General features: G+C 38.4%; 9 protein-coding genes and 1 long non-coding RNA gene across 10 annotated transcripts; 5 read left to right on the top strand and 5 right to left on the bottom strand.

Moving 5' to 3' along the window:
* Positions 1–36,162: 36,162 nt before the first annotated feature.
* Positions 36,163–36,844, bottom strand: LOC121998690 (pathogenesis-related protein 1-like). The gene is made up of 2 exons (XM_042553712.1): positions 36,582–36,844; positions 36,163–36,500 (listed from the first exon to the last, which is right to left on the bottom strand). Exons 1-2 carry the CDS (start codon positions 36,757–36,759, stop codon positions 36,193–36,195), a joined length of 486 nt encoding a protein of 161 aa, XP_042409646.1. The 5' UTR covers positions 36,760–36,844; the 3' UTR covers positions 36,163–36,192.
* Positions 36,845–91,915: 55,071 nt separating this feature from the next.
* LOC122015195 (pathogenesis-related protein 1-like) lies at positions 91,916–92,652 on the bottom strand. The gene is made up of 2 exons (XM_042571961.1): positions 92,352–92,652; positions 91,916–92,270 (listed from the first exon to the last, which is right to left on the bottom strand). The coding sequence occupies exons 1-2, from the start codon at positions 92,527–92,529 to the stop codon at positions 91,963–91,965; spliced, it is 486 nt and encodes a 161-aa protein (XP_042427895.1). The 5' UTR covers positions 92,530–92,652; the 3' UTR covers positions 91,916–91,962.
* A 10,277-nt stretch (positions 92,653–102,929) lies between these two features.
* On the bottom strand, positions 102,930–103,758 carry LOC122015186 (pathogenesis-related protein STH-2-like). Its single transcript, XM_042571948.1, has 2 exons — positions 103,504–103,758; positions 102,930–103,409 (listed from the first exon to the last, which is right to left on the bottom strand). Exons 1-2 carry the CDS (start codon positions 103,679–103,681, stop codon positions 103,102–103,104), a joined length of 486 nt encoding a protein of 161 aa, XP_042427882.1. The 5' UTR covers positions 103,682–103,758; the 3' UTR covers positions 102,930–103,101.
* Positions 103,759–105,243: 1,485 nt separating this feature from the next.
* LOC122015205 (pathogenesis-related protein STH-2-like) lies at positions 105,244–106,052 on the bottom strand. Its single transcript, XM_042571971.1, has 2 exons — positions 105,801–106,052; positions 105,244–105,708 (listed from the first exon to the last, which is right to left on the bottom strand). The coding sequence occupies exons 1-2, from the start codon at positions 105,940–105,942 to the stop codon at positions 105,401–105,403; spliced, it is 450 nt and encodes a 149-aa protein (XP_042427905.1). The 5' UTR covers positions 105,943–106,052; the 3' UTR covers positions 105,244–105,400.
* A 9,318-nt stretch (positions 106,053–115,370) lies between these two features.
* Positions 115,371–116,121, top strand: LOC121998675 (pathogenesis-related protein 1-like). The gene is made up of 2 exons (XM_042553688.1): positions 115,371–115,623; positions 115,716–116,121. The coding sequence occupies exons 1-2, from the start codon at positions 115,446–115,448 to the stop codon at positions 116,021–116,023; spliced, it is 486 nt and encodes a 161-aa protein (XP_042409622.1). The 5' UTR covers positions 115,371–115,445; the 3' UTR covers positions 116,024–116,121.
* A 1,564-nt stretch (positions 116,122–117,685) lies between these two features.
* LOC121998668 (pathogenesis-related protein STH-2-like) lies at positions 117,686–118,500 on the top strand. The gene is made up of 2 exons (XM_042553676.1): positions 117,686–117,921; positions 118,017–118,500. The coding sequence occupies exons 1-2, from the start codon at positions 117,744–117,746 to the stop codon at positions 118,322–118,324; spliced, it is 486 nt and encodes a 161-aa protein (XP_042409610.1). The 5' UTR covers positions 117,686–117,743; the 3' UTR covers positions 118,325–118,500.
* A 3,979-nt stretch (positions 118,501–122,479) lies between these two features.
* Positions 122,480–122,711, top strand: LOC121998664. The gene is made up of 2 exons (XR_006116553.1): positions 122,480–122,591; positions 122,673–122,711. It is a non-coding gene; the product is annotated as an uncharacterized LOC121998664 (long non-coding RNA).
* Positions 122,712–124,635: 1,924 nt separating this feature from the next.
* On the top strand, positions 124,636–125,479 carry LOC121998656 (pathogenesis-related protein STH-2-like). The gene is made up of 2 exons (XM_042553658.1): positions 124,636–124,893; positions 124,988–125,479. Exons 1-2 carry the CDS (start codon positions 124,716–124,718, stop codon positions 125,293–125,295), a joined length of 486 nt encoding a protein of 161 aa, XP_042409592.1. The 5' UTR covers positions 124,636–124,715; the 3' UTR covers positions 125,296–125,479.
* A 10,666-nt stretch (positions 125,480–136,145) lies between these two features.
* LOC121998647 (pathogenesis-related protein STH-2-like) lies at positions 136,146–137,099 on the bottom strand. The gene is made up of 2 exons (XM_042553645.1): positions 136,733–137,099; positions 136,146–136,637 (listed from the first exon to the last, which is right to left on the bottom strand). The coding sequence occupies exons 1-2, from the start codon at positions 137,091–137,093 to the stop codon at positions 136,330–136,332; spliced, it is 669 nt and encodes a 222-aa protein (XP_042409579.1). The 5' UTR covers positions 137,094–137,099; the 3' UTR covers positions 136,146–136,329.
* Positions 137,100–139,039: 1,940 nt separating this feature from the next.
* LOC121998641 (pathogenesis-related protein STH-2-like) lies at positions 139,040–139,854 on the top strand. The gene is made up of 2 exons (XM_042553635.1): positions 139,040–139,275; positions 139,371–139,854. Exons 1-2 carry the CDS (start codon positions 139,098–139,100, stop codon positions 139,676–139,678), a joined length of 486 nt encoding a protein of 161 aa, XP_042409569.1. The 5' UTR covers positions 139,040–139,097; the 3' UTR covers positions 139,679–139,854.
* Positions 139,855–144,179: the final 4,325 nt, after the last annotated feature.

Genomic DNA, 144,179 nt, shown 5'->3' with positions numbered 1-144,179 from the left:
TACCAAAATATCTGATCAAAGTAACAATAAAAAGTCCAGCAAACCAATCGTTATATGAAAAAAGTTAGGCCAACTTAAAACTATACTCTTAGAGTAAATAAGTTAGGAGGATATTTATAATTTGCAGTCAACCTTTAGAGAATCATAAAATAAATAATGGAAGTTATCTTCCCTACGAAATCTTTGTAAATTCTAAATTAATTTTATTAAAGTTATAGGTCATAATACATTATTGTAGTTTAAATAAGCAAATATTACTGTAACTACCTCGGATTAGTTTTGATGTGGTCAACCGAGTTAAGTTAGGTCCTACGATTTTGATTCCTTGTGTCTGAGTGTGCAGAAACTTAGGAATACAAGAAGTCGAGCCGAAGATGTAGCTAGCGAAAAGGATGGCATAGGAAGCCATTCGAAGGACTCGGTACATTCGAGGGATGAGGTACTACAGAAGAGTACATCAGCGGATGAGAAGGAAGCGCGTGTTGCATCCGAGGAATCAGAAGTTGGGGAGGAAGCCTACTTGAGGAGAAGGTTGAAGTTGAGTTTAGGAGAGCTCAACTACAGATGATCAGAGCATCACCCAAGCGATTGGAGATGTTCATTCTCGGATGAACAGTGATGGAAGCATCTCTAAGTAGATTTGTAACGCCCGAAAATTCTCAAGACTATTTTAGGAATATTCTATAATTTTTCTAGAATTATTAGATATTTTTCCGGAATTTTCCGAGTAGCGGAAGTAGTAAAAATTATTAGAAAAGTAAAATGGCTTAAGCGGGAATCGAACCCGGGACCTCTCGGGTCCGCTAAACCTTTAGTTAGCCTTAGTAATCGGTGAACCCAGCAGGGCCGTGCTGGAAGGAAAGGGAATCAATTATATTTATAATTGGTTTGGCCGAATTAATTACTTAGTATAAATAGAAAATTTAAGTTGGGGTTTGGTTTATTTTTAGAACTTGGTTCGGCAACTCCTCTCCAAAACCCTCACGCCGACGCCAACCCTCTCCCCTCTCCTTCTCTCGGCGCCACAACAAGGGAAGAACTAGGGTTCCATCCCTAGGGTCCCAAGGTCACTTTCCGGCGACGATTTCAGCACAAGGACGTTCCCCTCCGCGAGTAGAGCACGTGGACGCGAGCGAATCGTCGAGAAGTCGTCTCCACCGGAATTTCTAGCGATTAGATTTGTAAGAAATCTAGCACACAAGGTAAGAAACCCCTCACCTGCAGTATAAGTAGCTCTCGCGTGTTTTCTTTTATGCATTAAATTAGTTTTATTGAATTTTGTCAGCATATAATGTGTATTTTAACTCTTCTCACAGATTTAAGGATTAGTGAGCATCTCTAGATGGGCCGAGCACGTGTATCCTCTGTAGATAGGGGTTCAGACGCTGCTGGGTGCCTAGAGGTGGTCTCCCCGATCGAGAGAAGAGTTAGAGAGCGCCAAATGCTCGACAAAATGCCTAGCATAGCCTTATGATACAGTGGGCATTTAGTTAAATGCCATAGAACATGTTAATTAGCATGATCAGTTTTATTTCAGCTTTTATGAGACTAGATGTCCAAATGGGTGGGCTCCCACAGTCGCCTCTAGGTTCAGACAACCTAGTTCTAGGTTTAGATAACCTAGATTCAGCAAAATAGTATTAGCTATTTCAGTATTTTACTTTTCAGTGGCACTGTACTGGATTAGATATCCATTGGGTTGGGCTCCCATAGTCGTCCCTAGGTTTAGCTAACCTAGTAAACCCTACTAGATTCGGAACTTGCAATCCCGGGTCTAGTTAGGGATGCGCGCGCAGCAAGTACAGTTGTCAGGGCCCATCAGCAGCATGTTTAGTATTTTTACTTACTATATGTATATGGTTTTCAACCTTTCACAAATTAGTTCGTGAATTCAGGACAGTTCTAGCAGTAGCTCAGTATTAGCTTAGCTCAGTATTAGTATTAGCTTAGTTCTTCATTGATACCATGTGATTGATATCATGTTCAGCTTTAGATATGTCGTGATTGTATGCTTATATGCCATGCCATGTTTAGTTTATTCAGTATACTTAGCATATCCTTTCAAACAGCATGATTTAAAATCATATTTGCATCGTATGCATGTTTTAGTGAGGTAGATGGTTTCTTACTAAGCTTTTTAGCTTACAGATACTATTTTTCTTATACTGCAGATACAGGTAAAAGGAAAATGGACTAGCAGTGGAGGCTGGAGGTCAATGTATATCAAGATGTGTGTGGAAGGAACTGTAATAAAGATCCTAGGGATCTAGTTTTATTTTATTATGCATAGAACGTGTTCAGTATGCATTAGTACTTATAGCAAGCGTTATCTTATGTTTCTGTTAGTTAGCAAGAGAACAGTTTAAAACCTTGTTAGTTTTGGTTTCCATATGTTTACATGCCATGAATTTGGATTCTATGCCTTAATCATGTTTAGTATGTTAGCCATTACCTAGTAGAATATTTCTCTTAGCTTTTATAGTGTTGTGTAATGACTTTGGCACGCATCGCCGATATCGTGGGCTCGACACGAATCGAAACCCCGATCGGTCGCCAGATCGATCGGAGTCTCGATCGGTCGCAGACCGATCGGGACTGCTCGCGAATGTTTGTTGTTTCCGATCGATCCGTGGATCGATCGGGAGCCGGGTCGCGAAAAATGGCTCACCGATCGGTTAGCGCATCGATCAGGACCACCGGATCGGCGGCGCACCGATCCAGCAGCCGCATGTGATTGCAACAGTAGTTTATGGATCGGTCGGTTGAACGATCCGAAGCTTCCTACCGCTCTAGATCGGTCTGTGGATCGATCCGAAGTTTATTATCAGTTGTAAACATCTCCCCTAGCATGTGTACAACTCCTAGGTACACCCAGAACACTAAGTTAAACTTTACAGCATTTAGTTCAGTAAAATTTTAAATTAGCCAGTTTTCATTCCGCATCAATAGTCCAGCACAGCATAATGTAGCGATCGGCTTCGCAGCCTAGCTAGTAGGAGGCGTGTAGTTACAGAGTGGTATCAGAGCAGCTTTCCATACTTCCTACACACACATCAGCATTGAACCTGCAGCTTCCAAGTAAGAATACCTCTGCTTTATTTATGTTTCTTTCTTTCTTGTTATAGCTCATGTTTATAAATAATTGATGCATGTTAGTATGTGATAGTATATAACATGATAGCAATAGTTATACAATTATAATTGTATTAGTTATGCATGTCCTGTCCTCCATGTCTTTAGAAATGACACGAGGACGCCCAGCTAGAAGGACACCAGCTACTGAGCCCCAGCATGAGGCAGGCAGTTCAGTGCCTCCCCCAGATCTTACAGCATTAGTGGCTCAGTTACAGCTGCAGCTAGCTGAACAGCGACAGGAAATAGCCACCTTAAAGGCTAATCAGCAGAGTACACCCACAGTCACCCCGGAACCGAACTTGACGACTCCAGAAGTCTTAGAGGTTCCACCAGCCCAGCCTACAGCGCCAGCGCCAACACCAGTACCAGCACCAGCAGTCCCAGCAGTTGAGCCAAGAAAGGAAGCCTATCTGATCCAGTGGCAGCGAGTCAAGCCAGAGAACTTCTCAGGCACTAGTGAACCATGGGATGCACAAGCCTGGTTCAAAACACTGGAGAGCACGATGGAGCTTCTGGACTGGCCAGAACACGAGAAGGTGAAGTGTGCCTCCTTCTGCCTGACAGGAGACGCACGCATGTGGTGGGAAAGAATCAGAACGAAGCAGTCATGGGCGGACTTCGAGAAAGAATTCTTCGAGGAGTTCTTTCACATACGGGTTACAAACCGCCACTACGACGAGTTCACTGAGTTTCGTCAGGGCAACCTTTCAGTTGAGGAAGCCGTGAAGAAATTCAACAGGTTGGCTCGTCTATGCCCAGAGCTAGTCAGCACAGAGAAGGAACGAATCCGGTTGATGCTCAAGATGCTGAGGCCAGAGATAGCAGTGAACGTGGCTGGTGGCATACATAGGCCACAAACCACAGAGGAGTTAGTGAGCAGTGCCTTGACCACAGAGCATTACCAGAACAGCATAAAGCAGCAGAAGCAAGTCTCCTCAAAGTCCAAAAGCCAAGGAAACTCTCACACTCAAAAACAGCAAGGCCACAGCTCTAACTGGAAAGGGAACTCCAACGGCAAGCGCAAATCAGGGAGTGACCCAAAAGGAGGACCATCTAGCAAGCGACCTAATTATCCAAAGTGTGCTACTTGTGGGAAATTCCACCCAGGGGTTTGTCGCAAGGGCACACGAGGATGCTTTGAATGTGGACAAGAAGGGCACATGGCCAAGCAGTGCCCGAACAAGACCGGTCTTCCTCAGCCACAGCAGATTCAGTATGCAGGTCAGCCAGCTCAGTTATATCAGATGCAGGCCGCTCTAGAAGGTCCACTTATCGGCCAGATTAGAAGCCCCTCCGGCTATGGCGAATCGCGAGGATCTACTCACTCACCGAGAGGACGAGCCAATGCCTCGGCTTGTCACAGTCGATTAGCATTTTACAAGATAGTGCTACTTTCTATTTGACATCGGGCAACCCATTCATATATAGCCGGATGTTCTCCAAAAATTAGAAAGACCCTCGAGGTACTCGGTTGTCGGTTTTGACTACCTTCGAGAGATCATGGCATCTACGGCTCGGGCGGTTTGCCATTATAGCGCATGAGAGCTCTTTTGTGATCCGATAGTACTAGAGATGACCGACTATGACGTTATCTTTGGAATGGACTTTCGATCAGATATGGTGCTACCATAGAGTACCGTAAATAGAAAGTCATCTTCCAACCTGAAGCGGCAGGCAATTTAAATACAATGGGAACCAAAGAGAAAGGCCAAGAAGTTTCTCTCAGCTATGAAAGCACGGAAGCTAATGGATTCGGATGTACAGGATTCCTAGCACACGTAGTCAACGCCAGCCAGGACAAGAACCAACAGCTAGCAGAGGTTCGAGTCGTATGTGACTACCCAGCCGTCTTCCCCGAGTTACCAGGCTTAGCACCAGACAGGGAGATTGACTTTGAGATAGAGCTCATTCTCGGTACAAATCCTATCTCCAAAGCGCCTTATCGCATGGCTCCAGCAGAACTGAAGGAACTTCAGGAGCAACTACAGGAACTGCTCGACAAGGGTTTCATACGCCTGAGTCACTCACCATGGGGAGCGCCTGTGTTGTTCGTGAAGAAGAAGGATGGAAGCATGCGACTGTGCATAGACTACAGATCACTGAACCAAGTCACAATCAAGAACAGGTATCCCCTTCCCAGAATCAATGACCTGTTCGACCAGCTGAAGGGAGCAGCAGTGTTCTCTAAGATAGATCTCAGATCAAGTTATCATCAGGTGAAGGTTAAAGAAGGGGATATACCCAAGACAACATTCAGAACTAGATACGGACACTACGAGTTCGTAGTCATGCCCTTTGGCGTGACCAATGCTCCAGCTACATTCATGGATCTCATGAACAGAGTATTCAGGGAGTATTTAGATAAGTTTATTATTGTGTTTATCGACGACATCCTTATCTACTCAGGAACTCAGGAAGAACACTCAGAGCACCTGAAACTAGTATTGCAGACCCTTCAGCAGAACCAGCTATACGCCAAGTTCACGAAATGTGAATTTTGGCTAGATCGTGTGTCCTTCTGGGCACATCATCTCAAAGGATGGTATTATGGTAGATCCCAGCAAGATAGAAGCGAGTAACTGGAAGAGACCTAAGAACGCCAATGAAATCAGGAGCTTTAGGGATTAGCAGGATATTACGAAAGTTTGTAGAGGATTTCTCCGAATAGCCTCCCACCTCTTACCGTAAAGAACAGAAATTTCAAAGGATGAGGATCGTGAGAACAATGAGCTAAAAGGAGATTGACCAGTGCTCCCATTTTGGCTCTACCAGACAACACCAGCAGCTTTGACATCTATAGTGATGCCTCTAAGTTGGGACTAGGAGCAGTACTGATGCAAAACGGCAAGGTGATCGCCTATGCCTCCAGACAACTCAAGGATTATGAGAAGAATTATCCTACTCATGACCTTGAGCTTGCAGCAGTAGTGTTCGCTCTCAAAATTTGGAGACATTACTTATATGGAGCTCAGTGCAGAGTGTATACAGATCATCAGAGTCTGAAGTACTTCTTCACTCAGAAGGATCTGAACATGCGACAGCGCAGATGGCTTGAGCTGGTCAAAGACTACGATATAGACATCCTCTACCATCCAGGGAAAGCCAATAAGGTAGCCGACGCACTTAGCAGAAAATCCAGTGCTACCTTATTATCTCTTACAGCCGTGTCACCGCCCCTACAGAAGGAGATTGTAGATTTCGGTCTCGAACTCATCGTTGGACAGCTCTCTACTATGACCTTAGAGTCTACCTTGCTTGGTGATATTCAGTCAGCTCAGGAGCAGGACCCTGAAATTCAGAAAATCAAGCAAGGGCTAGCAGAATCAGAAAGTAGAGAATTCAGAGTGTCGTGTTGTATTTTGGTGACAGACTCTGTGTTCCAGATCAGGAGGAGCTACGGAGACAGATTTTAGATGAGGCTCACAAGACTCCCTATGCGATGCATCCAGGTTCCACCAAAATGTATCAAGACCTAAAGAACCATTTTTGGTGGCCCGGGATGAAGCGAGACATCTCCAGATATGTTAGCATCTGCCTCACCTGTCAGAGAGTCAAGGCAGAACATCAGCGACCAGGAGGAGTTCTGCAGCCTATACAGATTCCAGAATGGAAGTGGGAGGATATCTCTATGGATTTCATAGTGGGACTGCCCAGAACCACGAATGGTTTTGACACCATCTGGGTAATAGTCGACAGGTTGACTAAATCAGCCAACTTCTTAGCTATCAAGATATCCTACTCCATGGAGAAGCTAGCTCAGTTGTATCTCCAAGAGATCGTCAGACTATATGGAGTCCCACGAACCATCATTTCAGACAGAGACAGCAGATTCACATCACACTTCTGGGAGTGTGTACAGTCAGCGTTGGGCACTAAGTTAAAGTTCAGCACAGCATTCCATCCTCAGACAGATGGTCAGACGGAGTGAGTAAATCAGGTACTCGAAGATATGCTCCGAGCGTGTGCCCTAGACTTCAAGGGAAGTTGGTGCAAATATCTGAGCTTAGCAGAATTTGCATACAACAACAGCTATCAGGCCACTATCGGCATGGCACCTTACGAGGCTCTCTATGGGCGGAGGTGTAGATCTCCAATCTGCTGGTATGAGAGTGGTGAACAGAAAGAACTAGAGCTTCAGACAGATCTAGTAGCAGATACCACAGCAGCTATACAGCAGATCCGCCAGAGGATAGAGACAGCTCAGAGCCGCCAGAAAAGCTATGCTGATACACGGCGCAGACCCTTAGAGTTTTCAGTCGGGGATACAGTGTTCCTCAGAGTAGCTCCCATGAAGGGAGTGATGCGTTTTGGGAAGAAGGGCAAGCTTAGTCCCAGATATGTGGGACCATACCTTATCAGCAGAAGAGTGGGCAAGGTAGCATATGAGCTAGAGCTACCCCAGGAAATGTCAGCTGTCCACAACGTATTTCATGTCTCTATGTCAAGAAGCATATCCCAGATGCCACCTGTGTGATTGAGCCCAGTCAGATCATGAAGACCTCAGCTATGATAGTCGGCCTATTCAGATAATAGACCGAGCAGTTAAGAAATTGCGGAACAAGGAAGTACCATTAGTCAAAGTCGTTTGGCACAGTCACACAGCAGAAGAGACAACTTGGGAGACAGAAGCCAGCATGAGACAGAAGTACCCAGAATTATTCTAAGTTCAAGGACGAACTTTTTATAAGGTATGGGGGATTGTAACGTCCGAAAATTCTCAAGACTATTTTAGGAATATTCTATGATTTTTCTGGAATTATTAGATATTTTTCCGGAATTTTCTGAGTAGCGGAAGTAGCAAAAATTACTAGAAAAGTAAAATGGCTTAAGCGGGAATCGAACCCGGGACCTCTCGGGTCCGCTAAACTTTTAGTTAGCCTTAGTAACCGGTGAACCCAGCAGGGCCGTGCTGAAAGGAAAGGGAATCAATTATATTTATAATTGGTTTGGCCGAATTAATTACTTAGTATAAATAGGAAATTTAAGTTGGGGTTTGGTTTATTTTTAGAACTTGGTTCGGCAACTCCTCTCCAAAACCCTCACGCCGACGCCAACCCTCTCCCCTCTCCTTCTCTCGGCGCCACAACAAGGGAAGAACTAGGGTTCCATCCCTAGGGTCCCAAGGTCACTTTCCGGCGACTATTTCAGCACAAGGACGTTCCCCTCCGCGAGTAGAGCACGTGGACGCGAGCGAATCGTCGAGAAGTCGTCTCCACCGGAATTTCTAGCGATTAGATTTGTAAGAAATCTAGCACACAAGGTAAGAAACCCCTCACCTGCAGTATAAGTAGCTCTCGCGTGTTTTATTTTATGCATTAAATTAGTTTTATTGAATTTTGTCAGCATATAGTGTGTATTTTAACTCTTCTCACAGATTTAGGGATTAGTGAGCATCTCTAGATGGGTCGAGCACGTGTATCCTCTGTAGATAGGGGTTCAGACGCTGCTGGGTGCCTAGAGGTGCTCTCCCCGATCGAGAGGAGAGTTAGAGAGCGCCAAATGCTCGACAAAATGCCTAGCACAGCCTTATGATACAGTGGGCATTTAGTTAAATGCCATAGAACATGTTAATTAGTATGATCAGTTTTATTTCAGCTTTTATGAGACTAGATGTCCAAATGGGTGGGCTCCCACAGTCGCCTCTAGGTTCAGACAACCTAGTTCTAGGTTCAGATAACCTAGATTCAGCAAAATAGTATTAGCTATTTCAGTATTTTACTTTTCAGTGGCACTGTACTGGATTAGATATCCATTGGGTTGGGCTCCCATAGTCGTCCTTAGGTTTAGCTAACCTAGTAAACCCTACTAGATTCGGAACTTGCAATCCCGGGTCTAGTTAGGGATGCGCGCGCAGCAAGTACAGTTGCCAGGGCCCATCAGCAGCATGTTTAGTATTTTTACTTACTATATGTATATGGTTTTCAACCTTTCACAAATTAGTTCGTGAATTCAGGACAGTCCTAGCAGTAGCTCAGTATTGGCTTAGCTCAGTATTAGTATCAGCTTAGTTCTTCATTGATACCATGTGATTGATATCATGTTCAGCTTTAGATATGTCGTGATTGTATGCTTATATGCCATGCCATGTTTAGTTTATTCAGTATACTTAGCATATCCTTTCAAACAGCATGATTTAAAATCATATTTGCATCGTATGCATGTTTTAGTGAGGTAGATGGTTTCTTACTAAGCTTTTTAGCTTACAGATACTATTTTCCTTATACTGCAGATACAGGTAAAAGGAAAATGGACTAGCAGTGGAGGCTGGAGGTCAATGTAGATCAAGATGTGTGTGGAAGGAACTGGAATAAAGATCCTAGGGATCTAGTTTTATTTTATTATGCATTAGAACGTGTTCAGTATGCATTAGTACTTATAGCAAGCGTTATCTTATGTTTCTGTTAGTTAGCAAGAGAACAGTTTGAAACCTTGTTAGTTTTGGTTCTCATATGTTTACATGCCATGAATTTGGATTCTATGCCTTAATCATGTTTAGTATGTTAGCCATTACCTAGTAGAATGTTTCTCTTAGCTTTTATAGTGTTGTGTAATGACTTTGGCACGCATCAGTGCTGATATCAGGGGCCTGATACGAAATCAGAAACCCCTGATCAGTCAGCAGACCGATCAGGGAGTCTCTGATCGGTCGGTAGACCGATCAGGGACCTGGTTTCTGCGAATAGAAGCTTTCTGTTCATTCCCTGATCGATCCGTGGATCGATCAGGAGCTGGGTCGCGAAAAAAATGGCTCACTGATCGGTCAGCAGACCGATCAGTAAGCCACTGATCGGTCTCATTGACCGATCAGGGACCAGCTGGATCAGTCGGCAGACCGATCCAGCAGCGTACAGGATTGCAGCGTAGTTTATGGATCGGTCGGTTGAACGATCCGGAGCTTCCTACCGTGCCAGTATCAGTAGATCGGTCTGTGGATCGATCTGAAGTTTATTATCAGTTGTAAACACCTCCGCTAGCATGTGTACAACTCCTAGGTACACCCAGAACACTAAGTTAAACTTTACAGCATTTAGTTCAGTAAAATTTTAAATTAGCCAGTTTTCATTCCGCATCAATAGTCCAGCACAGCATAATGTAGCGATCGGCTTCGCAGCCTAGCTAGTAGGAGGCGGGTCGTTACAAGATTGAAGGCACCCTTGCGCCTTAAGAAAGAGGTGCCTAGCTGTCAGAGTGAAGGCATCTCCAAGGAGCATGGAGGCACCCTCATGCCTCAAGAAGGTGCCCTGCTGGAAGGAGGCACCCTCACACATCTATTGGAGGCACTCCTGGAGCTTCGATAGAGGTTCCTCCAATGAACAGTAGCTATTGTGTGACTGTTGTTTCGTGGATAAAATATTATCCACACTGGAGGCGCCTTGGATGTCTTTGGAGGCACCTCAGCTTAACGATAACTTTTTCCAGGATATTATAAAAAGCCCCCTAGAGGTAGAAATTTAATAACAATAATGGTATTAATCTTCCTAGCTATTTCTGAGCTTTTAAAGTGTGTAAGAGGATTCTTCGCCTTCAATGAAGGAGATCTTTAGTGAGTTTTCAACTACCTTAGATTAATAAGCACCTAGATTATAACTAAGTAAATTCCTTAGTCTTCTTACTTTTAGTTATTATTTTTATGTTAATTATTTGTGTGCTTAATTAATATTGTATCCTTGTTTAGTTAAAATGGTAAGAGATTTTTCTAACTTATTTTTAGGGCTATTCATCCCCCCTTTAGCCAGCCTAATATGGGCCTACAATTACAAATCAAGGTAATTTCATATGTAATAATACATAACAAGAGAAAAATAAGCTAGTTGAAGATGTGAGTTGAAATAACTAAAAATAGTCTTCAATCAATCTCAAGTAATCAGAATTGTGATTCCAAATAATACCCTTCTTGTATTTTTTTTTCAATGAACAACAATTGGAAGGACATGATTGTTGGTGCAGTTGACACTAATGGTCAAACTCAAGTTTTAATTAATGTCAAATTATTAAAGTTAGATGTTATGTTTTCTAACATATTTACGAAGTGTACAGGACTGAAAGATTTAATAGGACCTGACACCAAGCTGAAGTTCAGTTAGGTTAATAACTGGCATAGGAAGACCAGATAGGTTGATATATGGCAGGAAGTCTATTTAGGTCTGCGAGACTTGATAACTAGCTAAAGTCCAGATGGGACATATGGTAAGAAAACCTAATGTGCCAAGAGTTGAGTAAGTCGGCAAATGGTAAGTGAGGTAAGTACTGGAGGAGAGTGATCAAGTGAGGACGAGCCTAGTGGGGTTATAGGTGTTGGTCCAACTTAGGCTCATTTTGGAAGTCTAAATTGAGACCATAAGTAGATCCTAGTCTTGGTGAGACATGATCTAAGTCATAAATTGATCTTGTTTTTAATGTGTTAACTCAATTTTGTAGGATATTTTTATTGTTGTTTGGAATAACGTATCTTGTAGTCGAAGCTGTAAGTTGGCTAGAAAAAGGATTTTCAGGTGCCCTGGAAAAGTCCGGGTGCTTGGATTCAACTGAACCCAACCATATGTGCAGTTGAGTTGGCATGCTCTGATTGGTCAGCACACGTTAGAGTACAAGCGCCCGGGGCTGATCTAGGCGCCCAAGTGTTGATAGATGCTACTGGATAGAGCTTCGTTGAGGTGCAGCCATGTCTGTGATTCAGGTGCCTAGAGTTGAATAACTCAGCGTCGAAGCAGGATCGAATAGGCCTCAGTGGAGACGCCCGGGGGTGGTCTAGGAGCCCAAAAAGGCTATAAAAGAAGCTTCGACCAATAACATCAATACAACATTTGCTCCGACTTTCATACTCACGCGCTTCTCCTAGAAGCTCTCTATACAACATCGAAAAGCTGCTCCGACAACCAACGCTCAAGCTACTACTCTACTTGTTGTCGGTATAATTTGCTTATTGTTTTGTACTTAAAATCTTTGTAACTATTCGAGCTAATAGTGAATTGCCCAATGAAAGCATTCACCAAGTGCAGGCCTTGGAGTAGAAGTCATCGAAGACTCTCAACCAAGTAAAACCAACTTGTATTAGTGATTGATTTTCTGTCTTTATTTTTTGTTGCATTCTCTCATTTTACATAAAAAAAAAAAAGAAAAAATGTGACTAGTGCTATTTGCCCCTGTAGCGATTTACGATCCTACAATGATGACTTGATATATATATATATATATATATATATATATATATATATATATATATATATAATGAAAAAGAAGCCCAACACATCCAACAACTAAGTAATATCAATTTATAATACAAGATACATAGCAATATTGAAAATTGTTAGAGATCACCAACCATGGTCGATCATTTATAGATTTTCATCTATCTTGATTCTTAAACACTTTTTATAACCTCATCAGAAGAAATAACCAAAAATAACTAAAAATAGAATAATCCTTCACAATTATCGTGAAATCTAAGATTCAATTAGATAAGAATACCAAAGCATTTTTAACTTATCAAATTTAATGTGATTACCTTAAACATGAATTACTACTACCACCTACCTAAGTGGTGTCGGCCTTTTTGCATGTCACGAGGCGCTCCAAATTAATAAAGATTGAAACTCATTAAAATTAAGACAAGCATTGTAGTAAGGAGTCCCAAGTCATATTTTTCCAAGAATAACTAGTAAATTGTGTGAAAAGTCTAGAAATGGTTCAAATCCAAATCTTACATCATCAAGGTCAATTAAATACATAATTTGACTTACAATTCAATTTGTCTTATCTAATGCATTCAAGAACAGAATCAATGAAAATTTATTCTCATCTGAATATGATTAAACTTCCCTTCATCAAGTTACCAACAATTAAATTCAGATTCTAAAGTTTCATCTAATCAAATGAATCATTTAATATGCCTTCTATTTAAAGTCACAGTAACAAAGTATTCCAAGCATTCTACACTCACCTTCTCAGAAGCAATTTGAATCAAGAACTCAATACAATTGCAATCCGAAATTAACAATCCATTCACCATCATAATCAAATTAGACACTCAAGCACAAGTCTTCACTTCTCACTAACAATCAACCGCATACTACTAAGGTAAACAATGAAGGGTTTAAGTGATTCATTCACCAATCAAGCTCATTAACAGCCACCTCAACATCCAATGAATCAAACAAGTATTTCCTAAATTCATGAATTGAAACTAGGCTCAATCTTACAATGAACAAATACAAATTAAACTTATAAATGTAGTTTATCAAATTTCAGATCTTATTTAAATTCGACAATGCACATTGACTCCAACTAGTGTATGCTGAACTAGTTAAAGCTCAAGAACAGATTGCTAAACCATTACAACCCTAAACTGAATTGTAATTGCAGAAATTAAAAGAATCGGATAGCAAGTAAGAAAACAGAAACAGAAATTGCATAATTCTGAAACAAAGCAGAAATTGTAAGGAAAAGAAATCAGATCTTTAGATCTGAGCTAGATGAAGAACACAATTCAAAGACAAGATCAAAAAAACAAAAACCCTAAGCATTCCACTACCCAAATCCAAGTTCAAATCTCAACACTCTGCCGTGAAGCAGATATGTCTTTGGAAACCTCCCCTCTAACATCCAACAAACAATAACAAGCTTCCAACTATCACCAAGGAATGATCACAGCTCCAAGAAACCTCCCTTAAAGCTCACAATCATATGATATTCCCATCGGCAGAAGAAAACAGAGCTCGATTCTGTAAATTTTCAAACCGGATCGAATGGCCACATCGTCCAAGTTTTGCTGTGGAATGGAGATCGGAAAGATGAACAGAGACTCTCAGAAACCTCCCTTAAAGCTCTGGTGGATGCGGAATTCGCTGATCGGAAACCTCCCCTCATCGGAATGCGGCGATGAACAGAACCAAGGTGCGCCGAGAAACCTCCCTCTAGCACTCTCTGATCACCGGAAGATGGACGCCGACAGCTCAGATATCGCCGTCGGTGAAGAAATTAGCTCTCAGATATGGTTTTGGAACGGAAGCTTCGGCGACGAAGAAGATGAACAGAGGTGGAAATCGCGAAGCCAAGCTCAGCGACACTGTAGCTTATCGCGGCTATTTAAATCCTCCCCTCTATGATCGGACGACTGACATTTCTCGGAGCTTGATCAACGGTGTAAAACAATCTAAAATCTGATCCAACAATACTGATCTTCATCTATGACCCAGATCTGTTCCTCATTAGGTCGGATGGACCAGATGCTTGACGGATGGCTCAGATCTCTCCAATCTTGAATGAACGGTTACGGTTGTTCTGGAGCTTGATTGCCTCATTTCATCCTAGATTTGATCGCAAATGTGGTCTGATCTGATCGGGTTCATGACCTTTTTGATGCCTACAAAATCATAATCAAATATTAGCATCAAATACCATGAAAATAGGCTAATTTACAATTAGGTGAAAGATAGAATGAAATTATGAAATGTAGAGTAAATATGACTTTAAGCTATGAAAATATCATTAAAAACATGCATTGTGAATCAAGATAATATAGCCAAAATCATGGTTATCAAATCCCCCACACTTAATCTTGGACGTCCCGTTCAAGTCAAGAAAACAAAAAATCATCTCCACACAAATTCCCCTAGCAATACCTAGAAGATGGTAAGAAGTAATTAACTAAGGTCATTTAAAGATCACCAACAAGCATGAATACAATCTAAACAACAATCAGTAGGTATGGTAGTTTCAATCCAATTGAAAAATTAAGCAAGTTGCAATCTCACAAGGTATTCACCTATCTAGCCCTCACACTAAAAAATGCATATAAGTGGAGCTCACTCAATGCAACTCACAACATTTCACTACCATAAGCTTGCTTATTTTCTAATTCTCCACTACTATAAACATAGCATACATGAATCAAAAGGATTTAATCATGAAGAATTGAAATGGAATCAAAAAGAACAATAGAAGTAAATGAAATAGACAAAAGAAAAGAATTCTATGAAGAAAATGAAAAGATAAGAGTATTGGAGGAATATACTTGATGAGTTGACCATTTTGATGTGAAAAGAGATGAATACCATTTGTCGTTACCAATTCAACATATCAAGCTAACTTCTCCTTCAATTTGATAGCCAACGAAAAATCTTGATACTCTATCTTCACTCTTGATACTCTTTTGATTTGGCTCTTTTTTTTTCTTTCACTGTTTTTACCCTCAATTCCATCACTTAGAAACTCAAGTAATCTCAACTCAACTTATGGAGAAGAGTTCCCTCCTCCACACTTAAAATTTTGGCCGTCCCGAGCAATAGAACACACCACTATCCAATTGCTTGATACACTTTAACCACTGTATTCAGTCTTCATTATGCAGAATTTTTTTTTCTTTCTTTCTCTATTTTTGAAATTGGATTCCGGTTCTAAAATCTGCCGAAGTACATGTTGGTTGCTACTCGGAAAACCTATAGGTTCCACTGTACAAAAATTTTGTACAAAGATCTGAACCTTTTCCTAGCTACCATGTGTTCTTTTAAATTAAATTTTGGATCGCCTGCGGAACTTAACACGTTTGATCCAAAACTTAATCTATTTGTTCTTTTAGGTTTTGACTTGGATCTCCTGCGGAACTTTACACGTTCGACCCAAGTCTCCTTAAGTTATTAATTCCATTAAATATTAATTTCCATAATTGGTTCCCAGTACTGACGTGGCGAGGCACATGACCTTCTTGGATATGGGAGCAACCACCACCGACTAGACAAAACCTTTTATAGAAAGATAATATTTAATTTCCTAAAATAACTTTAGGTTAACCAAAGAGAACAATCAAATCACAAGGAAAAGAAAAAACAAAAGAACACAACTTCGAAAAACATATTCGAAATTCTAGAACGTAAGCCTCTTGTATTTGGTATTATTTTCATAAATAACTAGCATGATGCGGAAATAAAAATTACTAGTTATACCTTGTAGAAAAACCTCTTGATCTTCTATCGTATTCCTCTTCTAACCTCGGACGTTGTGTGGGCAACAATCTACCGAGATGAGAAACCACCAACCACCTTCTTCTCCTCCAAGCAAGGTTCGGCCACAAAGGAAGAACTTCACCAAAGAAGAAAACCAAAATACTAACCAAGCTCCAAGAGATGCTAGCTTTCTCTCCTTCTTCTTCTTCTTCTCCAAGTAGTATCCGGCCACCACAAGAACTCCAAGAGGGATGAAGTATTCGGCCACCACAAGAGGAAGAGAGGGAGAGGATGATGGCCGGCCACAACACCAAGGAAAAGAGGGAGAGAAAACAATAGAGGTTGTGTCTCATGAAGGCACCCTCACCCCTTCTTTTATATTCCTTGGCCTAGGCAAATTAGGAAATTTAATTACAATAAAATTTCCTCAATTTCCTTGACATGATTTAATTTAGAAAAATAAAACAAATTTTCCAAATTAAACTTCAATGGCCGGCCACATCATTGGAGAGCAAATTGGACAAGTTTTAATCAACAATTAAAACTTCCTAATTTGTTTCCGGAAATTTTAAAAAATAAAATTTCTCTTTAAAATCTCTTCATGGTTGATAAAAGGAAATTTCTATAATTTTAATTTTATCAACATGTGAATAATTTAAAAAGAAAATAAAACATCTCTCCAATCTACAAATAAGGAAAGAGATCTAATCTCTTTCTTTAATCTTTTGTAGATCTTTTACAAGAGAGATATTTTATTTTTAATTCTCTTTAAATTATATCTTCCACATAATAATAAAAATTAAAATTAAATTTCTTTTTTAATTTAATTTGGCCGGCCCCCACTAGCTTGGGTTCAAGCTAGGGCCGGCCACCCAAATTCATACCTAGGCCGGCCCTAGCTTGTTCCCAAGCTAGCTTTGGCCGGCCCTATTGGGTGGGTATATAAGGTGGGTATAGGTGGGTATAGAACTCTACAAATAAGAGGCTACGATTGGGACCGAGAGGAGGAATTGGTTTTGGTCTCCCGATAAAAATAAGCATCCCGTGTTCGCCCCGAACACACAACTTAATTTTATCAATGATAATTCATTCCACTAGAGAACTATCATTGAACTACCGCACCAATCCCAAATTACATTTTTGGGCTCCTTCTTATTATGAGTGTGTTAGTCTCCCTGTGTTTAAGATATCGAATGTCCACTAATCAAGTGAGTTACTGACAACTCATTTAATTAATATCTAAGTCCAAGAGTAGTACCACTCAACCTTATCGTCATGTCGGACTAAGTCCACCTGCAGGGTTTAACATGACAATCCTTATGAGCTCCTCTTGGGGACATTATCAAACTAGTATCTCTAGGACACAGTTTCCTTCTATAATCAACAACACACACTATAAGTAATACCATTTCCCAACTTATCGGGCTTATTGATTCATCGAACTAAATCTCACCCATTGATAAATTAAAGAAATAAATATCAAATATATGTGCTTGTTATTATATCAGGATTAAGAGCACACACTTCCATAATAACCGAGGTCTTTGTTTCTTTATAAAGTTAGTATAAAAGAAACGACCTCAAATGGTCCTACTCAATACACTCTAAGTGTACTAGTGTAATTATACAGTCAAGATAAACTGATACCTAATTACACTACGACCTTCTAATGGTTTGTTCCTTTCCATTTTGGTCGTGAGCTACTGTTTATAATTTATAAGGTACTGATAACATTATCTTCTGCATGTGACACCACAAGCTATGTTATCTACAATATAAATTAATTGAACAACTACAAACAAATGTAGATAATTTGACCAAATGTGATTCTTTATTCAAGACAAATGTTTACAAAAGCTTAGGCTTTCAGTATACACTCCAACAATCTCCCACTTATACTAATGACTAAGCTGTCATATCTTCTACCATACATCTGATTCCCATTCCCTCCACATGCCGATCGAAAGCTTTCGCCGGAAGGGCCTTAGTGAAAGGATCTGCCATGTTATCCGCTGATGCAATCTTGGCGATGACAACTTCTCCTCGCTTCACGATATCTCGTATCAGGTGGTACTTGCGCTCTATATGTTTACTTGCCTTATGAGCTCGTGGTTCCTTCGAGTTTGCAACTGCACCGCTATTATCACAATAAATTGTGATAATTTTGGGCAAACCAGGAATCACATCTAAGTCCATTAAAAAGTTCCTGAGCCATACTGCTTCTTTAGCTGCCTCAGAGGCTGCTACATACTCAGCTTCCATGGTTGAGTCCGAAACGCATTTCTGCTTAACACTCCTCCATGAAATGGCTCCACCTCCTAAAGTAAACACATAGCCTGATGTAGACTTACTATTATCCCTATCTGATTGGAAATCTGAATCCGTGTAACCCACAGGGAGCAGATCGTCTGCTTGGTAAACTAGCATATAATCTCTAGTCCTTCTCAGGTACTTCAATATATGCTTTACTGCAGTCCAATGTCCTTGTCCAGGGTTACTCTGATATCTGCTGACCATGCCCACGACAAAACAGATATCAGGTCTCGTACATAGCATTGCATACATTAGGCTTCCTACAGCCGAAGCATAAGGAACTGCTTTCATGTCCTCTATCTCTTTCGACGTCTTTGGAGACATCTCTTTAGATAGAGCTACTCCATGTCTAAAAGGTAAGAAACCTTTCTTGGAATCCTGCATGCTAAAACGAGCAAGAATTGTATCTATATATGAAGCTTGGGATAGACACAACATTCTTTTCTTACGATCCCTTATAACTTTGATCCCAAGAATGTGTGCACAATCTCCTAAGTCCTTCATATCAAATTGTTTGGACAACCATACCCTTACGTCTGATAATACCTTGACATTGTTGCCAATTAACAAAATATCATCTACGTATAGTACAAGAAATATCACCACGTTTTCGTTACACTTCTTATATACACAAGACTCATCCGGACTTTGAATAAATCCATATGACTGGATTACTTCATTAAACCGGATGTTCCAAGACCTTGAAGCTTGCTTCAGTCCATAAATGGACCGATTGAGCTTGCACACTAGATGCTCTTTGCCTTTTTCAATGAACCCTTCTGGTTGCTTCATATGGATGTTCTCTTCAAGACTTCCATTAAGGAAAGCTGTCTTGACATCCATTTGCCAAATCTCATAATCCATATGAGCGGCAATGGATAAGAGTATCCAGATAGACTTAAGCATGGCTACCGGTGAAAAGGTTTCCTCATAATTGATTCCCTCTTTCTGAGTGTACCCTTTCGCAACAAGCCTAGCTTTGAAGGTTTCTACCTTCCCGTCTGTCCCTCTTTTCCTTTTGTAGATCCACTTACATCCAATGGCTTTTATACCATCAGGTGGTTCTACAAGCTCCCAGACCTTATTAGAGTACATTGACTCTATTTCAGAATTCATCGCCTTTTGCCAAGATGCTGCATCTATATCTTGGAGTGCTTCGTCATATGTCCGGGGATCAGGTTCATGTTTACCTGGGATCAAATCCGAAGACTCTCCCAAAAACATGAATCTTTCAGGTTGCCTTACAACCCTCCCACTACGACGAGGCACTGTCTGTGGTTGTGTATCATATGTGACACGTGTTGCAGTCTCTTGTGGTACTTCATCTTGTACTGTTGGTACTGAAGTAGACGTGTCCTCTCTAAGTTCTTCTAAAACAACTTTGCTACTGGGCTTGTGATCCATTATATAGTCTTCTTCTAAAAACTGGGCATTGGTGCTAACAATGACCTTCTGGTCTTTAGGACTATAAAATAAACCACCTTTCGTTCCTTTGGGATATCCTACAAACACGCGAACTTCTGTACGAGATTCTAACTTATCAGCATCTGGTTTCAGCACATGTGCTGGACTACCCCAAATCCGAATATGTCTTAGACTAGGCTTTCGCCCATTCCACAATTCTATGGGAGTAGAAGAAACTGATTTAGAAGGTACTAAGTTCAGAACGTATACTGCTGTTTCTAGAGCATATCCCAAAACGAATTTGGTAATTCTGAATAACTCATCATTGATCTAACCATCTCCATAAGAGTCCTATTCCTTCGTTCGCTACACCATTCCATTGGGGTGTTCCAGGTGCGGACAATTGGGATTGAATCCCGGCCTCTGATAAGTAATTCCTAAACTCTCCTAAGAGGTATTCGCCACCACGATCTGACCGTAGTGTCTTGATACTTTTACCTAGTCGTTTCTCCACATCAGCCTTGTATTCTTTGAACTTATCAAAGCACTCGGACTTACGGCGCATTAGGTAAATGTATCCATATCTTGAATAATCGTCTATGAAAGAGACAAAATATTCAAAACCTCCTCTTGCCTGGACAGACATAGGACCACACAAATCAGAATGAACCAATTCTAACACTTCTTTGGCTCTATACCCCTTGGCCTTGAACGGCCTCTTGGTCATTTTACCTTCCAAGCAAGATTCACAAGTTGGAAAATTTTCCAACTCAAATGAACTCAAAAGTCCATCGGCTATAAGCCTCTGAATCCTACTTAAGTTAATATGACCAAGCCTTAGATGCCAAAGATATGCTTGGTTCATCTCCGAAGGTTCTTTTCTCTTATTAGAGTTAGAAGATGAGTTATAAATTTCCATGCTTTGCTTTGTGGAAGAAATTGGATTTAAAGTATACAAATTGCCAACTAATGCACCAGAACAGATAATTACTTTATTTCTTTTAATAACCACATCGTTACTGAAAGAAACTGAATATCCATCTAAAAACAGTTTAGAAACTGAAATTAAATTCTTTCTAAAACTGGGTACATAAAGACAATTTCTTAAAATCAAATTTCTATTTCTACTAAAAGATAAGTAGACGTCTCCCACTGCAACAGCTGCCACCTTAGTAGCATTGCCCATGTAGACGATAATTTCTCCTTCAGATAGTCGTCGGGTTTCCTGGAACCCCTGCAAGGAATTGCAGACATGATCAGTGGCTCCCGTATCTACACACCAGGTGCTGGTAGATAACACCGCTAAACATGTTTCAACAACTAGAGTATGAGATATACCTTTGTTTTGGTTCCTACGAGGACAGTCCGCCTTCCAATGTCCTGCCTGCTTACAGATGAAGCACTTCTTCGGCTTCTTCATTCCAACTTTAAATCCGTACTCTGAGATTTATTCACTTTCTTTGCTGAACCACTTGTTTCTTCTTCTTCTTTCCTTCGGTTTAGAAGTAGAACCATTTTCAACATAGTGAATTTGAGCATTGTGACGAAATAATCCTTCAGCTGCTTGAGTCAGTAGTTCCGCTAATGAATAAACCCTCTTATTCATATTATAGTTCAGGCGAAACTACTCAAAACTTCTAGGTAGCGTTTGAAGGATCATATCGATCTGGGTTTCCCCATCAATTTCTCCTCCAAGGATCTGTATCTCGTTCAGATAAGCCATCATCTTTAGGATATGATCCCTTACAGGAGTACTCTCTTGCATGGTGGCTGTCATTATCTTTCTCATGGCTTCTTGCCTAGAAGCTCTATCCTGATGACCAAAGAGTTCCTTGAGATTGTTGATAATATCATAGGCTGTTGGTAAATCTTGATGCTGATGTTGCAATACATTTGACATTGAAGCCAAAATGTAACACCGCGCCATCTCATCTGCTTTTACCCATTTCCTATGATATTCAATCTCCTCTTGGTTAGATTCACCAGTAGGTGCATCAGGGCACTGCTCAGTCAGTACAAATTTATACCTTTCAGCAGTAAGAACAATGTCCAGGTTTCTTTTCCAATCTATGTAGTTTAGTCCAGTAAGTCTATTCTGTTGAAGTATGATGGACAGTGGGTTGAAAGTCATCCTAAGAATCACAAATAACTTTTGGTCAGAACTCTAAATTTAGAATAATATTGATTCCTCAAACAATACTATTTTAAATTAACCAACACCTCATAACACCGTGAATTTTGTATGCCATGTTAGTGTGGACGTATACAAATTCAACATTTGTAAAAGGAGGGTTTTAACCCATTAATTTTATTATCTTGTCAACCTAACTTTTTGACAAATAAAATTAATAGTTGGTATCATTTGGTCACACAAATAATAGCAGTGACTCCGTTGGGGAGGATACTATTAGATGTGTCTAAGTGTATACCATTACTTGACACTAAGTCCATTAATAAGATTATGCCCTTCCGCTGGGGAAGATCACACGCTCTTAATTAACTTCCTATAGTCATCAAAATGGAAGTTATTCTAGTGATCCGCAAACAAGCTCATCCGTTATGGAGGAAGGCACTGAGCCAACGCCAAGCTTGTTTGCATCACTTACAAACCAAAGAATGGAGACCATGGGATTTATTTAAAATCCCTCTCCCACTTAGTTATTTATAAATGAGGAATTTTAACTATGCTAGCCTACTTTACTTGTAAACTAACATGCACACACAGCATAATATAAAAGCAATAGAGAAACTAATTTTCAACTATTATGGCTTTTATCTCTAGTTGTCATCCGTGTGTTGTCATCCTAAGCTGCTGCCATTTTTGGCCACCGCCACCGGGTCTAGCTGTCGCATCCATCTTACTCCTTGTTCCGCTGCGCCTCTGGTCCTTAGAAGGTTCCACGCTTTGCAAGATTCGATCCGCGACATAAATAGAATTTTACATTTTGATCCTATATTCCATAAAAGGAATGTACATGTATCTAGATCAAAAATAAAATCCTAATAAAACTAAATACAGTTCCTGCTGTATTTGAATACAATCATGCACACACATTTAAATGCCCTTGACATGTCCAAGGGTCCAATCACACACATAATAACTAAAAGCCATAATAGTTGGATCCTGCATCCACAAAGTTAGCACATCCTACTATTAACCTGCCTAAATTATGTATGACATGTGCATAATTAAACTAAATACCAAATACACAGAGGCAAAACCCTAGCTCTGATACCAATTGTTGGTTGCTACTCGGAAAACCTATAGGTTCCACTGCATAAAAATTTTGTACAAAGGTCGAACCTTTTCCTAACTACCATGTGTTCTTTTAAATTAAATTTTGGATCGCTCGCGGAACTTAACACGTTTGATCCAAAACTTAATCTATTTGTTCTTTTAGGTTTTGACTTGGATCTCCTGCGGAACTTAACACGTTCGACCCAAGTCTCCTTAAGTTATTAATTCCATTAAATATTAATTTCCATAATTGGTTCCCAGTACTGACGTGGCGAGGCACATGACCTTCTTGGATATGGGAGCAACCACCACCGACTAGACAAAACCTTTTATAGAAAGATAATATTTAATTTCCTAAAATAACTTTAGGTTAACCAAAGAGAACAATCAAATCACAAGGAAAAGAAAAAACAAAAGAACACAACTTCGAAAAACATATTCGAAATTCTAGAACGTAAGCCTCTTGTATTTGGTATTATTTCCATAAATAACTAGCATGATGCGGAAATAAAAATTACTAGTTATACCTTGTAGAAAAACCTCTTGATCTTCTATCGTATTCCTCTTCTAACCTCGGACGTTGTGTGGGCAACAATCTACCGAGATGAGAAACCACCAACCACCTTCTTCTCCTCCAAGCAAGGTTCGGCCACAAAGGAAGAACTTCACCAAAGAAGAAAACCAAAATACTAACCAAGCTCCAAGAGATGCTAGCTTTCTCTCCTTCTTCTTCTTCTTCTCCAAGTAGTATCCGGCCACCACAAGAACTCCAAGAGGGATGAAGTATTCGGCCACCACAAGAGGAAGAGAGGGAGAGGATGATGGCCGGCCACAACACCAAGGAAAAGAGGGAGAGAAAACAATAGAGGTTGTGTCTCATGAAGGCACCCTCACCCCTTCTTTTATATTCCTTGGCCTAGGCAAATTAGGAAATTTAATTACAATAAAATTTCCTCAATTTCCTTGACATGATTTAATTTAGAAAAATAAAACAAATTTTCCAAATTAAACTTCAATTGCCGGCCACATCATTGGAGAGCAAATTGGACAAATTTTAATCAACAATTAAAACTTCCTAATTTGTTTCCGGAAATTTTAAAAAATAAAATTTCTCTTTAAAATCTCTTCATGGTTGATAAAAGGAAATTTCTATAATTTTAATTTTATCAACATGTGAATAATTTAAAAAGAAAATAAAACATCTCTCCAATCTACAAATAAGGAAAGAGATCTAATCTCTTTCTTTAATCTTTTGTAGATCTTTTACAAGAGAGATATTTTATTTTTAATTCTCTTTAAATTATATCTTCCACATAATAATAAAAATTAAAATTAAATTTCTTTTTTAATTTAATTTGGCCGGCCACCCAAATTCATACCTAGGCCGGCCCTAGCTTGTTCCCAAGCTAGCTTTGGCCGGCCCCTATTGGGTGGGTATATAAGGTGGGTATAGGTGGGTATAGAACTCTACAAATAAGAGGCTACGATTGGGACCGAGAGGAGGAATTGGTTTTGGTCTCCCGATAAAAATAAGCATCCCGTGTTCGCCCCGAACACACAACTTAATTTTATCAATGATAATTCATTCCACTAGAGAACTATCATTGAACTACCGCACCAATCCCAAATTACAATTTTGGGCTCCTTCTTATTATGAGTGTGTTAGTCTCCCTGTGTTTAAGATATCGAATGTCCACTAATCAAGTGAGTTACTGACAACTCATTTAATTAATATCTAAGTCCAAGAGTAGTACCACTCAACCTTATCGTCATGTCGGACTAAGTCCACCTGCAGGGTTTAACATGACAATCCTTATGAGCTCCTCTTGGGGACATTATCAACCTAGTATCTCTAGGACACAGTTTCCTTCTATAATCAACAACACACACTATAAGTAATATCATTTCCCAACTTATCGGGCTTATTGATTCATCGAACTAAATCTCACCCATTGATAAATTAAAGAAATAAATATCAAATATATGTGCTTGTTATTATATCAGGATTAAGAGCACACACTTCCATAATAACCGAGGTCTTTGTTTCTTTATAAAGTCAGTATAAAAGAAACGACCTCAAATAGTCCTACTCAATACACTCTAAGTGTACTAGTGTAATTATACAGTCAAGATAAACTGATACCTAATTACACTACGACCTTCTAATGGTTTGTTCCTTTCCATTTTGGTCGTGAGCTACTGTTTATAATTTATAAGGTACTGATAACATTATCTTCTGCATGTGACACCACAAGCTATGTTATCTACAATATAAATTAATTGAACAACTACAAACAAATGTAGATAATTTGACCAAATGTGATTCTTTATTCAAGACAAATGTTTACAAAAGCTTAGGCTTTCAGTATACACTCCAACAGTACAGAGAAGTTCTGGAATTTTCTGAATATACTCGTGCTTCAACCAATCAGATGTGCAGCTACACATTTTAGAAGATGGTTCCACTCAATTCACAGAAATCTTGCACTTATAATTCACACATCAAGTAACAAATCCTGCTTTTCAGTTATTTTGTAAAATTGCAATTTCAGGTTTCTGTCCAGTTCCAATTTTCTTATTCCTGATCAGAAAATGAATTGAAAGGTTAGCATCATTTCGTTACTGCATTTCATCATTTCCTGTGATCATATTTCATAGGCTGTTGTCTAAGTCATACAAAAATTGAGCTTCTATTGAATCCAATAGAGATTCCATTGGTCATTCCTGTAGAGATTCTCCCTATTTCTGCGGTTTGCATATTCTCAATTTGAATAACAGCAACAGCAAAATAATTCCGAAATTAAACATCTCAACTTCTGCAAATCAAGTTTACACAATCAGTTTTGACACTTAATAGCAACTTCATTCTCAGATCTCTTACAAGTGTTTCAAGGAAATAGTACATAATTCTACTACTTCACAATTTCAAAAATTCCTTGGCACGAAATAGTGTATTTTCAGACTCTGGAACTTCTAATATAAGAAGAGATTACCAATTAACATTAAGAGAGCTAGTGCAATTTGACTTAGCTGCTGATCAGATATCAATCTCTAAGTACTTCTGCACTCTAGAATTCAGCAACCCATTTCAGAATTTCAGAAATCCCAGCAGCCACACCACAACAATCTTTTGAATTTTGGTAATCTAGAATTCACTTTAAAAAGTTCAAAATGGGTTCTGATTTCTATAATCTGCTGCTACAGATTTAGCGAACTAATGAGAACTTCATTTGAAACCATATCTGATAGAAATCTGTAGATCAAATTGGCACACAAAATGTTTCTGAATTCCATGCTGAAACAATGTGCAACTTATAACATAGCTCACTCAGCTTTCAGTTTCGATTTCATAAATTTCCTTCACTATTTCCTACATAACAAAATTTTTCAACTGATAAATCTTGACTCCAGGCTCACTGACAAGAATGAACACATAGCTTGATCAATAGGAACAAGCAAACAATTGGTATAATTTGAGTTCTGAAACTTTCAGAGCTTCCAGAAATTTGAAAAGATCACAAAACATCAAAGATTCTGATTTTTAACTCTCAATTTTTGAACTATACAGCTTCTATCAGTTACCCAGTACTGTTTATTAGGATTCAGAGACTTGGACAAAGGAATCAGATTCAATGGAGTTTAAGAAATTTGTTTCAGGATATCAGATTTAAACTTAAAAATTTCCTGTATTGCTCAATCATTCTTCACTTAAAAATTCTGTTATAAAATTTGTAGAGGCCATAGAAGCAAGAATAGTATTTGTTACAGCGCAAAGTAGAACTTAACTTGAGTTTCATTGGTTCTTGTGTCTTCACTGCTGGAAAATTAGACACTGGTAGAGGTGTAATTGTGATTCCACATAAATTCCTTTATTCTTCATTTTTCCTTTTAAAGATTTTTCTGGAGGACGGAGGCGGTTCAGTTCAAACATCCACTCCGGGAGCTTGTATTCTCCTACAACATCATTAAAAAACAAGACCTCCCATACACATTTGGGATAAAAAGAAAATAGGAGAATATTAGTGTGGGTAGAAAATTTATCAAGAAATGAATCACAACTAATGAAATCAACAAATGGTACCTCTATTGAATTTTTTGATAAATCACAAGAAATACTCACCTTGTCATTTTGAAAGGTACCTGGAGTGGTGATTGTTACCGCCTCTTCATCAAGATATGACGCAAGCTCTTGTTCTGGTGAATGTACACCTCATGTAGTGATTCTTGGGTGCTTGGCTCCATAGCACAAGTCCCTACACTTACATCTTCAATTCTTGGTGATTCTTGAGGTAATGCTTCCAGTAAGCATTCCCCTACACTTAAATCATCTTCAAAAACATGTTCAGAACCTGAATCACTATCAACATCTTCAACAATAATATCAGTAGGATTATAAATTTGCATAATTACATCATTATCACAAAAAATACTAGAAAAATCATATGAAGTAATGGAAGTAAGGTCAGACCTACCAGAATCACTACTTTCCATTTCTCCGCTGGAGTTTTGTGCTTGCAGCTGATTGATGGATGATGCAATTTGATATAACTAAATCTGTGTGTTCTGTATCCTTGAAAATTGTTGTTCTTGATGCTCGCTCATTTGTTGCATAATCTCCCTTAATTTCCATGCTGACTCATCCATCTGAGGATCGTTTTGTTGAAAAGAATGTGACATAAATGATGTTGAAACCCCTTGGAACCCATATAAACTCTGGTAAGCTGGATATGGCTCAATAAATTATCTTTGTGCACTTTCATACCTGAAACATGAATTATCCACCCAATTAACATTTAAACCATTTGAAAATGATTCATACTTGTTTTGTTGATCCATGTTTGGGTAAAATTGATACACAGGCTGAAAATACTGATTTTCCATTCCACCTCCAAAATTCTGAAAATATGGATCCATACTAAAAAAAATCTCCTGTTCTTCACTACAACACGAAAAATCAATATTAGAAGACTCTAGAGCATAAAGTTTAAAACACATGAAAATATGAAAATAAAAGCTCTAAACAATTCAAGAACAAGCCAACATGGAAATACAAAAGAAATAAGCAATCAAATCAATCTAGATGCTAAAAAAATAAAATCATCCAATGATCAATCTAAAATTAACACACACTACTAGTTAGTTGCTCCCCGGCAACGACGCCAAAATTTGGTGTCGGCCTTTTTGCATGTCACGAGGCGCTCCAAATTAATAAAGATTGAAACTCATTAAAATTAAGACAAGCATTGTAGTAAGGAGTCCCAAGTCGTATTTTTCTAAGGATAACTAGTAAATTGTGTGAAAATTCTAGAAATGGTTCAAATCCAATTCTTACATCATCAAGGTCAATTAAATACATCATTTGACTTACAATTCAATTTGTCTCATCTAATGCATTGAAGAACAGAATCAATGAAAATTTATTCTCATCTGAACATGATTAAACTTTCCTTCATCAAGTTACCAACAATTAAATTCATATTCTAAAGTTTCATCTAATCAAATGAATCATTTAATATGCCTTCTATTTAAAGTCACAGTAACAAAGTATTCCAAGCATTCTACACTCACCTTCTTAGAAGCAATTTGAATCAAGAACTCAATACAATTGCAATCCAAAATTAACAATCCATTCACCATCATAATCAAATTAAACACTCAAGCACAAGTCTTCACTTCTCACTAACAATCAACCGCATACTACTAAGGTAAACAATGAAGAGTTTAAGTGATTCATTCACCAATCAAGCTCATTAACAGCCACCTCAACATCCAATGAATCAAACAAGTATTTCCTAAATTCATGAATTGAAACTAGGCTCAATCTTACAATGAACAAATACAAATTAAACTTATAAATGTAGTTTATCAAATTTCAGATCTTATTCAAATTTGACAATGCACATTGACTCCAACTAGTGTATGCTGGACTAGTTAAAGCTCAAGAACAGATTGCTAAACCATTACAACCCTAAATTGAATTGGATTTGCATAAATTAAAAGAATTGGATAGCAAGTAAGAAAACAGAAATTGCAGAATTCTGAAACAAAGCAGAAATTGTAAGGAAAAGAAATCAGATCTTCAGATCTGAGCTAGATGAAGAACACAATTCAAAGACAAGATCAAGAAAACAAAAACCCTAAGCATTCCACTACCCAAATCCAAGTTAAAACCTCAACACTCTGCCGTGAAGCAGATATGTCTTTGGAAACCTCCCCTCCAACATCCAACAAACAATACCAAGCTTCCAACTATCACCAAGGAATGATCACAGCTCCAAGAAACCTCCCTTAAGGCTCACAATCATATGATATTCCCATCGGCAGAAGAAAACAGAGCTCGATTCTGTAAATTTTCAAACCGGATCGAATGGCCACATCGTCCAAGTTTTGCTGTGGAATGGAGATCGGAAAGATGAACAAAGACTCTCAGAAACCTCCCTTAAAGCTCTGGTGGATGCGGAATTCGCTGATCGGAAACCTCCCCTCATAGGAATGCGGCGATGAACAGAACCAAGGAGCGCCGAGAAACCTCCCTCTAGCATTCTCTGATCACTGGAAGATGGACACCGGCAACTCAGATTTCGTCGTCGGTGAAGAAATTAGCTCTCAGATCTGGTTTTGGAACGGAAGCTTCGGCGACGAAGAAGATGAACAATGGTGGAAATCGCGAAGCCGAGCTCAGCGACACTGTAGCTTCTCGCGGATATTTAAATCCTCCCCTCTCTGATCGTACGGCTGAGATTTCTCGGAGCTTGATCAACGGTGGAAAACAATCTAAAATCCGATCCAACAATACTGATCTTCATCTACGGTCCAAATATGTTCCTCATTAGGTCGGATGGACTAGATGCTTGATGGATGGCTCATATCTCTCCAATCTTGAATGAATGGCTACGGTTAGTCTGGAGCTTGATAGCCTCATTTCGCCCTAGATTTGATCACAAATGTGGTCTGATTTGATCGGGTTCATGACCCTTTTGATGCCTACAAAATCATAATCAAATATTAGTATCAAATACCATGACAATAGGCTAATTTGCAATTAGGTCCAAGATAGAATGAAATTATGAAATGTAGAGTAAATATGACTTAAGCTATGAAAATATCATTAAAAACATATATTATGAATCAAGATAATATAGCCAAAATCATGGTTATCACTAAGCATAAGATTAGACTACAATAATCTCATTCCTTTTTAAGATAAATTATGAGGGCAGTGAGGGTGGTGGGGGAGTCGAGAAGGGTCAACTACTACATCTCCAACTTGTTTAGCTGCAACTCATGGTCCCTCTTGATGATAAGGGAAACTATGAGGATGAGAAAGATGGTGTTAGTGATTCATGTGGTCTTTCCAATGCTACAAAACATCTTCTTGGTCACGGTAGCTTCCTCAGCGATGACGGATCTATCTCTCATGATAATTGCATACTCCGAGATAGAGCTTGATATGTGGGAGAGTAAGTCATCAGTGTGCCCTGTAAGTGAACTTTTCAACGGAGACAAATAAGGAGATTTTTTTTTTAAATAAAGTGGTTAAAGCTTTTTTTCTTCAGAAAGAACAGTGAGATAGGGGGTATTATGGAAAAGAGAATGGAAAAAAATACATAAATGGTCAATATAAAAATATAAAAAATGAGTATGTTTTTTTTGGTAATACACATAGATCACTATGTATTAACTCTAGAGGAGTTGTTGACCTTTCCACTGAATGAAAAGGTAGTCTCATCATTTTTGCTTCTACACACACTTCACATTTGTGTGTTTCGTCAACATTGACGTTTGGTAATAAATGTAACTTGACGAGACGTTTCAGAGTTTTATTATTGACATGCCCAAGTCGATCATGCCATAAACTAAAACACTCAACAATATAGCTAGAAGCTTTTATTTTATTACCATCAAATTCATGGTGTACAGTCATTACAACCATTTTCAACAGATTCTATTCTAAGTACCCCTTACTACGAAAACACCATTTTTCATAAGTACAAAGTTGTTGGACTGGAACACTAGTCTGAAACTGACTTTAACAAATGCTGATGCAGAAACTAGGTTCTTCCTGATGTCGAGAACATGGAGCATATCAATGAGTGTTAGCTCCTTCCTAGACGTCATTTTCAGAACTACTTTCTTGAGTACGATGATCGGGGATTTCGTGGAATTTTCCATATAGAGCTTTCTTCCACTTATCGGAGTATACTTGGAGAACATCGCTCTATCAGAACAGATATGATGTGTTGCTCTAGTATCAGTCCACCACTACTTCGCGTTGTCCACCATGTTGGCTTCAAACACGACCGCAGTGAGATCCAGTTCCATGTCGTCAGAAGGTGCGACCTGGTTCGCAGCATCTTTCCGACTCTTGGTTGGTTTCTTTGGGCGTCTGCAGTCTTTGGACATGTGCCCTGGTTTTTCGCAGTTGTAGCAAGTGTCTTTGAACTTCTTTCCTTGGTTCTTCTTTTTGAATTGCTTCGGCTTCTTGGCGTTTGGCTCAGCGAGGTTGGACATCTTGTCGACTGTCCGCTTCATTCCCCTAGAGTCGGATAACTTTCGATTATCTTCCTCTATTTGTAACCTCAAGATCAGGTCTTCAAGTCCCATCTCCTTTTGCTTGTGCTTCAGGTAATTTTTGAAATCCTTCCATGATAGAGGAAGTTTCTCGATTACCGCGGCTACTTTGAACGACTCGTTCAGCTTCATGCTTTCGACATCCAGATCATGCAGTATCAGTTGTAAGTCTTGGACTTGAGACATAACATTCTTGGAATCTACCATCTTGAAATCCAGAAACTAGCCGACGATGAATTTCTTCAACTCGGCGCTTTCGATTTTGTATGTCTTTTCAAGTGACTCCCATAGAGATTTTGCCGTCTCTATTGAACAATACACGTTATACAATGTGTTGCCCAATGCGTTGAGAATGTAGTTGCGACATAGGAAATATCCGTGCGACCATGCATTGCATGCAGCCTTATTATCGGAATTACCTTCCGTAGCGGCTGGCGGGTCTTCAAGCAAAAATCGTACGAGGTTTAACGTTGTTAGGTAGAACAGCATCATCTGCTGCCATCTTTTGAATTCGGCTCCGTTGAACTTTTTCAGCTTCTCTCCGGGTGGAACGATGGTCGGAACCGGCTTTTCTCCGTGTGGAACGGCAGTTGGAACATCATTGATCGTAGCCATCTCAGTTTGCACAATATCGTTTTATGATTGTCAATCGTCGGTTGTCTATAACGGCGAACTGTTGGCTCGGGTGTGGTCGTAGTCGCTTTACGACTGTTGGAGCTATCGAGGATTGCTGTTGGAAAGGATGCAAACTGAAATCGTCGAGGCTAGTGTTCAACATTATCTCCGTAAAACGATATTGCTCCGCTACAGGTGCTAACGGATAGCAGCAATTTGTTTCCAAGATACAACGACATTGTCTCGGAGTAGCAACACTACAAACTTTGAGACTTGCGAACCTGCTCGTAGGCTTTTTGGACTCTGAATGCAGAAGAGGAATGAAGCTACTCTTAGATGATTGGATGGGTTGATTGAATGAGTGTGTTTTTTCAACATCTCGGGAGTTCTTCTTATACCAAGTGAGGAGGTGAGGTACCCTTTGGTGAGGGCTCATCTGGACCGTTTAATCCAGAGGAGTGCATCCATTCAGATTGCACTTGATCTGGGCCTTTATTTTTGAAAAGGTTGTAACCCTTTCATATAGCCTCTAATCTCAGTCGTTGGATCAAAGAGTTGTATCTTTCCAAATCTCTTCTAATCTTAGACGCTAGATTAATTCTTTTAGTCTAACGCTTCAAATTAGATCCCGTCACCAGTGGTCCGATAGCGACTCTTCGTGATCAATGCTCCAGATCGCATCACTTGCAATCTATCACCATCTTCGATCCAATGGTTGCCACTCGTTTGCCCAATCAACAGTCTAGTCATCTCTCCCTGCATGTACCCGTGCCGCATCATGCCAGAGTTGTCAGGTGATATGCCCATTGCGTCCATGCACCGTGGCGGGTGGCAGGCTCGCCCATGGGAAGAAAGCACCTTGTGCTTTTTGTGTTAACTCCAATAACAAATCAACATATATAAGGAGACAGTCTTTCCTTGTTCCTTTAGATGTAAGACTATTCCCCATCTACTAATTTTGGGCTTCACTTTAAACAATTAATTTCTCATTTATCCGTAATCGGTTTTGAGTAAATCAATAGTCTAGATTTATTTACACAAAACGTAGATTTCGAATTTGAAGTCAATTCTGACTTTCATCTACTGATGGAACCTTGTTTTTCCATTCGAAAAACCGTATTCCAATAATATTTGAGTGAGTTTGACTAATTTGAAAGACTAGATTATATCATTTTTTTTATCATATTGTAATAGTTTCAACTAAAATTAGTACAACAATGTTAGAATAATAATATTCGTGAGATATTAAAGAATATTTTTGATATAACAGTATATATATTAAAAATAAAGATATTTTTAGAATGAAAATTAAAATAGGATATCCTTTTAATAGTAAAAATTATTTATGGCACCCTTTAGAATTTCCCTTAGGTAATAGATAATTAAAATTTTTATGTAAATTATTAATCATATCATACTGCTTAATTTAATACATAATATGATATATTAAATTGGATTCTAGTATGACAATCTAAAACCAGCGTCTTGGTAGCAAAAGGTGAATACGTTCGCCCCCAGCCAAGGCCGGCTTTAGGCATAGGCCATTAAGGCCTATGCTTAGGTCCCCAATAAAATTGGGGCCCATTATTTTTAGTGTATTAAATATATTTTTATGTGTATTTTTTTAAAAAGAGAATGAAAAAGAATAGACCAGCGTGATAGAAGATTGCACAATTTCATTCTTTAAAAATTGGGGCCATTATTTTTAATATATTAAATATATTTTTATGTATATTTTTTTAAGAGAATAGAAAGGAATATGGCCCACATGAATAAATATTTACATGATCTCAATCTTGATCAAAACTTCAGATTTCGCAAAAAACTTATTATGGTTCTAATGGACAGAGTTATAAAGGGGCTATTTTTTTAACAAATTAAATTTATTTTTAATTATGGATGTTATTTTATAAAATCTAATCTATTCCTCTTCAATACCTCTCAATCCTAATCTACTTTCATTACATTTCTCATTCGTTGATAATATTTTCTCCTTTGATCAATAAGAACATAAATTAGAAATTTTTTATCTTATCTATACAATGCAAAATAAAAAAACTAGTTTTTTTGTTGAGTTCCCCCCTCCTCTTTTCCAACTCCCCTTTCTATGCTTCTCTTGCTCATTAAGATTGGAGAAGAGAAACTACATCTAACATTAGCACGCTGATTCGGTTGGTGCTACTATGCTACTTGCTTGATTAAATTCAAATGTGATGCATTCATCCATATTGTGTCTAATTAAAATGAAAGATTTTATTATTTTTTTTAGTAATAACGAGTTAGGTAGCTCTATCATTTCACTTCCTTGATAGACATTAAATTTAACTTTTATTTAGATATATTTACAGTCATAAATTGTTTGATTTTCTCTTTATCTCCATTCTATCATTTATAACTATTTTGGTTTAGGTGATGAAAAATATGATTGATTTTTTCTTTTGCTTTGTGCCTAAAAAGGCTACCATTTAGTTCTTGATAAATTGGCAAAAGGTGGAACCGCCACCCTAGCGATTTAGTTCTTGATAAATGATAATGGCTGATTTGGTCTCATTGCGATCTTTATTTTCGAAGGATTGTATTGAGTTTTCTCATTTTGTACATGTATTTTTTATTTATTTATTTTTTGTTCTTTGCCAATGCTTGTAGCCTCCATCGACTAGACCTTAGGGGAAGGCTTGTGATGCGGCGATAAAGAGGGTCCCGCCCGGCATGGGTCAACTGCAAGGGTAGATGTCAAAATCAAGGTGGTCAATTCTAGGGTGTCAAAAGGCTCGCTTACGGTGACCGAGCGGAGGCCAATCACAACGGTCGGTCGGGGTAGTCAGTGTCCGATCGATAGGAGACATGTCTGAGTGGTCCACCCATCTAGCTCAGGAAAATATGGTAAGGTCGCTAGATGCTCAATGCGGAGCAACGGGATGCTAAGGAGACTGAAAAGCTTAGATCGGGAGGGATAAGCTATTACACCCAGTCATCGGAAGGAAGAGCGGATGAGGCCGGCCGAGCGGAGGAGTCCCGGCTAACCGGCTACCCCGCTCGGCGAAGCAACAGGACCACTGTCGTACCTTTGGATATCTTTTTGGGAGATAGTGCTGCTGACAAGAGGCATGGTCAACAAGCGGATCGTACGGCGGAAGCTTCTACTGTCTGGTCAAAGATATGCATGCCTTGTTAAGGTATGGTGTCAGAGGCACTTTCCTGACAGGTCCTTTCATAGGACACATTGGAGAACGTGCTCACGCCTCGAGTAGCTTTCACATCACCCACCAGGGCTCTATATAAAGGGGGGTCCATACACCGGTGGAGGTACGCGTTATTCACTGTTTGCGCTTGTGTTACTGTTGCTCCGCCGTCCTCTACATTTCCGGTGATTGACTTGAGTGTCAGAGGACCTACGTCAGGGACTATTTCCCTAACTCGGCACTAACGTTGCTTGTTTTGTAGAGCGGGACGCGGTCTACATCCAGTCAACATTACAACCATATCTCCAGTTTTCCAACTTTTCACTTTCGGACAGGATCATATAACATGCAGTATTGGAACTTAATGCAGGAATCAGCTTGTCCTGGAATTTTAGTTTATAATGTTTTTTCTTCTTATTTATTTTTACAGAATTCAGTCATCTGAAAATTATTCAACTCAGTAAAGCCAGTTGCCACTATTTTGTAAGAAATGGCTTGGCTCGTTGTGTTTAAGATTCATCGAGGCAAACATATGGAGAGTAGTTATCATTTCAGTATGATCTGATTTGATAGACAGAATTCTTCTTCTATTTCAGTTATCATTTCGGATGTTCATTTTTTTTTCCTCAAAAGAAAACAGAGCGAGTGACAAAAACAGCAAATAACATTTATTAATGCACTCTAGATAAATATAATTCATCCATTTATTGTTCACATTTATTAAATAAGAGTCAAAGCGAAACATAGTTTAAAAGGATGTTGCTAAGGTTGGATGAGCGATATGCATATGAATTTAAGCGTAGACATCAGGATTGGCAAGTAGATATCCTTCGGTGGCCTTGAGCACTGCGATCGATCCATCTCTGCCGGCTTTTAGTTCCTCTTCACTGAGATCTTGGTCCGCAATTGTTTCATAGTCGAACTTGATCTTCGCAACGCAACTATCAGGACCGGATGGAATGAAGACGGACTCATAGGTGAATGATTTAACAAGCACTCCAAGGAGCCCTCCTTCGACGGACGAGTTCTTAAAAGTGAAAGTCGCTTCATCGAGCACTTCTATCTTGTTCTTGATGAGGCTTCCCGGTGGCAGATTTGCGGCTGTAGAGTAAACAAAAGAATTCATTAGCATGTAAAATCTACCATATCGAGTAGTGCAGCTAAAATCTTTAAATTTCATACCCGGAGAGTAGTAGAAAACGTTAATAGCTCCGACTCCCTCTCCAATACGCTCGGCTTTGGAAATATAATCAGGCATGAGCTTGGGGTACAAGATATGGGGCTCCTCGATCCCTCCTTTCCAGAGTCTTGCGGCTGAGACATTGAGAGTGACCTCGCCGGTGAAGGAACCGGAAACCATTTCGTCGCCGAGGATATGAACTGAAAGGTTAGTGACGGGAGAGCTAATTTAAGATTAGCAATAGTGGGTGAGGAAGAAGTGGAAGAGTCGATTGTTTATATCGATCTCGTAGGCCCTTTGTTTGGATGAGCGAATTAGGTTCATTAAACGGAAGGAAGGGAGAGAAAGGAAGGCAAAGAAATGGAAGTAAAATATTTATAGTTTTTCTGGTTTGGTTGGATCGTGTTTTGGGAGGAAAGTGAGAGAAGGTCAATTTGGGCGTCGACTTTAAAATGGAAGTAGTAAAAGGTAGACAGCTCACGTATTGAAATTTAAATTTAATTTTTTTTATTTATTCTCTTAAATATTTTAGATAGATTTGTTTCATTAGTAGATTTTTTTAGAAAGGAAAAAAGAGAAATTGAAATATAGTGGGCGGTTCATTAATATTTACTTATTTCAGTAAAATTTTGACCGATTGTAATTTCCTAAGAGAATTTCATGCTAAATAAACAGTTTGAACATCCACATCAATTTTTTTATTATTATATCTAAAATTTAAAATAAATATTTTATTTTATTAAATTTAGATAATTATTTTTTCACAATACACTATATTAAATATCTTAAAATTTTCATCATCCTTAATTTTTTTTTATTATTTTATTCTCTTTCTTCTATTTTTTATTATTATATTTATGGAATGAAGAGAAGAAGAGAGATTGAAAAGATTGAGTGGAAAGAGAGAGATTAAAAATAAATATTATTTTATTTTTAGGGTTGAGATTTCATTCCCTAAATTTAGAGAACCACTATTCATCAAATCTAAATTTAGGGAATGAATATGGTAATTGATGTAGAGGGTTTTTAGTTATCCTATTCAAAATTTAAGATAAAATCTTTGGACATAGTAGCTAATATGGATGCTCTTAGTTTGAAATTCTGAATTCTAAATTAGTGCATAGAAGGTCAGTAGTCTTGAGATAGAGGTTAAAGTCTAGATGAGTTAACTCGATCGGACTATCTGAGATAAAAAAAGATGGTCGTTCAGTTCGAATAAACCGAGACGTTTCCTTCAAAGGTACACTCGATTACTGCAGTTGGTCCACTCGATGCTAGGGGCTCAGCTCCCTCGATTCATTACTCTACTCAGTCAGCTCATCTCTCCTGATTTCTCCATTCGATCCATCCGAGTCTAAGAGCTCAACTCCCCTAACTCACTGCTCTGCTCAATTAACTCATCTCCCTTGACACCTTGCTTAGCTCTCTCGATTTGACATGCCTCCACTATTTGGCTCCTCCCTATCGATTTGACTCAATCCTCCTTCACTTATTAGGTAAGGCTTTTGGCTCAATTAATTATATAGGCTTGTGCCAACACCTAGATTGATGTGGTACATGAGATAACGCATGGGCTGTCCGCGTACATGGAGCAATATGATTATACAAATACGGGATATGAGCGACGTAACTGTAAGATATGATGGGGATACAGTGATATGACATTGTCCTATTGTGAAGGAATGCCCAATTAATGAGGAAAGAGATATTATTTCTTTTTCAGCAAACCATTAAAGGAGCCTGCTCTTGCGGGCAAAGGTATGTGTACACACACATTTATAGTTATATACCCTTAACTACTATTCATCTTCTCCACGTTCCCTCAGAGTGGTTGAGCAGGGGCAACCACTAACCTTCATTCTATCACTCTTACTCTCTTTGTCTCTCTTTCCAACTTTGTGAAGTCTCCCGACGTTCAACCTATTGGAGCAATCCTAATGGTCCGTGCCACCATGTGTTTTGGTGTTTGGGCAATGAGTTTAAGTTAGGTTCACCCTTATATTTAATATGTGTATTTGAGTTGTGCAGGTTTGCAGGATACACATATGACTTAGGTTGATGGCTTCGATTTTGGTGAAAGATGGAGCATTCGAGGGACCGTGTACAAGGTAGTAAGGACAAAGGCTGAGGGAAGCAACTTCGAGGCATACACGAAGGATGACATTAGAACAAGCTGCGGGCTTGGGTGCATCCGAGGGACAAGAGGCAAAGGAAGTAGGCTTAAAGGCAAGAGGTCGAGGTTGCGAAGAAAGCGTCAAGTGAGTCATGAGGGTACGAGTGCATGAGAGATTGTACTCAGGGAAAAATCCTAGGATTAGGGTTTTACTATAGCAACATTGTAAAAATTACTGTAGCAGTACTATAGCAGTTACTGTAGCAGTCGACTGTGTTTTCATCAGTCGACTGGTATAGTCGACCGGGCAGTAGATTAGGAGCGAACAGAATGCCACTGTTCGCTCAGTTAGTGTGCAGCAGTTGACTAATGGAAGTATCAGTCGATTGGTATCGAGCCGTTGGGTTGTAACGGTCGAATCTTCACAGAGGACAGTCGACTGATGATTTTGGCAGTCGACTGGTAGGCGAGGTTTTCCAACTCGTGGCCTATATAACTAAGCATTGGAAGTTTGGTTAAGGTTGACGAAATAAAGATAGTTAACTCCTATTAGTAGTCTACCTATGCCCTAGAGCCTCATGTATTCTTGTGAGAGTTGTGGTAAGGTTTCTCCACCCACAAGGAGCTATGTGAGCTAGCTGAAGTTTGCCGGGGAGTCATCCACCGACGGATCGGGATCGTCCACCTTACGGACAACCGTGGAGTAGGAGCCTTATCTCCGAACCACGTTAAACAACGTGTGTTGGTTTGCTTGCTCTTTCTTGTCCTTTATATTTGTATTTAGCTTTCGTATTTGTGTTTGTATTGTTTGTATTCCGCTGCACAACTAATAAATATGTAGGAAGCAATCGATTTGGGGGTGACGTCTATCCAACCCCCGCTTCTAGTCGGCCACAAGATCCCCTACAAGTGGTATCAGAGCGAGACTACTCTTCATAGGACTAACCACCGAGGAAGCTAAGAAGATGACCGGCTTGATAGAACCGCCAAAGTTCGAAGGAGAAAACTTATGGGACATCACCTTTTGGTTGGTGAAAATGAAGAATTTTCTCGAGACGGATTGGGACACCATGATGGTTGTTGAGGAACCATTTGAAGTCCCAAGAGATAAGAAAGGGAAGAGACTCTGATCGCATCATTGGACCGAGGAGCAACAATCATGATCAAAGGCAAACGATAAGGTAATATCAATGTTGATTGAAATTTTACCTTCTAACGTGATAAGTCTTGTAGGTGAATACAAGAATGCTCACGAGTTGTGGAGCAAGGTAAAGATGGTTCTAGGAGAAGAACTCTTGCCCGCACAAGAAGAAGAAGAAGAAGAAGAAGAAGAAGAAGAAGAAAAATCCATGGAGGGATGAATTTGCTCAAGTAGAGGAGGAGCAACCGGAAGTCGATTCATGCTCAACTTCCGAGGAGGAGAAGGATGAAGAAAGGTCATCCACAAGTGTGGATGAGGAAGATGAGGCATCATCTACATCCTCAAGAATTGAAGAAGACTCTAAGACAAGTGAAGAAGAAGAAGAAGAAGTCTTGGAAGTCAACCTAGTGAGCATCTCCACCAAAGCGAAATCAAAGGATCACATCATTTGCTTCGAATGCAATGAGAAGGGACACTACAAGAGTAGATGTCCATTGGGTAAAAAGAAGGTAAATCCTAATCTCATTCAAGTTAATTTAAACACTAACAAGAGTTGTAGGAATGAAGAAGCCCAAAGGAGGAGGATGCACATAGTATGCTTCACATGTGGGGAGAAGGGACACTACCACACCAAATGCCCTAAGAAGAGGGAGATCAAGAAGCTAGTGCATTTGAAGAAATGGGAGAAGAAGAGAAGCAAAAGTCAAGGGGGAGCTTCAAGGGTAAGGGAGGTATACCCTAACTTGAATGTTAATTCAAATTCAAATATTTATACTCCCATGCATGCTAGAAATAATTTTCATTATTTACCCATGAAAAATTTTGGATTTAAATATCATGATAGGAATAGGGTAATGATAGATCATAACCCTAGGAGAACCATTCATGATAAACCTAGGCATGATAGACCTAAGGAGAACCAAGGCATTAATCCCAAGAAGGGGAGACATATACCTAAGAAGGGTAGGTCTAGGAATATCCATGGTGGACATGTTGACTCTAGGTTTAGGAACCTAGAAAGGGATAATCAAGCTTTAAAGGAAAAGCTTGATCATTTAGAGAAAACCCTAGATAGATTCAATGTTGGATCTAAGGGTTTAGATATAGTGTTGGGTAGCCAAAGACCCAACATGATAGATCAGGTTTGGGATACCGATCTAATGTCTCCAATGCTAAGGGAAAGTCTTATGCTAGGGTTGCATATGACTATAGCAAGGAGAAGTCAATATATATAAAGAGAAAGTCATTTAAAGGTAAGGAAAATTAACTAAGGACAAAGTTTCCAAGGGTACGAAGGTTAGGTTTGTAGGCCAAGTGTCACCGGAGGTGCACCGAAATGACCTAGCAATTGTGGATGAGTCACCTAGGGAGGTGACTAAGGCTAAGAGTTCTAGGGGGAGCTCAAAGAGTCAATTTGGGACCCATGACCAATGGATATCAAGTGAATTTTACTTAGCAGTCTAAATTGGGTCATGAAATGTGTCAAGTGGTTTGGAGACGGATTTGAGTCTCAACCTTAGGAAATTGACACAATTGGTTTATGTTTCATGCTTAGAAATATGACATTGTTAGCTAGAGCCCTAGAGCCAATCATTTGATGATTGTATTTTGGACTTATTGTATCATATTCTATATAAATAAAGGCATTTGGTTTTTGGTTATTATACTTACTTGTATTGGTGCCAAATAAACTAAGTATAATAACGTCCTTGAGTAGAAGGTTCTTACCTATATCAATCGATTGGTTGAATCGATAGTGAGATGATATAGGAAACACTACTCTAAATCATTCCTAGTCGAGTATTAACATTCAGGGACAATGTTAATGCAATAAGACTAGCATGTAGGTCAACTCGATGACTTGATCTCACAAGTCATGGATATAGAGATATCAAGTTGACACATGGGTATACATTAGGGAATGTATACTGAATGACCCGCCATGAGAAAGTATCATGGATCGTTATATGAGTGTCATATACTTTCTCATGTGGCTATTAGTATGACTACTAGTCCTTAGACCTGAAGTCACCATAGATCCCTACATAAGGAGTTATGTACTTTGGTTTCGTCAACGTCACCCGTAACTGGGTGGACTATAAAGGCGATTACTGGATATATAACAAATTATGCAGAGGGATGTGAGTGATGTAGATGGGATCTATCCCTCCTATATGACGGGAGAGACATCGGTATTCTTGATAGAGTGAGACCACGAAGTGCATGACCATGCCCAAATGAGTCAATATAGGATATTGAGCTCATTTGATTTAGTGTGTCTACTTGGAGTTCAAGATTTAGATTGATTAGAGGATGACACGGTCTATGCCTCATATTGATCAATCTAGATGTCTAGGATAGAAGGACACTTGTCATATTTTGTGAGGAGTCACAATTAGTAGTCACAAGGTGATGTTGGATCTCAACATTTCTTGTAACTTGGGTAGCAATGATGTATTGCTAGATGCCGCTCATTGCTTATGTTTCTAAAGGAGTTTAGAAACATTGCCAACGTTACAAGAACTTATTGGGTCACACACAAAGAACAAGTGGATGGAGATTGGGTTCATATGATGGACCAATTGGATTAGGTTCATATGATGAACCAAGATGATTAGATTCATTTGATGAATCAAATTGGATTAAGAGTAATCCAAATTGGACTCAAGTTGATTCATGTATTCAATGAGTCTAATTTAGATTATGACTCATTAAATCAACTTAATTTAATGAATTAGATTCATTATATTAAGTTGGCTTGAATCAAATGGTTAGATTAGATCAACCATGGAAGAGATTTGGTCAAGTTTGACTTGACTTGAGAGGAAGAGGAAGAGTCAAGTTTGACTTGACTAATTGCCACATCATTAGTGAGATGGCAAGATGTGGACCAATGATGATGCTCCACATCATCATGGTATGCCACATCATGGAGGTTACAAGCCTCCATTCCCATTAATGTGGCCGGCCACATTAAATGAGTGGGAGTTACTCATGTGGCCGACCACACAAGTGAATGAGGGGGAATGAATTTTTATTTATTAGTCTCATTCATTTCATCTCCTTCCTCTAGCCATTCTCTTCTCCCTCTCCTCTTTCTTGGCTGAGAGTTTCAAGCAAGGTGAAGAGGAATGTGTTGAGTTCCAAGAGAAAGGGTGAAGTGAAGGTCACAAAGGAGGGTACTTAGAGGAGTATGTGAGATTCCTTTTTCGTTTCTCTCCTTTCTCCCCTTTTAAATCCTACCCGAGAGCCCTAGAAAGTGCTAGCACACTTGGGTGCTCTCTTCTCCATCCTTGTGTGTTTGAGAACACACCTTGTTCGTGTGGATACTACTAGAGGATTGTCTTCGTTGACAATCTTGAGATCCGGCGTACCTTGGACTTGCGGGATTACGAAAAGGGCACGCATCGAAGGTATAACTCTTATCTACTGTAGATCTGGAGTGTGAAACTCGTATTCGTAGTTTTAGAAATTTTTCTTTGCACGAATCCGTTGGCTTTGGGGCTTTCGGGGTTTTCGCGGCCCGAAAAACCCAACAGTGGTATCAGAGCAACGTGCAAAGACGAGTACGAGTTTATTTTGTGTTTTATGAAAAATTTTCAGTTCTGTAATATTCTGTAAATTTAGGATTTTTATAGTTTTTATGGGTATTTTTCTCGTAGAAGCGAAGCACAAGTGTTTCGACACTTGTAGGCTTCGACTACCGAGAAGAATTTTCCAAAACGGCCAAGTTTCGCCCCAAAAACTTTTTGGGACAGCGGGATAAGGCGCTGTTAGATCGCAATGGAACCCTCGCGACGGTTAGATCGTGGGTAGGGGCGCTGCCCCTGGCCCCGCAAGGGGATTCGTTCCGCGATTGCGCCCGAAAACCACAAAACGGAACCGTCAGGAAATTGTACTCGTAAAAATTGTAAAAATTATAAAAAAAAAATTACAGAAAATTATAGAAATATATAATTTTGAATTATATATTATTTTTGTGATAGTCATGGCCCAAAGACCCAATTTGATTGGATTATTCGTGTTGTAATTCATAATACGGCCTGCGTGCCGTGATGTGATGTGCGTGTTGTATTTTTATTTTTCGCGACCTACGCGTCGTGCCTTTCTTTTTATTCTTGTTGTAAATTAGATTTAGACTCGAATGTAACTCGAGTGTCAAAATTGTAATGTACAAAATTGGAGCTGTGGAAGGTCCACTCGAGACGGAGTTACGAGGAGGGCGCGAGCAACACGAGGTGGTCAAAGGAAGGAGCTTGAGAAGCTGTTGACCTTAGGTTGACCATCCGATCTTCTCATTGGCTTGAGAAGATCGTAGTAGGGCCATGACATAATCACAAAATTATTTGATTAATTATTTAATTAATTGTTTTGTGTGTATGTGATGCATGCTAGTTAATTAAGTAATTAATCAGTGTCTTACGATTAGATTAGATCTAAGTCGTGCACATGATGCACCCTTCGATTAGATTAGATCTATCGAGTATATGATACGCATCATCGTTTAGATTAGATCTAAATCACGTCAACTCGTAATGCCTACCATGCCGTGATGCCTACCACTACCTCGATCGCATGTTGTTGTTGAATCTGCCAAAGCAGAGCAACACATACTATCTTGGTAGGGTACGGAGGGACAATCTTGGTCTCGCTTATCAACGCATGGGTGAGTACAACTCAATTAGATTGAGTATTCCTAGTTAACTCGGTTGGATCGAGTATAACTATAGATATTCTTCCAACGGTTGGAAAGATAGGTCAAAATCACATATATATTAACTCTTGGGCGTATTAGCCAAAGCTAACTCGAGTTTTAATATAAATGCGGATATTGAACCTACAAACAAGAGTTGCATAGAGATGTAATTGGTAATCGTTACCTACCGATCATACTAAGTCTTGGGCGTATTAGCCAAAGCTAACTCAAGGATTAGTATGATGTGGATCTTGTCCCACATGAATTATGGAATTCAGTGGGAGCATCATTTAGTTAAAGGCCTAATTAAATGATTAAGAATATGATACTTATTTCTGCATTTATTTCTGTTGTAGAATTGCCATTGCCATGACGTCAAACACGAACATCTTCTCCCTGCGATCTGTCCTTAAGAAGGACAAGCTCAACGGAGCAAATTTCCTGGACTGGTACAGGAACCTGAGAATAGTTCTCACCCAAGAACGTAAACTGTACATTCTGGAGCAGCCCATTCCGGAGGCTCCTCCTGCCACTGCCACGCGAGCAGACCGAGATGCTTACAAGAAGCATCAAGATGACGCATTCGATGTATCCTGTCTTATGCTCGCGACCATGAATTCTGAGCTTCAGAAGCAACATGAGTTGATGGGTGCTTACGATATGGTTGAACATCTTTGTCACCTATATCAAGGACAAGCAAGGCACTGGAAGAGGAACTCCAAAGAATACCTGGAAGATCTTAAGAAGAAGAGAAATAAGATTTCTACTTCAGGTATACATGTTATAGAAGTCAACCTCTCTATTTCTTCATCGTGGGTATTAGATACCGGATGTGCTTCGCACATTTGTACTAATGTACAAGCGCTGAGGAATAGCAGGGCATTGACGAAGGGTGAGATAGACCTACGAGTATGCAATGGAGCACGAGTTGCTGCTATTGCTGTAGGAACTTATCATCTATCTCTTCCCTCTGGGCTTGTACTAGAATTAGATGATTGTTGTTATGTGCCTGCCTTGACTAAGAACATAATTTCAGTTTCTTGTTTGGACAAGAAAGGATTTTCGTTTATAATAAAGAACAAATGTTGTTTTGTCTATTTAAACGATATGTTCTATTGTAGTGCTCCTCTAATAAACGGACTCTATATTCTAGATCTTGAGAGCCCTATCTATAACATAAATACCAAGTGGTTCAAGTCAAATGACATGAACCAAATCTACCTCTGGCACTGTCGCTTAGGTCAAATAAATGACAAGCGCTTATCCCAGCTCCATAAAGATGGTTTGCTGGACTCATTTGATTTAGAATCATATGAGATATGCGAGTCATGCCTACGAGGCAAGATGACCAAGACTCCCTTTAGTGGGCACAGCGAAAGAGCGACTGATTTGTTAGGACTCATACATAGTGATGTATGTGGCCCTTTCAATGTCGCTGCTAGAGGCGGTTATAGGTACTTCATCACATTTACTGATGATTTCAGTAGATATGATTATGTGTACTTGATGACACATAAGTCTGAATCCTTTGAAAAGTTCAAAGAATTCAAGAATGAAGTACAGAACCAGCTTGGCAAGAGTATTAAGATACTTCGATCCGATCGAGGTGGAGAATACCTTAGCCATGAGTTCCGTGACTATCTAGCTGAGTGTGGGATTCTATCCCAACTCACTCCTCCTGGAACACCACAGTGGAATGGTGTATCCGAACGGAGGAATCGTACCTTATTAGATATGGTACATGTTAGTTAATCCTAGGAAAACGTACCGGTTCCACTGTACAAAAAATTTTTGTACAAGTGTTGAACCTTTCCTTAAATAACCTATTGTGTTCTTTAGAAGTTAAATTAGGAATCGCAGACGGAACTTAACATCATTGATTCCAAATTTAACTTATCTGTTCTTAATGGTTTAGATTTGAATCACAAGCGGAACTTAACACTATTGATTCAAACCTACCTAGATTATTATTTCCATAAATATTAATTTCCAAAATTGGCTTCCAGGACTGCATGGCGAGGCACATGGCCTTCTTGGATATGGGAGCAACCACCACCGCCTAGGCAAAGCCTTTTAAGGAAAGTTAATATTTATTTCCTTAAATAACTCTAGATCAACCAAAAAGAACAATCGAAACACAAGTTTGAAAAAGAAGAAAAACACAAACTCGAAAAACTATTTCGAAAAACTAGATCTAATTGCCTCTTGTATTTAGAATTCTTACAAAAAGAAAACTAGCATGATGCGGAAAACAATTGCTAATTATACCTTCTTTTTGTATGCTAATGACCTCAAGATCTTCTGCCGTATTATTTCGAAAAACTAGATCTAATTGCCTCTTGTATTTAGAATTCTTACAAAAAGAAAACTAGCATGATGCGGAAAACAATTGCTAATTATACCTTCTTTTTGTATGCTAATGACCTCAAGATCTTCTGCCGTATTCCTCGCCTCGCCTTGGACGTCGTGTGGGCGACGATCTTCCAAGATGAACACCACCCTAGAGAGTCCTTCTCCTCCTTGCAATATTCGGCCACCACCACCTCTAATAGAAAAGAGAGCAAAGGGAGAAGAGAAGGGAGAGGGCCGGCCACCAAGAGATCACCCAAGCAAAAGAATAAGAGTTGTGTCTCATGAAGCCCCCTCACCCCTTCTTTTATATTACTTGCCCAAGGCAAATAAGGAAAGATTTTAATATTTTTCCTTTTCCCTTTTTATTTTCCTTTTCCTTCCTCTTGATTGAATCAATCATCAATCAATGGTTGAGATCAATCCTATTTGTTTTAGGATTGGGATTGAATCCTATTGGCCGGCCCTTGCTTGGGCACCAAGCAAGGTGGCCGGCCACATTAAAAGGAAAATAATTTTTATTTTAAAAAATTTCACAAGAAGAAATCCTCTTATAAAATTTACAAGCTCTCTTTCCTAAAGTAAGAGTTAAAAAAGGAAAGTTTCTAAAAATTAAAACTATGTTTTAAATTTAAAAACTCTCTTATAAAATTTCCTTTTTTAACATGATGATAGAAAATTTTAATTTTAAAACTTATCTCCCTTTTTTCTTAGACCATGAGGATGGTTAAAAAAAGGGAAGTTTTAAAACTTTTAAAACTCTCTATTAAAACATGTGGCCAAATTCAAATTAGGAAAGTTTAAAAAATTAAAATCTCTCTTATAGTTTTCTATAAAGAGAAGATTTTAAAAATTCAAAACAACCCTCCCTTTTTGTATTATTGTGGCCGGCCCCTTCATGCTTGGTCTCCAAGCAAAGGGCCGACCCCTTTAAAGAGGATGTGGCCGGCCATTGCTTAGTCACCAAGCAATGGTCCGGCCCCCTTCTTGGACACCAAGAAGAGCCTTTCATTTGGATGGACTTGAGGCTATAATGAGGCTACGACAGGGATCTAGAGGAGAAATTGGTTTTGGCCTTCCGATGAGCTTAAGTATCCCATGTTCGCCCCGAACACACAACTTAAGTTCATCGATAACAACTCATTCCACTAAAGAGTTATTACCGCACTACCGCACCAATCCCAAATTACATTATGGGCTCCTTCTTATCATGAGTGTGTTAGTCTCCCTGTGTTTAAGATTATGAATATCCACTAATTAAGTAAATTACTGACAACTTAATTAATATCTAGCTCCAAGAGTAGTACCACTCAACTTTATTGTCATGTCGGACTAAGTCCACCTGCAGGGTTTAACATGACAATCCTTATGAGCTCCTCTTGGGGACATTCTCAACCTAGATAACTAGGACACAGATTCCTTCTATAATCAACAACACACATTATAAGTGATATCATTTCCCAACTTATCGGGCATATTGATTTATCGAGCTAAACCTCACCCTTTGATAAATCAAAGAAATAAATATTAAATATATGTGCTTGTTATTATATTAGGATTAAGAGCACGCACTTCCATAATAACTAAGGTTTAGTTCTTTTACTAAGTCAGTACAAAAAGAACTTACCTAAATGATCCTACTCAATACACTTAAAGTGTATCAGTGTAATTTATTAGTTAAGATAAACTAATACTTAATTACACTACGACTATACTGATATTTTGTTCCTTTCTATCTTAGTCGCGATCAACTGTTTATAATTTATAGAGAACTGACAACATAATCTTCTAAGTGTGACACCACACTTCATGTTGTCTACTATATAAATTAATTGAACACTTACATTTAATAAATAAATGCAGATATTGACCAATATGATTCTTTTATTTTAGCAAATAAATGTTTACAAAAGCTAGGCTTTTAGTATACACTCTAACAATCTCCCACTTATACTAAAAGACTAAGCTGCCATATCTGTTGCCTTACATCTGATTCCCATCCCCTCCACATGCCGATCAAAAGCTTTCGCTGGAAGGGCCTTTGTGAAAGGATCTGCTAGGTTATCTTCTGATGCAATCTTGGCGACGACAACTTCTCCTCGCTTGACGATGTCTCTTATCAGGTGGTACTTGCGCTCTATATGTTTACTTGCCTTATGAGCTCGTGGTTCCTTCGAGTTTGCAACTGCACCGCTATTATCACAATAAATTGTGATGATCTTGGGCAAACCAGGAATCACATCTAAATCCATTAGAAAGTTCCTGAGCCATACAGCTTCTTTGGCTGCCTCAGAGGCTGCCACATACTCAGCTTCTATGGTTGAGTCCGAGATGCATTTCTGCTTAATACTCCTCCATGCAATGGCTCCACCTCCTAGAGTAAACACATAGCCTGACGTAGACTTACTATTATCTCTATCTGATTAGAAATCCGAATCCGTGTAACCCACAGGGAGCAAATCGTCTGCTTGGTAAACTAGCATATAATCTCTAGTCCTTCTCAGGTACTTTAATATATTCTTTACAGCAGTCCAATGTCCTTGTCCAGGATTACTCTGATATCTGCTAACCATGCCCACGACAAAACAGATATCAAGTCTCGTACACAACATTGCATACATAAGGCTTCCTACGGCTGATGCATATGGAATTGCCTTCATGTCCTCAATCTCCTTTGACGTCTTTGGAGACATCTCTTTAGATAAGGCTACTCGATGCCTGAAAGGTAAGAAACCTTTCTTGGAGTTCTGCATGCTAAAACGAGCAAGGATCGTATCTATATATGAAGCTTGGGATAAACACAACATTCTTTTCTTGCGATCCCTTATTACTTTGATCCCAAGAATGTGTGCACATTCTCCTAAGTCCTTCATATCAAATTGTTTGGACAACCATACCCTTACATCTGATAATACCTTGACATTGTTGCCAATTAACAAAATATCATCTACGTATAGTACAAGAAATACCACCACGTTTTCTTTACACTTCTTGTATACACAGGACTCATCCGGACACTGTATAAATCCATATGACTGGATTACTTTGTTAAACCGGATGTTCCAAGATCTTGAAGCTTGCTTCAATCCGTAAATAGACCGATTAAGCTTGCACACTAGATGCTCTTTGTCTTTTTCAATGAACCCTTCTGGTTGCTTCATATGGATGTTTTCTTCAAGACTTCCGTTAAGGAAAGCTGTCTTGACATCCATTTGCCAAATCTCATAATCCATATGAGCAGCAATGGACAAGAGTATCCGGATAGACTTAAGCATGGCTACCGGCGAAAAAGTTTCCTCATAGTCGATTCCCTCTTTCTGAGTATACCCTTTCGCAACAAGCCTTGCTTTGAAGGTTTCTACCTTCCCATCTGTCCCTCTTTTCCTTTTGTAAATCCACTTGCATCCAACGGCTTTTACACCATCAGGTGGTTCTACTAGCTCCCAGACCTTATTAGAATACATAGATTTTATTTCGGAATTCATTGCCTTTTGCCAAGATACTGCATCTTTATCTTGGAGTGCTTCATCATATGTCCGTGGATCAGGTTCATGTTTACCTAGGATGAAGTCTGAAGACTCACCTAAAAACATGAATCTCTCAGGTTGCCTCACAACCCTCCCACTACGACGAGGCACCGTTTGTGGTTGTGTATCATGTGTGACACGTGTTGCAGTCTCTTGTGATACTTTATCTTGAACTGTTGGTACTGAAGTTGACGTGTCCTCTCTAATTTCTTCTAGAACTATTTCACTCATGGGCTTATGGTTCATTACATAATCTTCTTCTAAAAATCGAGCATTGGTGCTAACAATGATCTTCTGATTTTTAGGATTATAAAACAAACCACCTTTCGTTCCCTTTGGATATCCCACAAACAGACAAACTTCTGTACGTGATTCCAACTTGTCAGTATCCCCTTTCAGCACATGTGCTGGACTACCCCATATCCGGATATGATTCAGACTAGGCTTACGCCCATTCCATAATTCCATGGGAGTAGAAGGAACTGTTTTTGAGGGTACCATATTCAGAATGTATACTGCTGTTTCTAAAGCATATCCCCAAAACGAATTTGGTAATTCTGAATAACTCATCATTGATCTAACCATTTCCATAAGAGTCCTATTCCTTCGTTCTGCCACACCATTCTGCTGGGGTGTACCAGGTGCAGTCAATTGGGATTGAATCCCGACTTCTGATAAGTAATTCCTAAGCTCTCCAAAGAGGTATTCGCCACCACGGTCAGACCGTAGTGTCTTGATACTTTTACCAAGACGTTTCTCCACATCAGCCCTATATTCTTTGAACTTGTCAAAGCACTAGACTTGCGGCGCATCAGGTAAATGTATCCGTATCTTGAATAATCGTCTATAAAGGAGACGAAGTATTCATAACCACCTCTTTCTTGGATAGACATAGGACCACATAAATCAGAATGAACCAGTTCTAACGCATCTTTAGCTCTATACCCCTTGGCCTTAAAAGGTCTCTTGGTCATTTTACCTTCTAAGCAGGATTCGCATGTTGGAAAGTTTTCCAACTCTAATGAACCCAAGAGTCCATCGGCTACAAGCCTTTGAATCCTACTTAAGTTAATATGTCCAAGCCTTATATGCCAAAGATATATTTGGTTCATTTCTGAAGGTTCTTTCCTCTTATTAGAGTTAGAAGATGTATTATTAATTTCCATATTTTGCTTTGTGGGAGAAATTGGATTTAAAGTGTATAAATTGCCAACCAATGCACCAGAACAGATAATCACCTTATTTCTTTTTATAACGATATTGTTACTAAAAGAGACTGAATATCCATCCAAATACAGTTTAGAAACTGAAATTAAATTCTTTCTAAAACTGGGTACATAAAGACAATTTCTTAAAATCAAATTTCTATTCCTATCAAAAGATAAGCAGACGTCTCCCACTGCAACAGCCGTCACCTTAGTAGCATTGCCCATGTAGACGGTAATCTCTCCTTCAGTTAGTCGTCGGGTTTCCTGGAACCCCTGCAAAGAATTGCAGACATGATCAGTGGCACCCGTATCTACACACCAGGTGCTGGTAGATAACACCGCTAAACATGTTTCAACTACTAGAGTACGAAATATACCTTTATTGTTCTGGTTCCTACGAGGACAATCCGCTTTCCAATGTCCAGACTACTTGCAAATGAAGCACTTGCCCTTCGGCTTCTTCATTCCAGCTTTCTGTCCTGTACTCTGAGGTTTATTCACCTTCTTCGCTAAAAAGACCTGTTTCTTCTTCTTCTTGTCTTTCGGCTTAGAAGTCGAACCATTTTCAGCATAGTGAATCTGAGAACTTTGACGAAATATTCCCTCTGCTGCCTGTAGTTCTGTCAGAAGTTCCGCCAACGTATACTCTCTTTTGTTCATGTTATAGTTCAGGCGGAACTGCTCAAAACTTCTGGGTAGCGTTTGGAGAATTATATCGACCTGGGTTTCCCCATCGATTTCTCCTCCAAGGACTTGTATTTCATTTAGATAAGCCATCATTTTGAGGATATGATCCCTTACGGGTGTCCCCTCAGACATGGTGGTTGTCATTAACTTCCTCATTGCCTCTTGCCTAGCAGTCCGACTCTGGTGCCCAAAGAGTTCTTTGAGATTGTTCATTATATCATAAGTTGTTGGTAAATCTTGATGCTGATGTTGCAATACATTTGACATAGATGCCAAAATGTAACACCGCGCCATCTCATCAGCTTTTACCCATTTCTTATAATACTCAATCTCCTCTGGGGTAGAGTCACCGTCATGTGCTTCAGGGCAAGCCTCAGTCAGTACAAACTTATAGCTTTCAGCAGTAAGAACAATGTCCAGGTTTCTTTTCCAATCAATATAATTGGGACCAGTAAGTTTGTTCTCTTTCAGTATAATGGCTAGTGGGTTGAAAGTCATCCTAAGAATCACAAAAAAAACTTTGGTCAAGACTCTAAATTTAGAATAATATTGATTCCTTAAACAATATTATTTTAAATTAACCAACATCTCAAATCACCGTGAATATTGCATGCCACGTTAGTGTGGACGTATACAAATTCAACATTTGTAAGAGGAGGGTGTGACCCATTAATTTTATTATCTTGTCATCCTAACTTCATGACAAATAAAATTAATAGTTGGTTTTACTTTGGTCACACAATACAATAGCAGTGACTCCGTTGGGGAGGATACTATTGAATGTGTCTAAGTGTATACCATTACTTGATACTAAGTCCATTAAATAGGATTGTGCCCCTTCAGTTGGAGAAGATCACACGCTCCTAAATAATTTCCTATAACCATCCATAAAAGGAAGTTTAATCTATTGATCCGCAACAAACCCATCCGTTGTGGAGGGAGGCACTCAGAGCCAACACGCAAGCTTGTTGCATCACTTACAAACCAGTAATGGAGACCATGAGATTTATTAAAATTCCTCTCCCACTTAGTTATTTAAAATTGAGGATTTTAACCTATGCTAGCATACATCACATGCATATAAATATCACTGTAATAAAAGCAATAAATTTAGAAATTAATTTTCCAACTATTATGGCCTTTTCCTTCACTGTCTTCGGTATGCTACAACCCTAGCTGCTGCCATCTTTAGCCACTGCCATCGGGTCAAGTTGTCGCATCCATCTTGCTTCTTATTCCGCTGCGCCTCTGGTGCTCCAAGTGTACCACGCCTCGCAAGAATCTGATTTGCGACAAGAAAAGAATTTTACATATATCGATCCTATATTCCTTGAGGGAATGTACATGTAATCTAGATCGAAAAATAAAATTCTAAAAATAATACAGCTCCTGCTGTATTTTATACATACAATCATGCACACAAATAATGCCCTTGACATGTCCAAGGGTCCAATCACACATAATAACAATAAGCCATAATAGTTGGAGCCTGCAACCAAAGAGTTAGCACATCCTACTATTTTCCTGCCTAAATTATGCATGACATGTGCATAACCTATTTGAATTCTAAAATTACACAGAGGCAAACCCTAGCTCTGATACCAATTGTTAGTTAATCCTAGGAAAACGTACCGGTTCCACTGTACAAAATTTTTTTGTACAAGTGTCGAACCTTTCCTTAAATAACCTATTGTGTTCTTTAGAAGTTAAATTAGGAATCGCAGATGGAACTTAACATCATTGATTCCAAATTTAACTTATCTGTTCTTAATGGTTTAGATTTGAATCGCAAGCGGAAATTAACACTATCGATTCAAACCTACCTAGATTATTAATTCCATAAATATTAATTTCCAAAATTGACTTCCAGGACTGCATGGCGAGGCACATGGCCTTCTTGGATATGGGAGCAACCACCACCGCCTAGGCAAAGCCTTTTAAGGAAAGTTAATATTTATTTCCTTAAATAACTCTAGATCAACCAAAAAGAACAATCGAAACACAAGTTCGAAAAAGAAGAAAAACACAAACTCGAAAAACTATTTCGAAAAACTAGATCTAATTGCCTCTTGTATTTAGAATTCTTACAAAAAGAAAACTAGCATGATACGGAAAACAATTGCTAATTATACCTTCTTTTTGTATGCTAATGACCTCAAGATCTTCTGCCGTATTCCTCGCCTCGCCTTGGACGTCGTGTGGGCGACGATCTTCTAAGACGAACACCACCCTAGAGAGTCCTTCTCCTCCTTGCAATATTCGGCCACCACCACCTCTAATAGAAAAGAGAGCAAAGGGAGAAGAGAAGGGAGAGGGCCGGCCACCAAGAGATCACCCAAGCAAAAGAATAAGAGTTGTGTCTCATGAAGCCCCCTCACCCCTTCTTTTATATTACTTGCCCAAGGCAAATAAGGAAAGATTTTAATATTTTTCCTTTTCCCTTTTTATTTTCCTTTTCCTTCCTCTTGATTGAATCAATCATCAATCAATGGTTGAGATCAATCCTATTTGTTTTAGGATTGGGATTGAATCCTATTGGCCGGCCCTTGCTTGGGCACCAAGCAAGGTGGCCGGCCACATTAAAAGGAAAATAATTTTTATTTTAAAAAATTTCACAAGAAGAAATCCTCTTATAAAATTTGCAAGCTCTCTTTCCTAAAGTAAGAGTTAAAAAAGGAAAGTTTCTAAAAATTAAAACTATGTTTTAAATTTAAAAACTCTCTTATAAAATTTCCTTTTTTAACATGATGATAGAAAATTTTAATTTTAAAACTTATCTCCCTTTTTTCTTAGACCATGAGGATGGTTAAAAAAGGGAAGTTTTAAAACTTTTAAAACTCTCTATTAAAACATGTGGCCAAATTCAAATTAGGAAAGTTTTAAAAATTAAAATCTCTCTTATAGTTTTCTACAAAGAGAAGATTTTAAAAATTCAAAACAACCCTCTCTTTTTGAATTATTGTGGTCGGCCCCTTCATGCTTGGTCTCCAAGCAAAGGGCTGGCCCCTTTAAAGAGGATGTGGCCGGCCATTGCTTGGTCACCAAGCAATGGTCCGGCCCCCTTCTTGGACACCAAGAAGAGCCTTTCATTTGGATGGACTTGAGGCTATAATGAGGCTACGACAGGGATCTAGAGGAGAAATTGGTTTTGGCCTTCTGATGAGCTTAAGTATCCCATGTTCGCCCCGAACACACAACTTAAGTTCATCGATAACAACTCATTCCACTAAAGAGTTATTACCGCACTACCGCACCAATCCCAAATTACATTATGGGCTCCTTCTTATCATGAGTGTGTTAGTCTCCCTGTGTTTAAGATTATGAATATCCACTAATTAAGTAAATTACTGACAACTTAGTTAATTAATATCTAGCTCCAAGAGTAGTACCACTCAACTTTATTGTCATGTCGGACTAAGTCCACCTGCAGGGTTTAACATGACAATCCTTATGAGCTCCTCTTGGGGACATTCTCAACCTAGATAACTAGGACACAGATTCCTTCTATAATCAACAACACACATTATAAGTGATATCATTTCCCAACTTATCGGGCATATTGATTTATCGAGCTAAACCTCACCCTTTGATAAATCAAAGAAATAAATATTAAATATATGTGCTTGTTATTATATTAGGATTAAGAGCACACACTTCCATAATAACTAAGGTTTAGTTCTTTTACTAAGTCAGTACAAAAAGAACTTACCTAAATGATCCTACTCAATACACTTAAAGTGTATCAGTGTAATTTATTAGTTAAGATAAACTAATACTTAATTACACTACGACTATACTGATAGTTTGTTCCTTTCTATCTTAGTCGCGAGCAACTGTTTATAATTTATAGAGAACTGACAACATGATCTTCTAAGTGTGACACCACACTTCATGTTGTCTACTATATAAATTAATTGAACAATTACATTTAATAAATAAATGCAGATATTGACCAATATGATTTTTTTATTTTAGCAAATAAATGTTTACAAAAGCTAGGCTTTTAGTATACACTCTAACAGTACGATCTATGATGAGTCACACAGATCTTCCGACATATCTATGGGGATATGCTCTAGACACGGCAGCTTTCATTCTCAACCGAGTTCCATCCAAGGCCGTGATAAAGACACCATATAGGATATGGACTGGGAGAGATGCCCAGGTGTCTTTCATGAGGATTTGGGGTTGTGAGGCTTACGTTCGACGTCAAGTCTCAGACAAGTTAGGACCCAAATCCGACAAGTGCTATTTTATCGGATATCCCAAGGAAACTAAGGGATATTACTTCTACATTCCCAGTCAGCACAAGGTAGTTGTGGCAAAGACTGGGGTCTTTCTAGAAAGGGACTTTGTTTCTAGAAAGACTAGTGGGAGCGCGTTCGATCTAGAAGAAGTTCAAGATGCGAACAATAGCACTGATGCCTCGATGGAAATTGAACTGGAACCACAAAGTGTTGTGGATGATGTTGTTCCACAAGGAGTTGAGGAACAACAATCGGTTCAAGTAGACATACCTCTTCGCAGGTCTGATAGGGTACGTCGTCAGCCTGAGATATACTCATTTCTCTTGTCTGACCATGATGACGTTATGCTCATAGAGGATGAGCCTACCACCTATCAGGAAACTGTGATGAGACCAGATACCGAGAAATGGCTAGAGGCCATGAGATCCGAGATGGAATCCATGTACACCAACCAAGTATGGACTTTGGTTGATCCACCTGAAGGGGTAAAACCCATTGGGTGCAAGTGGGTCTTTAAGAGAAAGACTGACATGGATGGACTTATCTATAAGGGTCGCTTGGTAGCTAAAGGTTTCAAGCAGATTCATGGTATTGACTATGATGAAACCTTTTCTCCAGTAGCGATGTTTAAGTCTATTCGGATCATGCTTGCTATTGCAGCTTACCACGATTACGAGATCTGGCAGATGGACGTCAAAACCGCGTTTCTGAATGGAAACCTACTCAAGGATGTGTACATGACACAACCTGAGGGTTTTGTAGATCCACAGCATACTAGCAGAGTATGCAAGCTGCATAGGTCCATTTATGGACTAAAGCAAGCTTCTCGGAGCTGGAATCTTCGATTCGATGATGCAATCAAACAGTTTGGTTTCATCAAGAACGAAGATGAACCTTGTGTCTACAAGAAGGTTGTAGGGGACATAGTTGTCTTCCTCATATTGTATGTGGATGACATACTGCTCATTGGGAAGGACATCCCTATGCTTTAGTCTGTCAAGACCTGGCTAGGGAGTTGCTTCTCAATAAAGGACTTAGGTGAGACATCCCGCATTCTAGGGATACAGATCTATAGAGATAGATCTAAGAGATTGCTTGGCCTAAGTCAGAGTACATACATTGACAAGGTACTCCTTCGGTTTTCCATGCAGAACTCCAAGAAGGGATTTCTGCCGATGTCACATGGCGTGAGTCTTTCGAAGACTCAAGGTCCCTCTTCTAGAGAGGAGAGAGACCGCATGAATCAGATCCCTTATGCCTCAGCCATAGGATCGATCATGTACGCCATGATATGTACTCGACCTGATGTCTCGTATGCTTTGAGCATGACGAGCAGATACCAGTCAGATCTAGGTGAAAGTCACTGAATAGCGGTCAAGAATATTCTTAAGTACTTAAGAAGGACTAAAGAATATTTCTTGATATATGGAGGCAATGATGAGCTAGCTGTAAAGGGTTACAGTGATGCTAGCTTCCAGACCGACCAGGATGACTATAGATCGCAGTCGGGGTTCGTATTTTGCATTAATGGTGGTGCTGTCAGCTGGAAGAGTTCGAAGCAGGATACAGTAGCTGATTCTACAATAGAAGCCGAGTACATTGCTGCATCAGAGGCAGCAAAGGAGGCAGTTTGAATCCGCGAGTTCATTACTGAACTTGGGGTGGTTCCTAGCATTGCTGACCCTATTGAGCTCTATTGTGACAACAATGGAGCTATAGCACAGGCGAAGGGACCTCGCTCACACCAGTGGACCAAACACATACTACGACGCTTCCATCTCATTCGAGAGATCATCGAGAGAGGAGATGTGAAGATTTGCAGAGTACCTACAGAGGCTAACATTGTAGATCCCTTGACCAAGGCTTTGGCACAGAGGAAGCATGATGGTCACACTAGGTCATTTGGGCTTAGAGCCTATACTGATTGGCACTAGTGCTAGTGGGAGATTGTTAGCTAGAGCCCTAGAGCCAATCATTTGATGATTGTATTTTGAACTTATTGTATCATATTCTATATAAATAAAGGCATTTGGTTTTTGGTTATTATACTTACTTGTATTGGTGCCAAATAAACTAAGTATAATAACGTCCTTGAGTAGAAGGTTCTTACCTATATCAATCGATTGGTTGAATCGATAGTGAGATGATATAGGGAACACTACTCTAAATCATTCCTAGTCAAGTATTAACATTCAGGGACAATGTTAATACAATAAGACTAGCATGTAGGTCAACTCGATGACTTGATCTCACAAGTCATGGATATAGAGATATCAAGTTGACACATGGGTATACATTAGGGAATGTATACTGAATGACCCGCCATGAGAAAGTATCATGGATCGTTATATGAGTGTCATATACTTTCTCATGTGGCTATTAGTATGACTACTAGTCCTTAGACCTGAAGTCACCATAGATCCCTACATAAGGAGTTATGTACTTTGGTTTTATCAAACGTCACCTGTAACTGGGTGGACTATAAAGGCTATTACTTGGTATATAACAAATTATACAGAGGGATGTGAGTGATGTAGATGGGATCTATCCCTCCTATATGACGGGAGAGACATCGGTATTCTTGATAGAGTGAGACCACGCAGTGCATGGCCATGCCCAAATGAGTCAATATAGGATATTGAGCTCATTTGATTTAGTGTGTCTATTTGGAGTTCAAGATTTAGATTGATTAGAGGATGACACGGTCTATGCCTCATATTGATCAATCTAGATGTCTAGGATAGAAGGACACTTGTCATATTTTGTGAGGAGTCACAATTAGTAGTCACAAGGTGATGTTGGATCTCAACATTTCTTGTAACTTGGGTAGCAATGATGTATTGCTAGATGCCGCTCATTGCTTATGTTTCTAAAGGAGTTTAGAAACATTGCCAATGTTACAAAAACTTATTGGGTCACACACAAAGAACAAGTGGATGGAGATTGGGTTCATATGATGAACCAATTGGATTAGGTTCATATGATGAACCAAGATGATTAGATTCATTTGATGAATCAAATTGGATTAAGAGTAATCCAAATTGGACTCAAGTTGATTCATGTATTCAATGAGTCTAATTTAGATTATGACTCATTAAATCAACTTAATTTAATGAATTAGATTCATTATATTAAGTTGGCTTGAATCAAATGGTTAGATTAGATCAACCATGGAAGAGATTTGGTCAAGTTTGACTTGACTTGAGAGGAAGAGGAAGAGTCAAGTTTGACTTGACTAATTGCCACATCATTAGTAAGATGGCAAGATGTGGACCAATGATGATGCTCCACATCATCATGGTATGCCACATCATGGAGGTTACAAGCCTCCATTCCCATTAATGTGGTCGGCCACATAAATGAGTGGGAGTTACTCATGTGGCCTGTTAGGTATTAAAAAAAAAAAAAAAAAATTCAACAAGCCATACCTGTCCACGTGCCCCTTCCCCCTTCTTTTCCTTTTTTCTTCCCTTCCCCCACCGAACCTTGCAACCCCTCCTTCTTCTCTTTTCCTTGCTTCTCGTCAACAGCAGAAAAGGAGAAATCGCAGCAGCTCCTTTCTCTTCTCCGGTGGTGACGAAGGGTAGATCCCTTCCCTTTCTTCTTCTCCAGATTTGCGACCCCCTTCTCTCTTTTTCTCTTCTCCGACGGCAACAAGCTTCCTCTTCCTTGCTGCTGTCCTGCTTCTCGGCAACATCGTCGGAGCTCCTCGGAGTGTGCCGGAGCTCGCCGGACCACTAGGAAAGGGGGGAAAAACAAAGCCCTAGTTGCTCTCTCCTTTTCCCCTCCAACAGCAGCACCTTGCTGCCTTTTGTTTCCTCCAACAGCAGCCCTAGCTGCTGCCCTTTTCTTGGCAGCACTGCCGGAGCTCGCCGGAGCTAGCTGAGGCGGCCAACGACGAAGGGAAAATAACCCTAGTTGCTGTCCTCATTTCCAGCAGCCACACAAAACCCTTAGAAGGTATATTTTAGGTTGCTTTGGGTTAAGTTAATGTGTAGATTTTAGGTCATTATTATTATTAGATAGTATTTTGATTATTTAAGTTATGTTTGATATTGTGTTTGTAGATCCGAGCTCGAGTGGAGCACGGTGACCTGCCGATACTCGGAGATTTTGCTGTATATAAGGTGGATACATCTACTCTTGTCTATTTCCTTGTGCATGAATAAATATATAAATTGGAATATGTATAAGTTATATTATTGTTTTCAAAATGGGGATTAAACTGATATTATAAATAGCGAAATGGGTTAAAATATTAAAATTATTGGAGGGTAAATAATTAATATTATTTCTTGTTCACATGTGGGTTCATATAGGGATTGATATGGGAAGGGTTGTTTTTTTTAAAATTAAAGAAATATTCTGAATTTCTCTTCTGTTGATACCTTGTCTCTTTTGACTTGCTTGACCTTTCATACTTCATGCTTTTGATACTCTATCTGTTGATACTTGTAGCTTTTTATCTGTGGACCCTATAATGATAAATTAATAGACTTGATACGAAAATATTACCTTGATTGACCATTCAATATGAAAAGAGAATAAACATGATAAATGGATGAATATAATCATAAAGGTGAAATAATAAAGATAGTAAATGAAGAATTAAAAAGTGAAGACTATGAGCCTAGCTTTATACCAGAGCTCTATACTAGAGTACTGGACCGCCCACATGTTATTGTGGTAGCGCGGCGGCCGCGGTCCAGAGTCCTGACCGTACACCCGAGGCGTGTTGGCGTGATGTAGCCCTCGGTCAGTTTATTATGTCTTCCACCGGTGAGGGCTGATAGCCCGTACGTCAGATGACGTATGCGACAGTTTTATACTCTTAGGAGGCTTTTAGCCTATCCATATGATATTTCACTCTGATGATATTGGCTCCAGTGATTCACTTTTTAGTTGATTTATCAGATTCAGACTATTGATATACATGTTGATCTTACCATGATAACTTATAATTGAGTGATTAAATAATAAGATTGAAAAATTGATTTTATTAATGATGACAAGTGATGATAAGGTGAAGATCCCAAACTCTATCTAAAAATTTTACCTGATTATAGATAATGAGAAGATGATTATACATATATATGTATAAAGGTAGAACTTTAAGAATAATCCTAAAGTTGTAACAAAAGATGATGATTTATTCTACTTCCTTGACTTCTTCAATAAGATTAAATTCATGCACATCTTTCTTGAGTATCCACTTAGCCATTTGGCTAATTTGCTACATTCCGTGGTCTCTAGTTTTGCAGACACAGGGATCCTTTTGATATTACTGTTGATTTTGGACTTTCATATAGAGTTGCTCAGAGATCTCGACGTGCTGATTTTCTGGTTTGTTTTACTTTTGGTTTCGCTGTATTTACATTTTGCACTTTTGTTACAGATGTCGTTTATCTGTATAGTAATTGTAGTCTATGGATAGATATATATATATAATTGATACATTTCGTGGTTATGTTGTTTCTATTTTATGTATGTTCCAGCCGTGTGGGCTGATGAATATGTTGTTTATGTTTATATATGGTGATGTATGTATGTATGCTTTATATTGTCACCGGTACAGGGGAGATGCTGTCGGATTTTTGTCTGGCAGGGACTCCTCTGGGGCGTGACATGGCCGGCCACACAAGTGAATGAGGGGGAATGAATTTTCATTTATTAGTCTCATTCATTTCATCTCCTTCCTCTAGCCATTCTCTTCTCCCTCTCCTCTTTCTTGGCCGAGAGTTTCAAGTAAGGTGAAGAGGAATGTGTTGAGTTCCAAGAGAAAGGGTGAAGTGAAGGTCACAAAGGAGGGTACCTAGAGGAGTATGTGAGATTCCTTTTTCGTTTCTCTCCTTTCTCCCCTTTTAAATCCTACCCGAGAGCCCTAGAAAGTTCTAGCACACTTGGGTGCTCTCTTCTCCATCCTTGTGTGTTTGAGAACACACCTTGTTCGTGTGGATACTACTAGAGGATTGTCTACGTTGACAATCTTGAGATCCGGCGTACCTTGGACTTGCGGGATTACGAAAAGGGCACGCATCGAAGGTATAACTCTTATCTACTGTAGATCTGGAGTGTGAAACTCGTATTCGTAGTTTTAGAAATTTTTCTTTGCACGAATCCGTTGGCTTTGGGGCTTTCGGGGTTTCCGCGACGCGAAAACGCGGTTTTCGCAGCCCAAAAAACCCAACAGACATTAGGGTCATATAGCATGATAATTGATTTTAGATGTATAGATACCATATAAACCAATGCTAGGGATGCATTGTGGGTTAGTATGGGCAAATACATCAAGAGGAAGCCAAAACTAGGACTTTAGGTCAAGGTTCAATTGAACTATTTAACTAGTTTTGAGTTTTGTGTCGATCTTAGGATTTGTGATAAATATAATTTTATATATATTTTTTCCAAGTAGACATTGATAAAATATATCTCTCCACAAAATTTGAGCATTTTTGGAGGTCTGTGGAATTTCTCGTGCATTTCTGAAGTTGAGTCAGAAAGGTTAATTTTTACATAAATAGGGTATCAGTCGACTGGTATAGTTATCAATCGAATGGTAACAGTATTTTTGAGCACAAAATATCTCTCTAAGCTCGTTTTAATGAGGGTAGTTGCCTGATACTTATGTCAGTCGACTGATACTAGTCTGAAATAGTTTTCAACACTGATTTTGACCAGGACAATTCATGTAGGTGTATGAGATCCATGAAGGATAAATACATGAGTTTAAGGTCAGTTTAATGATCAAGTTTTCGACAATTGAGATATTTTTGGAAGCTTTTTAATGTTAGGCAAAGGGGGAGAAGTAAGGTTTAGTTGGGAAAACCTTAATTGCCTTTGTGTATGGTGAGCCTTGTGATAGGTTCTTAAATAGCCCTGTGTTAAAATTCCTAGCTCAATGGGGAGCTTAGGTGTAGGGACAGATTTGGGATAGGTTTCAATGCATGTTTGCATGTCCTTTCGGCAGTGTAAATCCAAGTGTGTAGCCTTGGCAATGTAAGTTCATTCGGCGGTGTAAGTCCAAGTGTGTAGCCTTGGCAACGTAAGTCCATTTGGCGGTATAAGTCCAAGTGTGTAGCCTTGGTAACGTAAGTAAATTTGTTTTAGCATGTTTATTTGCTATTATGTTTTCCCTAACTTAAATGTATTGCCAAACATCAAAAAAGGGAGATTGTTGGAACAATCCTAATGGTCTGTGCGACCATGTGTTTTGGTATTTGGGCAAAGGGTTTAAGTTAGGTTCACCCTTGTATTTGATATGTGTATTTGAGTTGTCCAGGTTTGCAGGATACACATATGACTCAGGTTGATAACTTCGGGTCCGGTGAAAGATGGAGCATCCGAGGGACCGTGGACAAGGCAGTAAGAACAAGGGCCGAGGGAAGCGACGTCGAGGCATACTCGAATGATGGCATTGGGACGAGCCGTAAGCTTGGGTGTATCCGAGGGACGAGAGCCAAAGGAAGTACGCTTGAAGGCAAGAGGTCGAGGCTGCAGAGAAAGCGTCAAGTGAGTCGTGAGGGTACGAGTGCATGAGAGATTGTACTCAGGAAAAAAAATCCTAGGATTAGGGTTTTACTATAGAAATTACTGTAGCAACAATGCAGCAATTACTGCAGCAGTACTATAGCAGTCGACTGGTGTTTTCATCCATTGAATGGTACAGTCAACCGGGTGGTCGACTGGGAGCAAATAGAATACTTCTATTCGCTCGGTTAGTGTGGAGTAGTCGACTAATGGAAGTATCAGTCGACTGGTATCGTGCCATTGGGTTGTAATGGTCGAATCTCTATAGAGGACAGTCGACTGATAGTTTTCGCAGTCAACTGGTAGGCGGGGTTTTCTAACTAGTGGCCTATATAACCAAACATTGGAATCTTGGTTACAGTTGACGAAATAGAGGTGGTTAACCCCTATTAGTAGTCTACCTGTGACTTAGCGTCTCAAGCGCTCTTGTGAGAGTTGTGGTGAGGTTTCTCCACCCACAAGGAGCTATGTGAGCTAGCCGTAGTTTGCTTGAGAGTCATCCACCGACGGATCAGGATCGTCCACCTTACGGACAGCCGTGGAGTAGGAGCCTTATCTTCGAACCACGTTAAACAACATGTGTTCGATTGCTTGCTCTTTCTTGTCCTTTATATTTGTATTTAGCTTTCGTATTTGTGTTTGTATTGTTTGTATTCCGCTGCACAACTAACAAATACGTAGGAAGCAATCGATTTGGGGGTGTCATCTATCCAACCCCCCCTCTAACCGGCCACAAGATCCCCTACACAACCTTCTTCGACGTTCAACAACCTAGTCTACATCGAAGACAGCTCATCAGTTGTGCATCCTCTGGTATTTCAGGCAGGAATAAATTTGGCTCCGTTTGTGGGAACACTAGAGTAACTGAACTGAGATGTTGAGATATATGACACTAAAAGACCTCCCATCATCACCATGGCTCCATAGCATTTGTGCCTATCATCAGTCTAAGGGTCATTCTATTCAAGAATGTAAATAGTATGCTAGAGAGCTCTGGCGAGTTGTTGATCAACGTTCATTGAACCGAAGCTCTCCTCCCAGAGTCACTCAAAGGCCAAGTGGTCGTTTATCTCCCATCTCTTCTTGACATTCTTATTCCTCGACCACTCGACGAGAAGATGCATCCTGATATTTGGATTGTCAAGCCCGTTCTCCATCTAACAGGGCTTGAGAGTCATCTCAATATCACTAAGAAGCCCACCAAGAAGAAAATAGAAGCAATGCCGCTTGAGGGGATATCCATATGATATCTGGAGGTTCCACAGATGGAGATTCACATCGAGCAAAAAAATCTCATGGTCGACGATTAGAGAGTTGCGGCGTTAGTGCCAAGAGAGGACTCGAGAAAGGTCCTCAAATAGATTTTGGGTCTCGAGACTTAGAGGGAGTGGAGGCCCCTCATGAAAATACCTTGATCATTAAGGTCACCATAGCTAACTACAATGTATCCAGGGTTTCCATAGATGCAAGTAGCTCAGTCAATATTATCTTCAAGAAGGTCTTTGATTAATTGCAGATTGATAGGGAGGATCATCATCCTATGGGTGCCTCCTTGTTCGGATTCATCGGACATAAAGTGCCACCACTCAGCCAAATCCATATGGCAATATCCTTGGGACAAGAGCCTCTATGATGGGCTCGACACACCTATTTCACCATAGTAGATGCCCCCTCTGCTTAGAATGTTATTTTGGGAAGGTCTGTCTTGAATGAATTCTGAGTCGTGGTCTTCACTTTCCAATAAAAGGTCAAGTTTCTTATGGAAGATCAAATTGGTGAAGTAAAAGGAGATTAAGTGGTGGCTAAGAAGTGTTATTTAGATATCATCAAGACCAACTCACGCAATGCCTACAAGACTCAAAGGGTTGAAGTACAAGTGGTGCAAGATGTACTTGTAAGTACCTTCGATTAGTTTTTATATTGATTAACCAAATTAAGTTAGGTCTTATGTTTTTGATGTCTTGCGTCGAAGTGTACAAGAACTTAGGAGTACAATAAGTCGAGCGAAAGATACAACGAGTGAGAAAGATGATACGGGAAGGTAGATGATGGGCTTGGTATATTCGAGGGATGAGGAGCTACGAAGAGTACACTGGTGGAATGAGAAGGACGCGTGATCCTATCTAAAATCTGCGAGGTGGTGCGCTGGCTCCGGTGAAAGGGGGTTTCAAAGACGATGAACTCCTGAAGATCCTGAAGAGCTCCTCAATGATCTTGCGCACAGTGAGATGAACTAACAAAGTGTTAGTGACCTAAGACCGGGGTGGAAATCCCTGGCTAGGTCATCCAACGCTCAAGTCAGTTCTGTAAAAGATCGGTGGCTGGCTAAAAGGGGGGTTGGATAGCTAGGTCACCCCCAATTTTGATTCTTCTCTACAAGGTTAGTTACGCAAGCGGAATACGAAAACTAAAGCAATGAAAATAAACAAGTAAGAGCAAACGCTAACACAAATCCTTTATGTGATTCGGAGATTGCTTGCTCCTACTCCACGGCGTGTCCTTGAGGTGGATGAACCCTTGATCCTTCAGTGGATCAATCCCCAACAATCTCCGGCTAGCTCTTACTCATTCTCGGTGGAGTACAACCTCTCACAAGGTTCTCTTCCTCTTACAAGATGAACTTAGGTTTAGGAGGAAGAGAGTAGACTTTGAAACTTTGGAAAATTGCTAAGGAGTTATTCAACAAGCATGAGGAACCTCCTTCAAGCCCCAAAGTTTCCTATAAATAAGAGGAGAGAGTTGATCATCATATCAACTCATCTCGGCACCAGTCGATTGGCAAAACCATCAGTCGACTGGTGTTACCGTTGGAGGTAGCCAACGACTACTTCGCAGCACCAACAGTACGTCAACAGTCATTTACCAGTCGACTGCTAAAACATGCAGTCGATTGGTGTAGTCGACTGCTAAACCATGTAGTTGACTGATCCACATTGACCAAACAAACAGAACCATTCTGTTCACACCCAGTCGACCGCGAGGTCGACTGCACCAGTTGACTGCCAAAACATGCAGTCAACTGCTACAGTAATGCTACAGTACCGCTACAACGCTGCTACAGTAACCCCCTAAAACTAGGATTTTACTCCGAGTACAATTTCTCATGCACTCGTACCCTCACCCTTACAACTCATTTGATGCTTCCTTTGCAGCTTTAACCTCTTGCCTTCAAGCATACTTCCTTTGGCTCTCGTCCCTCGGATGCATTCAAGCCCACGGCTCGTCCCCAATGTCATCCTTCGCGTATGTCTCGAAGTCGCTTCCCTCAGCCCTTGTCCTCGCTGCCTTGTCCACGATCCCTCGAATGCTTCATCCTTCACCGGACCCGAAGCTATCAACCTGAGTCGCATGTGTATCCTACAAACCTGCACAACTCAAATACACATATCAAATACAAGGGTGAACCTAACTTAAACTCTTTGACACACATCAAAACTATGATCGTACCGATCAAAACCTAGGTCGATTGCACCAACAAATTCCTCTCTCAAAGGTGGAAGAAGAAGTACAGTAATGAAAGTAGTTAGAAACAGAGTTTTGGATGCTAGAGTTTGCGTACCTTACCAATAGAGAGGATTCCCCTTTTTATACTACCTCATATAACCTCTAGAGTCATCAGGTGATCCCTGGTTTGTTCGAGTTTGTTAGAAGATGAAGTCACCTTCTAGGCTTCGTGCAATAATCCTTTAAGGAATTTTTTTTGCATCCCAGATGTACTTCTTTTATCGTTTATGACTCATATTCCTAATGAAGTGTGAACAGGAATATGTTCCCATAACTAAAGAAGCTTCTGGAGAATATTTCCCACCAAATTCACTAAGCTGTCATAAAGTTGTTCACTACTTGTATGTCATCTCCTGTTAAACATGTCTTAGCCGGTCGTGTATATATTGAGAATACCTTATGTCAAGCACGTCTCAACCAGTTGTATATATCTTGAGAATACCTTCTGTTAAGCATATCTCGATCAGTCGTTCAAGCCGTTCGTATATATATTGAGAATACCTTCTGTTAAGCATATCTTGGCCAGTCATTCAAACCGATCGTGTGTGTATATATATCTATTAAGAATATTTTCTGTTAAGCATCTTTTGGACCAGAATGTACTAAATTCTTTATAAGGTTAGTGCCCTAAAGCTCGGTCGGGCTTTGTTTGGCCGAGCGCATATAAGCATATTGGTGCTCACTCAGCCTTCACTCGACTGATAATATACTAAAAGCTATATAAGGCTAAGCGCCTTTATGCTCGGTCGGAGTTTATCCGGCTGAGCACGTATAAGCACATTGGTGCTCGCTCAGCCTTCACTCGGCCGGTAATATACTAAAAGTTGTATAAGGCTAAATGCCTTTATGCTCGGTCAGGCTTTGTTCGGCCGAGCGCATATAAGCACATTGGTGTTTACTTAGCCTTCACTCAGCGGGTAATATACTAAAAGCTATATAAGATTAAGTGCCTTTACGTTCGGTCGGACTTTGTTCGGCTGAGCGCATATAAGCACATTAGTGCTCGTTCGGCCTTCACTCAGCTGATAATATACTAAAAGCTATATAAGGCTAAGCGCCTTTACGCTCGGTCGGGGTTTATCCCGCTGAGCGTATATAAACACAGTAATTCTTGCTCGGCCTTCACTCAGCCGACAATATACTAAAAGCTGTATAAGGCTAAAAACCTTTACGTTCGGTTGGGCTTTGTTCGGCTGAGCGTATATAAGCACATTGGTGCTCGTTCGACCTTCATTCGATCGGTAATATACTAAAAATTGTATAAGGCTAAATGCCTTCACTCAGCTGGTAATATAATAAAACAATTATGTAGACAACAACAATAAAATATTATGAATATTTCTCTTCAAGATTCACAGCAAACCAAGCAAACTTGCAATCATATTGGCTAGGAAGAGTAAAGTTCTTGATATCATCCAACAAAAAATCAAGTTCTCTAGTCTTTTTAAGTATCCCAGATGATTCCCTGTAGTAAGAAAGCTAGCTCAAGTGGTCCTCCTTGGTATGCCTCTTGATTCAAATCTTTTCATTATCCTTAGTCTTTTGTAAGAAAAGATAAATATTCTTCAAATAATAATTAAAGAGATTGCTGCTAATTCAGACGAAAAAGGAATAGAGCAGTCTTAATGCTATTATAATTATAAGAATAAATCATCTTTTAGTATTATTATTTAAATGTAGTACAAGATTATGACATTTCATAACATAATTTATTCCACGACCGTATCATTCTCCACATTGTTTTCAAAAGGTAGAATATTTGAATAGCAACAATAAAATATAAGGATAAAAAAAAACTAAAGTTGAACAATTGACATATTGTTAATCAAACTTTTGCAGAAGTTAAGAAAATCAGTACAGGCCAAGTAACTTGTTACTAAAATATCTAATCAAAGTAACAATAAAAAGTCCAACAAACCAATTGTTATATGAAAAAAGTTAGGCCAACTTAAAACTATACTCTTAAGAGTAAATAAGTTAGGAGGATATTTATAATTTGCAGTCAACCTTTAGAGAATCATAAAATAAATAATGGAAGTTATCTTCCCTACAAAATCTTTGTAAATTCTAAATTGATCTTATTAAAGTTATAGGGCATAATACATTATTGTAGTTTAAATAAGCAAATATTACTGTAACTACCCCGGGTTAGTTTTGATGTGGTCAACCGAGTTAAGTTAGGTCATACGATTTTGATTCCTTGTGTTTGAGTGTGCAGAAACTTAGGAATACAAGAAGTCGAGACGAAGATGTAGCTAGCGAAAAGGATGGCATAGGAAGTGATTCGAAGGACTCGGTACATTCGAGGGATGAGGTACTACAGAAGAGTACATCAGCGGAAGAAGGAAGCGCGTGTTGCATCTGAGGGATCAGAAGTTGGGGAGGAAGCCTATTTGAGGAGAAGGTTGAAGTTGAGTTCAGGAAAGCTCAACTCCATACGATCAGAGCATCACCCAAGCGATTGGAGATATTCATTCTCAGATGAATAGTGATGGAAGCGTCTCTAAGTGGATTAGAGGCACCCTTGCGCCTCAAGAAAGAGGTGCCTAGCTGTCAGAGTGAAGACATCTCCAAGGAGCATGGAGGCACCCTCATGCCTCAAGAAGGTGCCCTGCTGGAAGGAGGCACCCTCACACATCTATTGGAGGCACTCCTGGAGCTTCGATAGAGGTTCCTCCAATGAACAGTAGCTATTGTGTGACTGTTGTTTCGTGGATAAAATATTATCCACACTGGAGGCGCCTTGGATGTCTTTGGAGGCACCTCAGTTTAACGATAACTTTTTCCAGGATATTATAAAAAGCCCCCTAAAGGTAGAAATTTAATAACAATAATGGTACTAATCTTCCTAGCTATTTCTGAGCTTTTAAAGTGTGTAAGAGGATTCTTCGCCTTCAATAAAGGAGATCTTTAGTGAGTTTTCAACTACCTTAGATTAATAAGCACCTAGATTATAACTAAATAAATTCCTTAGTCTTCTTACTTTTAGTTATTATTTTTATGTTAATTATTTGTGTGCTTAATTAATATTGTATCCTTGTTTAGTTAAAATAGTAAGAGATTTTTTCTAACTTATTTTTAGGGTTATTCATACCCCCTTTAGCCAGCCTAATACGGGCCTACAATTACAAATCAAAATAATTTCATATGTAAATAATACATAACAAGAGAAAAATAAGCTAGTTGAAGATGTGAGTTGAAATAACTAAAAATAGTCTTCAATCACTCTCAAGTAATCAGAATTGTGATTCCAAATAATACCCTTCTTGTATTTTTTTCAATGAACAACAATTGGAAGGGCATGATTGTTGGTGTAGTTGGCACTAATGGTCAAACTCAAGTTTTGATTAATGACAAATTATTAAAGTTAGATGTTATGTTTTCTAACATATTTACGAAGTGTACAGGACTGAAAGATTTAATAGGATCTGACACCAAGCTGAAGTTTAGTTAGATTAATAACTAGCACAGGAAGACCAGATAGGTTGATATATGGCAGGAAGTCTATTTAGGTCTGCGAGACCTGACAACTAGCTAAAGTCCAGATGGGGCATATGGCAAGAAAACCTAATGTGCCAAGAGTTGAGTAAGTCGGCAAATGGTAAGTGAGGTAAGTACTGGAGGAGAGTGATCAAGTGAGGACGAGCCTAGTGGGGTTATAGGTGTTGGTCCAATTTAGACTCATTTTGGAAGTCTAAATTGAGATCATAACTAGATCCTAGTCTTGGTGAGACATGATCTAAGTCATAAATTGATCTTGTTTTTAATGTGTTAACTCTATTTTGTAGGATATTTTTATTGTTGTTTGGAATAACGTATCTTGTAGTCGAAGCTATAAGTTGGCTAGAAAAAGGATTTTCAGGTGCCCTGGAAAAGTCCAGGTGCCTCGATTCGACTGAACCCAACCATATGTGCAGTTGAGTTGGCGTGCTCTGATTGGTCAGCACACGTCAGAGTCCAAGCACTAGGGGCTGATCTAGGCGCCCAATTGTTGATAGATGCTACTGGATAGAGCTTCGTTGAGGTGCAGCCATGTCTGTGATTCAGGTGCCTAGAGTTAAATAACTCAGCGTCGAAGCAAGATCGGATAGGCCTCAGTGGAGACGCCCGGGGGTGGTCTAGGAGCCCAGAAAGTCTATAAAAGAAGCTTCGACCAATAACATCAATACAAGATTTGCTCTGACTTTCATACTCACGCGCTTCTCCTAGAAGCTCTCTATATGACATCGAAAAGCTGCTCCGACAACCAACGCTCAAGCTACTACTCTACTTGTTGTCGGTATAATTTGCTTATTGTTTTATAGTTAAAATCTTTATAAATATTTGAGCTAATAGTGAATTGCCCAACGAAAGCATTCACCGAGTGCAAGCCTTAGAGTAGGAGTCATCGAAGACTCTCAACCAAGTAAAACCAACTAGTATTAGTGATTGATTTTCTGTCTTTATTTTTTGTTGCATTCTCTCATTTTACATAAAAAAAGAAAAAATGTGACTAGTGCTTTTTGCCCCTCTCTAGCGATTTACGATCCTACAATGATGACTTGATTATGTATAGAGTGTGTATATTATATATGAAAATTTAAGCACCTATCTCTTATCACCAAAAGATATAAAATGAAAAAGAAGCCCAACACATCCAACAACTAAGTAGTATCAATTTATAATACAAGATACATAGCAATATTGAAAATTGTTAGAGATCACCAACCATGGTCGATCATTTATAGATTTTCATCTATCTTGATTCTTAAACACTTTTTATAACCTCATCAGAAGAAATGACCAAAAATAACTAAAATAGAATAATCCTTAACAATTATTATGAAATCTAAGATTCAATTAGATAAAAATACCAAAACATTTTTAACTTATCAAATTTAATGTGATTACCTTAAACATGAATTACTACTACCACGACCTTTTTGCATGTCACGAGGCGCTTCAAATTAATAAAGATTGAAACTCATTAAAGTTAAGACAAGCATTGTAGTAAGGAGTCCTAAGTTGTATTTTTCCAAGGATAATTAGTAAATTGTGTGAAAATTCTAGAAATGGTTCAAATCCAATTCTTACATCATCAAGGTCAGTTAAATACATCATTTGACTTACAATTCAATTTGTCTCATGTAATGCATTCAAGAACAGAATCAATGAAAATTTATTCTCATCTGAACATGATTAAACTTCCCTTCATCAAGTTACCAACAATTAAATTCAGATTTTAAAGTTTCATCTAATCAAATGAATCATTTAATATGCCTTCTATTTAAAGTCACAGTAACAAAGTATTCCAAGCATTCTACACTCACCTGCTCAGAAGCAATTTGAATCAAGAACTCAATACAATTGCAATCCGAAATTAACAATCCATTCACCATCATAATCAAATTAAACACTCAAGCACAAGTCTTCACTTCTCACTAACAATCAACCGCATACTACTAAGGTAAACAACGAAGAGTTTAAGTGATTCATTCACCAATCAAGCTCATTAACAGCCACCTCAACATCCAATGAATCAAACAAGTATTTCCTAAATTCATGAATTGAAACTAGGCTCAATCTTACAATGAACAAATACAAATTAAACTTATAAATGTAGTTTATCAAATTTCAGATCTTATTCAAATTCGACAATGCACATTGACTCCAACTAGTGTATGCTGGACTAGTTAAAGCTCAAGAACAGATTGCTAAACCATTATAACCCTAAACTGAATTGGAATTGCAGAAATTAAAAGAATCGAATAGCAAGTAAGAAAACAGAAACAGAAATTGCAGAATTCTGAAACAAAGAAGAAATTGTAAGGAAAAGAAATCAGATCTTCAGATCTGAGCTAGATGAAGAACACAATTCAAAGACAAGATCAAGAAAACAAAAACCCTAAGCATTCCACTACCCAAATCCAAGTTCAAACCTCAACATTCTGCCGTGAAGCAGATATGTCTTTAGAAACCTCCCCTCCAACATCCAACAAACAATAACAAGCTTCCAACTATCACCAAGGAATGATCATAGCTCCAAGAAACCTCCCTTAAAGCTCACAATCATCTGATAATCCCATCGGCCGAAGAAAACAGAGCTCGATTCTGTAAATTTGCAAACCGGATCGAATGGCCACATCGTCCAAGTCTTGCTATGGAATGGAGATTGGAAAGATGAACAGAGACTCTCAGAAACCTCCCTTAAAGCTCTGGTGGATGCGGAATTCGCTGATCGAAAACCTCCCCTCACAGGAATGCGGCGATGAACAGAACCAAGGCGCGCCGAGAAACCTCCCTCTAGCACTCTCTGATCACTGGAAGATGGACGTCAGCAACTCAGATATCACCGTCGGTGAAGAAATTAGCTCTCAGATCTTGTTTTGGAACGGAAGCTTCGGCGACGAAGAAGATGAACAGTGGTGGAAATCACGAAGCCGAGCTCAGCGACACTGTAGCTTCTCGTGGCTATTTAAATCCTCCCCTCTCTGATCGGACGGCTGAGATTTCTCGGAGCTTGATCAACGGTCGAAAACAGTCTAAAATCTGATCCAACAATACTAATCTTCATCTACGGTCCAGATCTGTTCCTCATTAGGTTGGATGGACTAGATACTTGACGGATGGCTCAAATCTCTCCAATCTTGAATGAACGACTACGGTTGTTCTGGAGCTTGATCGCCTCATTTCGCCCTAGATTTGATCTCAAATGTGGTCTGATCTGATCGGGTTCATGACCCTTTTGATGCCTACAAAATCATAATCAAATATTAGCATCAAATACCATGAAAATAGACTAATTTGTAATTAGGTCCAAGATAGAATGAAATTATGAAATGTAGAGTAAATATGACTTTAAGCTATGAAAATATCATTAAAATCATGCATTATGAATCAAGATAATTGGAATTGCAGAAATTAAAAGAATCAGATAGCAAGCAAGAAAACAGAAATAGAAATTGCAGAATTCTGAAATAAAGCAGAAATTGTAAGGAAAAGAAATCAGATCTTCAGATCTGAGCTAGATGAAGAACACAATTCAAAGACAAGATCAACAATACAAAAACCCTAAGCATTCCACTACCCAAATCCAAGTTCAAACCTTAACACTCTGCCGTGAAGTAGATATGTCTTTGGAAACCTTCCCTCCAACATCCAACAAACAATAACAAGCTTCCAACTATCACCAGGGAATGATCACAGCTCCAAGAAACCTCCCTTAAAGCTCACAATCATCTGATAATCCCATCGGCCGAAGAAAACAGAGCTCGATTCTGTAAATTTGCAAACCGGATCGAATGGCCACATCGTCCAAGTTTTGCTGTGGAATGGATATCGGAAAGATGAACAGAGACTCTCAGAAACCTCCCTTAAAGCTCTAGTGGATGCGGAATTCGCTGATCGAAAACCTCCCCTCACAGGAATGCGGCGATGAATAGAACCAAGGTGCGCCGAGAAACCTCCCTCTAGCACTCTCTGATCACCGGAAGATGGACGTCGACAACTCAGATATCGCCGTCGGTGAAGAAATTAGCTCTCAGATCTGGTTTTAGAACGGAAGCTTCGGCGACGAAGAAGATGAACAGTGGTGGAAATCGCGAAGCCGAGCTCAGTGACACTGTAGCTTCTCGCGGCTATTTAAATCCTCCCCTCTCTGATCGGACGACTGAGATTTCTCGGAGCTTGATCAACGGTGGAAAACAGTCTAAAATCTGATCCAACAATACTGATCTTTATCTACGGTCCAGATCTGTTCCTCATTAGGTCAGATGGACCAGATACTTGACGGATGGTTCAGATCTCTCCAATCTTGAATGAACGGCTACGGTTGTTCTAGAGCTTGATCGCCTCATTTCGCCCTAGATTTGATCGTAAATGTGGTCTAATCTGATCGGTTTCATGACCCTTTTGATGCCTACAAAATCATAATAAAATATTAGCATCAAATACCATGAAAATAGGCTAATTTGCAATTAGGTCCAAGATAGAATGAAATTATGAAATGTAGAGTAAATATGACTTTAAGCTATGAAAATATCATTAAAAACATGCATTATGAATCAAGATAATATAGCCAAAATCATGGTTATCAAATCCCCCACACTTAATCTTGGACGTCCCGTTCAAGTCAAGAAAACTAAAAATCATCTCCACACAAATTCCTCTAGCAATACCTAGAAGATGGTAAGAAGTAATTAACTAAGGTCATTTAAAGATCGTCAACAATCATGAATACAATCTAAACAATAATCAGTAGGTATGGTAGTTTCAATCCAATTGAAAAATTAAGCAAGTTGCAATCTCACAAGGTATTCACCTATTCTAGCCCTCACACTCAAAAATGCATATAAGTGGAGCTCACTCAATGCAACTCACAACATTTTACTACCATAAACTTGCTTATTTTCTAATTCTCCACCACTATAAACATAGCATACATGAATCAAAAGGATTTAATCATGAAGAATTGAAATGGAATCAAAAAGAGCAATAGAAGTAAATGAAATAGGCAAAAGAAAAGAATTCAATGAAGAAAATGAAAAGATAAGAGTATTGGAGGAATATACTGGATGAGTTGACCATTTTGATGTGAAAAGAGATGAATACCATTTGTCGTTACCAATTCAACATATCAAGCTAACCTCTCCTTCAATTTGATAGCCAACGAAAAATCTTGATACTCTATCTTCACTCTTGATACTCTTTTGATTTGCCACTTTTTTTTCTTTCACTGTTTTTACCCTCAATTCCATCACTTAGAAACTCAAGTAATCTCAACTCAACTTATGGAGAAGAGTTCCCTCCCTCACACTTAAAATTTTGGCCGTCTTGGGCAATAGAACACACCACTATCCAATTGCGTGATACACTTTAACCACTGTATTCAGTCTTCATTCTGCAGAATTTTTTTTTCTTTCTTTCTCTATTTCTGAAATTGGATTCCGGTTCTGAAATCTGCCGAAGTACAGAGAAGTTCTGGAATTTTTAGAATCTACTCAAGCTTCAACCAATCAGATGTGCAGCTACACATTTTAGAAGATGGTTCCACTCAAGTCACAGAAATCTTGCACTTATAATTCACACATCAACTAACAAATCCTGCTTTTCAGTTATTTTGTAAAATTGCAATTTCAGGTTTCTGTCCAGTTCCAATTTTCTTATTCCTGATCAGAAAATGAATTGAAAGGTTAGCATCATTTCGTTACTGCATTTCATCGTTTCCTGTGATCAAATTTCATAGGTTGTTCTGTAAGTCATACAAAAATTGAGCTTCTATTGAATCCAGTAGAGATTCCATTGGTCATTCCAGTAGAGATTCTCCCTATTTCTGCGGTTTGTATATTCTCAATCTGAATAACAGCAACAGGAAAATAATTTCGAAATTAAACATCTCAACTTCTGCAAATCAAGCTTACACAATCAGTTTTGACACTTAATAGCAACTTCATTCTCAGATCTCTTACAAGTGTTTCAAGGAAATAGTACAGAATTCTACTACTTCACAATTTCAGAAATTCCTTGGCACGAAATAGTGTATTTTCAGACTCTGGAACTTCTAATTTAAGAAGAGATTACCAATTAACATTAAGAGAGCTAGTGCAATTTGACTTAGCTGCTGATCAGATATCAATCTCTAAGTCCTTCTGCACTCTAGAATTCAGCAACCCATTTCAGAATTTCAGAAATCCCAGCAGCCACACCACAACAATCTTTTGACTTTTGGTAATCTGGAATTCACTTTAAAAAGTTCAAAATGGGTTCTGATTTCTGTAATCTGCTGCTACAGATATAGCGAACTAATGAGAACTTCATTTGAAACCATATCTGATAGAAATCTGTAGATCAAATTGGCACGCAAAATGTTTCTGAATTCCATGCTGAAACAATGTGCAGCTTATAACATAGCTCACTTAGCTTTCAGTTTCGATTTCATAAATTTCCTTCACTGTTTCCTGCAGAACAGAATTTTGCAACTGATAAATCTTGACTCCAAGCTCACTGACAAGAATTAACACATAGCTTGATCAATAGGAACAAGCAAACAATTGGTATAATTTGAGTTCTGAAACTTTCAGAGCTTCCAGAAAAAAGATCACAAAACATCAAAGATTCTGATTTTTAACTCTCAATTTCTGAACTATACAAATCTATCAGTTACCCAGTACTGATGATTAGGATTCAGAGACTTGGACAAAGGAATCAGCTTCAATGGAGTTCAAGAAATTTGTTTCAGGATATCAGATTTAAACTTAAAAATTTCCTGCATTGCTCAATCATTCTTCACTCTAAAATTCTGTTATAAAATTTGTAGAGGCCATGAAGCAAGAATACTATTTGTTATAGAGCAAAGCAGAACTTAACTTGAGTTTCATTGGTTCTTGTGTCTTCATTGCTGGAAAATTAGACAAACAAATTTCTGCATCTAACTTGCTAAGTTAAGCTGCCTCAGGTTTCAGAAATTCATCCATTGAAATTGCATGCTTTAAACCATACAAGAGTTAAGCTTTAATCCTTCAATTTCAGAAATCTTACCAAGCATTCAATAGATAAAGGGCCAACTGTATTCTGCAGTAATCCAGCTGATCCACTTCAAACTGACTTCGAATTATGATTTCAGATTTCAGTCTCATAGCCCGAATTCAAGGAGCTGTTGAAGGTTCTCAGATCTTCAAAGAAGTTGGTTCCCTAAAGAAGTTCAGATTCCAAGATATTGGTTCCTTCTAACACACAATAGACCAAGTTGATAAAGAACATGTCCAAAGAATTCTAATTTAGCATTGATGTTCCTTATCTGATATCAAACTGCAATATTCATGCTATATAAGTGGAAAACCAAACAAATTGGGTGCAACGTCAGTAGCATCATTCTAGAAATAAACTTCTCCATTTCTGAATTGCTTCATTAGAAATCAGCTCCAAAATTCTTGAGTTTTTCACTGACAGTAAATTGCAACATACGGCATAAACAACCGAATCCAGGTTGATTAATCAATTTCAGTATTGCCATCACTACTCTGCAAGTTAAAATTCGATAATCTTTATAAGCTTTCCATTCCTGCAAAGCAGAAGTCTTCATTTCTACATGATTCAGCACTGCAGTAATCTCCATTCTACATATCTTCTCTGTTTTTGTTCTTGCAGATCTGAGTTGTCTTAAGTTTCCAATTTCTCACAATTGTAGCAGAAAAGAAGGTTGCACTAAAAGGACTAACACTCCAGTAAAATTTCATTAGGTGCTATCATCACATATAAATACATACAAAGTTTAGTAGCCCTGCAGTGCCAACATTATCTGTTTTTCAGCTGTATCTCCTCAATTGTAAATGGTTCCTAGTCCTTGCTTAGCATGTATAGCACATTCACTTCGTATGATTGAAATCCCAAACAAAATAAATGCCCCGCAGCAGCAACATCCATCAATCCAGCATCTCCCATTCTGCACTCATTTCAGATTCTAGTAAATCTGGATGTTCAGTTATTGGAAGACCTGGAAAAATTAGAACGTCATTTATCAATGATATATAAGAATCCTGCTTAAGTTTCTTCATGTTTAGAGAACTGCACAGAAAAATGGTACTCCACAGATTGTAATTGGCACACAATAGACCCAGTTGATACTCTAATTTCAGATTTTTTTTTCTTGCAGTTTCTACAAATTTTTTATCCTGATTCACCATTCGGCTTCAAAACCTGAGTGTTATACTTCCATTTCCATATCAAGCTACACAAGTTCTGTATACCCTGCACTCAGTAACTCAAGCTCTCCTTCAGAAAGAATCATTTGGCACTTTGTCTCTAGTTGTCTGATTTCAGCTTTAGAAATTTCTAATTTATTGACTTTCAGTATGTGTTATAGTCAGGAATTTCATGATAAGTTGGTTTCTGCATTCATTGGCAAACTCAAAGCCTTGCTACTGTGTTCAGATTCCATAATTCCTATGGATACTTCCTGAAGAAAGAGTTTAGTGACTTTACATTGTATAGAAGTGTAAGAGCATCCTCTTGAAGTTATTGTTATCAAATATTTCAATGACAATTGGTTGCAGCTCTTGAATTTCAACTCCAGCAATTTGATTTAGCTGCTGCTTCCAGATTTCAGAATTTGAGTCGATTCAAATTTAACTTGTGGAACACTTAGACAATTAGAAACGCCAATTGTCAATGAATAAACAAAAATGTAACTTGAATCCATCACTGATTAGGGAATTTAAATTTGCAGTAATCAGAACCATCAGCCTTTAAGATGTAAGCTGCTGTGAAAAATTCCAGCGGTATCTCTGAAATCAGCAGCACTTGCAAAACAGAACTCTGTACTTCACACTTACCCCATTCCAGAACTGCACAGTCATGACACTTGATTTCCAGATCTGATGTTACTGCTTCCTCACTTCAAGCTTCGACATTACATTTCTATAAGACTTTACAATCATTTAATCACAATATAGCTTGATTTTCCATCTTGTTTCAGCTTTGTAACATCAATTAAAGAGTTCAGTGCAAATTCAGGATTCCAGATTTGCAGGAATTCATCATCTGAACCTATTCTTCAAGCCCTTTCTGAATGAAATTCTAGAATCAAATCAATGCAGAATTGAATTCCAATTCCTGCTGTTCAGAATCAGCATATCAGATTGGTACAAAACAAAATTGATTCTACTCTGCAAGCTCACCAGTACAACTTCATTAGCATTTATACTAATAATTCTTGCTCTTATCACATATGTATAACCCTTCTCACTGTCAAAGATACCCTTCTTCAGCAACAGTAAGGGTCAGAAAGGAATTTCAAAAACTCAAGTACTTAGCTACACAATTTCAGATTATAGCAACAAGAAATGATGTAGCTTCCAAGATTCAAGTTTCAGAATTTCATAGTTAAGGTAGTTAAGTTTGTATCATGAAGAATCCAATTTCAGTTGCTGCTACAGATTCTGTAAAAAAAAAAATACTTCCTGCTGATAAGAAACTTACATCCACAATTTGGCACACAACATTTTTAAATTAATGCACAATTCAAACCTTCCCAAATTAGCATATGTTAGATCACTGGTATTTAGTTTCAGAAATCGTATTCCTGGTTCTGACAAGTTTTGGGAACTCAGGCACTTGTTCAACACATAATTACATGCCCATATCTAAATGAACACTTCTTCAAATGCTTGTTAACTTCTTGCCCAAAGTTTTCTTCTCCTCAGAATTTCTATAGTTCTATCAGGTTCTGAAAATGACAGATTTCGTACTGATTTTGATCATGACATCTACACTTCATCATCTTCTTTACTTGATGCTTACTCCACTTGCTAAATTATTCCCATTGGTTGCATACCTCCACCAGATTGTCAATTGTTGCAAATCATGTAGCTGTACAGAATTGAGTTGAACTCAGTTTCAAAATTCCAGATTTGTGCATCACAGCGGACCAGGTTCTTAAATCAGATTGTTGTTGGTCAAGAACACTACAGCATACACATCAGCATTCTACTTTCACAATTTATGGGCTATATATTTTTTTTCTCTTGCAACTCACAATTTCAGAATCAGGAGCTTCAGTTTCTATTAAGTCCCTGTATTTCAGCAGCAATACTGATTCTGAGGTTCCAACTCCTGAGTTCAGCAATTAATTCAATGTATCATTTCTGCCAAAAATTAAGCAAATCAATGCAGCACATGCCAATTTCAGCTCCATTCTCATTTATGCAGAATTAAGCAATTCAAAGGAATTCTTCTTCCAACATATATTTCCTAGAGTTTGAACGTGTCAACATAGTATCAAGTCAAAAAAATCTTAGGCAATTGTAACTTGCTCTTGACATGATAAAACTCAAGAAATGAATTCATTTAGCATACAATCTTAAGAGCACTTCATTCATGGCAATATTTCCAGCATTTTCTTTCCTATCACAGTAGAATCCCAACTTGAAAAACCTTAAGCATTTAACTCCATTACATCTTCCCAAAACTTCATCTTTGGCTTGAATTTGAATCTCGTTCATTAACAAATGAATCCAAGCATTCAAAAGCTCTATACATCTCCCCCACACTTAAAACTTTGTCATCTTGCACAATCTAACTCATCAAGAATTCAACCAACACTCCCAATAGAATGAAGACAAAGCAAAGTGATCAAGGGTCAAAATGCTAGATGAGTTTCAAGAAAATTGTGGAGAAAGAAATTAGAATTTATGATGAAACAAGAATGACAAACATCCTTCCTTTCCATACATACATATGCTATTGTGATTTTGAAAAGAAGCAAAGCAAGTTCTAGAGTTCAATTGCTATGAGTACATGCCACACAAAGAAAATAATAGAGTATAGGCTTGGAGTGGTCCTGACTAGGTATTTTTATGCAATCAAGTTCAATTAATCAAAATGGAATCCACCACCAAGTTAACCAATATCATGTAAGAAAAACATCTAATCATGTTAAATGACCTAAAATTGATGATCAAATTTAAGAAGCTTTTACCATCGTAAAAATATTACTAGAAAATTCCATGGAGGATTTATTCAAAATAAAACGCTATGTACTAAACAAAATGCAAAGTATGGAAGTAAAATGCAAAGTGCAAAGTATGTAACTAAAGAAATGCATAAAAAGAATTTATTAACAAAACATGAATTAAAATGCAAAAGAAAACGAAATTGGAATCAACTCCCCTTTAATTCCGATGGTCGAAGAAGATTTAGCAACAAAATCCACACCGGTAGAGGTGTAATTGTGGTTCCACATAAATTCTTTTTATTCTTCATTTTTCCTTTTAAAGCTTTTTCTGGAGGATGGAGGCGGTTCAGTTCAAGCATCCACTCCGGGAGCTTGTATTCTCCTACAACATCATTAAAAAACAAGACCTCCCATACACATTTGGGATAAAAAGAAAATAGGAGAATATTAGTGTGGGTAGAAAATTTATCAAGAAATGAATCACAACTAATGAAATCAACAAATGATACCTCTATTGAATTTTCTGATAAATCACAAGAAATACTCACCTTGTCATTTTGAAAGGTACCTGGAGTGGTGATTGTTACCTCCTCTTCATCAAGATATGGCTCAAGCTCTTGTTCTGGTGAATGTACATCCTCATGTAGTGATTCTTGAGTGCTTGGCTCCATAGCACAAGTCCCTACACATACATCTTCAATTCTTGGTGATTCTTGAGGTAATGCTTCCAGTAAGCATTCCCCTACACTTAAATCATCTTCAAAAACATGTTTAGAACCTAAATCACTATCAACATCTTCAACAACAATATCAGTAGGATCAGAAATTTGCATAATTACATCATTATCATAAAAAATACTAGAAAAATCATATGAAGTAATGGAAGTAGGGTCAGGCCTGACAGAATCGCTACTTTCCATTTCTCCACTGGAGTTTTGTGCTTGCAGCTGATTGATGGATGATGCAATTTGATCTAACTGAATTTGTATGTTCTGTATCCTTGAAAATTGTTTCTCTTGATGCTCACTCATTTGTTGCATAATCTCCCTTAATTTCCATGCCGACTCATCCATCTGAGGATCGTTTTGTTGAAAAGAATGTGGCATAAATGATGTTGAAACCCCTTGGAACCCATATAAACTCTGGTAAGCTGGATATGACTCAATAAATTGTCTTTGTGCACTTTCATACCTGAAACATGAATTATCCACCCAATTAGCATTAAAACTATTTGAAAATGATTCATACCTGTTTTGTTGATCCATGTTTAGGTAAAATTGATACTCAGGCTGAAAATATTGATTTTCCATTCCACCTCCAAAATTCTGAAAATATGGATCCATGCTAAAGAAATCTCCTATTCTTCACTACAACACTAAAAATCAATATTAGAAGACTTTAGAGCATAAAGTTTCAAACACATGAAAATATGAAAATAAAAGCTCTAAAGAATTGAAGAACAAGCCAACATGAAAATACAAAAGAAATAAGCAATAAAATCAATCTAGATGCTAACAAAATAAAATCATCCAATGATCAATCTAAAATTAACACACACTACTAGTTAGTTGCTCCCCGGTAACGGCGCCAAAATTTGGTGTCGGCCTTTTTGCATGTCATCAGACGCTCCAAATTAATAAAGATTGAAACTCATTAAAATTAAGACAAGCATTGTAGTAAGGAGTCCCAAGTCGTATTTTTCCAAGGATAACTAGTAAATTGTGTGAAAATTCTAGAAATGGTTCAAATCCAATTCTTACATCATCAAGGTCAATTAAATACATTATTTGACTTACAATTCAATTTGTCTCATCTAATGCATTCAAGAACAGAATCAATGAAAATTTATTCTCATCTGAACATGATTAAACTTCCCTTCATCAAGTTACCAACAATTAAATTCAGATTCTAAAGTTTCATCTAATCAAATGAATCATTTAATATGCCTTCTATTTAAAGTCACAGTAACAAAGTATTCCAAGCATTCTACACTCACCTTCTCAGAAGCAATTTGAATCAAGAACTCAATACAATTGCAATCCGAAATTAACAATCCATTCACCATCATAATCAAATTAAACACTCAAGCACAAGTCTTCACTTCTCACTAACAATCAATCGCATACTACTAAGGTAAACAACAAAGAGTTTAAGTGATTCATTCACCAATCAAGCTCATTAACAGCCACCTCAACATCCAATGAATCAAACAAGTATTTCCTAAATTCATGAATTGAAACTAGGCTCAATCTTACAATGAACAAATACAAATTAAACTTATAAATGTAGTTTATCAAATTTCAGATCTTATTCAAATTCGACAATGCACATTGACTCCAACTAGTGTATGCTGGACTAGTTAAAGCTCAAGAACAGATTGCTAAACCATTACAACCCTAAACTGAATTGGAATTGCAGAAATTAAAAGAATAGGATAGCAAGTAAGAAAACAGAAATAGAAATTGCAGAATTCTGAAACAAAGCAGAAATTGTAAGGAAAAGAAATCAAATCTTCAGATCTGAGCTAGATGAAGAACACAATTCAAAGACAAGATCAAGAAAACAAAAACCCTAAGCATTCCACTACCCAAATCCAAGTTCAAACCTCAACACTCTGTCGTGAAGCATATATGTCTTTGGAAACCTCCCCTCCAACATCCAACAAACAATAACAAGCTTCCAACTATCACCAGGGAATGATCATAGCTCCAAGAAACCTCCCTTAAAGCTCACAATCATCTGATAATCCCATCGGCCGAAGAAAACAGAGCTCGATTCTGTAAATTTGCAAACTGGATCGAATGGCCACATCGTCCAAGTTTTGCTATGGAATGGAGATCGGAAAGATGAACAGAGACTCTCAGAAACCTCCCTTAAAGCTCTGGTGGATGCGGAATTCGCTGATCGAAAACCTCCCCTCACAGGAATGAGGCGATGAACAGAACCAAGGCGCGCCGAGAAACCTCCCTCTAGCACTCTCTGATCACTGGAAGATGGACGTCAGCAACTCAAATATCACCGTCGGTGAAGAAATTAGCTCTCAGATCTTGTTTTGGAACGGAAGCTTCGGCGACGAAGAAGATGAACAGTGGTGGAAATCGCGAAGCCGAGCTCAGCGACACTGTAGCTTCTCGCGGCTATTTAAATCCTCCCCTCTCTGATCGGACGGATTAGATTTCTCGGAGCTTGATCAACGGTGGAAAACAGTCTAAAATCCGATCCAACAATACTGATCTTCATCTACGGTCTAGATCTATTCCTCATTAGGTCGGATGGACCAGATGCTTGACGGATGGCTCAGATCTCTCCAATCTTGAATGAACGGCTACGGTTGTTATGGAGCTTGATCACCTCATTTCGCCCTAGATTTGATTGCAAATGTGGTCTGATCTGATCTGGTTCATGACCCTTTTGATGCCTACAAAATCATAATCAAATATTAGGTTCAAATACCATGAAAATAGGCTAATTTGCAATTAGGTCCAAGATAGAATGAAATTATGAAACGTAGAGTAAATATGACTTTAAGCTATGAAAATATCATTAAAAACATGCATTATGAATCAAGATAATATAACCAAAATCATGGTTATCACTAAGCATGAGATTAGACTACAATCATCTCATTCCTTTTTAAGAAAATTATGAGGGCAGTGAGGGTGGTGGGGGAGTCGAGAAGGGTCTACTGCTACATCTCCAACTTGTTTAGCTGCAGCTCATGGTCCCTCTCGATGATAAGGGAAACTATGAGGATGAGAAAGATGGTGTTAGTGATTCATGTGGTCTTTCCAATGCTACAAAACATCTTCTTGGTCACGGTAGCATCCTCAGCGATGACGACTCTATCTCACATGATAATTGCATACTTCGAGATAGAGCTTGATATGTGGGAGAGTAAGTCATCAGTGTGCCCTGTAAGTGAACTTTTCAACGAAGACAAATAAGGAGATTTTTTAAATAAAGTGGTTAAATCTTTTTTTCTTCAGAAAGAACAGTGAGATAGGGGGATATTATGGAAAAGAGAATGGAAAAAAAATACATAAATGGTCAATATAAAAATATAAAAAATGAGTATGTTTTTTTTGGTAATACACATAGATCATTATGTATTAACTCTAGAGGAGTTGTTGACCTTTCCATTGAATGAAAAGGTAGTCTCGTCATTTTTGCTTCTACGCACACTTCACATTTGTGTGTTTCGTCAACATTGACGTTTGGTAATAAATTTAACTTGACGAGACGTTTTAGAGTTTTATTATTGACATGCCCAAGTCGATCATGCCATAAATTAAAACACTCAACAACATAGCTGGAAGCTTTTATTTTATTACCATCAAATTCATGGTGTACAGTCATTACAACCATTTTGAACAAACTCTGTTCTAAGTACCCCTTACCTACGAAGACACCATTCTTCGTAAGTACAAAGTTGTTGGACTGGAACACTAGTCTGAAATCGACTTTAACAAGTGTTGATCCAGAAACTAGGTTTTTCCTGATGTCGGGAACATGGAACACATCAATTAGTGTTAGCTCCTTCCCAGACGTCATTTTCAGCACTACTTTCCCGAGTCCGATGATCGAGGATGTCATGGAATTTCCCATATAGAGCTTTCTTCCACTTATCAGAGTATACTTGGAGAACATCGCTTTATCAGAACAGATATGACATGTCGCTCCAGTATCAATCCACCACTGATTCGGGTTGTCCACCATGTTGGCTTCAAACACAACCACAGTGAGATCCAGTTCCATGTCGTCAGAAGTTGCAACCTGGTTCGCAGCATCTTTCCGTCTCTTGGTTGGTTTCTTTGGGCGTATGTAGTCTTTGGACATGTGCCCTGGTTTTCCGCAGTTGTAGCAAGTGCCTTTGAACTTTTTGCCTTGGTTCTTCTTTTTGAATTGCTTCGGCTTCTTGGCATTTGGCTCAGCCAGGTTGGACATCTAGTCAACTGTCCGCTTCATTCCGCTAGAGTCGGATAACTTTCGATTATCTTCCTCTATTCGTAGCCTCAGGATCAAGTCTTCAAGTCTCATCTCCTTTTGCTTGTGCTTCAGGTAATTTTTGAAATCCTTCCATGATGGAGGAAGTTTCTCGATTACCGCGGCTACTTTGAACGACTCGTTCAGCTTCATGCCTTCGACATCCAGATCATGCACTATCAGTTGCAAGTCTTGGACTTGAGATATCACATTCTTGGAATCTACCATCTTGAAATCCAGAAACCAGCCGACGATGAATTTCTTCAACCCGACGCTTTTAATTTTGTATTTTTTTTCAAGTGACTCCCATAGAGATTTTACCGTCTCTATTGAACAATACACGTTATACAACATGTTGTCCAATGCGTTGAGAATGTACTTGTGGCACAGGAAATCTCCGTGCGACCATGCATCGCATGCAGCCTTATTATCGGAATTACCTTCCGTAGCGGCTGACGGGTCTTCAAGCAAAAATCGTACGAGGTTTAACGTTGTCTGGTAGAACAACATCATTTGCTGCCATCTTCTGAATTCGGCTCCGTTGAACTTTTCCAGCTTCTCTGCAGGTGGAACGGTGGTCGGAACCGGCTTTTCTCCGTGTGGAACGATGGTTGGAACATCGTTGATCGTAGCCATCTCAGTTTGCACAATATCGTTTTACAATTGTCAATCGTCGGTTGTCTATAACGGCGAACTATTGGCTCGGGTGTGGTCGTAGTCGCTTTACGACTGTTGGAGCTGTCGAGGATTGCTGTTAGAAAGGATGCAAACTGAAATCGTCGAGGCTAGTGTTCAACACTATCTCCATAAAATGATATTGCTCCACTACAGGTGCTAACGGATAGCAGCAATTCGTTTCCAAGATACAACGACATTGTCTCGGAGTAGCAGCACTACAAACTTCGAGACCGGCGAACCTTCTCGTAGGCTTTTTGGACTCTGAATGCAGAAGAGGAATGAAGTTACTCTTAGATTCTTGGATGGGTTGATTGAATGAGTGTGTTTTTTCGACATCTAGGGAGTTCTTCTTATACCAAGTGAAGAGGTGAGGTATCCTTTGGTGAGGACTCATCTGGACCGTTTAATCCAGAGGAGTGCATCCATTCAGATTGCACTTGATATGGGCCTTTATATTTGAAAAGGTTGTAACCCTTTCATATAGCCTCTGATCTCAATCGTTGGATCAAAGAGTTGTATCTTTCCAGATCTCTTCTAATCTTAGCCGCTAGATTAATTCTTTCAATCTAACGCTTCAGATTAGAAGATCCCGTCACCAGTGGTCCGATAGCGACTCTTCGCGACCAATGCTCCAGATCGCATCACTTGCGATCTATCACCATCTTCGATCCAATGGTTGCCACTCGTTTGCCCAATCAACAGTCTGATCATCTCTCCCTGCAGGTACCCGTGCCACATCATGCCTGAGTAGTAAGGTGATATGCCCATTGCGTCCATGCACGCATGGCGGGTGGCAGGCTCGCCCATGGGAAGAAAGCACCTTGTGCTTTTTGTCTTAACTCCAATAACACATCAACATATATAAGGAGACAGTCTTTCCTTGTTCTTTTAGATGTGAGACTATTCCCCATCTACTAATTTTGGGCTTCACTTTAAACAATTAATTTCTCATTTATCCGTAATCGGTTTTGAACAAATCAATAGTCTAGATTTATTTACGCAAAACGTAGATTTCGAATTTGAAGTCAATTCTGACTTTCTGATGAAACCTTATTTTTCCATTCGAAAAACCGTATTCCAATAATATTTGAGTGAGTTTGACTAATTTGAAAGACTAGATTATTTCATTTTTTTATCATATTGTAATAGTTTTAACTAAAATTAGTACAACAATGTTAGAATAATAATATTCGTGAGATATTAAAGAATATTTTTGATATAACAGTATATATATTAAAAATAAAGATATTTTTAGAATGAAAATTAAAATAGGATATCCTTTTAATAATAAAAATTATTTATGGCACCCTTTAGATTTTCCCTTAGGTAATAGATAATTAAAATTTTTATGTAAATTATTAATCATATCATACTGTTTAATTTAATACACAATATGATATATTAAATTGGATTCTAGTATGACAATCTAAAACCAGTGTCTTGGTAGCAAAAGGTGAATACGTTCGCCCCCAATCAAGACCGGTTTTAGGCATAGGCCATTATGGCCTATGCCTAGGGCCCCAATTTTTATTGGGGTCCATTATTTTTAGTGTATTAAATATATTTTTATGTGTATTTTTTTTAAAAGAGAATGAAAAAGAATATACCAACGTGATAAAAGATTGTACAATTTCATTCTTTAAAAATTGGGGCCATTATTTTTAATATATTAAATATATTTTTATGTATATTTTTTAAGAGAATATAAAGGAATAGGGCCCACATGAATAAATATTTACATGATCTCAATCTTGATCAAAACTTCAGATTTCGCAAAAAACTTATTATGGTTCTAATGGACAGAGTTATAAAGGGACTATTTTTTTAACAAATTAAATTTATTTTTAATTATGGATGTTATTTTATAAAATCTAATCTATTCCTCTTCAATACCTCTCAATCCTAGTCTACTTTCATTATGTTTCTCATTCGTTGATAATGTTTTCTCCTTTGATCAATAAGAACATAAATTAGAAATTTTTTATCTTATCTATACAATGCAAAATAAAAAAGCTAGTTTTTTTGTTGAGTTCCCCCCTCTTCCTCTTTTCCAACTCCCCTTTCTATGCTTCTCTTGCTCATTAAGATTGGAGAAGAGAAACTACATCTAATATTAACACGCTGATTCGGTTGGTGCTACTATGCTATTGCTTAATTAAATTCAAATGTGATGCATTCATCCATGTTGTGTCTAAGTAAAATGGAAGAATTTATTTTATTTTTTTTAGTAATAACGAGTTAGGTAGCTCTACCATTTCACTTCCTTGATATACATTAAATTTAACTTTTATTTAGATATATTTACAGTCATAAATTGTTTGATTTTCTCTTTATCTTCATTCTATCATTTATAACTATTCTGGTTTAGGTGATGAAAAATATGATTTATTTTTTCTTTTGCTTTGTGCCTAAAAAGGCTACCATTTAGTTCTTGATAAATGATAATGGCTGGTTTGGTCTTATTGCGATCTTTATTTTTTAAGGATTGTATTGAGTTTTGTTATTTTGTACATGTATTTTTTATTTATTTATTTTTTGTTCTTTGCCAATGCCTGTAGCCTTCATCGACTAGACTTGAGGGGAAGGCTTGTGATGCGGCGATAAAGAGGGGTCCGCCTGGCATGGGTCAACTGCAAGGGTAGATGCCAAAGTCAAGGTGATCAATTCTATGGAGTCAAAAGGTTCGCTTACGGTGGCCGAGCGGAGGTCAATCACAACAGTCGGTCGGGGTAGTCAGTGTCCGATCGACAAGAGACATGTCTAAGTGGACCACCCACCTAGCTCAGGAAAATACGATAAGGTCGCTAGATGCTCAATGCGGAGCAACAGGACGCTAAGGAGACTAAAAAGCTTGTCCGATCGGGAGGGATAAGCTAATACACCCAGTCATCGGAAGGAAGGGTGGATGAGGCCGGCATAGCGGAGGAGTCCCGGCTAACCGGCTACCCCGCTCCCCCGCTCGGCGAAGCAACAGGACCACTATCGTACCTGCAATCTCCACGTATTGTCAAATATCGAAATCCAAACATCAAGACTCAAGCTTTAGCCAACAGCCAACTCAAGCTTAGTCAACCTGGTCAACCTGACCCAGGGGATATTGCACCAATAATCTCCCCCTTTTTGATGTTTGATAATACTTTTAAGTTAGGTTAATCCCATAGCCTAAAACATGCATAAAAGGATTCATACAGCCGATCCCACCTAGTAAGAAAATATTTGATTGTTGTTATTGTTGTTGTTGTAGTGAAGTCAATTTCCACTATTTTGTAAGAAATGGCTTGGCTCGTTGTGTTTATCCGATCAAGAGGGACAAGCTATTACATCCAGTCACTGGAAGGAAGAGCGGATGATGCAGACAGAGCAGGGGAGTCCTGGCCTAACAACGGGACCACTGTCATACCTCTGGATATCCTTTTGTGAGATAGTGTCGTTGACACGAGGCATGTTAATAGACAGATCGTACGACAGAAGCTTCTACTGTCTTGTCAGGGATAGACATACCTTGTTAAGGTATAGTGTCAGAGGCACTTTTTTGACAGGTCCTTTCATATGACACATTTGAGAACACGCCCACGCCTTGAGTAGCATGCACGTCGCCCACTAGGGCTTTATATAAAGGGAGAGTTCATACACCGGCGGAGGTACGTGTTATTCAAAATGTCTGTGCTTGTGTTACTGTTGCTCTGTTGTCCTCTACATTTCCGGTGATTGACTTGAGTGTCAGAGGACCAACGTCAGGGACTCTTTCCCTGACTCGGCACTAATGTTACTTGTTTTGTAGAGCGGGGCGCGGTCTACATCCAGTCAACATTACAACCATATCTCCAGCTTTCCAACTTTCCACTTTCGGACAGGATCATATAACATGCAGTATTGGAGCTTAAAGCAGGAATCAGCTTGTCCTGGAATTTTAGTTTATAATGTTTTTTCTTCTTATTTATTTTTACAGAATTCAGTCATCTGCAAATTATTCAACTGAGTGAAGCCAGTTGCCACTATTTTGTAAGAAATGACTTGGCTCGTTGTGTTTAAGATTCACCGAGGCAAACATATCGAGAGTAGCTATCATCTAAGTATCTGATTTGATAGACAGAATTCTTCTTCTATTTCAGTTATCATTTCGGATGTTCATTTTTAAGGAAAACGGAGCAAGTGACAAAAAACATTTATTAATGCACTCTAGATAAATATAATTCATCCATTTATTGTTCACATTTATTAAATAAGAGTCAAAGCGAAACATAGTTGAAAAGGATGTTGCATGCTAAGGTTGGATGAGCGATATGCATATGAATTTAAGCGTAGACATCAGGATTGGCAAGTAGATATCCTTCGGTGGCCTTGAGCACTGCGATCGATCCATCTCTGCCGGCTTTTAGTTCCTCTTCACTGAGATCTTGGTCCGCAATTGTTTCATAGTCGAACTTGATCTTCGCAACGCAACTATCAGGACCGGATGGAATGAAGACGGACTCATAGGTGAATGATTTAACAAGCACTCCAAGGAGCCCTCCTTCGACGGACGAGTTCTTAAAAGTGAAAGTCGCTTCATCGAGCACTTCTATCTTGTTCTTGATGAGGCTTCCCGGTGGCAGATTTGCGGCTGTAGAGTAAACAAAAGAATTCATTAGCATGTAAAATCTACCATATCGAGTAGTGCAGCTAAAATCTTTAAATTTCATACCCGGAGAGTAGTAGAAAACGTTAATAGCTCCGACTCCCTCTCCAATACGCTCGGCTTTGGAAATATAATCAGGCATGAGCTTGGGGTACAAGATATGGGGCTCCTCGATCCCTCCTTTCCAGAGTCTTGCGGCTGAGACATTGAGAGTGACCTCGCCGGTGAAGGAACCGGAAACCATTTCGTCGCCGAGGATATGAACTGAAAGGTTAGTGACGGGAGAGCTAATTTAAGATTAGCAATAGTGGGTGAGGAAGAAGTGGAAGAGTCGATTGTTTATATAGATCTCGTATGCCCTTTGTTTGGATGAGCGAATTAGGTTCATTAAACGGAAGGAAGGGAGAGAAAGGAAGGCAAAGAAATGGAAGTAAAATATTTATAGTTCTTCTGGTTTTGTTGGATCGTGTTTTGGGAGGAAAGTGAGAGAAGGTCAATTTGGGCGTCGACTTTAAAATGGAAGTAGTAAAAGGTAGACAGCTCACATATTGATAGGGTGTGATTCAGCGGAGCCGGTCAGAACATTTGAATGTTTGAGTTTGATTTATTTATAATTGAACTGAGCTCGAGTTTTATTTAACGATTATATATTTATGACTTACGAACTTATTCAAATTTTTATCGAGTCTAAATAAACTTAATAAATATAAATTATAAATTTAAATATTCATTAAAAATTAAATTATATATTTTAAAAAATATTGTAATATTTTTATTAAAATTTATAATTTTATTCTAATAAAAAATTTAATATATCAGTCTATATGTTCCATACGTAGAGTGTAAAATCTATAACTTTGATATCTTATTGAAAAGTTGATTCATGAACTTAACGTACATGTTCACGAGTTAACGAGTCGAATATTATGAATCTTGAACTTGTTTATTATCTTAACGAGCCTCATTAAATAAGTTCAAACGAGTTTTTATCGAATTGAATTTCGAATAACTCATGAGCGGCTTGGTTCATTTACACCCATACATATTAAAAATTAAATTTATTATTTTTATTTATTCTCTTAAATATTTTAGATAGATTTGTTTCATTAGTAGAATTTTTAGAAAAAGAAAAGAAAAATCTAAATATCGTGAAGGGTTCATTAATATGTATTTATTTCACCAAGATTTTGACTCATAATAATTCCATAAAAAAATCCAATGCTAAATAAGCACAGTTAGTTCTCAAGATTTCGTAGAAGGTAAACATATTGAAATTTAAATTTATTTTTTTTATTTATTGTCTTAAATATTTTAGATAAATTTATTTCATTAGTAGATTTTTTTAGAAAGGAAAAAAGAAAAATTGAAATATAGTGGATGGTTCATTAATATTTATTTATTTCAATAAGATTTTGACTGTGAGTAATTTCGTAAGAGAATTCCATGCTAAATAAGCACAGTTAGTTTTAAATTCTCAATTCTGAATTAGTGCATAGAAGGTAAATAGTCTTAATGATACGGAGGTTAAAGTCTAGATGGATTAACTTAATTGGATTATCTAAGACAAAAGAGTTCGAATAAATCAAGATGTTTCTTTCAAAAGTACACTCGACTACTCCAGTCGGTCCATCCGATTCCAAGGGCTCAACTCCCTCGATTCATTACTTCCTGATAGGGGTGTCAAAAATGAACCCAATCCGACGACTCAACCTGAGTCGATCCGAAAAAAATCAAGTTCGGGTTGGGCATTTTCGGGTTCGGGTCGGGTTCGGGTTGGAGGGTTGGAAGTAAAAAATTTTCGGGTTGGGTCGAATCGGGTTCGGGTTGACCCGGGTTGACCTGGGTTGACTTAAATATAGGGTTTTGTGGGGTTTTTTGGGGTTAAATCAAATTTTATTTTAAAAATTTAGATGTTTTTATGTATATTTGTATGATAATGATGGAGTATTGAGATAAAAGCGAAGAATTATAGGGAAATAGCCCAAAAAAATCATTTTGAATCGGATTTTTGGGTTATATGGGTCGGGTTCGGGTTCATCGGGTTGGTCGAGTTCGGGTTCGGGTTTAGGTGTTGTGGGTTGAACTCGGGTTCGGGTCAGATTCGGGTTGGGTTAAAAAAAAAACTCAACCCGACCCGACCCAACCGAATTGACACCCCCTATTCCCTGACTCCTTCGTCTCTCGGTCCCCATCGCACCGACTTCACTACCCTCTCCCGACTCCTCTTCATCACCCGACGATGCTACTCAACGCCGCGCCACCACTGCAGTCGTCGGTGTAGCCTAGCGTCGTAGCTACCCAAGGGCAAGCCTACCACGATCTCCTTCTTCCGATTGCCGCTTGTGCCTTAGCTCTGTCGCATCTCTCTCGACCAAGCTCTCTTCCTCTTCTCCCGCGTCGGCCCCTTTCCCTCTGCCCTATCCCTCCACCTTGCGGCAAATCACCGACGCTCGATCATTTGGTACCACTCAGCATCGATTGTCCGCCGTCCTTGGCGCAACACCTGGGCGCCGCACCTCCGACCACGGTAGATCCAATCACAGTTACTGGCAGCGGCTTGTCCTAGCTCCAGCAACAATTTTCTAACAGCAAGGTTTTCAGCCGTGTTTCAACAGGGAAGTCTCCGACTTGGGTGAGTTTTTGGATTGATTTGTGCATGAATATAGATTCAGATTAGGTGATGATCAGATGCTAAGGTTGGTTGTGTTTTAGGGTACTTGGGTGGAGATTAGTGACTCCACCTTGCTGTAGCCACTAGATCCGGCAGCAACCTCCTCTAGAAGGGGGTAAGTACAAATTTTGGTGAGTTTTGGATTGCTTTATGCTTGTATTAAATCCTAATCTGAAATAGTTAGGGTTGTTTAATCTATTGGATTATGGTTTAGAGATTTATGTATGGGTGGTTACTAATTGGATCAGTTAGGGATTTGATTTAGCTAATTGTTGTAATTTGAATTAGTTAAATATCTTGATGTAGGACTCTATTGAGACGACATCACAACGTGAGATTTGTTTCGATACGATTTTCGTTTTGAGGCGGGTACCTTGACTTATCTCTTTTGATAATGTCATTTCGATGTGTAGTAGGTTATAGCCACTAGTAATAATTATGTTTATCTTTGTTTTTTGGTATGTCACTACTTGATACCTATAGCATGCCTTTGTTTGTTATTATCTGTATGCATTTAGACTTGTATTCTTTTGTTCTTGCCATGTGTACTTATGAGTATATAAGTAGTGACATACATTGTCTTACTGTGTACAGGACTAGTTACTAGACATATCTGATATGTGTACCTAGTTTCATAATACTTAGATCCTTGTTGAATTTCTTTATCTTTTGGTATATATTATGGAGATGTCAGGATTTACATGTTTAATGGCATGCATCATTTTGCATGATTGCATGCTGAGCGATTGTCGACTCCATTATTGTTGAGCACATCCCTTCAGTTACATGGATCTACACATACAACTACTCATGGGTTAGTGGTATATCAGGCAAGGTGTGGTGCAGTAGGTTGCTCTGTCAAGGGCGCCGCTGGCCCGCTCATGGGTAGTGGTGATGCAGCGTGGTAGCAGGATATGGATCCCTCCTCTGGATTATCTCAGGGAGATGAGAGCATTGAGCTCCTCCACTTATGATTTGGAGTAGGAGGATAGGTGTACTCCAACAACATCATGTCCACTCGGTCACTCAGGAGTAGTGATGATAGAGTGCACAGTTGTCATAGCCCTACCCACTCGGTATCACCATCACATGTGAGATGATTGACTGACGTTAGGGGTGACCAAGACATTTTGCATCATATGCATGGATTGCATTTATTGCTTGTAATTGCTACATATTGGATGCTGCATTTCTGTGGTTGCATATGATTGACATGCATACCGGAGACATGATAAGTTGGGTCTGACGACCTTTATGTCAGGATAGGAGGCCCAGGTGAGTACAATTTTCTCTTGTCTTTTTAGTTTTGTATTTCCAGCTATTGTCTAGGACACTGCATGGCATAATTATTATTATTGGATATATTGTACTATGCATGTCAGCTTGATACCCGCTGAGTGCTGGACTCACATCGTTGATATATTTTCTATTTCAGGTTGAAGCTGTCAGGAGATTTCAATCGCTAGTCCCCCACTAGGTATCGAGATGGCTTCTGGTTTCGGACTTTCATTGTTTCCTTATTTTGTTATGTCTACATACTTATGATGTGTAGTTCTTGTTGTTGGTTGTTTCTAGGAGAATCGTACCGGTTCCACTGTACAAAAATTTTGTACAAGTGTCGAACTTTTTCCTAAACAACCTATTGTGTTCTTTAGAAGTTAAATTAGGAATCGTAAACGAAACTTAACATTATTGATTCCAAATTTAACTTATCTGTTCTTAATGGTTTAGACTTGGATCGCAAGCGGAACTATTGATCTAAATCAACCTATGTTATAAATTCAATTAAATATTAATTTCTAAAATTGGCTTTCAGGACTGCATGACGAGGCACATGGCCTTCTTGGTTATGGGAGCATCCACCACCGCCTAGACAAAGTCTTTTAAGGAAAGCTAATATTTAATTTCCTTATATAACTCTAGGTTTAACCAAAAAGAACAATCGAATCACAAATTCAAAAAATAAAAGAAAAGAAACACAACTTCGAAACAAATCCGAAAACTCTAGAATCATATGCCTTTGTGTTTGGTATTTCCAAAAATAACTATACAAAGAAAACTAGTATGATGCGGAAAACAATTACTAGTTATACCTTTCTTTGTAAGCAAATAACCTCTTAATCTTCTACCGTATTCTTCTTCTAATCTTGGACGTTGTGTGAGCAACGATCTTCCGAGATGAGAATCCACCTAAGCCACCTTCTTCTCTAAGCAAGATTCGGCCACCACAATTTCCCAAGAGAAGTAGAGGTTCGACCACCACCACAAGCTCCAAGGGATGCTAGAAATAAAGCCTCCTTTCTCTCCTTCTTCTCCTAGCTAGAATCGGCCATCAACAAGAGCTCCAAGAGAAAATGAAACCGGCCACTAAAGAAGAAGAGAAGAAGAGAGGGAGAACCTCTAGGGTCGGTCACACCAAGGAAGAAAAAGAATAGAGTTCTCTAGCCATGAACGCACCTCTACCCCCTCTTTTATAATCCTTGGTTTTGGCAAATAAGGAAATTTAAATAAAAACTTCCTTAATTCTTTTGCCATGAAAAGGAAAATTTATTTAATTAAAAATAATTTCCTCTTCTCAATTACAGCCACCTCTTATTTTCCATCAAGGAAAGTTTTTATTCACAAGAATTAAAACTTCCTAATTTGTTTCCGGAAATTTATAATAAATTTCTCCAATAATTTTTCCATCATGGTGGTTTGTAAAAAGGAAATTTTATAAATTAAAATCTTTCTTTTAAACATGTGGATGATTTCCAAAAAGGAAAGTTATCTCTAAAAATTAAAATCTCCTTTCAATCTACAAATAAGGAAAGATATCAAATCTTTTCTTAATCTTTTGTAGAAACTTATAAAAGAAATATTTAATTTTTAAACTCTCTTTTAAATCATGAACATGGTTAAAAAAGAAAAGTTTTCTCAAAATTAAAATCTACCTTTCAATTTACAAATAAGGAAAGATTTCAAATCTTTTCTTAATCTTTTGTAGAAAACTATAAAAGGAAAGATTTAAATTTCAAACTCTCTTTTAATACCATGACATCCACATAAAAAATAATTTTAATAAAAATCCCTTTTTAATATGATGTGGCCGGCCACACCAAGCTAGGGTTCAAGCTAGGGCCGACCACACCAACTCAACTCATCCTATTTACTTGGTCGACCCAAGCTTAGGTTCCAAGCTTGCTTGGCCGACCCCAATAGGATGGGTATAAAGATGGGTAAGAAGTGGGTATGTGGTGGGTATAAATCTCTATATACAAGAGGCTATGATAGGGGCTGAGAGGAGGAATTGGTTTTGGTCTCCTGATGAAATTAAGCTTCCCGTGTTCGCCCCGAACACACAACTTAACTTTATCAATAATAATTTATACCACTAAAGAATTCTTATTGAACTACCACACCAATCCCAAATTACATTTTGGGCTCCTTCTTATTATGAGTGTGTTAGTCTCCCTATGTTTAAGATGTCGAATGCCCACTATTTAATGAGTTACTGACAACTCACTTAATTAATATCTAAGTCCAAAAGTAATACCACTCAACCTCATCATCATGTCGGACTAAGTCCACCTGCAGGGTTTAACATGACAATCCTTATGAGCTCCTCTTGGGGTCATTCTCAACCTAGATTACTAGGACACAGTTTCCTTCTATAATCAACAACACACACTATAAGTAATATCATTTCCCAACTTATCGGGCTTATTGATTTATCGAGCTAAATCTCACCCATTGATAAGTCAAAGAAATAAATACTAAATATATGTGGTTGTTATTATATTAGGATTAAGAGCACACACTTCCATAATAACTAAGGTCTAGTTCTTTTATCAAGTTAGTATAAAAAGAACTTTCCTTAAATGGTCCTACTCAATACACTTAGAGTGTACTAGTGTAATTTATTAGTCAAGATAAACTAATACCTAATTACACTACGACTATTCCAATGGTTTGTTCCTTTCCATCTTAGTCGTGAGCAACTGTTTATAATTTATAAAGAACTGATAACATGATCTTCTGTGTGTGACACCACACACCATGTTATCTACAATATAAATTAATTGAACAATTACACTTAACAAATAAATGTAGGTATTTGACCATTGTGATTCTTTATTTCTAAATAAATGTTTATACAAAAGCTAGGCTTTTAGTATACACTCTAACACTTGTACTTATGGATTCTATGTTATGCTTCGGGGAATAATGCCCATGTTTTCCGCTGCGAAGGTTTTCCATTGTGTTGTGTTTTTCTTTGTTGTAGTGGAGTAGGTTTTTTTACCATTATAACTGCGTGGTTGTGTCAGTCGAAGGCTGAATTATATAAACTATGTGGAATGCTTATCATATTTTATTGTATATGTTCTAATCGTGTTGGCCGTGGATTTAGGGGCCTTGAGGGCTTTGTAAATAAGATTCATATTGTCACCCATACAGGGAAGATGCTGACGAAATTTTCTTTCGCAGGGACTCCCCCAGGGCGTGACAATTTATTTGGTATCAGAGCTCGATTATGCGAGTTAATCTGGGTATTTTTGAATTTATATGGATTTCCGTTGATTTTCATGTTCGGAATTCCGAGGTATTCTTAGACGAGGTCATAATTGGGGACTTGGCAGCGAAGAAACATCTCCAAACGACAAATAGGTATGATAATTCATTTTATAATTTAGGTACTTGTATTAATACCTGGGTAATAAATTTAATAGATATGAGGCGAAGAACACGTGTTCGCGTGCCGAGACATGGTGTAGGACAGCCACACAAGAGGGCATTGGAATCTCTAGCGACAGAGTCGCCAGAGAGGTCTGCTGGGATAGAGTCTGTCGGTCAGGGACAGACTCCTCATGGTACTGCGGGCGCGTCAAGCTCTCGGATTCCAACGATCCCTTCTCCAAAGTTACCCACCCCTATAGTATTCACTGTACCACTTGCGTACTCGGCACCTCCTCCAGCCACGCCTACTGTGTACCCGACACCACCGCCACCAGTACCTGCTGCGGCCTATCCGGTACCTCCTCCAGCCATGCCTACGGCTTACCCGGTACCACCACTTACCGTACCTCCAGCTGCTCCTGCCTATATTGACCCTGCAGCACCACCAGCGGTACCTGCCCCAGCTTATGCAACAGCACCAGGGGTACCTCCCCCGGCCTATCCAGCGGTACCACTTGTGGTACTAGATCCAGTGGTTCTTCCAGTTCCCGCGGCGATCCCTTCTCAACCTACTGATATGATTGCGGCACGAACTCGAATCCCAGCTTTGGCAGAGTCGATGTAAAGCCGATTCACACTTCTCCTAGTGATCTGAGCATAGCTCAGTCTTGGATAGAAACTATGGAGCGGACTTTCTTCTATATGGCTTGCTCCGAGTGGGAGAAAGCAGAGCCGGCTGCTTACCATTTACGGGATGAGGCCGACATCTAGTGGCATACATAGCGCTCGATCATAGGCGAGCAACACAACACCTGGGCGAGATTTAGAGAGGCTTTTGAAGGCCTGTATTTTCCACGGTCATATCAGATGACATGCCGACAAGATTTTCTGAGTCTTCGGCAGAACAGTCGCACAGTGACAGAATACAATGTCAAATTTAATCGGTTGGCTAGATTTTGTCCAGAGTTAGTTGCTGAGGGCAGATCACATATGGTTCAGTTTGCCCAGGGACTGGATGGACATTTGCAAGTAAAGATTGCGGGTTTTGGTAATTCATCTTACATAGAGACATTGGACAGAGCCCTTATGATCGAGTCAGCTCAGCAGAGAACTAGTGTAGACAAGAAGAGGAAGCATACTGATCAGACTTAGGGAAGATCCAGCAGCTGCAGGCTACCAAACAACAGTAGAGTGGACGCAGTCAGTCGGTTCAGGGTGCTTCTGGGGCATCTAGTCGACCTCAGAAGTCAGGGTGATCTCTATCAGGACATTTTCGATCTCCTCAGCAGAACCAGAAACAACCCGCCAACGACATTCACTGCACTCGATGTGGATCTAGGGATCACATCATATCAACTTGCACCTTGGGACAGTCAATTTGCTACTATTGCAAATTGCCTGGGCACATGAGCCAAGATTGTTCGCTGAAGGGTCAGCACGTGGCTTCCGGAGTCTCTATTCATGGAGGACAGTTCGGTCAGACAGGGACTCCCCCGGGGCGTGACACAATGTCAAGGTATATTGTATAGATTTTATTTTTATTTTTTCATCTCCCTAGTTAGAAGATAATATTATATCAAATGTGTATATCTTATATTGTGATTTTGCATATATAGTCATGTAGTCAGTACAGAAATCACGTTGTGATCAAACTATTTTACGAGTTGTTGGGGACGCTTAATGATATTTATTATGATATCATCGGTGGAAGAAAGAAGGCATTCCTCTACAGGCTTGACTCTCAGGCCAAAGTTATGTATGAGCGGATGAGGACTCCAAGGATTAGGGGTCGTCCTACTTCCTCCTCCTCATCTAGTAGGTATGAGAATTATGGGAGGAAAATGAGGACTTGCAGACTTGACTATTGTCATTGGAGGAGACGATGACAATGGGGGACGCAGAGATACGGGAGATGCGACAGACTGAGGTGATAGTTCATTATATGCAAGCATTTGCAGTGACGTTATCTCTTGATTCACAGATGTTTGGGCGGCATCGTTTGAAGTACCAGAACATCTGGGATCCTGACCATTCCCCTATAGAGTAAATTATTTTGAGATATATACCATTTATCTTAACTTTTAATTTCATCCAAAAATAATATATTTTTTAATAATTATATGCATCTCTTATTGTATTATGCATTTCCATGATCATATTTAGATTCAACATATTTTTATCTCAGGGACGTAAATATGTATTTTTAAAGAATATTCACTAGCTAAACTACTTATCAACTTAAGATAAGTAGTTATATCTTTCATAGTTTAACATCGCATTTTCTATTCACAACTAATCTCAATGAAGTTTTATACAGGACCCAGAGATGATTTTGTTCCTTATTTTGATTAAGATGTATTGTATTGGATTATTTTGTATTGGACAAACTTTATCTTATATTAGATTCGTACCTATGTTAGGATTTACTATTATATATCTAGTGTTCATTTTAGTTCAGCTAGATTGCTGTGTGGTTTGTGATTTGTTGTACGTTTGTTATGTGTTGTGAGTTTGTTATGTTGTAATTGTTGATGTGTAGTGAGTTTGTTGTAAGTTTTGTTGTTATGTATTATCAATTTATTGTGAAAATCATCGCTTGTGATACTTAGAGTGGTTTAGATTTATATATAAATAGAAAAAATAGGAAAAAATGAAAAAGACACTAGTAAACTATAACACAGAATAGCCACAGAAATTTAAGTTTCCGTCGCAATTAGCGATGGATTTTTAAAAATCCGTCGCTAATTGCGATGGAAAATTAAATTTCTGGTGCTATTTGATGAATATCGATACTCTCTATGATACTTTATGATATTATGGATTAGCATCACTAATACCTTAATGAAGATTACTCTCCGTTTGGCTAGTAACGACGGAAATTAAAATATCTGTTGCTATATATAGCGACGGATATTTAATATCCGTCGTTATAGTACAAACGGCCGATGTCTATGCGACAGTCCGTCGCTGTTCCTTGGCAATATGTCATTAGTGACGGAATAGCGACGGACATAGTCCATCGCTATTTGGTACATTTATTGTTATGGTGGAGGTCGGCTGCCGACGACTTGCTGTTGCGCTTTTATAATTTACCCTTGGGAACCAGATATTTTTATGAAGCCAAACTGATCGCTTCCAGGATTAAATAGATGGTAAGAACTGAACATATAGGTTAAGTGTTAAAATCACCGACTTATGAGTCCATTCAGCATTTGAAGAATCCATTCAGCATCTCTTCTTATCCTGGATTTTTGTATGTGTAAGCTGGTCAACACTGTTCGATTGTCTTCGGTTTCTTCTTCTATAACAAAGCATGATTTGAAAGTAACATAGCTTTTATTTGTAGCAAAAGTTTTACACCAACGTTTCCAAGCACTCTAGAAATGAGTCCAATTATTGAAGACAATTTAACTGCTGAATTCATGATAACTTGAACTTATGCTTAGATAACAAGAATAAAAAGCAAGTTCTCATGAGTCACATATGAATTCATGCATAGACATCAGGATTAGCAAGCAAGTATCCTTCGACAGCTTTGAGGACTCCAATGGATCCATCTCTAATTGGTTTTACCTCTTCCTCACTAAGATCCTTGCCCCCGAGTGTTTCATACTCCATCTTGATCTTTGCAATGCAACTATCAGCACCCGAGGGCACAAACACTGACTCATAATCAAGTGACTTGAGCAATACGCCTATGAGACCTCCTTCGGTGGCTGTGTTTTTGAAAGTGTAAGTTGTCTCATCCAACACTACTATTTTGTTCTTGTTGAAGCTTCCCAGTGGCATATTAGAAGCTGCATTTTGCCAATGAAACAAAAGGACATATACATATAATCAGCATGTCGAATCTTGTAGAGCCTTTGATTTACTTAAAATGTATGAATATACCTGGAGCAAAGTAGAAAACATTGACGGCTCCAACTCCCTCTCCAATACGCTCAGCTTTAGAGAAAAAGTCAGGCAAGAGCTTAGGGTACAAGATGTGGGGTTCGCACACTGCTCCTTTCCAGAGCCTTGGAGCAGAGACATTGAGGGTGACCTCGTCGGTGCAGGAACCAGATACCATTTTGTTGCTGAGGATGCAGAGTGGAAAGCAAGTGACTAGAAGAGGTCGAACTACTAGTGGATGAAGATGCAGGGGAAAAGGACCGTCTTTATGTAGATCTTGAAGGTACGGTGCCGGGTCAATCATGGAGTGGTGGGTCAATTTGGGCGTCTACCTGAACACGTTGAAACTTCGGCATCTGGATTTATCTTCATGTGCGACATGATAAGTCAATTATTGCCTGGAGATGGATTTGTTTCTTCGGTACACTTGTTTGTTTCCCCCATTATTTCAAAGTATTCCGCGCAGCCCATTGGTATCTAGCCAGACTTACTTTTCAACAAGATTTTGACTCGAGGATGGTTCCAAAACGATGGAATTTATGCAACTGTTAAGTATGAATGTGATGTGGCTGAGGGAGAAAATTAAGCGTTTGGTCGTTCAACGTTTGCTTGCTGGGGAAAATAAAATTTAAGTAATTTCTTTGGTTCGACAATAAAGAATTTATGGAGCTTGACTGTTGTAAACTTGAAATTCGAGAAGATTCAGACAAAAAGAGTGACGGGTAGAGAAAAATCAACATAGCCAGATCGAAGTATCGGTTTTGGTTCTGGAAAAGAATTGAAAAAGAATTCATAGCCAGGAATGAAATAAATAGTGAATAAAATATAACATAAATTCCTTAATATTTGATTTGTAAATATACTGACAAAATATTTTATTTGAGCGATTAGATCAAATTAATTAGTTTATCTGACTTATTTAAGTGGTTTGATTTGGGCTAGTCTGCTCGAGTTATCACCCGATCCACTCATCCTTGATAAGAAAAATAGATGAGTCAAGGACACAAGGAGGATAAAAATAAGTTTTTCATATATTTTACTGATCATTACATATCCTATTTATAGGGTTAATACATCACATATTAAAAAACTCACTAACTCCACTAACACTACAACATTAACCACTATTTTCTAGCACTAACTCAACTTGCCAACTCATTGACCCACTAACACCACATTACAATCATTACCCTATTATTTCTCTTCGCTAACTAAATTAAAATATGTCCACTAACACACTAATTTTATCAACAATCTCATCCAAATGTCTCATCTTGTTTGGTTATATCAATATATTTTAAGTCATAATTTTATAGTTTTGACTGAATTAAATTATACAGCGTCCCAGTTGAAGATACTTGCTGGAGCAAGATTGTAGATACTTTTACGATCGATCTAAAGAATCATTGCTTGTTTCAGCAAATAAGCTGTTGTCTATAACATGCAGTATTGGAGCTCAAAGCAGGAATCAGCTTGTCCAGGAATTTTAGTTTATAATGTTTTTTCTTCTTATTTATTTTTACAGAATTCAGTCATCTGAAAATTATTCAACTCAGTGAAGCCAGTTGCCACTATTTTGTAAGAAATGGCTTGGCTCGTTGTGTTTAAGATTCACCGAGGCAAACATATCGAGAGTAGTTATCATTTCAGTATCTGATTTGATAGACAGAATTCTTCTTCTATTTCAGTTATCATTTCAGTATCATTTCGGATGTTCATCCTTTTTTTCCTCAAAAGAAAACAGAGCAAGTGACTAAAACAGCCAATAACATTTATTAATGCACTCTAGATAAATATATTCCATCCATTTATTGATCACATTTATTAAATAAGATTCAAAGTGGAACATAGTTGAAAAGGAAGTTGCTAAGGTTGGATGAGCGAGATGTGTATGAATTTAAGCGTAGACATCAGGATTGGCAAGTAGATATCCTTCGGTGGCCTTGAGCACTCCGATGGATCCATCTCTGGTGGCTTTTAGTTCCTCTTCACTGAGATCTTTGCCCCCAATTGTTTCATACTCAAACTTGAGCTTCGCAACGCAACTATCAGCACCAGATGGAACGAAGACGGACTCATAGGTTTGTGATTTAACAAGCACGCCAAGGAGCCCTCCTTCGACGGACGAGTTCTTAAAAGTGAATGTGGCTTCATCGAGCACTTCTATCTTGTTCTTGTTGAGGCTTCCCGGTGGCAGATTTGCGGCTGTAGAGTAAACAAAAGAATTCATTAGCATGTAAAATCTACCGTATCGATCGAGTGCAGCAAAAATCTTTAAAAGTCTTTAAATTTCATACCCGGAGCGAAGTAGAAGACGTTAATAGCTCCGACTCCCTCTCCAATACGCTCGGCTTTAGAAAAAAAAGTCAGGCATGAGCTTGGGGTACAAGATATGGGGCTCCTCGATCGCTCCTTTCCAGAGCCTTGTGGCTGAGACATTGAGAGTGACCTCGTCGGTGCAGGAACCGGAAACCATTTCGTCGCCGAGGAAATGAACAGAAAGGTTAGTGACGGGAGAGCTAAGATTAGCAGTAGTGGGTGAGGAAGAAGTGGAAGAGTGGATTGTTTATATAGATCTCGTAGGCACCGTGTGTTCTGCGGGTCAATTTGGGCGTCAACTTTAACCCTCTGTTCTGTTTGAACAGGGTGAGCGACAACGGAAGGAAAGGTAGGGCGAGTAAACTATTTATATTGTCTTTGTTTTGTTTGAGACGGTTGTGTTTGGAAGGAAAGTGAGAGAAGGTCAATTTGGGAGACGGTTCTGTTTGGCAGGAAAGTGACAGAAGGTCAAGTTGGGCGTCGACTTTTAAAATGGAAGAAGGAAAAGGTAAGACAGCTCACATATTGAAATTTAAATTTGTTTATTTTTATTTATTTTCTTAAATATTTTAGATAGATTTATTTCATTAGTATATTTTTTAGAAAGGAAAAAAAGAAAAATCGAAATATCGTGAACGGTTCATTAATATTTATTTATTTATTTATTTCAGTAAGATTTTGATTGAGAATAATTTCTTAAAAAAATCCCATGCTAAATGAGCACAGTTAGTTATGAATTTTAAATTTTGAATGAGTGCCAAGAAGGTTAATAATCATACTGAGATAGAGATCAAAGTGTAGATGAGTTTACTTGGATGAAGAACAAAGTCTAGATGAGTTTATCGAGATGTTGGTCAAAGTCTAGATGGGTTAACTCGATTGGATTATCTAAGATAAAAGAGGTGGTCGTTCAATTCAAATAAACTGAGGCGTTTCCTTTAAAGGTACCCCCGACTATTCCAGTCGGTTCACCCAATGCTAGGGGTTCAGCTCCCTTGATTCATTACTCTACTCAATCAGCTACACTCCCCTAACTCACTGCTCCGCTTAGTCGACTTATCTCGCCCGACACCCTGCTTAGCTCTCCCAATTTGATATGCCTCCGCTAGAGAACTCTGGTGAGTTGTTGATCAGCGTTCATTGAACCGAAGCTCTCCTCCCCGAGTCAATCAAAGGCCGAGTGGTCGTTTATCTCCCGTCTCTTCTTGATATTCTTCTTCCCCGACCAGTCGGCAAGAAGATGCATCCTGATATCCGGATTGTTGAGCCCGTTCTCCGTGTAATAGGGCCCGAGAGTCATCTCAATCTCGCTAAGAAGCCCGCCAAGAAAAAATAAAAGCAATGCCGCTTGAGGGGATATCCATAAGATATTTGGAGGCTCCACAGATGGAGATTCACATCGAGCAAAAAAAGCTCATGATTAGCAATTGGAAAGTTGTAGCATTAGCGCCAAGAGGGGGCTCGAGAAAGGTCCTCAAATAGATTTTAGCTCTTGAGACTTAGAGAGAGTGGAGGCCCCTTATGAAAATGCCTTGATCATTAAGGTCAGCATAGCTAACTACAATGTATCTAGGGCTTTCATTGACACAAGTAGCTCAGTCAATATTATCTTCAAGAAGGTCTTTGATTAATTACAGATTGATAGGGAGGATCTTCATCCTATAAGTACCTCCTTGTTCAAATTCATCGGGCATAAAGTGCCACCATTCGGCCAAATCCGTATGGAAATATCCTTGGGACAAGAGCCTCTGCGATGAACTCAACTCACCCATTTCACCATAGCATATGCCCCCTCTGCTTAGAATGTTATTTTGGGAAGGTTTGCCTTGAATGAATTTTGAGTTGTGGTCTTCATTTTCCAATAAAAGGTCAAGTTTCCTATGGCAGATCAAGTTGTTGAAGTAAAAGGAGATTAAGTGGTGGCTAAAATGTGTTATTTAGATATGGTCAAGACCGACTCATGCAATGCCTACAAGACTCAGAGGGCTGAAGTACAAGTGGTGCAGGATGTACTTGTAAGTACCTTCTATTAGTTTTGATATTGATCAACTAAGTTAAGTTAGGTATTATGTATTTGATGTCTTGTGTCTAAGTGTACATGAACATAGGAGCATAAAAAGTCAAGCGGAAAACACAATGAGCGAGAAGGATAGTACGGGAAGGTAGCCGACGGGGTTGGTACATTCAAGGGATGAAAAGCTCCAGAAGAGTACACTGGTGGAATGAGAAGGACGCACGTGGTGCATTCATAGGACGAGAAGATGGGAGGAAGTTTGTTCGAGGAAAATGTTGGAGTTGAGTTCCGATGAGCTCAACTCCAGATGACTGGAGTATCACCCAAGCGAGAAGAATGAAGAATGGTCAATGACTTTAGTTGACCATTCCAGGTGTCTCCAATTGCCCAAAGGCTCCTTGATAAAATGAAGACCTGAGGTGCCTCCGATGGATTTGAGGCACCTCGCATGCAGCAAAGAATCACTATCGGTTGTAGGACTTGAGGCGCCTCTGATGAACTGAGGCGTCTCCTATGAATCGAGGCACCTCCAAAGATCAAGAGCAGTTGCCATAGAGATAAATAGTGGACTCCAACTTAGCACAATCGAGGTGCCTTCGATGCCTCCAAATCATATTGAAGTTGTTGCGATGAGAATAAAGTTTTATCCATGGAAACACCTCCAAGCGTTCAAGGTACCTTGAATTGCCACATTAGCAAATGGTCATTTCGACCAAAATGCTATAAATAGAGGCCTTGTCCTCTTAGTTCAATAACATATTTTGTACTCACTTCTGTATTTCATTTCGATCTTATAACTGTTATAAGGGGCTAATTCTCCTTCTACCTTTGTCAAAAAATGAGCTTTCTTAATGCACTTTCATCGCCTTGGATTAGCAACTTCCCGTTTGTAAATAAAGTAAATCCTTAGTCTCTTACTTTTTTTTATGTGTTTAATTTCTAATTTAATGTATGTATCCTTGCTAAGCTAGAATCAAGAGATTTAAAATCTAATTTACAAGCTATTCACCCCCTCTAGCCAGTCCAACCGATCCAACAAATGGTATCAGAGTTTAATCATCTTAGAAGAATTAACCACCAACTAAAGCAACAAGGAAGATGGCTGGATCAAGTATCCATCCACCGAAGTTTGAGAGGGAGTTCATCATTTGAAAATGTAAAATGGAGGTATTCTTTAAAATTGATTTTGATATGATGCCTTGTATTAAAAATCGTTTTGAAGTACCTAGGGACAAGGACGGAGAAGGAAGGGACCAACATCTATGGACCAAAAAAGCATAGATATGAATTCACGACCAATGATAATTAAGGCAGAATTTTATTTATTAAATGTCTTACGACCGGAGGAAATCAATCGTATTGGTACCTCAACTCTATGAAATAACTTTGGAAACAGTTCTTAGAACTCCACTAAGATACATCAGTAATTAAGTTGGTTGGATGAGATGTGCTCCGAAACAAACCCAACAACCTCTGACTGCTGACTAGAGAAAGCTGAGTCAATTGCTCAACTGCATGCAAAGCTCAAGGAGTTATCACCAAACTCACCAACCTTAGAGAAATGATGCCAAATCGGGATACTTTCCGATATGCATTAAATTCATTTCCATGAACCTTGGAATAGACATCGATTATAGACTCTTACTACATCTCCAAGGATCTCAAGGTAAGTACTTTAAAACGTTTATTTTTTACTTTAAAACTTCACGAATCACAATGAGCATAACTAATAAAAGAAAAGGATTCAAATCGGACCATAGCATTACAAGTTAAGAGGAACGAGCCGGATTCAAAAACCTCACTCGACGAAGATGAAGAATCATATATGGCAAGAAAATTAAAAGTTTTTTAATTCTAACAATTTGGATAAGACATAGGCTAAAAACTTCTACGGAATAGACAAAAAGTAAGGTGCTACAACAACAGTGAAGAAGCCCCAAATTAAAAGGCAAAGGAAAAAAAAGGACAAAGGATCAAGAATGTCCAAGCAAAGGAACATCAAAGTGACGTGGAGCGAGTCATCATCAAAAGAGTCTGAGATGTAAGAATACGACATACCAGTACTAATGGGCAGCCGCGGTGGTGAAGGCCTACCAGACTTACAACGCCTACTACTATGCACAGAGTGCAGAAGAGAACCCTAATGCATGTGTGGTTATGTGATTAAACATTCTTTTGATATCTTTATTAACTATTTTGAGTTATTTGAGAAGGATTCGGAAAGAGATCTATATGAAAATCTAGCTATCAAGGATTTTCATATAGAATCTGTTGATTCCATTTTGCACTTTTCTTGTGCTTTACTAGCAAAAACTTCCCTTCGTATCTGGTGTATCCCAGTAAGTTGTTGATATCAACAAAATTTGAGTGCCCATGTGCAGTAGTTAACAGATCCTTGGCTGACCGCCTGCATTCTGACACAAGTTATTCCTCTCTTTTGATGCCAAGAAGGAGCCCTATTTAAGATCTATCACATTGTCTAAATGTGAAGAGGATCACAAATAAGTATTGCTTGCTAGTTTTTCAGGTATCCATCTGTGATTATGTGTTCATATCACAGAGTCCAGTCTTTTTGAGAGAGCACTAGCAAATGAAAAATTGCAGAAGTGTGTGCTATTATGGTGATGCTACTTAGAGTATGAAGCAACATAACCTGTCAGCAGCAAGACGAATTTTCTTTAGAGCTATTCATGCATGTCCTTGGTATGTATTCTGCTTAAACTAATTTATAATGGTTTTTTGATGTATTTTGCTACAAAATCTGCACTCCTAATTAGAATTTCCTTCACTGATACTGATTGTCCTCTTTATTGTTGTATGAATCCATCCTGAATGTTTATCTGCATTGCTGATCCTTATTCATAAGAATCAGTCTTTTATGCCATCTGCAGTCAATCTAGTGAGCCAGGAAGATGATGTTCACACAGTCTATACTAATTAAAATTTTTCAAAAATCAATCTTCTAAAAAATTTTATTTTAAAATTTCATTTTTTTGTTGAAAAATCATAAAAAACAATTAATAGTTGAGCAGATTTAAAATTTTTTCTACTAATAGATAACATATTTTTTATATCATAGAAAAATTTAAACGAAAAGAAAATCAAACAGAAGGTTTATGAATAATAATTTTACCAATATTGTTAATTATTCAAACAAATTCATTTCTAGCAATCAAATTACGATAATTTAATAGGCTAAACATGATTTTGAAATTCAATATAAATTTTTACCTACTAGATTTATCAAGATTTCTTTTAGTACGTTACTTCTTGAAATCTTTATAATTTGGCCTCTAGGTTTCTTAAATACCAGTTAAACCCTTCATAATTTCTAACCAATGTAGGCATAAAAAATGAGTTTGAATTTGAAGAAAAATGTTCTAACTCTAAATTTTGAGTTTTCACTATTTATTTTAATTTTTAATTTTCATTTTTGAACATTTCTAGTTCTAAGCATGTATTTTCCAATTCAATTTTTACTATTAATTTTTCTTTTCTTAATTTAAGAAACTTGCTTCTAGATTTGCATAAAGATCTAGATAACATTTTTATTACATCATATAGTTTGTTGGCGGGTAAGAGTCGTACCTCACTTACCATGTCAAACTCACAAGTGGATGCTCCCCTTCATTAATGCTTTTTCCCTAAGTGGCTTCATCGTCTGCTTCTTGGTGGCTGACCATTAGTACTGGTATGTCGTATTCTTACATCTTAGACTCTTCTGATGATGACTCGCTCCACGTCACTTTGACGTTCCTTTGCTTGGACATTCTTGATCCTTTGTCCTTTTTTTTCCTTTGCCTTTCAATTTGGGGCTTCTTCATTGTTGTTGTAGCACCTTACTTTTTTGTCTATTCCGTAGAAGTTTTTAGCCTATGTCTTATCCAAATTGTTAGAATTAAAAAATCTTTTAATTTTCTTGCCATATATGCTTCTTCATCTTCGTCGAGTGAGGTTTTTGAATCCGGCTCGTTCCTCTTAACTTGTAATGCTATGATCCGATTTGAATCCTTTTCTTTTATTAGTTATGCACATTGTGATTCGTGAAGTTTTAAAGTAAAAAAATAAGCATTCTAAAGTACTTACCTTGAGATCCTTGGAGATGTAGTAGGAGTCTATAATCTATGTCTATTCCAAGGTTCATGGAAATGAATTTAATGCATATCGGAAAGTATCCCGATTTGGCATCATTTCTCTAAGATTGGTGATAAGCTCCTTGAGCTTTGCATGCAGTTGAGCAATTGACTCACCTTTCTCTAGTCAACAGTCAGAGGTTGTTGGGTTTATTTCGGAGCACATCTTGTCCAACCAACTTAATTACTGATGTACTTTAGTGGAGTTCTAAGAACTTTTTCCAAAGTTATTTCATAGAGTTTAGGTACCAATACGATTGATTTCCTCCACTCGTAAGACATTTAATAAATAAAATTCTGCCTTAATTATCGTTGGTCGTGAATTCATATCTTTTCCTTTTTCGTCCTTGTCCCTAGGTACTTCAAAATCATTTTTAATACAAAGCAGCATATCAAAATCAATTTTAAAGAATACCTCCATTTTACATTTTCAGGCGATGAACTCTCTCTCAAACTTCGGTGGATGGATTCTTGATCCAACCATCTTCCTTGTTGCTTTAGTTGGTGGTTAGTTCTTCTAAGATGATTAAACTCTGATACCATTTGTTGGATCGGTTGGACTGGCTAGAGGGGGTGAATAGCTTGTAAATTAGATATTAAATATCTTGCTTCTAGGTTAGCAAGGATACACACATTAAATTAGAAATTAAACACATAAAAGTAAAGTAAGAGACTAAGGATTTACTTTATTTACAAACGGGAAGTTGCTAATTCAAGGCGATGAAAGTGCATTAAGAAAGCTCATTTTTTGACAAAGGTAGAAGGAGAATTAGCCCCTTATAATAGTTATAAGATCGAAATGAAATACAGAAGTGAGTACAAAATGTGTTATTGAACTAAGAGGACAAGGCCTCTATTTATAGCATTTTGGTCGAAATGACCATTTGCTAATGTGGCAATTCAAGGTACCTTGAACGTTTGGAGGTGTCTCCATATGGATAAAACTTTGTTTTCATCGCAACAACTTCAATATGATTTGGAGGCATCGGAGGCACCTCGATTGTGCTAAGTTGGAGTCCACTATTTATCACTATGGCAACTGTGCTTGCTCTTTGGAGGTTCCTCGATTCATAGGAGACGCCTCAATTCATCTGAGGCGCCTCAAGTTCTATAACCGATAGTGATTCTTTGCTGCATGCGAGGTGCCTCAAATCCATCGGAGGCACCTCAGGTCTTCATTTTATCAAGGAGCCTTTGGGCAATTGGAGACACCTGGAATGGTCAACTAAAGTCATTGACCATTCTTCATTTTTCTCGCTTGGGTCATACTCCGGTCATCTGGAGTTGAGCTCACCCGAACTCAACTCCAACATTTTCCTCGAACAAACTTCCTCCCATCTTCTCGTCCCATGAATGCACCACGTGTGTCCTTCTCATTCCACTAGTGTACTCTTCTGGAGCTTTTCATCCCTTGAATGTACCAACCCCGTTGGCTACCTTCCCGTACTATCCTTCTCGCTCATTGTGTTTTCCGCTTGACTTTTTATGCTTCTATGTTCTTGTACACTTACACACATGACATGAAATACATAATACCTAACTTAACTTGGTTGATCAATATCAAAACTAATAGAAGGTACTTACAAATACATCCTGCACCACTTGTACATCAGCCCTCTGAGTCTTGTAGGCATTGCATGAGTCGGTCTTGACCATATCTAAATAACACTTTTTAGCCACTACTTAATGTCCTTTTACTTCAACAACTTGATCTGCCATAGGAAACTTGACCTTTTATTGGAGAGTGAAGACCACAACTCAAAATTCATTCAAGGCAAACCTTCCCAAAATAACATTCTAAGCAGAGGGGGCATATGCTATGGTGAAATGGGTGGGTTGAGTTCATCGCAGAGGCTCTTGTCCCAAGGATATTTCCATACGGATTTGGCCGAATGGTGGCACTTTATGTTCGGTGAATTCGAACAAGGAGGTACTCATAGGATGAAGATCCTCCCTATCAATCTGCAATTAATCAAGGGTCTTCTTGAAGATAATATTGACTGAGCTACTTGTGTCAATGAAAGCCTTAGATACATTGTAGTTAGCTATGCTGACCTTAATGATCAAGGCATTTTCATAAGGGGCCTCCACTCTCTAAGTCTCAAGAGCTAAAATCTATTTGAGGACCTTTCTCGAGCCCCCTCTTGGCGCTAATGCTACAACTTTCCAATCGTTGATCATGGGCTTTTTTTGCTGAATGTGAATCTCCATCTGTGGAGCCTCCAGATATCTTATGGATATCCCCTCAAGCGACATTGCTTTTATTTTCTTCTTGGCGTGCTTCTTAGCGAGATTGAGATGACTCTCGGGCCCTATTACACGGAGAACGGGCTCAACAATCCGGATATCAGGATGCATCTTCTTGCCGAATGGTCGGGGAAGAAGAATGTCAATAAGAGACGGGAGACAAATGACCACTCGACCTTTGATTGACTCGGGGAGGAGAGCTTCGGTTTAATGAACGCTGATCAACAACTCACCAGAGTTCTCTAGCGGAGGCATGTCAAATTGGGAGAGCTAAGTAGGGTGTCGGGGGAGATAAGTTGACTAAGCGGAGCAGTGAGTTAGGGGAGTTGAGCACTTGAGCTATTGGAGTCGGATGGATCGAATGGAGAAATCAAGGGAGATGAGCTAACTGAGTAGAGTAATGAATCAAGGAAGCTGAACCCCTAGCATTGGGTGGACTGACTGGAGTAGTCGGGTGTACCTTTAAAGGAAACATCTTGGTTTATTTGAACTGAACGATCACCTCTTTTATCTCAAATAATCCAATCGAGTTTACCCATCTAGACTTTGGCCTCCATCTCAATAAACTCTTCTAGACTTTGATCTCCATCTCAGTAAACTCATCTTGACTTTGATCTCTATCTCGGTAAGACTATTAACCTTCTTGGCACTAATTCAAAATTCAGAATTCATAACTAACTGTGCTTATTTAGCATGGGATTTTCTTGTGAAATTATTCTCAATCTAAATCTTATTGAAATAAATAAATAAATATTAATGAACCGTTCACGATATTTCGATTTTTCTTTTTTCCTTTCTAAAAAATCTACTAATGAAACAAATCTATCTAAAATATTTAAGAGAATATATTTAAATTTCAATATGTGAGCTGTCTACCTTTTACTTCTTCCATTTTAAAGTCGACGCCCGAATTGACCTTCTGTGTCACTTTCCTTCCAAACAGAACCGTCTCCCAAATTCACCTTCTCTCACTTTCCTTCCAACCACAACCGTCTCAAACAAAACAAAGACAATATAAATAGTTTACTCGCCCTACCTTTCCTTCCGTTGTCGCTCACCCTGTTCAAACAGAACAGAGGGTTAAAGTTGACGCCCAAATTGACCCGCAGAACACACGGTGCCTACGAGATCTTATATAAACAATCGACTCTTCCACTTCTTCCTCACCCACTACTGCTAATCTTGCCTCTCCCGTCACTAACCTTTCTGTTCATTTCCTCGGCGACGAAATGGTTTCCGGTTCCTGCACCGACGAGGTCACTCTCAATGTCTCAGCCGCAAGGCTCTGGAAAGGAGCGATCGAGGAGCCCCATATCTTGTACCCCAAGCTCATGCCTGACTTTTTTTCCAAAGCCGAGCGTATTGGAGAGGGAGTCGGAGCTATTAACGTTTTCTACTTCGCTCCGGGTATGAAATTTAAAGACTTTTAAAGATTTTTTCTGCACTCGATCGATACGGTAGATTTTGCATGCTAATGAATTATTTTATTTACTCTACAGCCGCAAATCTGCCACCGGGAAGCCTCAACAAGAACAAGATAGAAGTGCTCGATGAAGCCACATTCACTTTTAAGAATTCATCCGTCGAAGGAGGTCTCCTTGGCGTGCTTGTTAAATCACAAACCTATGAGTCCGTCTTCGTTCCATCTGGTGCTCATAGTTGCGTTACGAAGCTCAAGTTTGAGTATGAAACAATTGGGGACAAAGATCTCACTGAACAGGAACTAAAAGCCACCAGAGATGGATCGATCGGAGTGCTCAAGGCCACCGAAGGATATCTACTTGCCAATCCTGATGTCTACGCTTAAATTCATACACATCTCGCTCATCCAACCTTAGCAACTTCCTTTTCAACTATGTTCCACTTTGAATCTTATTTAATAAATGGATGAATTATAATTATCTAGAGTTAAATGTTATTTGCTGTTTTTGTCACTTGCTCTGTTTTCTTTTGAGTAAAAACAAGATGAACATCCGAAATGATACTGAAATGATAACTGAAATAGAAGAAGAATTCTGTCTATCAAATCAGATACTGAAATGATAACTACTCTCGATATGTTTGCCTCGGTGAATCTTAAACACAACGAGCCAAGCCATTTCTTACAAAATAGTGGCAACTGGCTTCACTGAGTTGAATAATTTTCAGATGACTGAATTCTGTAAAAATAATAAAGAAGAAAAAACATTATAAACTAAAATTCCTGGACAAGCTGATTCCTGCTTTGAGCTCCAATACTGCATGTTATAGACAACAATTTACTTGCTGAAACAAGCAATGATTCTTTAGATCGATAGTAAAAGTATCTACAATCTTGCTCCAGCAAGTATCTTCAACTGGGACGCTGTATAATTTAATTCAGTCAAAATTATAAAATTATGACTTAAAATATATTGATATAATCATCAGGAGAGTCAAGTAAATCAAACAAGATGAGACATTTGGATGAGATTGTTGATAAAATTAGTATATTAGTGGGTATGCCTTAATTGAGTTAAGTGAAAAGAAATAATAGGGTAATGGTTGTAACGTGATGTTAGTGGGTCAATGAATTGGCAAGTTGAGTTAATAGTGGAAGATAGTGGTTAATGTTGTGGTGTTAGTGGAGTTAGTGGGTTTTTTAATATGTGATGTATTAACCTATAAATAGGATATGCAATGATCAATAAAAGTGTTTGAAAAATTTATTTTTATCCTCCTTGTGTCCTCGACTCGTTTATTTTTCTTATCAGGGATGAGTGGATCACGGGTGATAACTTGAGCATATCACTGACACAAATCAAACAACTTAAATAGGTCAGATAAACTAATTAATGTGATCTAATCGTGCAAATAAAATATTTTTCCAGTATTTTTACAAATCAAATATTAAGGAATTTATGTTGATATTTTATTCACTATGTATTTCATTCCTTGCTATGAATTCTTGTTCAATGCTTTTCCAAACCAAACCGATACTTCAATCTGGTTAGATATTCTATAAGCAGATGTTCTAGAGATTTTTCTCTACGCGCCACTCTTTTTGTCTGAATCTTCTCGAATTTCAAGTTTCCAAGCTCCATAAATTCTTTATTCTCGAACCAAAGAAATTACTTAAATTTTATTTTCCCCAGCAAGCAAACGTTGAACGACCAAACGCTTAATTTTCACCCGCAGCCACACCACATACATACTTAGCACTTGCATAAATTCCATCGTTTTGGAACCATCCTCGAGTCAAAATCTTGTTGAAAAGCAAGTCTGGCTAGATACCAATGAGCTGCGCGGAATACTTTGAAATAATGGGGGAAACAGACAAGTGTACAGAAGAAACAAATCCATCTCCAGGCAATAATTGACTTACCATGTCGCGCATGAAGATAAATCCAGATGCCGAAGTTTGAACGTGTCACGTAGACGCCCAAATTGACCCGGCACCGTACCTTCAAGATCTATATAATGACTGTCCTTTTCCCCTGCTTCTTCATCCACTGGTAGTTCGACCTCTTCTAGTCACTTGCTTTCTAGTCTGCATCCTCAGCAACAAAATGGTGTCTGGTTCCTGCACCGACGAGGTCACCCTCAATGTCTCTGCCGCAAGGCTCTGGAAAGGAGCAGTGTGCGAACCCCACATCTTGTACCCTAAGCTCTTGCCTGATTTTTTCTCGAAAGCTGAGCGTATTGGAGAGGGAGTTGGAGCCGTCAATGTTTTCTACTTTGCTCCATGTATATTCATACATTTTAAGTAAATCAAAAGGCTCTACAAGATTCGACATGCTGATTATATGTATATGTTTTTTTGTTTCATTGGCAAAATGCAGCTTCTAATATGCCACTGGGAAGCTTCAACAAGAACAAAATAGTAGTGTTGGATGAGGCAACTTACACTTTCAAAAATACAGCCACCGAAGGAGGTCTCATTGGCGTGCTACTCAAGTCACTTGATTATGAGTCAGTGTTTGTGCCTTCGGGTGCTGATAGTTGCATTGCAAAGATCAAGATGGAGTATGAAACACTCGGGGACAAGGATCTTAGTGAGGAAGAGCTAAAACCCATTAGAGATGGATCCATTGGAGTCCTCAAAGCTGTCGAAGGATACTTGCTCGCTAATCCTGATGTCTATGCATGAATTCATATGTGACTCATGAGTCCATCAGAACTTGCTATCTTTGCTATCTAAGCATAAGTTCAAGTTGATCATGAATTCAGCAGTAAAATGTCTTCAATAATTGGACTCATTTCTAGAGTGCTTGGAAACTTTGGTGTAAAACTTTTGCTACAAATAAAAGCTATGTTACTTTCAAATCATGCTTTGTTATAGAAGAAGAAACTGAAGACAATCGAACAGTGTTGACCAGCTTACACACACAAAAATGCAGGATAAGAAGAGATGCTGAATGGATTCTTCAAATGCTGAATGGACTCATAAGTCGGTGATTTTAACACTTCTACTTTACCTAGTTGTTCAGTTCTTACAATCTATTTAATCCGGGAAGCGATCAGTTTGGCTCCATAAAAATATCCAATCCCCAAGGGTAAATTATAAAAGCCCAGCATTAAGTCATCAGCAGCCGACCCCCACCGTAACAAACAGTGTACCAAATAGCGATGGACTATGTCCATTGCTATTCCGTCACTAAAGACATATTGCGATGGAACAGCGACGAAAAATATACTGTCGCGTAGACATTAGTCATTTGTACTGTAACGACGGATATTAAATATCCGTCGCTATATATAGCAACGGATATTTTAATTTCCGTCGTTACTAGCCAAACGGAGAGTAATCTTCATTAAGGTATTAGCGACGCTAACCCATAATATCAGAAAGTATCATAGAGAGTATCAATATTCATCAAATAGCAACGGAAATTTAAGTTTCCATCACAATTAGCGACGGATTTTTCAAAAATTTGTCGCTAATTGCGACGGAAACTTTAATTTCTGTGGCTATTCTATGATATAGTTTACTAGTGCCCTTTTCATTTTTCCTATTTTTTTCTATTTACATATAAATCTAAATCACTCTAAGCATCACAAGCGATGATTTTCACAATAAACTCATAATGCATAACAACAAACTCACTATACATCAACAATTACAATATAACAAACTCACAACACATAACAAACGTACAACAAATCACAAACAACACAACAATCTAGCTGAACTAAAATAAACACTAGATATATAATAGTAAATCCAAATACAGGTATGAATCTAATATAAGATAAAGTTTGTCCAATACAAAGTAATCCGATATAATACATCATCAAAATAAGGAACAAAATCATCTCTAGGTCCTATATAAAATTTCATTGAGATTAGTTGTGAATAAAAAATGTGATGTTAAACTATGAAAGATATAACTACTTATCTTAAGTTGATAAGTAGTTTAGCTAGTGGACATTCTTTAAAAATACATACTTACATCCCTAGGATTAAAATATGCCAAATCTAAATATGATCATGGAAATGCATAATATAATCAGAGATATATATAATTATTAAAAAAATATATTATTTTTGATTGAAATTAAAAGTTAAGATAAATAGTATATATCCCAAATAATTTACTACGTAGGGGAATGGGCAGGATCCTAGATGTCTTGGTACTTCGAACGATGCGGCCCAAACATCTATGAATTGGGAAATAATGTCACTGCAAATGCTTACATATAATGAACTATCACCTCAGTCTGAGCATGTCGCTGTCGCATCTCTCATATCTCTGCGCCCCTCCTTGTCATCGTCTACTCCAATGACAATAGTTGAGTTCGCAAGTCCTCATTTTCCTCACGCAATTCTCATACCTACTAGATGAGGAGGAGGAAGTAGGACGACCCTTAATCCTTGGAGTCCTCATCCACTCATATATAACTTTGGTCTGAGAGTCAAGCCTATAGAGGGATGCCTTCTTTCTTCCACCGATGATAGCATAATAAATATCATTAACCGTCACCAACAACTTGTAAAATAGTTTGGTCATAACGTGATTTCTGTGCTGACTGCATGATTATATATGCAAAATCACAATATAAGATATACACATTTGATATAATATTATCTTCTAACTAGGGAGACGAAAAAAAAACCCTATACAATATACCATGACATTGTGTCACGCTCCGGGGGAGTCCCTATCTGATCGAACTATCCTCCCTGAATAGAGACTCCGGAAGCCACGTGCTGACCCTTCAGCGAACAATCTTGGCTCATGTGCCCAGGCAGTTTGCAATAGTAGCAAATTGACTGTTCCAAGGTGCAAGTTGATATGATGTGATCCCTGGATCCACATCGAGTGCAGTGAATGCCATTGGCGGGCTATTTCCGATTATGCTGAGGAGACCGAAAATGTCCTAATAGGGATCACCCTGACTTCTGAGGTCGACCAGATGCCCTAGAAGCACCCTGACCCGACTGGCTACGCCCACTCTGCTGCTGTCTGGTAGCCTGCGGCTGCTGGATATTCCCTGAAGTCTGATCAGTCTGCTTCCTCTTCTTGTCTACACTAGTTCTTTGCTGAGCCGACTTGATCATAAGGGCTCTGTCCAATGCCTCTATGTAAGATGAATTACCAAAAGTCGTAATCTTTACATGCAAATGGTCATCCAGTCCCTGGACAAACTGAACCATACGTGATCTGTCCTCAGCAACTAACTCTAGACAAAATCTGGCCAACCGATTAAATTTGACATTGTATTCTGTCACTGTGCGACTGTTCTGCTGAAGAATCAAAAAATCCTGTCGGTGTATTATCTGATATGACCTTGGAAAATACTGGCTTTCAAAAGCCTCTCTAAATCTCGCCCAGGTGTTGTGCTGCTCGCCTATGATCGAACGTTGTGTATCCCACCACTTGTCCCATAAATGGTAAGCAGCCAGCTCTGCCTTCTCTCACTCAGAGCAAGCCATATATAAGAAAGTCCGCTCCGTAGTTTCTATCCAAGACTGAGCTATGCTCAGATCAGTCTCCTCGCGGAATAGTGTGAATCGGCTTTTCATCGACTCTGCCAAAGCTGGGATCCGGGTTTGTGCCGTAATCATATCAGTAGGTTGAGAAGGGATTGTCACGGGAACTGGCAGAACCACTGGATCTAGTACCACAAGTGGTACCGCTGGATAGGCCAGGTGTAACGACCCAAATTTCCTCATTCCAAGTCCTAATAGCATTTAAAAATATTTAGAAATGTTTTAGAAATATTCTAGAGATTTTTAGAAATTTTTAGAGTATTTTTATGCAATTTTTGGAGTTCGTTTGGTATTTTTACTAAACGAAAGAAGTTTCAACAAAAACAATGTCGAAGACGAGATTTGAACCGGAGACGTCTGACAGAGCCAACTCTTAAGCGAATCCGGTTGACCAAGTGCCCAAGCGGGCATTGCTGATTAAAAGGAGAACAAAATTTATTTAAGCAGTAGTTAGGGAATAGAAAATAAATGGGAATAAAAGGTTCGGATGAGGAATCAAACCCGCGACCTCTAACTCGGTCAGAGGTTTCGGCGAAACACGGATAGCCAAGTGTTCAAGCGGCCGTTGTTGATTAAAGGAGGAGTGAAAATTATTTAAGTGGTAGTTAATAAACAGAAAATAAATTGGAATAAAAGGGTTGCGGCTGAGATTCAAACCCGCGACCTCCGACCCGAACCGAACCTTATGCCAATCCAGCTGACCAAGTGCCCAAGCGGGCGGTTCTGTTTAGAAAAGGTAGCAAAATTTATTTAAGAAGTTAACAGAATATTGGAGATTATAAAAGGGATAAGTTAGGAGAGGGTTTTATTTCCCGTGACCTAGAAACCTTTCTCCTCTCCTTTCCTCTGCGCGCGGCGACGGCGATTTCTCGGGCGGAAACAATCCGGAGCTAGGCTTCTCTCCGGCGGACGGCGAAGGGCAAATCCAGAGAGTTCTTCACCTCTTTAAGATCCTCTCGTCGAAGAGAAGTCGTGGGCACGAAGAAGAGCCAAAATCTCAAGCTCTCCGAAAACCCTAGAAGCCTAATTCGGATTGTAAGACCAAGAAACCAAGGTAAGTGCTACTCACCTGCGGTAAGGGTAATTTCGAGCTTTGATTTAGTGTTTCTTTTAGTTTTCGGAATATGCTGTAAAGGATTGTGGTTGCTTGGAAATTTATAGTAGATCCAAGATTTGCTTTTTCCTTGTAATTAGAAATTCGGGTTTTTTATGTGAGCTTATAGTGCAGATTTTAATTAAGCCTATAGTGCAGATTTTAATCAAGCTTATAGTGCAGACTTTTAATTAAGCTTATACTGCAGATTTTAATTAAGCTTATAATGCAGATTTTTATGTAAGCTTATAGTGCAGATTTTAATTAAGCTTGTAATGCAGATTTTAATTAAGCTTAAAGTGCAGATTAACGTTTTCTACTTCGCGCCGGGTATGCAGTTTAAAGATTTTCGCTGCACTACTCGATACGGTAGATTTTACACGCTAATGAATTCTTTTGTTTACTCTACAGCCGCAAATCTGCCACCGGGAAGCCTCAACAAGAACAAGATAGAAGTGCTCGATAAAGCGACATTCACTTTTAAGAATTCATCGGTCGAAGGAGGGCTCCTTGGCGTGCTTGTTAAATCACAAACCTATGAGTCCGTCTTCGTTCCATCGGGTGTGATAGTTGCGTTGTGAAGCTCAAGTTTGAGTATGAAACAATTGGGGACAAAGATCTCAGTGAAGAGGAACTAAAAGCCACCAGAGATGGATCGATCGGAGTGCTCAAGGCCACCGAAGGATATCTACTTGCCAATCCTGATGTCTACGCTTAAATTCATACACATCTCGCTCATCCAACCTTAGCAACTTCCTTTTCAACTATGTTCCACTTTGAATCTTATTTAATAAATGTGATCAATAAATGGATGAATTATAATTATCTAGAGTGCATTAATAAATGTTATTTGCTGTTTTTGTCACTTGCTCTGTTTTCTCTTGAGTAAAAACAAGATGAACATCCGAAAGGATACTGAAATGATAACTGAAATAGAAGAAGAATTCTGTCTATCAAATCAGATACTGAAATGATAACTACTCTCCATATGTTTGCCTCGGTGAATCTTAAACACAACGAGCCAAGCCATTTCTTACAAAATAGTGGCAACTGGCTTTACTGAGTTGAATACTTTTAAGATGACTGAATTCTGTAAAAATAATAAAGAAGAAAAAACATTATAAACTAAAATTCCTGGACAAGCTGATTCCTGCTTTGAGCTCCAATACTGCATGTTATAGACAACAGCTTATTTGCTGAAACTAGCAATGATTCTTTACATCGATCGTAAAAGTATCTACAATCTTGCTCCAGCAAGTATCTTCAACTGGGACGCTGTATAATTTAATTCAGTCAAAATTATAAAATTATGACTTAAAATATATTGATATAATCATCAGGAGAGTCAAGTAAACCAAACAAGATGAGACATTTGGATGAGATTGTTGATAAAATTACTGTGTTAGTGGGCATATTTTAATTTAGTTAGCGAAGAGAAATAATAGGGTAATGATTGTAATGTGGTGTTAGTGGGTCAATGAGTTGACAAGTTGAGTTAGTGGTGAAAAATAGTGGTTAATGTTGTAGTGTTTGTGGAGTTTGTGAGTTTTTTAATATGTGATGTATTAACCTATAAATAGGATATGTAATGATCAGTAAAATATATGAAAAATTTATTTTTATCCTCCTTGTATTCTCGACTCGTCTATTTTTTTTATCAGGGATGAATGGATCGGGTGATAACTCGAGCATATCACTGACACAAGTCAAACAACATAAATAGGTCAGATAAACTAATTAATGTGTTCTAATCGTGCAAATAAAATATTTTTCCAGTATTTTTACAAATCAAATATTAAGGAATTTATGTTGATATTTTATTCGCTATTTATTTGTATGTATTCTTTTTCAATTCTTTTCCAGAACCAAAACCGATACTTCAATCTGGTTAAATATTCTATAAGCAGATGTTCTAGAGATTTTTCTCTACGCGCCACTCTTTTTGTCTGAATCTTCTCGAATTTCAAGTTTCCAACAGTCAACCTCCATAAATTCTTTATTCTCGAACCAAAGAAATTACTTAAATTTTATTTTCCCCAGCAAGCAAACGTTGAACGACCAAACGCTTAATTTTCTCCCTCAACCACACCACATTCATACTTAACAGTTGCATAAATTCTATCGTTTTGGGACCATCCTCGAGTCAAAATCTTGTTGAAAAGTAAGTCTGGCTAGATACCAATGAGCTGCGATGAATACTTTGAAATAAGGGGGGAAACAAACAAGTGTACAGAAGAAACAAATCCATCTCCAGGCAATAATTGACTTACCATGTCGCGCATGAAGATAAATCCAGATGGCGAAGTTTGAACGTGTCACGTAGACGCCCAAATTGACCCGGCATCGTACCTTCAAGATCTACATAAAGACTGTCCTTTTCCCCTGCTTCTTCATCCACTGGTAGTTCGACCTCTTCTAGTAACTTGCTTTCTAGTCTGCATCCTCAGCAACAAAATGGTGTCTGGTTCCTGCACCGACGAGGTCACCCTCAATGTCTCTGCCGCAAGGCTCTGGAAAGGAGCAGTGTGCGAACCCCACATCTTGTACCCTAAGCTCTTGCCTGATTTTTTCTCGAAAGCTGAGCGTATTGGAGAGGGAGTTGGAGCCGTCAATGTTTTCTACTTTGCTCCAGGTATATTTATACATTCTAAGTAAATCAAAGGCTCTACAAGATTCGACATGCTGATTATATGTATATGTTCTTTTGTTTCATTGCCAAAATGCAGCTTCTAATATGCCACTGGGAAGCTTCAACAAGAACAAAATAGTAGTGTTGGATGAGACAACTTACACTTTCAAAAACACAGCCACCGAAGGAGGTCTCATAGGCGTATTGCTCAAGTCACTTGATTATGAGTCAGTGTTTGTGCCTTCGGGTGCTGATAGTTGCATTGCAAAGATCAAGATGGAGTATGAAACACTCGGGGACAAGGATCTTAGTGAGGAAGAGCTAAAACCCATTAGAGATGGATCCATCGGAGTCCTCAAAGCTGTCGAAGGATACTTGCTCGCTAATCCTGATGTCTATGAATGAATTCATATATGACTCATGAGTCCATCAGAACTTGCTTTTTATTCTTGTTATCTAAGCATAAGTTCAAGTTATCATGAATTCAGCAGTTAAAATGTCTTCAATAATTGGACTCGTTTCTAGAGTGCTTGGAAACGTTGGTGTAAAACTTTTGCTACAAATAAAAGCTATGTTACTTACTTTCAAATCAGGCTTTGTTATAGAAGAAGAAACTGAAGACAATCGAACGGTGTTGACCAGCATACACACTCAAAAATTTAGGATAAGAAGAGATGCTGAATGGATTCTTCAAATGCTGAATGGACTCATAAGTCGGTGATTTTAGCACTTCTACTTAACCTCGACGTTCAGTTTTTACAATCTATTTAATCCTGGAAGCAATCAGTTTGGCTTCATAACAATATCCGGTCCCCAAGGATAAATTATAAAAGCGCAGCATCAAGTCGTCGGCAGCCGACCCCTACTAAAGATGTCCGTCGTTATTCCGGCACTAAAGACATATTGTGAAGGAATAGCAATGGAAAGCGTATTATCACATAGACATCAGTCATTTGCACTATAACTACGGATATTAAATATCAGTCGCTATATATAGCAACGGATATTTTAATTTTCGTCGCTACTAGCCAAACGGAGAGTAATCTTCGTTAACATATTAGTGATGGATATTTGAAATATCCGTCGCTAATAGCGCCAGATTGATATATTCGTCACTAATCGCTAATCCATAATATCAAAAAGTGTCGTAGAGAATATCGATATTCAGCAAATAGCAACGGAAATTTAAGTTTTCATCGCAATTAGGGATGAATTTTCAAAAATTCATCACTAATTGCGATAGGAACTTAAATTTCTGTCGCAATTCTATGATATATTTTACTAATGCCCTTTTCATTTTTTCTCATTACATATAAATCTAAATCACTCTAAGCATCACAAGCGATGATTTTCACAATAAACTCAATAATACATAACAACAAAATTTACAACAAACTCACTACACATCAACAATTACAACATAACAAACTCATAACACATAACAAATGCACAACAAATCACAAACACACAACAATCTAGCTGAACTAACTTGGTGCCTAAGTCTTTCCCCTATTCATCAATTAGGCGATATCTTTGAAGACCTCATTGTTCGTTCCTCTATGGGGAAATTAAAGGGCGCAAAGTTTAACTTGTCTGTCCTAATTGTTGAAGGCTTATTATTTACTTTTGGTATTAGCACGGCCGACAGAACCTTGGAAGTTTCCTTTGGTAAGATTATTTCCTTTACACATGTTTTTAACTATTATCACTTTGTTCCCAACATGAATTTCTCTCTTTTTCAGCCAATGTCATTTTTCTTGCTTTTATGTACAAGAATACTCGCTTAACAAGGGCAGTTTTAACGAGGATGAGCGAAGAATTGATGAGGGATCGTCATCTTAATCTCGCTTCTTCTTCCCTTGGATTTTTTACCTCCATCTACACGACCCTAAGAATCATCAAGCTCCCCAGAGCAAGAGGGTGCCTTTGTTGTGAAAAGTAAAAAACCCCGTACTTCATCCCCTATCCAATTTCACATACCATAGCTACTTTTGAACAAGTTCCTATTATTCCTTCCAAAATCTCCCACTCTAGAGGTAAAGAACTCGCTCTTTTTACACATGTTCATTCCAATTTTGCATTAACTATGATGAGACCAGACTTTTCATTCCTATGTCTCGTGTTATTCCTCTAGTTGCTCCTTTGCCTGAGGAGGTACCAGTTGCTCCTGTGGATCCATTACCCCTTCTTCCAGCTTTACATTCTTCTTCTACCCAACTTCGTGCGAAAAGAACTCCTTGCAGGAGATCAATTGTCTCCGAGCCCATTATAGCACCTATCTGAACAAGATCCTTCATTAGTTAACCTTTCATCTCCTGATTCATCCTTCCAAGCTTCCGAACCTTCTCCTCCTTCTTCTTCACCATTTACAGTTTCCGCTAGTTCCTCCATTCTCTTCAAACAAGCTCATGGGCTACCATCTCAGCTTGGTCAGACTTCTACCCCTGCCTCGTTTGGACTACTTCAACTAAAGGAGTCACTAGGCAAATCCTGGTTACAATCTCAAGCACACATGAAGTGAATCACTGTATCTGAATGTACCAATAACCATAGTCACCAAGCTATTGCGGTAAGTTTCTAACCCTACTTCTTTATTTTGTGACTACAATATGTAACCATGTTGTTATTCTATCTAGTTTTATGCTTCGAGCTTACATATGGGGAAACTAGTTGTAGATTTAGAAAAGACTAATCAAACTTTGAAAGACAACGTAGAGGAGTTACAAGCCACTTCCAACCTTCCTAACACTAAACTTACTGAACTACAGGACCAGGTGTCACGCCCCGGGGGAGTCCCTGCTAGAAAAAATTTCGGCAGCATCTTCCCTGTGAGGGTGAAAATATGAAACTTCACTACAAGCCCTCAGGGCCACACAACCCTCGGCCAACACAGCCGGAACAATAATAATATAAGAACTAAACAATCCACGTAGTTAATAATAAATCAGCCTCCGACTAACTACAGAACCATGTAGTTTATTTGAAAACCATCTACTCCACGAGAAACCATCGCAGCAGAAAATAAGTAGTAGACCAAAACTCGATAAAAATCCTCGAGTACAATTCTACACCACAAGTATATATAAATACATAATAAGGAACCAAAAGTCCAAAGAGTAGAAAACTATCGCGACGCAAGGTGGTGGTGGACTAGCGACTGGAACCTCCTGACGGCCTCAACCTGAAAAAAAAATATAATCAACGGGGTGAGTCCAACACTCAGTGGATACCAACTTGACATGCATAGTAAACTATAACTAATAGTAATAATCATGGAGTATAGTTTCCTGGACAAAAGCTGGAAATGCAAAACAGAAAAGGGATGAAGAAAACTATACTCACCGGGGCCTCTTATCAGAATAATAAGGTCGTCAAATCGAAAATATCATGCCTCCTGTATGCATGTCAATCATATGCATCCACCAAATATGCAGCAAACAAAGTGCAGCAAACACAAGCAATAAATGCAATCATGCATATGATGCAAATGACATGTCCTGGTCACCCCTGACGCCAATCAGCCATCTCACACACGATGGTGAGACCGAGTGGGTAGGGCTATGACAACTGTGCACTCTGCCATCACTGCTCCTGATTAGTGACCGAGTGGACAGCATGCTGTCGGAGTACATTTATCCTCCTACCCCAAATCATAAATGGGGGAGCTCAATGCTCTCATCTCCCTGAGTCAGTCTAGAGGAGGGATCCCTGACATGCTACCACGCTGCAGTCACACAACCCATGAGCGGACCAGCGGAGCACTGACAGAGCAACCTACTGCAACACACCCTGCTTGAATAAAAACCACTAACCCATGAGTGGTTGTGTGTGCAGATCCATGTAACTGGCGATGTGCTCAACAATAATGGAGCTGCTAATCGCTCAGCATGCAATCATGTGAGATGGTGCATGACACTAAGCATGAAGATCCTGACCATATCTACGTCCATAAAATATGTACCCAAAGAAAATACATGGATCAAATAAGAAAATCTGGGTACACGTGTCTGATATGGTAAATATCTAGTCTGATATATCATAAGATATGGTATGTCACTACCACTATGAGCATAAATAATCATGGAAATAATCACGCGGGTAAAAAACATAAATACAGAACAAATAAAATCATGCAACAGGTATCATGTAGTGGCATACCCAAGCAAAGATCGATGAACATAATTATTACTAGAGGCTATAACCTACTAAGCATATCAACATGACATTATCAAAAGATATAAGTCAAGGTGCCCACCTCCAATGTAGATTGAGCTAATCAACCTCTATGTCGAAGTGCTCATCCCGAATTCGAATCCTGTAATAAATTGTACGGTTTAGCTAAATTGTATTGTAAACAAAATAGCTAAACCAAAATCCTTATTTACCAGGAACCCTAATTCATTCATTAACCTCGGTTAGCTACCTAAAATGAGTCTAATCCAAAGTTAGATTAGATCCATCATTTAACCCTAATTAAATATATCTCAACGGTCAACTAGGGTTAGTTTCCTTAACCCTAATTATTCCATTTAGATTTAAACCAATATTTAAATCAACCAAAACTTAAATAAATTCTAGTACAATTCATTCCTAACCTTTCCTAGCTTCAAATCTGTGTGCACTATAACAACAGAAATAATTCCTCTACTCCTTACCTCAACACCAAGCCTCTATCCTGATATATGTACTGGTAGAAATTCATAACTGTCAATTTCATCAAGAACTTCTTCACCTGATTTTGATATTGGAGGAAGTTTCCTAACTATTTCATTCCTTTTAATTTTTTTTTATTTCTTCTGAATGGGTGATCAACTAGTAAAAATTTTCGATGATTATGAAACCAGAATATCTTTCCATTGTAAGACAATTAAAATGCATCAGACTCCCTGATTCAATTGAGACATGCCAACTTGCCAGTCGTGCTCCATCCTAATAACATTGAGTATGCTGAAAAAGCACTAATCGTCCATAATAAAGTAGCATGCATTGTAAATTTTGATTTACTTTCAATGTTATAAGTCTCAGATCCTACATTCCATAAATGATTCAGCTCAACAATCAAATGTTGTAAAAAAATATCTATTTGCCCTTTTAGATTTTTAAGGACCTGGAATAATCACAGTAAGAAACATGAATTCATCTTTTATGCACATTCATGGAGGTAAGTTATATGATGTTAATATATATAACTGGTCAAGATGAATATTGTTGTCCATAACTTTTAAATAGCTGAAATCCATCTGCGGAAAGTCCAAGTTTCACATTACGCAATTCTAATGCAAATGAGGAAAATATTATATCAAGATGTTTCCATACTGGCGAGTCATAAGGATGCCACATTATCTCTTCATGTAAATGATTTTAATATTGTCACCTCATGTGACTTGCTGTTGCGACAGCTGCATACAAGCATTGAAGCTTAAAAGTTAACGAGAAGTAATACATGACTTTCAAGGGAATATTTTCTTCTTCTTCCTAGACATGCGACTACTCTACTTATAATGAGGGTGATTACATATTCTACATTCCATTAATTCTCTATCTTCACTCCAAAAGATAATGCAATTTTTGATACAACAATAAATCTTCTTTTCTAGCAAACCCAAATCTCTAATCAATTTCTTTGTAGCGTAGAAGCTATCAGTCATGCAATTATTAGCGGGGAGCAACTCTGACATCGATTGATATATTTCACCGTAACATCGTTCAGAGAAATGATGTTTTGCCTTCATGTTCAGTAATCTTGTAATAGCTAATACTTGAGAATGACTAGAAGGAATGTCTTCTCACAATTCTCCCTCACTAGCCTTCAACATGCCATACATTTTCTGAACTTCAAGAATAGGTATTTCCTCTATATTCAATTGATCATATGTATTCATTGCGTCATAAACCATTGATTGCATTGCATTAATGATTCTTTTGGAGCAATTGGACATGATGATGAAGCAACGGAAGATCCAATTTGTTCATATACATATGAGTCTCCATAATAATACCAGTTGTAATAATTTGGAACAAACTCATACCTATATATATGAATTTTCACTGTATCCTTAACACTGAAAGCTGTATTTCTAGATTTGTGTTGATTATATGGGCACTTTAATTCGACATCATTCAAATATTCTGGATGAAACTTAGCAAAGTTCACAAACTCTTCAACCCAGTAAAAAATTTTTGACTAATAAATCTATTGTCTAACCTATTGTGTATCTAAGTCCTGTTCATATGCATTGTATCCTAACGGAAATAAAATTTCTAACATAGTTTATCATGTCAAACTAAACATAATTATATTTTCGAACATGCTTAATCATGCAAGATATCAATATGGACAAATATTATTATAGTCTAAATCTGATAATTATATTTTTGAACTATGCAAGTGCAATTATATTTTTGTTTGATCAGTACTGAATGAGGCCGAGTAGTGGAGGCGGTGGCCAAGCAGTGTCGGCTGGGCCGATCATTGACAGTCGTAGCTTGCATTACCTGTCGTGACCAATCAGTGTTGGTCGTGGTCAATCAATGTCGATCGCGCCCGATCAGTGTTGACCGTAGCTTGGCATTGTAGGTCGCGGCCTGGGACTGGAGGTCGATTAGTGTCGGCCGATCAGTGTCATTCGCGGCTTGGCACTGTCGACTGTGGCCGAGCACTGCTCGTTGCGGCTGCAGCATTGCTCGGCTAAAGCAGGCCGAAGGAGGAGGAGAAGTGAGTACCTGAACGTCGTAGGAGGAGAAGCTGATCGTCGAAACATGGAGGAAATTGTCGGAGTAAGGAGGAAACCACTATTGCAGTTCACATAGGGAAGAGATCGGGTGTAGGATCCCTAATATCCTAAATTCATTGACAAAATTTTTCGTCGCTAAATCCGTCGCTAATCGCTATTCATGTCGACAAAATGTAAGGACTAATAACATATTATTTATTTACCCATCGTTATTTGAGACGAATTATTGAATAATCTGTCGTTACGATTTGAACGCCAAATTTGAAAATGTCGAGCTAATAGCAACGGATAAATAAAAAATCCATTGTGATTATTGGCAGTCGTCAATCCATCGCTAACCCCCAACGCGAAAAATTGAAGTTTAACATTCCAACGGCTAAATATACATGGAGTAGCAAAAGATAGATTTAGTTCGTCGTTAATTGCGACGACCATAGTTAATGTCCGTTGTTAATTGGTAATAGAATTGTAATGAATTTCGTCGCTATTAGCTGTTTTTTTTTATAGTGCACAGTCTTTACCGTTCCTATAAGACCGTTCAACATCTCAAATAGATACTCTTCTCGGGAAGATAAACTAATGGATTTTTTTCAACCCATGCATACTGTGATCCACGGCCATCCAATCTAAGTTTTCATCTAAATTCAACGTCAAATATATCCCACCAGAAAATTGAATCTGAGAATCTCGTTAAGCCTTAACCGCTAGCCCATGGTGGCACAGTGGCACTTCCATCACATTCTTTGTGAGCTTCTCGGGAAGGTAAACTCATGGAATTTTTTCAACCCATGAATACTTTGATACACGGCTATCCAATTTAAGTTTTTCTCTAAATTCAACGTCAAATATATCCCAAGAGAAAATTTAATCTGAGAATTTCGTTAAGCATTAACCGCTAGCCCATGGTGGCACTTCTATCTCATTCTTTGTGAGGTTTCCCAGTGCGCGGCCGTACAATGAATAAAAGGATTCATACCAGTGCGCGGCCGTATAATTGACTAGTAGAGAATATTCATTGTTGTATCAAAAATTACATTATCTTTTGGAATGAAGATAGCGAACTGATAGAATGCAAAATATGTAATCACCCTCGTTATAAGTAGAGTAGTCGCATGTCTAGGAAAAAGAAGAAAAGTATTCCCTTGAAAATCATGTATTACTTCCTGTTAACTGTTAGACTCCAACGCTTGTATGCATCTGCCGCAACAGCAATGAGGTGGCATCAAAATCATGTACGTGAAGGAGATATAATGTGTCATCCTTGTGACTCACCAGCATGGAAACATCTTGATACAATATTTTCTCCTTTGCATTGGAACCACGTAATATGAGACTTGGACTTTCCACAGATGGAAGTCAGTCATTTGAAAGTTATGGACAGCAATATTCATCTTGGTTAGTTATATTAACACCATATAACTTACCTCCATGGATGTGCATGAAAGACGAACTCATGTTTCTTACTGTGTTTATTCCATATCCTTAAAATCCAAAAGGACAAATAGATATTTTTTTACAGGCTTTTATTGTTGAGCTAAACCATTTATGGAATGTAGGGTCTGAGACTTATAACATTGAATATAAATCAAACTTTACAATGCATGCTATTTTATTATGGGTGATTAGTGATTTTCTAGGATACTCAATGTTGTGAGAATGGAGCACGGCTAACAAGTTGGCATATCCACATTGCATGAGTGAGTCTAATGCATTTTCATTGCCTTGTAATAGAAAGATATCCTGGTTTAATAATCATCAAAAATTTTTATCAGTTGATCACCCATTTAGAAGAAATAAGAAAATTTTCAAAAGGAATGAAATGGTTAGGAAACTTCCTCCAGTATCAAAATCAAGTGAAGAAGTTTTTGATGAAATTAACGGTTATAGAGATCTACCAGTATATCAGGATGATTTTGATGATAGAAATAAGTACATTATTAGAGTGAACAAGTGTGGTAAGAGGAAAAGAAAAATATTTTGGGAGCAGTTGTTATATTGGAAGTATTTATTCATTTGACATAATTTAGATGTGATGCATGTTGAGAAAATTTTCTTTGATAACATTTTCAATTTTATGATGAATGTTTATGGGAAAACTAAATATACAACAAAATCAAACGAGAAATTAAGACAATTAGTATATAAACCTGAGTTGCATAAAAATAAAGCAACTGGTAAATATCCGAAAGCATGTTATACAATAGACAAAGAAGGGAAACAAGCATTATGTATTGGTTGAAAGCAATCAAATTTTATGATCGATATGCCTCGAATATGTCTTGCTCTATTGATACAAATAAGTTTGAAATAAAGAGTCATGATTATCACGTGTTTATACAAAGACTAATTCCAATAGTATTCCATGACCTACTTCCTAACAATATTTGGTAAGCACTTATAAAATTAAGTCTCTTTTTCAGAGATTTGACTTCAAGGGTTATTATGACACTAGATATACTTCGGCTTCAGACAGACATCTTAATGATACTCTGCAAACTTGAATGAATATTCCCACATAGTTTTTTTAATTCTATGGAATATCTACCTGTTCATTTACCTTATGAGGTACAACCAGGTGGCCTTGTCTAATACAGATAGATGTACTCATTTGAAAGATTTTTGAGAAAATTAAAGAATAATGTTCATAATAAAGCAAGAGTTGAGGGATCAATATGAAATGAATATGTAGTTGAAGAAAGTTCCTTCTACTCTTATTATGTTGCTAATAATATGAAAACTAGACATCGTAAGTATTCTCAAAATTCTGATGATACTCAACCAACAGGGGCAGAGGGAGAGGGTCACAACCTCTTTCCATCGATGTAGTTAATGACATTTATTATGATGTCGTCTGTGGAAGGAAGAAGACATCCGTCTATGAGCTTGACTCTCAGACCAAAGTTATGTATGAGCGGATAAGGACTCCAGGGATTAGGGATCGTCCTACTTCCTTCTCCTCATATAGTGAGATATGAGAATTACGGGAGGAAAATGAGGACTTGCGGACTCAAGTATTGCCATTGGAGGAGACGATGACCAGAAGGGATGTAGAGATACGAGAGATGCGACAGCGACAAGCTCAGACTGAGGTGATAGCTTATCATATGCAACATTTGTAGTGACGTTGTCTCCTAATTCATAGATGTTTGGGTCGCATCGTTTGAAGTCCCAGGACATGCTGGATCTCAACTATTCCTCTACATAGTAGATTATTTTGAGGTATGTACTATTTATCTTAACTTTTAATTTAGTTAATAATAATTTTTTTAATAATTATATGCATCTCTGATTGTATTATATATTTCCATGATCATTTTCAGATTTGACATACTTTTATCCCAGGGATGCAAGTATGTATTTTTAAAGAATATCCACTAGCTAAACTACTTATCAATTTAAGATAAGTAGTTATATTTTCGTAGTTTAACATCGCATTTTCTATTCACAACTAATCTCAATGAAATTTCATGCAGAACCCGAGATGATTTTGTTCCTTATTTTGATTAAGATGTATTGTATTGGATTACTTTGTATTGGACAAACTTTATCTTATATTAGATTCATATATGTGTTTGGATTTACTATTATGTATCTAGTGCTCATTTTAATTCAGCTAGATTGTTGTGTTGTTAGTAATTTGTTGTGCGTTTGTTATGTGTTATGAGTTTGTTATGTTGTAATTGTTGATGTGTAGTGAGTTTGTTGTAAGTTTTGTTGTTATGTATTGAGTTTATTGTGAAAACCATCACTTGTGATGCTTAGAGTGATTTAGATTTATCTGTAAGTAGGAAAAAAATGAAAAGGGCATTAGTAAACTATATCATAGAATAGCAGCAGAAATTTAAGTTTCGATCGCAATTAGTGAAAATCCGTTGCTAGTTGAGATGCAAATTTAAATTTCTGTTGCTATTTGCTAAATACCGATACTCTCTACGATACTTTATGATATTATGGATTAGCGATTAACGACGAATATATCAATCTGTCGCTATTAGCGACGGATATTTCAAATATCCATTACTAATACCTTAATGAAAATATTCTCCGTTTGACTAATAACGACGGAAATTAAAATATCAATTGCTATATATGACGTCGGATATTTAATATATGTCGTTACAGCGTACAAACAATTGATGTCTACGCGATAGTATGCTTTCCGTCGTTATTCCGTCGCAATATGTCTTTAGTAATGGAATAGCGACGAACACAGTCCATCGCTATTTGATACATTTTTTGTTGTGATGGGGGTCGGCTGCCGACGACTTGACGCTGCGCTTCTATAATTTACCCTTGGGGATCAGATATTTTTATAGAGTCAAACTGATCACTTCTAGGATTAATTAGATTGTAAGAACTGAGCATCTAGGTTAAGTAGAAATGTTAAAATCACCGACTTATGAGTCCATTCAGCATTTGAAGAATCCATTCAGCATCTCTTCTTATCCTAAATTTTTGAGTGTGTATGCTGGTCAACACCGTTCGATTGTCTTCAGTTTCTTCTTCTATAACAAAGCCTGATTTGAAAGTAAGTAACATAGCTTTTATTTGTAGCAAAAGTTTTACACCAACGTTTCCAAGCACTCTAGAAACGAGTCCAATTATTGAAGACATTTTAACTGCTGAATTCATGATAACTTGAACTTATGCTTAGATAACAAGAATAAAAAGCAAGTTCTGATGGACTCATGAGTCATATATGAATTCATGCATAGACATCAGGATTAGCGAGCAAGTATCCTTCGACAGCTTTGAGGACTCCGATGGATCCATCTCTAATGGGTTTTAGCTCTTCCTCACTAAGATCCTTGTCCCCGAGTGTTTCATACTCCATCTTGATCTTTGCAATGCAACTATCAGCACCCGAAGGCACAAACACTGACTCATAATCAAGTGACTTGAGCAATACGCCTATGAGACCTCCTTCGGTGGCTGTGTTTTTGAAAGTGTAAGTTGCCTCATCCAACACTACTATTTTGTTCTTGTTGAAGCTTCCCAGTGGCATATTAGAAGCTGCATTTTGCCAATGAAACAAAAGAACATATACATATAATCAGCATGTCGAATCTTGTAGAGCCTTTTGATTTACTTAAAATGTATGAATATACCTGGAGCAAAGTAGAAAACATTGACGGCTCCAACTCCCTTTCCAATACGCTCAGCTTTCGAGAAAAAATCAGGCAAGAGCTTAGGGTACAAGATGTGGGGTTCGCACACTGCTCCTTTCCAAAGCCTTGCAGCAGAGACATTGAGGGTGACCTCGTCGGTGCAGGAACCAGACACCATTTTGTTGCCGAGGATGCAGACTAGAAAGTAAGTGACTAGAAGAGGTCGAACTACCAGTGGATGAAGAAGCAGGGGAAAAGGACCGTCTTTATATAGATCTTGAAGGTACGGTGCCGCGTCAATTTGGGCGTCTACGTGACACGTTGAAACTTCGGCATCTGGATTTATCTTCATGTGCGACATGATAAGTCAATTATTGCCTCGAGATGGATTTGTTTCTTCGGTACACTTGTTTGTTTCCCCCCTTATTTCAAAGTATTCCGCGCAGCTCATTGGTATCTAGCCAGACTTACTTTTCAACAAGATTTTGACTCGAGGATGGTTCCAAAACGATGGAATTTATGCAACTGTTAAGTATGAATGTGGTGTGGCTGAGGGAGAAAATTAAGCGTTTGGTCATTCAACGTTTGCTTGCTGGGGAAAATAAAATTTAAGTAATTTCTTTGGTTCGAGAGTAAAGAATTTATGGAGGTTGGCTGTTGGAAACTTGAAATTCGAGAAGATTCAGACAAAAAGAGTGGCGCGTAGAGAAAAGTCTCTAGAACATCTGCTTATAGAATATCTAACCAGATTGAAGTATCGGTTTTGGTTCTGGAAAAGAATTGAAAAAGAATTCATAGCAAGGAATGAAATAAATAGTGAATAAAATATCAACATAAATTCCTTAATATTTGATTTGTAAAAATACTGGAAAAATATTTTTTTTGCACGATTAGATCACATTAATTAGTTTATCTGACCTATTTAAGTTGTTTGACTTGTGTCAGTGATATACTCGAGTTATCACCCGATCCACTCATCCCTGATAAGAAAAATAGATGAGTCGAGGACACAAGGAGGATAAAAATAAATTTTTCATATATTTTACTGATCATTACATATCCTATTTATAGATTAATACATCACATATTGAAAAACTCACTAACTCCACTAACACTACAACATTAATCATTATTTTTCACCACTAACTCAACTTGTCAACTCATTGACCCACTAACACCACATTACAATCATTACCCTATTATTTCTTTTCGCTAACTAAATTAAAATATGTCCACTAACACACTAATTTTATCAACAATTTCATCCAAATGTCTCATCTTGTTTGGTTTACTTGACTCTCTTGATGATTATATCAATATATTTTAAGTCATAATTTTATAATTTTGACTGAATTAAATTATAGAGCGTCCCGCTGGAGCAAGATTGTATATACTTTTACGATCGATCTAAAGAATCATTGCTTGTTTTAGCAAATAAGCTGTTGTCTATAACATGCAGTATTGCAGCTCAAAGCAGGAATCAGCTTGTCCAGGAATTTTAGTTTATAATGTTTTTTCTTCTTTATTATTTTTACAGAATTCAGTTTATTTGAATTGAACGACCACCTCTTTTATCTTAGATAATCCAATCGAGTTAACCCATCTAGACTTTGACCAACATCTCGATAAACTCATCTAGACTTTGTTCTTCATCCAAGTAAACTCATCTACACTTTGATCTCTATCTCAGTATGATTATTAACCTTCTTGGCACTCATTCAAAATTTAAAATTCATAACTAACTGTGCTCATTTAGCATGGGATTTTTTTAAGAAATTATTCTCAATCAAAATCTTACTGAAATAAATAAATATTAATGAACCGTTCACGATATTTCGATTTTTCTTTTTTCCTTTCTAAAAAATCTACTAATGAAACAAATCTATCTAAAATATTTAAGAGAATATATTTATTTTCCCCAAAGAAATTACTTAAATTTTATTTTCCCCAGCAAGCAAACGTTGAACGACCAAACGCTTAATTTTCACCCGCAGCCACACCACATACATACTTAGCACTTGCATAAATTCCATCGTTTTGGAACCATCCTCGAGTCAAAATCTTGTTGAAAAGCAAGTCTGGCTAGATACCAATGAGCTGCGCGGAATACTTTGAAATAATGGGGGAAACAGACAAGTGTACAGAAGAAACAAATCCATCTCCAGGCAATAATTGACTTACCATGTCGCGCATGAAGATAAATCCAGATGCCGAAGTTTGAACGTGTCACGTAGACGCCCAAATTGACCCGGCACCGTACCTTCAAGATCTATATAATGACTGTCCTTTTCCCCTGCTTCTTCATCCACTGGTAGTTCGACCTCTTCTAGTCACTTGCTTTCTAGTCTGCATCCTCAGCAACAAAATGGTGTCTGGTTCCTGCACCGACGAGGTCACCCTCAATGTCTCTGCCGCAAGGCTCTGGAAAGGAGCAGTGTGCGAACCCCACATCTTGTACCCTAAGCTCTTGCCTGATTTTTTCTCGAAAGCTGAGCGTATTGGAGAGGGAGTTGGAGCCGTCAATGTTTTCTACTTTGCTCCATGTATATTCATACATTTTAAGTAAATCAAAAGGCTCTACAAGATTCGACATGCTGATTATATGTATATGTTTTTTTGTTTCATTGGCAAAATGCAGCTTCTAATATGCCACTGGGAAGCTTCAACAAGAACAAAATAGTAGTGTTGGATGAGGCAACTTACACTTTCAAAAATACAGCCACCGAAGGAGGTCTCATTGGCGTGCTACTCAAGTCACTTGATTATGAGTCAGTGTTTGTGCCTTCGGGTGCTGATAGTTGCATTGCAAAGATCAAGATGGAGTATGAAACACTCGGGGACAAGGATCTTAGTGAGGAAGAGCTAAAACCCATTAGAGATGGATCCATTGGAGTCCTCAAAGCTGTCGAAGGATACTTGCTCGCTAATCCTGATGTCTATGCATGAATTCATATGTGACTCATGAGTCCATCAGAACTTGCTATCTTTGCTATCTAAGCATAAGTTCAAGTTGATCATGAATTCAGCAGTAAAATGTCTTCAATAATTGGACTCATTTCTAGAGTGCTTGGAAACTTTGGTGTAAAACTTTTGCTACAAATAAAAGCTATGTTACTTTCAAATCATGCTTTGTTATAGAAGAAGAAACTGAAGACAATCGAACAGTGTTGACCAGCTTACACACACAAAAATGCAGGATAAGAAGAGACGCTGAATGGATTCTTCAAATGCTGAATGGACTCATAAGTCGGTGATTTTAACACTTCTACTTTACCTAGTTGTTCAGTTCTTACAATCTATTTAATCCGGGAAGCGATCAGTTTGGCTCCATAAAAATATCCAATCCCCAAGGGTAAATTATAAAAGCCCAGCATTAAGTCGTCAGCAGTCGACCCCCACCGTAACAAACAGTGTACCAAATAGCGATGGACTATGTCCATTGCTATTCCGTCACTAAAGACATATTGCGATGGAACAGCGACGAAAAATGTACTGTCGCGTAGACATTAGTCATTTGTACTGTAACGACGGATATTAAATATCCGTCGCTATATATAGCAACGGATATTTTAATTTCCGTCGTTACTAGCCAAACGGAGAGAAATCTTCATTAAGGTATTAGCGACGCTAACCCATAATATCAGAAAGTATCATAGAGATTATCGATATTCATCAAATAGCAACGGAAATTTAAGTTTCCATCACAATTAGCGACGGATTTTTCAAAAATTTGTCGCTAATTGCGACGGAAACTTTAATTTCTGTGGCTATTCTATGATATAGTTTCCTAGTGCCCTTTTCATTTTTCCTATTTTTTCCTATTTACATATAAATCTAAATCACTCTAAGCATCACAAGCGATGATTTTCACAATAAACTCATAATGCATAACAACAAACTCACTATACATCAACAATTACAATATAACAAACTCACAACACATAACATACGTACAACAAATCACAAACAATACAACAATCTAGCTGAACTAAAATAAACACTAGATATATAATAGTAAATCCAAATACAGGTATGAATCTAATATAAGATAAAGTTTGTCCAATACAAAGTAATCCGATATAATACATCATCAAAATAAGGAACAAAATCATCTCTAGGTCCTATATAAAATTTCATTGAGATTAGTTGTGAATAAAAAATGTGATGTTAAACTATGAAAGATATAACTACTTATCTTAAGTTGATAAGTAGTTTAGCTAGTGGACATTCTTTAAAAATACATACTTACATCCCTAGGATTAAAATATGCCAAATCTAAATATGATCATGGAAATGCATAATATAATCAGAGATATATATAATTATTAAAAAAATATATTATTTTTGATTGAAATTAAAAGTTAAGATAAATAGTATATATCCCAAATAATTTACTCCGTAGGGGAATGGGCAGGATCCTAGATGTCTTGGTACTTCGAACGATGCGGCCCAAACATCTATGAATCGGGAAACAATGTCACTGCAAATGCTTACATATAATGAACTATCACCTCAGTCTGAGCATGTCGCTGTCGCATCTCTCATATCTCTGCGCCCCTCCTTGTCATCGTCTACTCCAATGACAATAGTTGAGTTCGCAAGTCCTCATTTTCCTCACGCAATTCTCATACCTACTAGATGAGGAGGAGGAAGTAGGACGACCCTTAATCCTTGGAGTCCTCATCCACTCATATATAACTTTGGTCTGAGAGTCAAGCCTATAGAGGGATGCCTTCTTTCTTCCACCGATGATAGCATAATAAATATCATTAACCGTCACCAACAACTTGTAAAATAGTTTGGTCATAACGTGATTTCTGTGCTGACTGCATGATTATATATGCAAAATCACAATATAAGATATACACATTTGATATAATATTATCTTCTAACTAGGGAGATGAAAAAAAAACCTATACAATATACCATGACATTGTGTCACGCCCCGGGGGAGTCCCTGTCTGATCGAACTGTCCTCCCTGAATAGAGACTCCGAAAGCCACGTGTTGACCCTTCAGTGAACAATCTTGGCTCATGTGCCCAGGCAGTTTGCAATAGTAGCAAATTGACTGTTCCAAGGTGCAAGTTGATATGATGTGATCCCTGGATCCACATCGAGTGCAGTGAATGCCATTGGCGGGCTATTTCCGATTATGCTGAGGAGACCGAAAATGTCCTAATAGGGATCACCCTGACTTCTGAGGTCGACCAGATGCCCTAGAAGCACCCTGACCCGACTGGCTGCGCCCACTCTGTTGCTGTCTGGTAGCCTGCGGCTGCTGGATATTCCCTGAAGTCTGATCAGTCTGCTTCCTCTTCTTGTCTACACTAGTTCTTTGCTGAGCCGACTTGATCATAAGGGCTCTGTCCAATGCCTCTATGTAAGATGAATTACCAAAAGTCGTAATCTTTACATGCAAATGGTCATCCAGTCCCTGGACAAACTGAACCATACGTGATCTGTCCTCAGCAACTAACTCTAGACAAAATCTGGCCAACCGATTAAATTTGACATTGTATTCTGTCACTGTGCGACTGTTCTGCTGAAGAATCAAAAAATCCTGTCGGTGTATTATCTGATATGACCTTGGAAAATACTGGCTTTCAAAAGCCTCCCTAAATCTCGCCCAGGTGTTGTGCTGCTCGCCTATGATCGAACGTTGTGTATCCCACCACTTGTCCCGTAAATGGTAAGCAGCCAACTCTGCCTTCTCTCACTCAGAGCAAGCCATATATAAGAAAGTCCGCTCCGTAGTTTCTATCCAAGACTGAGCTATGCTCAGATCAGTCTCCTCGCGGAATAGTGTGAATCGGCTTTTCATCGACTCTGCCAAAGCTGGGATCCAGGTTTGTGCCGTAATCATATCAGTAGGTTGAGCAGGGATCGTCACGGGAACTGGCAGAACCACTGGATCTAGTACCACAAGTGGTACCGCTGGATAGGCCAGGTGTAACGACCCAAATTTCCTCATTCCAAGTCCTAATAGCATTTAAAAATATTTAGAAATGTTTTAGAAATATTCTAGAGATTTTTAGAAATTTTTAGAGTATTTTTATGCAATTTTTGGAGTTCGTTTGGTATTTTTACTAAACGAAAGAAGTTTCAACAAAAATAATGTCGAAGACGAGATTTGAACCGGAGACGTCTGACAGAGCCAACTCTTAAGCGAATCCGGTTGACCAAGTGCCCAAGCGGGCATTGCTGATTAAAAGGAGAACAAAATTTATTTAAGCAGTAGTTAGGGAATAGAAAATAAATGGGAATAAAAGGTTCGGATGAGGAATCAAACCCGCGACCTCTGACTCGGTCAGAGGTTTCGGCGAAACACGGCTAGCCAAGTGTTCAAGCGGCCGTTGTTGATTAAAGGAGGAGTGAAAATTATTTAAGTGGTAGTTAATAAACTGAAAATAAATTGGAATTAAAGGGTTGCGGCCGAGATTCAAACCCGCGACCTCCGACCCGAACCGAACCTTAAGCCAATCCAGCTGACCAAGTGCCCAAGCGGGCGGTTCTGTTTAGAAAAGGTAGCAAAATTTATTTAAGAAGTTAACAGAATATTGGAGATTATAAAAGGGATAAGTTAGGAGAGGGTTTTATTTCCCGTGACCTAGAAACCTTTCTCCTCTCCTTTCTTCTGCGCGTGGCGACGGCGATTTCTCGGGCAGAAACAAGCCGGAGCTAGGCTTCTCTCTGGCGGACGGCGAAGGGCAAATCCAGAGAGTTCTTCACCTCTTTAAGATCCTCTCGTCGAAGAGAAGTCGTGGGCACGAAGAAGAGCCAAAATCTCAAGCTCTCCGAAAACCCTAGAAGCCTAATTCGGATTGTAAGACCAAGAAACCAAGGTAAGTGCTACTCACCTGCGGTAAGGGTAATTTCGAGCTTTGATTTAGTGTTTCTTTTAGTTTTCGGAATATGCTGTAAAGGATTGTGGTTGCTTGGAAATTTATAGTAGATCCAAGATTTGCTTTTTCCTTGTAATTAGAAATTCGGGTTTTTTATGTGAGCTTATAGTGCAGATTTTAATTAAGCCTATAGTGCAGATTTTAATCAAGCTTATAGTGCAGACTTTTAATTAAGTTTATACTGCAGATTTTAATTAAGCTTATAATGTAGATTTTTATGTAAGCTTATAGTGCAGATTTTAATTAAGCTTGTAATGCAGATTTTAATTAAGCTTATAGTGCAGATTAACGTTTTCTACTTCGCGCCGGGTATGCAGTTTAAAGATTTTCGCTGCACTACTCGATACGGTAGATTTTACACGCTAATGAATTCTTTTGTTTACTCTACAGCCGCAAATCTGCCACCGGGAAGCCTCAACAAGAACAAGATAGAAGTGCTCGATAAAGCGACATTCACTTTTAAGAATTCATCGGTCGAAGGAGGGCTCCTTGGCGTGCTTGTTAAATCACAAACCTATGAGTCCGTCTTCGTTCCATCGGGTGT

This window comes from Zingiber officinale, chromosome 1A (assembly GCF_018446385.1).
Source record: "Zingiber officinale cultivar Zhangliang chromosome 1A, Zo_v1.1, whole genome shotgun sequence".
NCBI lineage: Eukaryota > Viridiplantae > Streptophyta > Magnoliopsida > Zingiberales > Zingiberaceae > Zingiber > Zingiber officinale.
Note: the sequence above shows the minus strand (reverse complement) of the source record. Positions and strands in the feature narration are given on the sequence as shown.

Excerpts from the sequence above, each read along its gene's own strand:
- LOC121998641 (XM_042553635.1), top strand. The coding sequence starts at position 139,098 with ATGGTGTCTGGTTCCTGCACCGACGAGGTCACCCTCAATGTCTCTGCC. Across the intron at positions 139,276-139,370 it reads TGTTTTCTACTTTGCTCCAT|CTTCTAATATGCCACTGGGA; the intron begins GTATATTCATAC and ends GGCAAAATGCAG.
- LOC121998656 (XM_042553658.1), top strand. The coding sequence starts at position 124,716 with ATGGTGTCTGGTTCCTGCACCGACGAGGTCACCCTCAATGTCTCTGCC. Across the intron at positions 124,894-124,987 it reads TGTTTTCTACTTTGCTCCAG|CTTCTAATATGCCACTGGGA; the intron begins GTATATTTATAC and ends GCCAAAATGCAG.
- LOC122015186 (XM_042571948.1), bottom strand. The coding sequence starts at position 103,681 with ATGGTATCTGGTTCCTGCACCGACGAGGTCACCCTCAATGTCTCTGCT. Across the intron at positions 103,410-103,503 it reads TGTTTTCTACTTTGCTCCAG|CTTCTAATATGCCACTGGGA; the intron begins GTATATTCATAC and ends GGCAAAATGCAG.
- LOC121998690 (XM_042553712.1), bottom strand. The coding sequence starts at position 36,759 with ATGGTTTCCGGTTCCTTCACCGGCGAGGTCACTCTCAATGTCTCAGCC. Across the intron at positions 36,501-36,581 it reads CGTTTTCTACTACTCTCCGG|CCGCAAATCTGCCACCGGGA; the intron begins GTATGAAATTTA and ends TTTACTCTACAG.
- LOC121998668 (XM_042553676.1), top strand. The coding sequence starts at position 117,744 with ATGGTGTCTGGTTCCTGCACCGACGAGGTCACCCTCAATGTCTCTGCC. Across the intron at positions 117,922-118,016 it reads TGTTTTCTACTTTGCTCCAT|CTTCTAATATGCCACTGGGA; the intron begins GTATATTCATAC and ends GGCAAAATGCAG.
- LOC122015205 (XM_042571971.1), bottom strand. The coding sequence starts at position 105,942 with ATGTCTCAGCCACAAGGCTCTGGAAAGGAGCGATCGAGGAGCCCCATA. Across the intron at positions 105,709-105,800 it reads CGTCTTCTACTTCGCTCCGG|CCGCAAATCTGCCACCGGGA; the intron begins GTATGAAATTTA and ends TTTACTCTACAG.
- LOC121998647 (XM_042553645.1), bottom strand. The coding sequence starts at position 137,093 with ATGTCGCACATGAAGATAAATCCAGATGCCGAAGTTTCAACGTGTCAC. Across the intron at positions 136,638-136,732 it reads TGTTTTCTACTTTGCTCCAG|CTTCTAATATGCCACTGGGA; the intron begins GTATATTCATAC and ends GGCAAAATGCAG.
- LOC121998675 (XM_042553688.1), top strand. The coding sequence starts at position 115,446 with ATGGTTTCCGGTTCCTGCACCGACGAGGTCACTCTCAATGTCTCAGCC. Across the intron at positions 115,624-115,715 it reads CGTTTTCTACTTCGCTCCGG|CCGCAAATCTGCCACCGGGA; the intron begins GTATGAAATTTA and ends TTTACTCTACAG.
- LOC122015195 (XM_042571961.1), bottom strand. The coding sequence starts at position 92,529 with ATGGTTTCCGGTTCCTTCACCGGCGAGGTCACTCTCAATGTCTCAGCC. Across the intron at positions 92,271-92,351 it reads CGTTTTCTACTACTCTCCGG|CCGCAAATCTGCCACCGGGA; the intron begins GTATGAAATTTA and ends TTTACTCTACAG.